Genomic DNA, 144,179 nt, shown 5'->3' on the forward strand with positions numbered 1-144,179 from the left:
TATAAAGCACGAGTGGCATTGCTATTTTTTGTAGATATTAGTAATCATAGGTAGAAGGGAAAGTCTGCGCGGTAAAAGCAGCATTGAATGCACTAGGCCCAAATTCCCGAGCCCACCGAAATCACCAGCTATGCCCGAGCTTGCAGAATGACAGTTCACACCCCGCAACCGCCAGAAGTCTAGTCATTGTTCCAAAAGTATTGCAAAGAGGCATACTTTCACCCAAGAGGAATGAGCCCTACAAGACCACAATCAGAGAACGGCACCTGGTGTGCATGTTATCTCACACTGGCCAATGCATGACCCAGCCCATCCCCAGTTGACCACGAGTTATAGCCCATATAACTGAAAAAACCCTAAGACCCCTGAATTTCATGGCACCAGGTACCCTTTGACCACCGACCCCAAAGTAACAAGTCTGAAATGTTCATAGAAGGACAGGCAGGGCGTATCAGGGAAGGGACTATAATGGGATATGTATTGCGAGGTGCTGGGAGGGATACGTTATAGTTCAAAAAGAGGGTGGAGACCTTTGGCTCGGTTGGCACAGAGGGAGTGAGTGAAATGATTGTGTGAAGGTTAGAGTGCCCCAGAACCTCCTGTGTGTCCGTCTTAAGGCCTGCCAAGTGCACAGGATGAGTGATAAAACAAGCTGCATAGTAGGAATATAATTCATTTGTTTTGCGACCTTCGACGTGAGAAGAAGATGAGCCCTGCAGTGCCCACATAATGGAATACGAACAGGCTGAGCTGGGACCAATAAACTGCCATCCCTTATGGATAAAGGTGGTACCTGTATAGGGTCCATTCAAACAGGCGTCCAGGTTTGTACTGTATGTATTGCGTTTGTATGATGATGTTTTCCTTTATAAGTTTCTGCTTGTACCTCTCTTTGGCAGAACGTTTTTAGCAGCAGAGTGACTTCTTTGCTGTTGCTCTCATCTGCGTGTGAGATTAAAACGTGTTATCCTTGCAAGATCAACTTGGGCCTTTCTTCGCTAGCGGGTTGTATTCTCTCTGGTGTGTGCGTTCAGGGGCATGCCTTCACCAGTTTTTTGGCCCATGATGGCCAGTTTCATGAGCTACTTCACCATGCAGCTAATAGCTTCGACCAGTGTTACTGAATGAATATTCTTTAAAATGCACAATTTAAATCACATTTGAACAAACCCCCACCCCCTTGGGTGCTACTCAAACAGTCTGTCACAAAAGGAATGCACTGCCATTTGTAACTGTGGGCCACTTTTCCATTGGTGCCCGAGACAATTGTATGCACCAGTCCGACCCTGCACATTGCATGCTCCCTTTACACTAGGACTCAAAGGTGCATACATGTATGCTTCACCAGAACAGAACTTCTCCTGAAAGAATATGGAGTCGTGTTAAACAACGCTGCCAGTGTACAAAGCAAGACTTGCACATTTGACGAAACTACTGTTTTGACGAAAGGTAGTTGTTGCTGCTGGGGCGGCACCCGCACCAAAATGTTTAGGGGGCAATTGCTGTGCGGTGGGTGCATTTGTAACAATGTTTTTGTGCGATCGGCAGGCAGCAGTGCCAGCTTCCCACCTTTCCCAAGGTTTTGCAGCTTCTCTTTCCGGGTTGTGGGTGGGGAGGTGGCTGCCACTGCTGTGGGCTGCCCATGCCATCTGTTTTTGATGATGGTGGGAAGCACCAATGCCTGGGGGCCACCTCTCCCTCGCGTTCTTTGTAGAAAAGAAAATCTGCCCAATTTTAGGGGTAAGAGGTTGTAGCTGCTGATGGGGGCTGCCCGCACACATTATTTGTTTGGGGATTTTTTTGGGCAGCAGGGGAAGGAGTTTACCGTAAATTTAGCAGGTGGGAGGGGCTTACTTTATGGTGCAAACATTGGCTCAAAGGGTGTCATAGAAAGTGACACCACAGGAAGGTGACTGTGGGCAACACACTGGTTATGCTTTGTTTCTTTGTTTTAATGATAGCCTGCTTTCTAGAGGTATTTAAATTAATCATAACCACTGTCATTGCTCTGGGTAATCTCACATGCCGCACATTTGTGGTCAGACCAAGACTGATTTACATCTGGCTGGTATCCTTTTTTAATGGCGCTGACAGGCAGTGACACTGGTCATGATTGCTTCAAAGCTTTCCATCCATCACTGTTGCTTTGCCAACAGGTCACCTAGATGGAAGAGGATGAGCTGTGAACAAACACGTTTTATTACAATGCACTTTCACCTTCAGAATTACATTTCTCATATGCAAGACCTTATTTTTCATGAATCCTCAAAAAAGTAAGCCCACAGTTTTGTATCCATGAGGGATTGTAATGAAGAAAAGCATCAGGGGCTGCAATGACGAAGATCATGAGGGATTTCAATGACGAAAAGCATGAGGGACTGCGTGAGGAAGAGAAGGAGGAACTCTAATGAGAGACAACGAAGAGCATGAGGCACTGCGATGAGGAAGAGCATGAGGGACTTTGTGAGGAAGAGAAGGAGGAACTCTGAGGAGAGACGAGTATGAGGGACTGTGATGAGGGATCGCAATGTAGAAAAGCATGAGGGGCCGTGATCAGGAAGATCGTGAGGGATTACAATGAAGAAAAGCATGAGGACTGCGTGAGGATGAGGAGGAACTCTGATGAGGGCCAAAGAAGAGCATGAGGGACTGAGGCGAGGAAGATCATGAGGGACTGTGATGAGAAAGAGCATGAGGGAATGTCATTGAGTTTCTTTTCAACAATACGGTGACCCATGTGCTGTAACAGGAAACAGGTGATGGAATCTCCTGCTCCCCCCCCCCATCAATTGCTCGGTTACATGGACATGTTGGCACTGACATTGATACCAAGTAACGGATGCAAAATGCAGTCTGCAAAATAGTAAGCAGTGCAAGGGTGTTTTCGGGTGCAAATGGCATGGCCACATATCCTGCTGGTGCAAACTTGCTGCCACTGCTGCACATTTCCCCACAACCAGGATCCTGTGTGTGTACTGACTCATGTCCTTTCCATGAGTGTACACAGTTTCCGGTTTCCTATTGAGCACTCAGACTATACAGGTTAATTGCGCTTAACTCATTAGAGAGTATTGTTAGAATATAGGGCAAGTCATAACAGCACGCAGTAGAAGCATGCCACACCTCTCGGCTCTCCCCAACATGCCCCAAAACATGTTTTATAATGACATGATAGGTTATTTATAACGGGCTTAATGCTCAGAGGTTTCTAAGCGCAGACCAGGGGATCGAACCTGTGTTGCTACGTGTTCTTTTGCTTCACAAGGCGACCACGTTGCCTCTGAGCTATCCTCCCGGGACTAAAAGGTGCAAACCATTTGGAAATCACTCTGTGAATAAGGTCCTTACTATTATACAAGAACGTTTGCTAATACAAGCTGTGTGCGGCTGCCCGGATTGCAACGGCTGTCTGCGCTTTGCAGCCCTTGTAGCCCTCCTCTAACGTGGGAGGAAGGCAAGGTTAGTCGGCGCACCCCCGGATGCGCCATTAGCACGCCAGCAGCAAGCATCATTACCCTCTGAGCACGCGAGGTGTGCTTTGCCAAGATGAAGCACTGATCCCAAAGGGGGGTTTCTGCAGCACAGCTAATCATGTTCAGTTCAAATGTTAGCACTGCAGAGTACACAGCCGCTTTCATTGGAGGAGGGTGTGCGGGGTCTGGCTTAACCCCTCCACCCTCTCACTTCAGATGAATCATTCGCCTCAGAAGGGCGTTTAATCGAGCACACGACATCACTCCAGCGTGCGTCGAGTGCCCTTAGCCAAAGAAAGGACATGTGACATCTCGGCACCTTTTAAAAGAATGTGATGTGCAAATTAAGATGCTTTAACCGCTAATCGACCATTCAAAAGAGAGTTCAACCAGAGGTCAATCTGAAATAGCACACTTCAAGAACGTAACATCTAAACGTATCGTGCATTTAAATTAGACGCAGTGCAATTGATAAAGGACATCTTGAGCCCTGGCATCAACAAAATGAACCCTCAGACCGTAAATAATAAAAGCATTGGCATATCAAACAGTTTTGAGTTTCGCATTGGAAAACATTTGGTCAAGTAGGCCACCACCCAAATCCATGGCGTGGGGACCTCGAAGGCAACATGTGCGGCTAAAGGCCGTTCCTGTTGATTTAAAAGAGAAATGGTAGGCTTTGCCAATGCTTGTTTAAACAAGCGCTGCACAATACAATAGGTATTTATGAGAGAGAGAGAGAGAGAGAGAGAGAGAGAGAGAGAGAGAGAGAGAGAGAGAGAGAGAGAGAGAGAGAGAACAAGAGAGAGAGAGACTGACTCCTTGGTCCATTGAGGTTAGGGGCCGTTTTCCATCCCAATTTACTATCTTAAAAAGTGACCTATTCCAGAGAAATGTACATCAAAATCAGCACGTTTTCTCCCCTTTCAGGATTCTCATACTTAGGTGGTTCTCCCAGTGTTGTTATAATATGCACTGTATCAGTATTTAAAAAAAATTGCATTGTGAAAACTAGGCCTTTTTATTCCCTTTCAGGATTCTCAAACTTAGGTGTGTCTTCTCTATATTGCTCAACTTGCTTGCCTCTCGCTGTCCTCAATGCCTACTCTAGTGTCCCTCGCTAGTGTCTCCCCTTCTCCTTCCAGCCCCTTCTCTCCCACCTACTCTATGGTGCTCTCTGTCTCTCCTATCTTTTCTAACTGCTTCTCTATTGACTATCCTGCTCTCCTCACTAAATCTGGTAGGAAGAAGTTTAAAAAGGAGATCCTGGTCTCCAACCCAGGCTTCCCTATCGCTGACACCTATACCAGTGCCTCCTTCAGGGAAACTCTCACCGACATCCTCTTTGTTGTGCCTTCACCTGATTTATGGACCCTTCATATGGTCTCTGTTCTCCCTCCTTTCTCCTCTTCTCCCATTAATGGTGGCACCCGTTGGGACGCCCTACTGGCCTCCTTCCATTCCTCCAAAGTCATCATTAATGTCTACTCCAATGGGACCATCTTGATCCAAGGCCCTCAGGCCAACCTTCACCTCTTTGATAGACGCATTCCACGCCTCATCAACTTCCGTTGTTCTCCGGCTGTTCCCTCTCCCCTTTCCTTGGATACCTTGCCGTCCCCTCCCCCTCTGCCCCCTCTCGGTTCCTTTTACACCTCCAAAGGGCATACCTCTGATCTGTACCCCTCCCTGGAGGTCCTTCAAGGATGTCATCCTTCTCCACATTGCCACTCTTAACTCTCGCTCTGCTGTCAAACACTCCTCTGATATCTGTCGCCTTCTGGAAGAACTTGACCTCGATATCTGCTGTCTCACCGAGACATGGTTCACGGCTAGCTCTGTCACGGCTAGCTCTGTCACCAGCTTTGACACGCTTCTACCTGATGGCTACAAGATCCTCTCAGCGCACAGGTCCTACTGCTCTGGTGGGGGGTAGCCCTGATCTTCCCCGAGTGGATTCCTGCCTCTGTCACTCCTACGCAGGTTTACTCCTCTTTTGAATGCCTCATCTGCAGGCTCTTTCTTTCCCCTAGCCATTCCCTTAAGGTGGCTACTCTCTACTGGCCACCTGGTCAGATCTCCTGCTTCCTCTCCGAGTGGGCTAACCTCTCCTCCTCACTCCTGGCTTCAACCACTCAAATCCTCCTTCTTGGAGACTTAAACATCCACCTGGATGGCACTTATCACCCTCTGGACTCTTCCGCGACCTCTGCAACTCTCCCTCACTCACTATTCTCCCCTCTGGCTCGACTCACTCTGCAGGGCACACTCTTGATGTTCTGATCTCCTCAGACCATTCCCTTTCTGTCCCTCTCACCACTCCTCTCTCCTGGAGTGATCACATTCTCCTTTGCTCGCATCTCACCCTCTCTACCCCTCAGGCCAAGCCACCTCCATCACTGCCACCCACCTTCTCGGTCATCCAACCCATGAGGCGTGTGCCAGCTGAGGCTTTCGCCGCCACCCTCTCAGCCCCCCCGCCCCCACTTGGCTGACTCTCATCCTGACACAGCCCTCTCCACCCTCCACTCTGCTATATCTGATACTCTTGATATTCTTGCCCCTGTCATGAGAATCTGCCTGAAGCCAAAAGCCAAGTGTAACTCCTGGTATGACTCAGACCTCGTCACCCTAAAACGCAAGTGCAGGGTGGCCGAGAGGAAATGGCGTGCTTCATGTACATCCTCTGACAAACTGGCCTGCCGCCTGTTCCAAAGGCAATACCGGCTCTCTGTCCTCACCAAGAAGAGAGCTCATATCCAAGCCTGCGTCTCTGAGACATCTAACAACTTGGCTGAACTCTTTAAAATCTGCAAGGAATTGCCCAATCCTGCCGCAGTCTCTACCTCTCCTGTCCCTTCCCAGGCCCTCTGCACGGCACTGGCTTCTCACTTCATCTCTAAATCTCAGGACACCCTGTCCTCATTCTCCTCCTATCCCCTCACTCCCCCTACTCCCTGCTCTTCCTCTGGCCCTTCTGCAGCCACCTCCCTTCCCTCCTTCTCTGCCTTTCCCCTTTTCTCTGCAGATGACGTTTCTAGACAAGTCCGATCTATGAAAGTCTTGTTATAACAGGTTCACCCCTGTTCCTCTAAAACTATCAAGGACCACATTGACTCCCTGGCTCCTGCCCACGCTGATTTCTGCAATCATTCCTTCACCACTGGAGTCTTCCCATCCCCCCTTGTGCACTCCCTTGTGCACCCTCTTCTTAAGAAACCCTCTGCCGACCCCTCCTGCCCGGCCAACTATCGCCCAATCTCCATCACTCCCTTCCTGGGCAAGCTCCTGGATTACTGGCCATCTCCCAGCTTAATCTCCACACTGAATCTATTGGTTGTCTTCATGATCATCAGTCTGGCTTCAGAGCTGCCAGAGGCACGGAAACTGCTCTCCTGAACATCTGTGAACACCTGCTCTTCAACCTTGACTCCAACACCCCCTGTGTCCTCATCTTGCTTGATCTCTCTTCTGCCTTTGACACGGTCAACCATGCCATCCTGCTCAACCGTCTCCGTGATAACCTGGATATCACTGGTCAGGCTCTGGCTTGGCTGACTTCTTTCCCCCCGGATGACCCTCCCAGGTCCAACTTGGGTCCTTCCTCTCTGCTATCTTTTTCTCTACCTGTGGTGTCCCCCAGGGGTCTACCCTCTCTCCCTGGCTGTTCAACCAATACCTGGCACTCCTTGCCCACCGCATCAGTGCTCTCTGCCCCAACTTTCAGTGCTATGCTGATAACACCCAGCTCATTTTCAGGCTACCCTCTGCCTCCTCCTCTCCCACTAAGAAGTCACACTACCAGATGCACCTCCTTAGAGGTATTCTTCCTTTCCTCTCCTTCCCCCAGAAGCTCACTGTTTCCAGAGATCTGGTTCTCTCTAGGCTGGACTATTGCAACAGCCTCTTTATAAATCTGGCTGCTTTCACTCTCCGACCTCTGCAACTTATCCAGAACAGGACTGCAAGACTTGTCCTTGGCCTCAAGCCCAGGGATCATATCTCTCCAGGACTGAAATCTCTGCACTGGCTCCCATTGGCTGCAAGGTTTAAGTTCAAAACCCTCTGCATCATCCTCAAGGCGTACTGGGGCATGGGGCCTCAATATCTTCAACTCTCTCTTCCTAAATATATCCCTTCTGGAGCTCTTCGCTCATCCGCCTCCAACTCCCTCGGGGTCAGTCGCTTCTCCAAGCAACGAGCTGGTGATAGATCCCTTTCCTCGGCTGGTGCCTCCCTCTGGAACAGCCTCCATGCCTCCCTTAAACTCGAGGAGAACCATCTCTGGTTCCGGAAGGTCCTCAAAACCTTTCTCTTTGCTTCTGCTTTTTCTCCTCTGCTGACCTATTGCAACTGGAAACTGCACCGGCTACCTGGACACCCTCTAATCTCGGGACAAGGTCCTCCACGCCAGACTGCCATCCTTGCAACCCCCGCACTTGGGGACTGTCTCTGTATCCCTACAGTCCCCCTCCCAGCCCTGCCGCCTGATATCCACACATACTCATGCACTTGCCACATGCTGGCAGCTACTTACTTATTGATATCATCTTGCAATGTACTGCACTTTCCCTGCCCCCTTTCCACGCACTTGGTGATCTGAATGACACCTGGCCTAGTAGGATCGCTGTCCGTCCTCCCTATGTTCTCCTCCCTTGCCTCGTCGCGCCTTGAAACACTTGTGGATAGGCGCGTTATGAATGCCATATCATATCATATTATGTCACGTTGGAAACTCACCAGTCACAAACCAAAACCCATCACTACGGACCCAAATCCCACTATGAACGTTCTAGAGGTCGACCACAAAGCGTTTCCACCAACACCCCCTGTAGATATCAAGCTTTGCATTAAGTGGCTATCCATAAACTATTAGACTGACCCATTACTATCCACTGCACCTGTTCTCATTGTGCCTTCCATGTATTTTGAATCAGTTTAAAACCAGCATACCTACTCTTTCAAAAATTACTAAATACATAAGGCAAATCATCTCAAGTATGGGTTTTCCCATCCTTTTCACCAGAAGGGTGAACAAGACAATCCCTGGGGATGGCAAATTGCTAATCCTCACTATGACAACATTTGGGAAGCTTAAAGAAAAAGATCACGTGGCAACAGCATGGGGCACTTACTTGCCAGTCTCCGTGGATAGATTAGTCACCACGCCTAGTCGGCACTGGGCTAGTCCAACCTGTGAGAAACGAGACCTAGGGCCTGATTTGCAAAGTGTTTTTCAATGGGATTACGCCATTTTAAGACACTTTTGTTTATCAGATCCTCAGTGTGGGAGACAAGTTATGCAGACAAACTGAATGTTTTCCAACATTTCCTATGTTTTTGGCACTTGATTCCTTGTTGGACATAAGGATGTAACAAAACAAGGCAGAACGTGTTGAGCAAGACAGTTTGCTCTAGTTAGTTTGATATAAGCAAAACTGAGGGGCGATGGCTAGAGGGTTATGAATATCATGAACATGGCACGGCTGTGGGCAACCCTGGAGACATCACCTTTTCAGGTCTCCCGCAGAACGGGTCTCATCTACAAGCTCAGGCTAGACGGCCCCGGTGGGATCGGCCCTGATTTGCAAATGATTTGCAATTGGTTTTCCCTTGTTTGAAAAACAATGGTCCTCAGGGCTGCCCAGAGAATGGCCCAAGGCTATGATTAATTCAACATTGTCCAGCCGGCACACTTCAGTTTTGTGTAAAGTCACCCTAAGCGGGACATATAATCCAAGCCTGCTGGTCATTGAGACCCAAACTACACCTCACTGACAATGACAATGGCCAATGAGCCTAACATATATCTGGGGTTGCTTGTGGTCTCGTGCAGAAAGGATGTGGCCTATCAATACCGGGCACAATGCAGAGGGTAGCAAGGCAGCATTGTTTGTTTGCTCCAATTAGTTTAAGCAAAACTAAACGGTCGTCGATGGAGGGTTATGAATTCATTATAAACATGGAATGGCTCTGGCAATCGTTGAGTCCAACACTTTTTTTTTAGGCCTCGTGCATAGATGTCGTGACCTAGCAGTTCAGGGTGGACCGTCCCTTTTGTGGTGGGAATGATCCAGATTTGCATATGGTATTTACCCTTCTGTAATGGCTTGGCACACTGAAACATAATGGTGTCGAGGGTTGCTCAGAGCAATGAATGTGTCAAGGATTCATTCTAAACCATCAAGCCATCACATTTCAGATGTGTTCCACTTTGATATGCATTATACACTACCAGAAGGATGTGGAGGGATTAATGCATGTGGCTAGGGGAGCATTTGTGTTATTTGGTTGCCATAAAAGAGGGACCATTTTGGAGGTAGGCATTGTGGCAAGACAAAGTGATTTATATGTATGCGTTCAGCAATAGGAAGCCAACGCAACTTTCTGAGTGCAAGGGCCTACCTGTGTGTTGTAGGGGTCATCAGAAAATCCAATCTACGTGACACAAAAGCAGCAACCGTCTGAGCCTGATGGCAGAAAGGAAATAAGTGAAATAACTTATTCCGTTGTCTAAATTGGTTGAAATTGGAGCCCACGACTTGGGTCATTTGCGATGTTAGGGACAATTGATGGCCAATGGTTGAAAATTCCAACGGCAGACTAAAGGGCTAACGGGTTAAGAGGAGCAGGTGTTGTGTAGAGTGAGCAGAATATATAGGACTGGGGAGTTAGGGAGGAGGCTTCCCAGGACTGAGTTTTGATAATTGCTCTCATCTGCCTCAGGTATTGGGGAAGAACCATTGCTTGCTATGTCTGGAATATGGATGGGTATCCATGTTGCAGATGTCTGGCCCAATGTAGTGAACAGCTGTACTTTTGGGAAAAACCTCCGAACATTCATTGAGGGTGAGGTGATCATGATAAGAGGGCTGGGAAGAGGGCTCATTATACCTTTAGAAACCCCACTCTCTGGCCGTATTGGGCGGAGTGGGTCCATACACCTCATTAAATGCCCTTGCTGCGATCAGGCCTTTGACTGTATGTTTAGGGTGCTAGGCAGAATTACATGCAGTACCCTTTGGGAACACTACACAGAATTAAGACTACAGGTGTAAGCACAATCTCACCTTTGGTACAAGCCTGTGCTACACAGTTATGTGGTAGCAGTAGCTGAGAAGCCAGACTTATCATGTGAGCAATACAAGATGTTACACAAAGGACTTGCAATCACAGTAGTTCAAACAAACACTTACTCAAGGATTCTTGGTAAAAGGTATACAAATATTAACACATTTGGTTAGAAAACATTCCACTAGTAATAGGCAGCTCAATATCACAGTATAATACACTGCAGTACACATCCAATAAGTTTCTGAACAAGTTAGGCTCCCCTGAAGTGGGAGCAAAATGGCCCTTCAGTAACTTTCAAAATGGGTAGAAAGACAAGGGTTAAAGGAATCAAAGTGCACTTACTTTCATAGGCAGGGCAAATAGATTCAGTCACTACAAGATTCAATTCAATGGGCCTGGGCCAAAGTCAATGGTTCAGTGTCTGGGATAGGATAGCACAGTTCTGGTAGTAAACGGTTAAGTCCTTGCCAATGTTCTTAGAAGTAGTTTGCCAGAAAAAGAGTTATATGTCGGATTAGGAGCGAACAAGACTCCAAAGTTGGGAACGTTTTACACATTTTCACCACGACAGAAAGAATTTCCACATTGCGTTTGCACAGTACCTTATGGATGAAGAAAAGCTGTAGCTGAGGCAGTTGTTTCTGGCAGTTCCTGCAGATCTCGCTGTTCCTGAACTTCAGTCGTGGGGACAAGAAGGAGGACAACGGGAGGTTCCTGCACTGCCCAGGGAAGAAGCCACAAGCTTGGCTAAATGCCGATTTTAAGGTGTGAGTGCCTTAAAGTCCACAAACTGGTATCCTTCTCACTGGCTATCCAGTTTTCAACAGCACTCTGATGAAAATTTGACCAGTATGGAGACAGTGTTCAGGTTGCATTACAAGTTGGTTGTTCCCACCAGCTCGAGGGAAGAAGTCGTCCTCAAAGGGGCTTCTCTGTTGATGGAGTTTCAGGCAATTGGGACCTGCAGCAGTGCTTCACTGGACAAACCAACAGTCCAGGAGTTGCAGCAGTCGTCTTCATTCAGCTCGTCTTCGGTTCTTTCGTTCCAGTGGTCGACTCTGCCTTCCAAGTCCCAGAGACCTGCTTTTAAACAGTTTTCTCCCATTCATTCCAGCCTAGCTGCCATTCACCCAGCAGGATGGGTGTCCTTGCCGGACAATCAGCCAGCCAATCACACCGGAGTGCATTCAGGTCTCCTAGAAGACTAAGCACGGTGAGTTTCGGGCACCTCCCTCACATCCTATCCACCCCAGACACTCAAGCGCCAGAGGAGGGATTCAGCACTGAAACCCGTCAAAGGCCAATGAACAAAGGGACCAAACCTGGTTTGGCACACAGAGACAAACACTAGAAGGACCTTTCCTAAAAGAAACAGTGAAAAAAAGATAACCCGAGTCTGTTTTTACAGAGGGGTCTTGGGCGCCAAATTGAAAAACATGGCAGACCCGATTTTTAGCTACTGGTGTTCGCGGTCTGGAAAAATTATGGCAGTTCGTTCTAAAACCACTGCCACCAGCCATTTCAAGAGGAAAGGGTAACATTTGACTGTTACATGAGTTTTTAGACATAGGGGATGCTTCAGCACTCTATAGGAAGATAGTGTGTGCTGGGTCTATGAATTTAAAATGACTAGCAAAGTCAATTTAACTTTACATGCTCTGGGAGGCAGTAGTCATCCCACAGAAAGTATTACAACCTTGGGAGGTCTGAAAGACATCCCTGTGCTACTGCACTGAAGGTGCTGTGTGACACACAAGAAAAATATGATGCCTATGGAGTTGTTTAAAACCCCATACCCAAAGAACACAAAAGTAAAACACATATCAAAATACATGAAAGAGTGGGAACAAAGCCTCACACTCTTTCCAGGTAGAAATGAAAATCCTAGAAATCCAGCAAAGTTGCCGGGGGTCTCAAACATAGGGAAAATTAGCACATTTCTGAGAATTCTCCCTAACATAGGGCCCATAACACCTAGTATGGCGCTCAGATCAGACCCATAACGCATAATGAGAACACGAGAATATTGGCAGTTCCATTTCAGACAAATTAAAGGGTGAGGGCAATTCTGGCGGTTAGAAATCTTCTGCCCAAACATTGGAATGTTGCTCCTTTGTCTTTTTTGTGCTAAATATAACATTTGACCCCCATTGGGGCCATTAATAGGTGGTAACTTCCATTGGCTTTCATTAAAGCCCCTTGCTGTGCTTGAACCTGTCAACTCTTACCAATAACCATTACCACATTGCTACCTTTGTTAACATCATTGTTATTTAAATGTTTTCATACTGAGCCCCACTTGAGTAAAAATATGGACGTCCAAGGCGGTCCCAGGCTCTTTTCAATATAAGCAGATTGTGTACTGCTTATATATTATATTAAAAGCAGTCACATTAATCTTTTTTTTGTATGACAAATAGTAATCTAAATCCCTTTTGAAAGAGTCTGGGGCCCCCTCGCAACATCCTTAGGGCCCCCATGGGCAGGGGGTGTTGGGGGTCGCCTGCCCTGTCCATCCGGCAGGCGCCCCCGGGGTGCTGCTTCCTCACAGCACCAAACAGGCCCAGCGCCTGTGGCAGTTTGGGGCCTGCCATGTCCATCCGGCAGGCCCCGTGGCACTAGGGGACGTCAGCGCCATCGGGGTGGGGGACACAGCCTGCCAGGCTCCTGACCATGCGGACCTCTGCCACCGTCCTGGCACGAGGGTCCCATGGCAACAGGGCCTGCAGGCCTGTGCCGCCCCGTGTAGGCCTCCGGCCTACATCAGTAAAGGAGACACGGACTCAGACCAACCTTCCACGGAGTCTGCAGCCGTTCTAACGCACGTGCCTGCAGGGCTCCCTTTTATTAGCTTGGGCCATGACGCAGTCATGGCCCCTCTTAAAAGGGCAAGGTAAGGGGAAGGGACACATCCCCTTAAAGGGGCAATACACACAGGAGGGTTCACCACCTCACATCCCTCCTTTTCCATAAAACCAAACAAACTATATAACACTGTACCCGATTTTCCCCTCTCCCGTTACAGAACATTACTACTTCAAAGTCCGGGGACGAGCTACCCACAGGATATGCTCATGACACCCATATGGTCTCACATTCTTATATACACATCACCTACCAACCCATTACCCTCAGGTGACGGTCACAGGGGTACCTCCCCGGTGGATGGTTGGCATTTGGACCGCACGCTACAACCCTTTATTAACCTGGGTTACGGACCAGCCACCACTGCATGACGCTCACGGACCACCACTGGTACCATATAGAGCACCCCCACTAACTGCAGGAGCACAGCTTCACATCACTGTCCTTTATTGAGACCACTTTCAGCCTGTAAATGCCATGCAGATTCCCCCATCAAGATGCATGTTTACTGAGTCCACTTTAAGCAAAGGCAGGACTGCAGAAGACCAGTCCAACTGTTCTCAGTGTCCACTCCGGAGTCACTTCCCCAGAACCAGGTCCGTTGATGGTACAGTTCAAAACCGGCAAAGCCGCACCTGGCGGGTGATGCCAGGGGCCACATCGGCATAGGCCCTTGATGGTGTGGGCAGTCTGTGCAGGAGTCACTACTCCCCCCAGTCCAGGTCCCTTGATGTTGAGGGCCGTCTGTGCAGGAATCTCCTCACAGGATCCAGGTCAATTGATGGTGCAGTTCAACTACCACCAAAGCCGCACCTGGCACGCGCCAGGGGCCACATCGGCCTAGTCCTTTGACTTTAGGGCAGTGCAGCAAGGCGCAGCTCACTGGGCGCTCAGGCTGCTCGACGTCCTGCTTACGGGGTATGGACAGTGGGACATTACTCACCCCCCTCCTTGGCAATGGCCCTCCAGTCCGCGACGTGCTGTCCTCCAGTGGCACGTGAGGGCGCACAAGCACTCCTGGGGAGCTGCAACCCTTACTTGACCCTTGCAGCGGGTGACAGAGACGCCCATGTTCGTTGGTCAGATCACAGCTACATGTTGAATTCAGGGGGGCCGGCAGGTACCCCCCCAAGCCCACGTTGGCCTGGTCCTTCGACAGGATGACCTGCGGGGAAGTTAGTGGCAAGAAGCCAGGGTGTAATTGTTGGCAGGTAGTCAGGGCCACTTTCTCCCTGGTCATCAGACGATACCATAGGGGACACTATCGGCATGGTGTTGAGGCCACGTGTAGGGCAGGCAGTGTGTTCTCCACCTCAGGGTGTTCTATTTCCAGGTGGCACTGCTCCGGGGTGATTACCTTCATCCTTGTTGTGCCACACCCTTCAACTGTTGGTGCGGTGTACGGGTGTTAACCCGGCTGGCAGTGCGGGACTGGACTGGCATCCCAGATGAGTGGTGGAAGTCGATCTCTCGAATCACCTGACCGTGCTTAGCACCTCCTCCCCGGTGCCAGAGGGTCATCGCTTTAGCACACCCTACGCAGGCAGCATCCCCTGCTTGATAGTGGGTGTGCGGTGAAGAGAGTGCCGGACGCCCCGGTGCTCATGGCTGTGAATCCTGAGGAGCATGATGATGAAAATCCCACAGCACCAGGCACGGGGTGGCCACAGTTAGTGTTGGGTCCATGACATACTCTGTTGTCCATGACATACTCTGTTAGCACAGGGCTGCCTTTTGTGCAGAGACCTCCTTCTTTTCCCTACCTGGCACAGAGACCTGGCGCCCCTCCGTCCCTGTTGTTGCCATTGGGGGTCCGGGTCTGACGGCAGCCCTCTGCTGCTGGGAGCACCTGACATGCCTAATGGCACATCATATGCCTGTGCTGACATGGAGTCCTATCCCATTCACCGCAGGGCCAGGGAATCCTGTTGGGGCCACCTCCTGTATTCAATTTTCTCTGGGGTACTTCAACTGATCACTGCCACCTGCCCCAGGCTTTTCAGAGGGCCATCTGTTTCACCCCACCTCAGCTCCGGCAGAGCATGCATTTTTGTTCTTCATGATGGCATCATGCCGGGAGGTGAATTCTTACAGTCCCGTTGGCCTTGCCTTCGTACTGCTGGCTCAGTGCACTGGTTCTCATCCGACTGGCCATGCAGGACTGGCCTGGCATCCCAGGTGCGTGGTGTTCAGTCCTTTGTGTGCAGCCTCTCATGCATGGCGCAGTTATTGATGTGTATAGTGCTTAGAGCGCAGAATGCCCAGATGCTCATGACGTGGAACTCAGTGGAGTTTAAGGGTGGTCGTCATACGGTGGAGGCCGCCCCGGTCATTGTTGGTGCTGCTGTAGAGCCTTGCTCTCTTGACGCATGGCTGTCGGCTAGTGGGCAGAGCACTCGTAATTAAGCTCTTCCTGACTGGAGACCTGGAGCCCTTTGGGATTAGTGGCCCAGGACCGTGTGGCATGCCTTGCCAGCGGCACATTTGACCCACGCTGCATCCATTTGCCCCATTCGTGCAAGGGTTATGATTAAGGCGGCAACGTGCATTTTTGTACTGCGGGGTGAGGTGCGCAGGTCACTCGCCTCCATTTCTCTGTCAGCCTCGGGATCCTGCAGGGAGCCTGTCCTTCTCTAGAGCTCCAACTGCGTGGGGGCATGCAGGGTCAGCCTGCGGGGGTGGGGGGCACTCACCGTCCCTTAGTTTGTATCACGGACAGCTTAGCTCTCCACCCGAGGAGTTGGGGGAAAGCTGTTCTTTCTGCCTCGGCCGCAGCATTTTTGTTTTTCCTCCTCCCCAGGAGGGAGGTTCTGTCATCCTCTTCGGCCGCAGGCTAGCTCCCTCTCATAGTCCTGTAGTGCAAATGATGAGTACTTCATCATGTTCCTCTTGCTCCCACACGGAGCACAATGACTGCACCACCTGCAGGGCCTGGACATCCGGCCCTGAGACGATGCAGCCGTGTGGCGCTTCTGCCTGCTGGGCGGGCGGGGCACCCACCTCCTCCAGCTCGTTCCTGGGCAAACAGCATCTTCTCTCCCCGAGTGGGCGAAATCTTGGTGGAGTCGCGGCAGCACTGACGTACCTCGGGAGAGGGGTCTGTGTGTGGGGTGCAGCATGGCCTCAGTCTGCTCCTCCGGAAGGGCCGGGCTGCAGGCAAACCCCGATGTTTTCTTTAGCTTTCCTCAGCAGGTGTTGGGCTAACTCCCACCTCCCCCTCACGGCAGAGGCAGAGGCAGTCTGGCATCCTTTTTTTTTTTTTTTTCTTTTCGGCGGGTGCCGCAGGGGCTGGGCTTGCCCCAGGGGATCGGATGCATCCCTCCCTTTCGGCAGACCGCCGCAGGCCCACCTCACTGTATGGTGGCCCGGGCCCTGCCCAGGCAGTGATGCGCAGGCCAATACAGGCCTGCGGTGGGGTTGGCACTCGTTCCTTCTTGTTGTGGCTTGTTGCGCAGTCGATGCCGCTTTCCATTTTTTTTTTCTTTTTTTTTTTTCCTGCGGCTGGTGCTGCGTGCACCGAGCCGCCCCACGTTGTGCAGCCTCTGGGTGGGGAGGGGCTGCTCACCCTCCTCCCCACGCGGCGGATGCCGCCCTCAACGGGGGGCGGGCCGCTCACCTCCCTCCGACGGGAGGGGAGCACCATCTCCTCAATGTGGCGGCCGACGCCGCTTCTCCTTGCGTGCGGCTAGCACCGCACTGCGAACCGGGGCACCAGACGGCCCAGGCCCACGCATCCGGGGCCCTGGGCCACCCCAGCTCCTCCATACCTCAGGCGGCCGACGCCGCTATGGGCTCCAGCCCTCGTCGCCATTGTTGGGGGTCGCCTGCCCTGTCCATCCGGCAGGCGCCCCCGGGGTGCTGCTTCCTCACAGCACCAAACAGGCCCAGCGCCTGTGGCAGTTTGGGGCCTGCCATGTCCATCCGGCAGGCCCCGTGGCACTAGGGGACGTCAGCGCCATCGGGGTGGGGGACACAGCCTGCCAGGCTCCTGACCATGCGGACCTCTGCCACCGTCCTGGCACGAGGGTCCCATGGCAACAGGGCCTGCAGGCCTGTGCTGCCCCGTGTAGGCCTCCGGCCTACATCAGTAAAGGAGACACGGACTCAGACCAACCTTCCACGGAGTCTGCAGCCGTTCTAACGCACGTGCCTGCAGGGCTCCCTAAGGGGAAGGGACACATCCCCTTAAAGGGGCAATACACACAGGAGGGTTCACCACCTCACAGGGGGCAGACCCCCAGCTTGAAGACCACTTTATCCATTGTAATGGGGGCTTGTATCCTTGGACACCTTGTTTCATTATTTCACGCAAGCACCTACTGTTTGATGAGCATATACACGTGACCCTGTTAATGACACTTGCTTTACTTGATAGCATTAATATATATCGTGAAGACATGTGCTATTTAAGACATCCGTTTGCTGCCTATCTCCATGGAAAATGGAAAACGCCCGATAAAACACTTACCGTATTTTCACACCAGCAAGTTGTTTTTTGTTGTACCAGCAAAAAAAAAATAGTAGCTCTCCTCAATGGTGAGTGGTGACTGATAACTCACACTAGATATAACATGGCTGCATTTGATTTACAGGCTGCTGAGAAGGTTTGTCATTCCCGCATATGGAGTAGCAGCGAAACATCCAGATGGGTCCTGAGTTGCGCGGCCCTCCCCAAGGCTGCTCTTTAACATCCTATGCGTGTTCGATGGGAGAAAGTTGTGAAGGAACGGCAGACATGATAGAATGGGGTGCTTCTCTTTCAGTGAAGGCGATAGCACTTTGAAAAATAAACACTTTTTATGGACCATAAGAGACTATGGGCCTGAGTTCCGAAAGCGTTTTACAATGGCGCAATCCCATTGAAAAATGTTTTGTAAATAACGCACTATTCATCCTAAAAGAGCGTGCTTTCATATTCTTTCTTAAATACTATAATTAGCATTTCTGACATGCAATCTTTATTTTGTAGTGTTTTAAACATACAGCCAGCGGTATGAAATGTAGAAATGCCATTAAAGTCTATGTGAGCTTCGATGGATGGAGATGTAGTTGTCTTTAAATAGACAGTGGGATACAGCACTTAGATTCATGCCAGGAGAGCTGCAACGATCATATAGGGGCCTGCAACCTACACTTTGCCAGATATTTTGGACTACGACCCCCATGATTCCTCAACGTTGACTATGATGGCTTGGGCTGATGGTAGTTGCAGTCCAAATGTTGCAGCCACTCTCTCAAAAAACAAATCCCTCGATTGGTATTCTCAATGTACACGGCGTAAAACAGTAGGCACTACGATTCTTGAACTAGATGATACTGAATATTTCTGTCTGCACACGAAGCAAGGACAGACGCATGTGAATCCTCCCCTTGCAGGTGAGCACAGGCCATTACCTCCACGTCCACTCTTCCTCGTCCCAGTACTTACCTCAAGAGGCCCCTGCCTCCGACACAGGACCTTCTTTTATTTCTATTATCTCCTATAACTCCTCACCTGCAACGATGGCAGCCAGTAAAATTTTTCCTGCCTCTGGCAGGTTTGACTATTCCCGATTGCGGCGCACCGGGGAACAACGATTGATGGCCCCCTGGTGGGTCTATCTGGCGGGGTCTTCGGCTCCCTCATGTGGGCGCTGCTCCTGGGGTCCCTACGGGGCTTGGGGTCCCGGTTGAGCGCGATTTCCTCATTTGGTTCTTTTCTGGGCTCCGGGCCGCAGCATGGGCATTACGACCCGGGTCCTGAAGGGCCCGGGGTACAGTAAGGAGGTGGGGGTATCCCAATAGCTCAACAGGTAGAGCATGGGTCCACCAGTAACAACATGCATTCAAGCCACCTCTAAGGCATTTGTAAATGTTTCTTCTCCTGCCTGTGGGGCCAAACTTTTATACAAGGCTACACCAGCTCTTTCTGAAGTTATTTCCCCGATGTCCTTGTATTATAATGTGCCTCTCCGGAGGTGGGTTGGCTCCGCCTCTGGCACTGCATGCTTTGCTCTCTATGAGTAATGGAATGGTTGTTTGAACTTTGCCATTGGTGGGAGGTCTCCTGGCCTACAGTAATAAATGTGTAGTTGGCAAGGTTGTGTTCTGTTTTTCTCTTTGCACACCATGGGTAAACATTCTGAAAAGCTCAGGCACCTTGTCCTGTCTTCTTCCACAACTTCCTCTTCACCTCAACCACGCAGGTGGAGTGTTAAGGATTTCAATCAGGCAATACACTCTGCTCTTGGCCTAGTGTACAGTGCAATGGAAAAACCTATTTGATATATAGATTCAATTATTTGAAAGATGTACCACATGTATCACACCCCTTACTTAAAAATACCCAGGTCACGCTGGACCAGGAATCAGGCTGGTTCGTAAAAGGTATTATTTATTTATTTAAGATCAGAATCACAATATAGATATTAATAGGTAAACAACAATCACCAATGGGGTTACAGAACGTTGAATGATATCTTTAATACACTAGAAATAAGTAATGAGCAAAACAAATGCAGCACAGAAATAATACTTTTGTGTTGGTTCAGATCAGATAGCACTATGGTTAGAGGTTCCCCCTGAAACACCCCCCAATCCCCAATAGCCAATGCAAAGAGATGCAAGGAGAGAGCAGGTATTCAGGAATAGTACAGATCAAACCGTGTCTCACTTTTCCTTTGCCCCCTTACTCAGAAAGAGAAAAACTAAGTGGGCTTTTCAACTGTCAGAATTACTTTTAAAGTGGCTGAGCAAGAACTCTAAATGTGTGGAAAAATGCTTAATTTATTCTAAATTCTTACGGGAGCCGCTTGAACAGTTGCACACAATCACCAGCAATGATTTAGTCCAAAGAAAACAATTGAAATCTTAAAGTGCAGGCCCGAAACAAATGGAAGCTATTTCACACGTGTAAAAATTTCTCAAATTGTGAATTTGCAGCAAACTTTTCCGTGCGCGATATTCACCATAACAGGAGAATCTCACTGTTTTGAAATTTCGTTTCTATCACAAGCTAAGACACCAGGACGGCACAGGTAAGAGCCAGGAGTGATTCGCGACTCAGTCCTTGTTCCTCGCTGTCCACCTTGGAGCGCTAGGCTGGTCACTAGGCTGGTCACTCGAATTAAATTAATAGATCAAAGTTGACAAAGATGACTAGGAAAAAGGATGCTTTTACAGATAGACAGAATAAGGACAGTCAGGATTCTGGACCATTGAATCGGATCTATCAGGAACTGACACCTGGGCACATCGGACTGGACAGGGTCAGCAAGGCGCTCTGGTCACAGCATGGCAAAGGACGGCAAGGGATCTGCCCTTCTTGGTTCTGAGGATATTCAATTCAGCAGGCAAGCATAAACAGCATGCCGGCTGTATTATGATGCTTCCCCTAAGCTTTTGGTCTAGAATTTGAGGCCTAGCTGAGAATGGTTCAGCTATGCAATAGGCCTTAGTTTGCCAAGTTTCTGGAGTCTGGAACAAGGAAGATGTAGGAAGTTGTCCCGGGAGGATAGCTCAGCGGCAGCGTGCGCGTCTTGGCAGCAAGACGACACGAAGCAACAACAGGTTTGATCCCCGGGTCCGCGCTTAGAAACCTCTGGGTGCTTAAGCGCGTTATAAATACGTAACTAAGACAAAAAAAAAAAAACACAATTACGCAACTAAGAAAAACAAACAATTCCTGTAACAGCGCCTCGATGTCTGCGGGCTGTGTGAGCGCTTTATAAATGTAGAATAAATAAATAAATGTAGATTTCATCAGCAGGGCGCTGCACCAGCATCCGGAAAGTGAGTGGATCTATCTCCCTTTATGTGCTGTCAGCTGTCTCTAGTTATGCTCTAAAATTACATCATAAAGGGGGTGTTTGGGCCGGCCTAGCTAAGTTTGCCCCTTTGAGCTGGAATAGGGTCAACACTCATCTCCGCCTTGCATTTGGGGTGATTGGATCAAGGCCGGCTGATGTCACATTTTATGATTTGCTTTACAGTCCTCAGAGACCTCCCTTTAGCCACTGGTCTCAAAATCGGATTTTACACTAAACACACATTTCTACATTAGTCACCTTTATATAAATCACACACAAAGATGCCATATTTGTGTAGCATCTTTCCATCACAGCTGTAGGATCTTGTTTTAACTTTCTACAGAATTCTGTCCTTTTCGCTATGCACACAGTTCCAAATTGTATGCAACTTTCCACAAATGTGCGTGTTTAACATAGGGATAGGCGTGTACATTTTTGCAATTCTAACAGTAATACATTTTGCATAAAATCACATATCTTGCCATTCCTGTCCAGAACATGTCACACAGTTCTGCCGTCTCTTCACATGTGCAGCTAGAAATTAAATTAACAACGCTGTCATTTTTATATTTTTCACCATTTTGAATAGCAAGTTATAAGTCTTTTAAAATGTGCTCTTTGTTCATGTTTAGCAATAGATGGTCGCTTGGCTCCGCCTCTTTTTGTCTCCCTGCAGTCCAAGGCATCCCCCTCCTGGCTTGTTCCTTCCAAGAGAGTTTACAACGGCCTTCACACCTGCAGTTTCCTGTGCTGCAACTTTGTCATTTTTACTTTGCCTTCTGTAGACAAGATTCTGCTCTAACCTGCAATTATCACCTCCCCGTGAGTTTCTGCTGAGAGGAAGGCCCTCCTTCCAGGAAAAAAACCCTGCTTTTCCAGTTCTTGCAGCCCCAGTCAGGCTAATTAACTTTTAAATCTAGCAAAACCAACTTTGTTGCATCAAACATAATACATTACTTTTTTGGCCTTAAAATCTGTGGAATCAAAAACACAACTAACATCTGTATTCCTTTTTGGCAACAATCCTTTTTCTGTTTGTTAATCCAGCAGGCTTTTGAATTCTAGCTCACTTTTAAAGTTTCATCAGTCTCCACTGACAGCTGTTGTTTTTTTTTTATAAATCATCTTTGGTTGTCCAGCGCCCAAAAACTGAAAAAATTGTCGCAAACCCATGGAAGTAAGGAGTAACCCCTACTCCATTATAGTATTTCTGTCACATGTGACTTCTACACATAGGCTGCACCTTTGTAGTAATAGAACGCTTATGTAATAATTGAAAATATAGTTTATTTATATGGTAGCCCCTACAAGAGAGACGTACTGTGCCTTTTTCAATCAGGGCTATTGACAAATAATAATTGTAAACCAAAAATCAAAAACAAAATATTAAAAAGCTATATACATGGACAGAAACAAGATGTACACAAGTTACAAATAAATGTGTGGCAGATATATTCACCCAACGTTATATTTCACAGAGAAGATCAAATATTAAAGACACCATTATTAATCAGAGAAAACGGAGAAGCAAATATTCATGGCATATTAGGTTTAAGTCAAAATGGTTTCACCACAGAGAAAAGGGGAGGGGGTGAGGGACGGATGTTTAGGTAATAGAGAAAAAAATTAAAAGAACACATAATACAGGAAAAAATAAATAAAAAGAAAAGAAAAACAGGAAAAGAATGGGGACATATAGTTAGTAAATATTGCTAGTTACATTATTTAGTTGTGTATTTTTGTATCATTAGAAAGAACAATATTCCTTACCAGTAGTTTCTTGTTGTTTATGGTTTGTATGGTCATATATATGGTTTTGGTCAGTGGTTACATAAAGTCCTGGGTTAAATCCCTCCTGTAAGATATATATAGTACTATTATTTAGAAACAATAATGGCTATTAGAAAAATAACTTTGCTGTTCTTGTGTCCTTTCAATTAAGCTACCCCAATTTCACCCGCTCAGATGCTTACTCTTCCTAGCCAGGAGTAATACAAAAAATCATGTTCCAATGAACTATTATTTAGTCTGGGTTCTGGTATATTATATAGTTCTTAGAAATTAACTACCCTGTAGTTATACAAGAAAACGTTGATTTAAAAAATACGGCTCATGGAGTATGTGTCCTTATGCGTGCATATACTGCAAACCCATATCTATAAGCTCTCTTACTGTTCTTGATTCAAAACATAACAGACGCAAGTCTTTAAACTCGAAAAAATGTGTGGGTCACTCAGTTACAGAGTTATCATCACTTATTAGTATGACAAAGTCACCTCCTATAAGAAAAACAACCGGGAGGTGACTTTGTCCGCATTGTGCGAGTGTGAGTGACCTCAATGGCGAAAAACGATTGAATATTCAGCTATAGAAAATTGCAATTGTGGCATACTAATAAGTGATGATATGCGTGAAAACCAGAACATGAACTAAGCCCGAGTGACCTGAAGACAGCACCAACAGGATATGCAATTGGGATGATTTGCCTTGCCTATTCTTAAAGATACAATTCTTTGTTGTTTCTAGAAACACATTTTGGTTAAAGTGTTGGCACAGCCCCTTTTTTTGCCCGTATGAATTGGGGAGGGCATGAATAAGAGTGTGGTTTCAATAGGAGAATACACCACAGAAAGGCATAGAGAAGGTTTTCTGAGTGTGTATTTCTATGCTTTTTGTAGAAATGAAGGAATATGTACACATAAAGACATGTGGTTGAGAATGTGTTCGGAACAAATTGATGTGTTGTTTTAACAGTGTGTATTGTGATTGATGATATGTTTTGATAAAATTAAAATATGTATATTTTTTGACAAACTACATGGTTTAGTGCCCGTTGTTTGGGTTAAAAGGTGCAAAGGATTAAGTACACACACATCTATGGTGGCTCGCTCTGAGCGGTAAGGGAAGGAAGCTGGTCTGTGGGTTTGTTTTGACTGTAACCATGTACTGACAACATGCTTGTCTTCTTCTGGTAGTAAGGATGGGCTTATGTTCCTTTTGAGGGTCTTGGCTCGTCTACAAATAATATTGGGACAATTATCTGTGAATTTCAAGATATGCTCGTCCAATTTAAGTAAATACCAGTTCTTACTGAGAATTTTTCTTAGTATTGGGTTGTTGCTGCAAAAGGTGGTGATGAATTTCACCTTGTCCTGATTGATCCTTACATTTAGTTTTTTATGGGTAAGTCTGGTCTCTAGTCATTCCTTTGGCTTGGTCACACTCCGTTTTAATACATCTTGTGGTGTACCCTCTTTCTCTGAATCTAGAGAACAATAAATTGCATTCATTCTCAAGAACATTTTGGTTGCCAAGGTTCCTTCGTGCCCTAATGAATTCTCCTTTAGGGATATTGCGTTTGACCGGGCCATGGTGGCAGCTGGTGGCAAAGAGGGTTGAGTTTACCTCAGTTTCTTTACAATATGTACGTCCTTCCTCGAGGTAAATTGTAAGATCTAGAAAGTTGATATTCATAATACTCTTTGTTCCAATAAATTCTATACCAAAGTCGTTATGATTTGCTCTTTTCATGAATTTGGCCAGTTCATTTGTAGTTCCATTCCAAATTAAAATAACATCATCTATGTATTGGGCCCACAGAATGATGTTATTTGTGTAGGCCTGATCAGTATAAATATGAAAATCTTCATACATACCCAAGAAGATGTTGGCTAGGGCTGGGGCATATTTAACACCCATTGCCACATCTCTTCTTTGTTTGTAAAACTTGTTGTTAAAGGATAGTTCCGGGACTTTTTTTTTATTGTCCCTACGGTTCGGCCATGTGTTTTTAAGCATAAATCGGTTGATCGTAGTAAACTTTCCTATGGACCTTACCCGACTTTTCGTCCATTAACGCACTCGAAATCAGCCGCCATTTTCTGATAATCCTATCATTTCCCCCCATCGACCTGGCTCACCTGCTTTTGCGGCACTAAATCAAATCCCCCGCCCCTGAGCCTGACATCAGCAGACGCGTACCGCCCATTTCCCAACGCCAAAGCACGTTTCGTGTCAACAATCGCTGCGCCTCAGCTAATGAAGTGTCGCCATGGAAATGGCAGGACGCCTCTTTCCTCAATAAGTATAAACACACAGTTTCACAACACACAGCAGCAGATTTTCGATTCCATTACTCTCTCTGTGTTACTTTGAGAATTCTGTGACTCGTTTCTGTGCTCTGGTCAGCTACCTTCGCCGCTTCAAGGCCTTGAGAACACCTGTACCATCTCTGTAAATTATTTTACTTTCTTTACCACACAATGGCTACAATAATGCCGTATATGTACGAGCCCGAGTACACCGAGGAAGAACTACTGGAAAGGCAAGCACGCGAAAACGATGGGGATTCGGACGGCAGTTGGGAGGACCAGTCAACGGATGAAGAGCCTGGACCATGTCGCATGGACGGCGTCTCCACCTGGTGCACGTGCAATCGGTGCGAGCTAATGCCAACTGAGGAGGAGAACTGCTGCTGCCGTGAAAATTCCGGGTGCTTGGCCTACATTTCGGAAGGCGAGCCAAGTCCGCAATGCATCACCGAGCTGCCAGAGTTCAGGGAAGCCTGCCTCTCACGGACCGTGTTGAGGATGATGATGGTGCTTATGCACGAACTTCGCGGCACTGTTCGTCCGCGTAATCCGAGTAACGAGTAAGTATACTCTGGTTGTGATGTCAGTGATGCCATTACTATTTCATGGTCGTCTCCCACATATAAAATTACATCTACATATCATTCGAAGGCATGTAAATTGGTTCCATATTGTGCATTTTTTGCAGAATGACATTTTTTACCTGAATCGACAGTGATAAGAAAGTTTTGTCATTTTAATACAGTTTGCATCTTTCATTTTCACAGGTGGTACAGGCTGGTGGCCTATCGTTGCTTCACTTGGTGGCTTCACGGGAGGCTCGGACACCGCGTTCGGAGAGTAATACCTGCCTGTGCGGTACTTGCCATTAGACAACATTTCCCCAGCGACAGTGGACAATACCGCTGATTTTCCCTGGATGTGCTGCAACCGGAACTTTACAATGTGTAATGTTTATTATTTATGTTCAATTGAAATTAAGATCTAAAATAAAACCCAACATATATTTTAACAATGATTGTTTTGATTTTTTAAATGAATCTAGTGTGTCTCCATTGAATAGTCTTCCTGTGCCTTGTCTTGTCACACCACATGTCTCCGGCCAGCATCCTCCCTCACGCTGGCCGCCCACCTTCAATCCACATAACCGTTGAACCCATATGCAGCAGACATACATATGTTATTTTGCAGGTTGGCATCAAGCCTCCCGGCCTTGCCTCCTCCCCCAAAAATACTTACCACACCACTTTGTTCAAGCGTGGGCAATAAAAGGCCGTTGGATTTTATTGATACAAAACATGGTTATAGGTAAATAATCAATATGGTTGATCATAATAAATCATCCTTTTGGGCACCGGGTACAGAGTTTATTGAGAGACTTATTGTTGATGTCCTAGATAGGCACATACATGGAGTTGTGAACGAACCTGTGCAGGGGACAACTGCATTGCCACCCAACATTGCCTCTGTTCCATGTCCACCTAAAGCAGAGCTCATTGAGAAATACACATCACGGTTTAAATGATTGTAATTTGATTGTCTGTTCTCTCGAGTCTCCTCATGTCGCAGGCCCATTGAATATGTGTAGCTATGTATTGTGTAAATAGAAGTGATTGCTCAGTGTACATGCGATGTGTCTCTCCACCCTTGTTCATTTGCGCATTAAATTAAACCAAACAGTAATATAAATCATTTTTCAAAAAATATAGAATGTCTCCGTATTTATGGTTCGCTGGGGCTTCAAATGCACGCAGACAAAATGCAAAGATGGAGTGTAAATTTCAAGTCCTGTGAGGTGGCCTTACACTGAATGTAGCTAACTAGGAATGTGTGCTCGTTCAAAGTGAAGGTCAGCTGCTTTGATTTTTTGCTCGGGTGCCGGAATGGCCCACGACTCAGTATAAGGTTCTATTGTTATTTGACCTTGACAGGCCGGGACCATCCCGAAAGACTTCTTTTTGGGGGTGTGGGGCAATAACGTAAGACACGATAATGAATATAATTTCAGAAACGAAAGCCACTTAATGTTCGTTCATTAGAAGAAATAACGTCGGCATAGAAGGAGTGGTATTTCGGGGCTGCCCTACGCACAGACACAATGGAAAATGCAAATATAATGTAAGTAACTCTTTAGATGAGTTTATACCGCAATTTAATTACTATACAGTAGCTTTAAAGACGGGTTAAGTTGTACTTGTTCATTCTATGTGGCATATTGTTTTGTACTGCGCACTATCTTGAGGTGAACCATCTCCTTTTACGGAAGCACCTCAAAACCTTCCTCTTTGCTTCTGCTTTCTCTCTCCCTCTCCCCTGCTACAACTGGTCCACTGTCTGCGACCTCGGTCCTGGGCCCTTCCACTCTCCACCTGCACTGCCTCCCTGTCAACCCCTGCACTGGGGGACTGTCTCAGTATCCTACAGCCCCCCCTTGACGTATAATACCCAGTTGCACTGTCCTAGCTATGAAATAATTTCCTGACCTAATATATAAAATGAATAATTTTAATAAAGATCTGATGGTGAGACTAATTTCATTTTTTATGTTTTTAAAACAGGTACATCCTTCATTATTGTATGTGTCACGAGTACCAGACACCGGCGGATGGCTTTTACAACCGCCAGTTGCTTCTCCGCGTGAACAACGTTACCACCCTGACCATTTTATGGGACGATCGCCAAGTACAAGTATGCCCTTATGCGGTACTAACGGCTAGATGCAACATACAGACCGTTGTGGTGGCCTAGTGCCTCGTTGTTGGAACAGCCATGCGATTATCAGTGCGACCGATGAGCTTATTTTATCGTAAACCAACACCCTGTGTACTGCACACGAACATCGCTTGCCTCAAGACGAACTATTTTGGATCGAGAGCAAAGAAAAATGCAAATCGCTGAATATTCTCTAAACATTTGATGTCCAATAAATGTACTTTGCCAAATGTACAATCTTGCCGTTTGCTTTTAAACCACAGTTTCATATTCCGAATTGTGGCGCTGTATTGTGAGATGATCTAAGACCCTGTGTACAGCAAAGGAACATCGCGTGCCTCAAAACGAACTTTTTGGAACGTGAGCAAATAAAAATGCAAATCGCTGAATATTCTCTAAACATTTGATGTCAAATAAATGTACTTTACCAAATTTACAATCTTGCGGTTTGATTTAAAAGTACAGTTTCATATTCCGAATTGTGGCGCGCTGTGTTGTGAGCTGATCTGTGTTGGTTTCCGGGTTCTGTGTGGAGTCGCGTAGAAGACGCCTGGGCGCGTTTGCCTACGCAGCACAGTCACGTCACGGATAGAGGCGGGGAATATGAATGTTTTGATAAAGTCTGTTTCAGGGGCGGGGGATATGATTTAGTGCCGCAAACGCAGGTGAGCCAGGTCGATGGGGGGAAATGATAGGCTTATCACAAAATGGCGGCTGATTTCGAGTGCGTTAATGGACGAAAAGTCGGGTAAGGTCCATAGGAAAGTTTTCTACGATCAACCGATTTATGCTTAAAAACACATGGCCGAACCGTAGGGACAATAAAAAAAAAGTCCCGGAACTATCCTTTAAACATGAATAGATTGTGTTCAAGTGTGGCCAAAAGCATTTCTTTCATCATACACACAAAATGATAGTGCGATGCAGACTCCTCTTTGAAAACATATTCTATGGTCCTTTCATGCCTGATCGAAGTGTACAGAGCTTTCACATCCCAGGTTGCTAGTATAAAGTTTGGTTGCCAGTTTATTTGTTCCAATCGTATGATTGTATCGGTTGTATCTTTAGGTACTCTAGGGCTCAGGACATTGTCAATGTATTCAGAGATTTTTTCTGTTCCCCATCCAATAGAGTTTAATATTGGCCTGCCCTCTGGTATTCCATCGTGTGCCTTGTGTACTTTTGGTAAAAAATAGATTGTTGGTAGTACTGGGTGTTTCACCGTAAGATATATCTTTACTTCATCTGTAATTAGGCCTTTACGATGCCATCCTAGGATTTGGTCCTCTAGTTCCTTGGTGATATCTGGGCTTCGATTACTGGGCAGTATTTCATAGCATGGGTTGTTGGCCATAGTTATGCAGTCTTCCTGTAACGCTCACGTGGTATCCACGGGGAAGTCACTCAGCCTGTTCTGACCTCTCACGACCTCGAACCCTTCCCTGGAGTCTACTCGACTGGAGACTGGGCCTTGTTTTCTTGGAAAGTGTGCTCTCCATCCTGCTTTCAACGCAGGGGCACGTTGATTGATTCGGGCTCATTGCTGCCTAGTTACTTCACTGGCAAGAGTCCAACAGGTAAGTATAATGAGTCTTTTGAACAGTTCTCTAACTGTTCTCGTTCCTTTCCTTCCTTAGATGATGGCCGGCGTCCGGGGATGGCGACGTGCTGCTGAGATGAGTAGCGCTGAAGGTGAGTGAGAGCACGATGCGCGATGCGACCCTTTCGTATTTGTATTGAACTGAGTTTGTTTTCTGTGTCTTTTAGGTGCCGCAATGTTTTCAGCGTGGATGCCGGTTATGAAGAAGAAATGCGGTGAGTAAGCGCGGTATGCGGCACCTCTAGATGTTTCCACACTAACCTGGAGTGTTGGAAGTGGAGTGGATGAGAAGTTCCGGAGACAGAGTTCCCCCAGAGCGGTTGGGATTCAGGTAAGCGTTTGAAGCTCGTACAGTCTTTAAAAATAAGCAAAGATTTGCTTAATGCTTACCAATGCCTTTTTTCTGTTCTTTTCCCTTTTCCTTAGGAAGCGGCGTGCCAGGATGGGAATGACAATGCCGAAGATGCCCGCAGAACAGAAGGAGCGATGAATGATGGGCAGAAGCGCTGCAAGGTAAGGCTGTTCCTAACAGTGTTCTTGTTCTTGCAGGAGCTGACCGCAGAAGAAAGCTGCAGGCCTACTGGACACCGATCCGAACACGGTGAGTGTCACGCTGCAGGTGCAGAAAACACAAAGCATGTTTCTCAGCCTGGGCGTGGCTTAAATAGTCTCTGGGTATCCCAGGTGTCTCTGGGCTGAACCACACCCAAAAGACTAGACTGCACATGCAGTTCTGGGAACCGAGATATGTGGGGGCATCCATCTTGTCCCCATCAATGCACTACAAGTCCAATCCCCATTGTTATCCTATGGGAGTGAGTGAGTCTGGTGCCACAAGCGCCAAGTCTGACTCCAAGTGGGTCTTTGGAGGGATGGAGAGGCCCTTGAGGGCCATGTAGGTGATTGTGGCCTGGCTCCAGCCTTACATCTTGGAGGGCTGGGGACATGAGGGGCAGGAATCATGACACTTCCCTATTCATAATTACAATATTTCCGCCTTTATCGGCTTCCTTGATCACAATTGTTTTGTCCTTCTTTAGTACATTAAGAGATGCATATTCCTGCATAGATAGGTTATGCTTTCTCAGCCCCTTGTTTCTTTCCTTCCTTTCATATTTGTGTTTCCGATTGTTGAGGTCCTGTGTTACAGATTTATAGAAAGCATCAATCATATTTTCTGGTGCAAGCTGGGGTGTGAACCTTGATTTTGGTTTCATTTCTTCACTCATTATACTTATTGGTATAACTTCCAACACTTGTAGCGTGTGATGGATTGAATATGATTCTGATTCTTGTAAGGATCCGATAGTGTGTATGTTGTCCAGTTCTTCAATAGTGATTTCACTTCTGGATTGCTGTACCGGTGTGTCTCGTGATTGTCCCGTCTGTGTTGCAAAGTACTTTTTTAGTTTGAGTTTACGTGTGAATTTGAATAAATCAATGTGTACCTCCGTCATGTCGTATTCATAGGTTGGGACAAATGATAAGCCTTTATTAAGTAATGAGATTTCTTCTTTAGACAAGGTCTTGTCTAAAAGGTTTAGTACCAAGTTGGTTACATGTTCCTATTGGCTGCTTCCCTTGCGCTTGCGCATGTTTGCGTCCTTTGGTCCTCCATATTTCCTGAAATTTTGGCATTTAGCTCCCCCATCCTTCCTCTTCTCCTGGGGTATACTGCTTCTTGTCTGATGTATTTGGGAGCTGAAAACGGACCTGCTTGGTAACATTAGTATTCCTAGTACTTTTTTTATATTGACGTATTTGGTTTAGGAAACCTTGTTTGGTTTGGTCTTTCAAAGGTGCATCCAATGTTTCTTTATCTCTTTCCGGTTCTGATTCAATATCAGAGCTTCCAGACAATGTATTTGGAGTGCTTTCTTTCAAAAGAGGTCTGGTCGACTGATTGTATTTATCCTGAAAAGTATAGACTCTGTCCTCTTGGTAGTCTCTCTCATCTCTAAAGTATTTTCTAAATCTCCTCATCTTAATCTCATATTGATAGTCCTTCAAAATGTCATACATTTTCTGATAGTTTTTATCTTTGGTTGTGTCCAAAGCCTTGAATTCTGTTATTTCTTTTTTGATGGTTTCAATTAGTTTTGTGGCTCTTTTATGCTCCCTCGTGGCATGTTTCACAAGGATTTCTAGCATCGTTTTTGAACTATGGTTTAAGTTGTGTTCCCATAATTCAGCTAGGTCCTTGTCCTCATCTTTGGTAAAATCCGGGAATATTAGTATTCTCAAACCTCTGGGTATTTGTTGGTTTGTTAGATAATTTTGTAGAGAGATAATTTCCCAATATTTATCCACCTCCTTTTTGGATGCCCGTTCGAGTTTAATACATTTGGATCTGAGGTCTTCTTTCTTGGTATTAGTATTTCTAAATGCATGCAGGGTGCTCCCTCTAGGTGGAAAAAGGTTTATTGTGTTCTCTTCACGATTCTTTAGGTATTCCGCCATCGTATTGTATCACAATCAAATCTTGAGGGCAGCTGAACTGTTGATATTAGTCCAAATACAAGCAAAGGTTGTTGGGTTTTTTTGATATATCAACTTTGGTTGTCCAACGCCCAAAAACTGAGAAACGTGTCGCAAACCTGTGGAAGTAAGGAGTAACCCCTACTCCGTTATAGTATTTCTGTCACATGTGACTTCCACACATAGGCTGTACCATTGTGGTAATAGAACGCTTATGTAGTAATTGAAAAGATAGTTTATCTATATGGTAACAAAATATTAAATAGCAATATACATGGACAGAAACAAGATGTACACAAGTTACAAATAAATGCTTGGAAGATTAATTCACCCAACGTTATGTTTCACAGAGAAGAACAAATATTAAAGGCACCATTATTAATCAGAGAAAAGGGAGAAGCAAACATTCATGGCATATTAGGTTTAAGTCAAAATGGTTTCACCACAGAGAAAAGGGAAGGGGGTGAGGGACGGATGTTTAGGTAATAGAGAAAAAAATGAAAAGAACCCGTAATACGGGAAAAAATAAATAAAAAGAAAACAAAAACAGGAAAAGAATGGGGACATATAGTTAGTAAATATTGCTAGTTACATTATTTAGTTGTGTATTTTTGTATCATTAGAAAGAACAATATGCCTTACCAGTAGTTTCTTGTTGTTTATGGTTCACATGGTCATGTATATGGTTTTGGTCAGTGCTTACATAAAGTCCTGGGTTAAATCCCTCCTGTAAGATATATATGTATATATATATAGTACTATTATTTAGAAACAATAAAGGCTAATAGAAAAATGACTTTGCTGTTCTTGTGTCCTTTCAATTTAAGCTACCCCAATTTTGCCCGCTCAGATGCGAATACTAAGAAAATTCTCAGTAAGAACTGGTATTTACTTAAATTGGACGAGCATATTGTGAAATTCATAGATAATTGTCCCAATATTATTTATAGAAGAGGCAAGACCCTCAAAATGAACATAAACCCATCCTTACTACCAGAAGAAGACAAACATGTTGTCAGTACATGGTTACAAACATCCAGAATTGGCTTTAGAAAGTGTGGTACATGTACCATGTGCACACACGCACATGAACAAACAAACATGTAATTTTGCAAAGTGGGTTATAATTGCCACTATTCCCCATCTGGGTTTCCGGTTGGTTCCTCTATTTGCGGCAAAGTATGCCTGGGATGGCAATTCTTCAGCTGGTTTATGTGGACCCACTTGTCTTCCCCTTCTGCCAAATTGCCCTTGGGGATGCGGATTCAGTAGGCGACTAGTGAGATTCTGTCCACAATTTCAAAAGGACCCCGCCAACCTGGGAGAAATTTGCGCTCTTTGGCTTGGTTCCTTTGGAAATTGTACAAGTAGACCCTATCTCCTACTTGGTATTCCTTTTTTAGTTGTCTTAAGATCATAGTGGGTCTTCATACTGTCTGCAGATCGCTCTAGATTCCGCTGAGCATAGGCAAAAGCATGTTGAAGGTGTTTTCTCAAATTCTCAACATACTCATAAATTGTGGAGGCATTTATCAAGGTCTGCTCTTGGGTTCTGTAAAACAGAAGCTGGGGTAGCCCCATCCTTCGCCCAGTCATCAGCAAAAATATAGACATTTTTGTTGCAGAAGAAGGGGTAGATCTGATGGCCATTAGGACAAGGGGTAATCGAATGTCCCAACCTGGCCCAGAATCTGCCACAAACTTTTTTAATATGCTCACAATAGTTTTATTGTACCTCTCAACTCCACCACTATAGCACACCGGTAGGCAATGTGTAGTTTCCTTGTCACCCCAAGTATCTCCCACATATTTGTAATCACTTCGTTAGTGAAGTGGCTACCTCGGTCTGACTCAATCCTTTGGGGTAGTCCAAAATGCGAGAAGATGTGATTGATCCTCAGGGCAGCTGCTGTTTCTGCCTTGCAATTTGGGGCTGGGATACATTCCACCCATTTAGTGAACAAGCATGTTACGGTCAACATGTACTTGTTCCCTCTAGAGGAGAGAATCACGGGCCCGATAAAATCGACTTGCAAATCTGACCAAGGCAGTGTCATCCCCCTCTTTTGGAGGGTTAGCATGGTGTGTGAGTGATGTTGGCTGAAATTGTGCACACACAAGACACCCCTTCAAGTATTGGTCGAGGTCCTGCCCCATGTGTGGCCAGTAGGCAACCTCTCGCAGGATTCCTAATGTAGTATGAAACCCCAGATGACCGGCTGTGGCCGCATCATGGGCGTGACTTAGCATCAGGCTTTGGAATGAGGTAGGGACCACCCACTGGCAAACCGTCTTGGATTTCAGCATTTCATCTACACTTATTTCTGAATCCAAGACGGTTGGCTGGTGAGGATATCCATATGTGGTATTCCCTACGCCGGCCACAAGTTCCTTTTCCCCGTTGTTGTCAACATGGTAGGAACACCTATCCACATAGACCGTGGGCATTCCCTCACACTGTCTTCTTCATAGACTTTGAGTGGGGAATTAAGGTATGCCTCCATGTTGTCCTTGATTTTCAGACTTTCGTCCTCGAGACAGTTTTCTCTGGCACAATCATGTAAGTCAGCCAAACCTTGCACAAGGGGACTCTTCTTGTTTTGGCCATATCTGACCTCCACAGGAAAGCTTTGTATTGACAGAATCCAGGAAGTAATTTGGGAATTACTCACATTTCCGGCCCGGATTCTGTCACTTTGAAGATATTGCAAAGGTTGGTGTGGAGTCTCCACTACTATGATGTGTTCTCTCTGGATAAACAGGCGGTAATTCTTCAATGCCCTCACCGTTGCCAGGAGTGCCTTCTCACAATCGTTAAATTTTTCCTCGACAGAGGATAAAGTTTTACTCGCATAGGAGATTACTTTATTGACTTTGTCATGCTTTTGATATAATACTGCAGTCAAGCATGTATTTGAGAACCCTGTCTCCCCTTGTTTTTGACAGGGTATGCTAGGCAAGGTTCTTGTGAGAGGCTTCTTTTGAGTTGTCTTACTGCCTCGGCTTGTTCTGGACCCCACTCCCACTTGACCCCCCCTTCAACAAATGAATCAGGAGTCTTGTGATCTCTGCGTAGTCCTCAATTAACTTTCTACTGTAATTAGTTAGTCCAAGGAGGCTTCTTAGTTCCTGCAGAGTTGTGGGGTCTTTTATTTTCTGAAGTGCTTCTACTTTTTTTTCCTGGGGACAGAGACCTTCAGGCATTATCTCATGCCCCAAGAAATTGACAAGGGTCCTACACCACTGTGCCTTTTGGAAAGAGAGTTTTGCTCCAGCAGCCCTCAACTGGGTCAGAACATAACGGATCTCTGCTATGTGTTCCTCCACAATTGAGCTTTTGATTAGACATCATCTACACAGGCCATGTTACCCCTTTCACCCAAGTCGGTCATGGCCTTATGCACAAAGATGTTAAATTCATTGCCGGAGTTGATTTATCTGAATGAATTCTGGGTCCAAGTGTATTGCTGCCCCCTGAAAGTAAAGGCCTGCTTGTATTGGTCCTCCCTACTGACAGGTGCAGTCCAGTACCCATTGGTCAGGTCAATTGCAGTGAATACATTTGACCCTTGGATCTGGGCCAGCCCTTGGTTAATGTAGGGGAGAGGCCATCGGGAAGCATGGACCCGTTTGTTGAGCTCCCTTAGGTCAGCACAGAGTCTCCACTGGCCGTTTGGTTTAAAAATCCCCTGCACCGGATTATTGAAGGTGCTGTGGACTGGACGAATTATCCCACGGGACTCAAGGTTCTTAATTATTTCAGTAAGGGACTCCATTGATGCGAGAGGCAAACGATATTGCTTCACAAACACTGGAGTCATGCCAGGGTCCGTGGGAATTGTTGTTGTGTGGATGCCGGTGCGACCACAGTCATATGAGTCCACCGCAAAGAGATCTTGAAAATCTAAGAAAACTTGTTTACATTTTTGCTTTTGCTCCAGAGTCTCAGAGGCATCAGCTAGGTTGACTCTCTCTTCAACCATCTGCCTGAAACCTGGAAAGACTTCTGTTTTGGCTATCCCAGCGGCCTCCTCCAGCTGGGTTGAGAAGTCCCTGGTCAAAGTGATGATTTGGACTGATGGCTTCAGGTGGGGAAGGCGGTCCTTGTGGACTTGAAAGATCACCTCATCCCTCCTGAAGTCACAGGTCACATCTTCCTTACCTTAAGGGCATGAAGAGTAAACCAGGAAATTCCCCCCATGCCGGGTGAAGATCCTGTCTGGTGTTGTGTCATTGTCCCTATCACTGTCAAAACAGTCCTTGGGGATTGGTCCTAACAGTTTGTTACCTAAATCTATGAAAAAATGTTGGTCATCAACCGCCATTTCAATAATTCTGCCTGCGCCCAGAGTGATACTTTTCAGGTCGCTGTTATCCACCTCTATTGGAATGGTGTTGTGTTCTATGTTGACTAGTGGTGTTTGGTTTACCCCCAACCCTTGCTGTTGGAAATGAGCATTGAGATGACCGAAATGCTTTCTCTGGGTCATCAAAGTCCATGGGATTACCTGCTAATCGGGACCAGGCTTTGAAGTTTATTAGGTCCAAACCAATGGCAAAGTGATTCAGAACGTCACTGCCTAAATAAAGTGCAGCAGGGACATCTTGCGCAACCCAACAATTATGGACTATGCTCTTGTTGCCTATGGACATTTTGAGCATACACCTGCTGGGCAGGAGATGTTTGTAATTGGGTGATTCCAGGTCCTTTTCCCATTTGTCTAACAGTTTAAATGTGTGAATGGCTGGATCTTTTGGGAGTTTGCGGAACATGGCCTCGCTGATGAAGCTCTTACTGTTGTTCACACATACTCGGGCGAGAACAGAGTCCTTCCCTTCATTTAACTAAATAGGGATGAACTAGGGATGAACAACTGTTCTCTAATTTTCTGAATATCAGCCAGGCTATGAGCTGATTTCTCTTCATTTTGGACTATAGGAGTAGCATTTTCTGATTGTGAATGTGTATAGAATTTCAGAGTGTTCCCTTCCAGTGTGGAACGCCACCTTAGACTGGAAGGAAGGTTGATTTTCAGAAATAGAGAGCACTCCCCATCACCAGTTTGTTGTCTTACTGCAATTGCTGTCACATCTGGGATTTGGTTATTCTGGAAGAGGAATACAATTTGGTCAGGTTTTTGTAAAACCATGTGGCATGTGCCATTTAAACTAACATGGTTGACACTATTTTTCAATTTTATTGGTCGGTTAGTCTCGGTCCAGAGGACTTTGTTTACACAATTTATGAGGGGAGACATTCTACGCAGGAGGTCATTCCCTAGTAAACATGGTGGGCCCATTGGAGTCACAACTATGACCGGGTGATTCACCTTGTGTCACCCAATTTTAATATCAAAATCCGCAGTCCCCTCGACAGGAATGTCCTTCCCATCGAAGTTCTGAAGTTGTCCAGGAAGAGGGTTGAGAGGGATTTGGTATTTCTCCCCCCTTCTCGAATTCAGCTGATCAAAAGCCCTTTTTGACAGAAAGGTGGCTTGGGACCCAGTGTCCACCAGTGGCAAAATTGTACATTGCCCCTGTATTTGGACCGGGGCATAAAATTTTCCCCCCTTCACCTCCACGGGGGAAAGATAATGCACATTTTTTGCAAATTGGTTGGTTCATTTCTTTGCTTTGGATTCTGACAGAGGGGTGATTTGGGCAGGATTTTGTTTGCGATCTTGGGAACCTGTAAGAAAAAGGTGACAGCTGGATAGGGGGAAGTTTTGGGCTTCCTGGTTCTGAATCTGGGCTCCCCCCCTTTTTGGAGGCAGTCACCAGGATGGGTTTGAACAAGGGGATTTTCTTGCTGGTCATACTGGGGTTTGATTATGGGTGGTTTTAACTCAGTGCCCACATCTACCTAGTCTTGATCAGGATCTCTTCAGACCCATTTTTCTTTGGGAGGAGTCCCCCCATCCCTGAAGGAGAAGATCCTTTTCCCCGAATCCTCTGAGGACCCCTCTCCTTCAAATTGGAAGATGTGCACCTCCTCCACAAAATCAGACTTTTTAGGCTCTTTATTTCTCCTACCTGCCCTCTGTTCCTTAGGTTGCAGATTTACGGGGGCAGGAGATTTTGGTTCTGGTTCCTGGGTTTCCTGGAAGCTTTCTCTAAGGTTTTACACCCACCTTCCCCCTGTGCCTCCTCCCTGGGAACTGGTGGGTTGTCGGAGTTCTTCCCCCGTCATTGTTCTGGAGCACCAGACCCTTGATTTGAGGAGTTCTCAGTCGCCATGCTCATCTGAGGGTTCTGTTGAGCCCTCAGCATGCGACCCAGATCCTGTGCCATGTTCTGGACCTGGTGCTCCAGTTGGGATACCCGCTCTGGCTGGTACGGGGTCCTCTGGTCTACCCTTGGTTGATCACAGGAAGGGTAACTATCCCTTCTCCCATAATACCCTTGGTTGGGATAGTTTTGGTACCCCTTCATCCTTGGCCTCCCCTCTCCCGGATTGGGCTGTTTGGGCTCTGTTGTAGAGAGTTCAACCTTTCCTGACACTCTTTCTGCATTTCAATACCTGGCCGTCTTGCTCTGCATTCTTTTGCAGTAAGAATCTCAGTTCTTCTTGCAGTTTGGTGGCATACTGCCTAGCCTCTGTTTCAGCTTCTTGGCTACTCTGGAGCCTTTGCTCTGCAGAGTCCAGATTAGACTGGATTTTCTGCATTGCTTCCCCTTGCCTCTTTTTGAAGTCTACATGGTCTGCATACTTTTCCTGTATGACTCCTATGTGGAGGTACAGGTAGGCCGCTATTTTGGCAATTTTGCATTGCTTCTCTTTTATTTTAGGGGTCATGTACAGCTCACTGAGTGCTTGATGTAATGGCCCCTTGTCCTGCCAGATATTAAGGTTGGTTTCAGTGACTTCTTGTTTTATTCCCTGCAGCCATACCTGTTTGTCCTGTTCTATGCATTCACCCATGGCAAACAATTTGTGCAGTAGGTGTTCCCTTGCAATATTGATTTCCACTGGGGTCGCCATTGCGGAAATATTAATTTCCTTCTGGCTAATTTCAGGGTAAATTACCTTTTTCAAACAGGCCTGATTTCTAGAGTAAATGTGAAGGGTGACCATCTACACAGACTGCGCTAATTACCTGTTTATATATTCACTAGATGTGGAATTTTTGAAGCAAAGTAGATGGGGAGTATACACACAAAGGTACAATTAATTAGTGATTAAGTTAATTTGTAGTTCAATTACCTGTTTATATATTCACTAGATGTGGAATTTTTGAAGCAAAGTAGATGGGGAGTATACACACAAAGGTACAATTAATTAGTGATTAAGTTAATTTGTAGTTCAATGAGTCCAACTCTTTTAATTTCAAATGAGTGATGGTACAAAATTAATTAGAGTTTAGAAAGATAACAAAAAGTGGTGCATTCTTGATAAACATAGGCATACATAATGAAATGCATATACACAATGCCCAAAAATACAGAAAAATGCTAAGCAGCGTGAACTGATACAGAGAATGCCAACATATTTCAGGAAATATCAGACAATATAAAGAAATACCATGTCAAACAATGTAAAGAAATGCCCAATGTAAAGAAATGCCAACACGTGTTTCAACCTATACGGTCGTCATCAGGGCATGTAGAAGCATATAGTGTGCTATTGTTAAGCCTGAACAAAATTCATTCGAGAAACCCGCCAGAGTAGGGGGAAGCGTGTCAGAGCAAGGAGCAAATGGAAGAGAGAGAAAAAAAGAAAAATGAAATCATGGTATTAGATTATTACATACACACTTTGGCTCTAATGGTAAGTATGTAAGCTAAGTGAATAAGGCATACCTTATAGTGGTAGTTCTCAAATGGCCATGACAAATGGGTCATAGTCAACTATAGAAAAAATGAGAGTGAATAAGCAACGGAAGATTCCCAAAACATTTTGCTGGTCAGTTCATTACGCTGTGAAATATAAAGCAAAAAGAGCACATTAAGTCTGTTGGAAAGTGCTGGCTTAAGCATTCATGATATAGTTGGCGGTTTTAAGTATCATCGAAAAAATAAATGAACGGCAATCATTACCTTTTACTCGGGGCAAGTCGTAGTGAATAATTAGGCCAAGATACCGTAGCTGTAGCAATAGTGCAGTGTAAAAGCACGTATTTAGTGTGCTTGTCCCGAATTACCAGCCGTAATCTGTGAGATGAATATGGCACCGTGTTGGTGTAAAGTAAAATCAAATGCGAGCAGTACATCTTACCAAATATAATAGCAAGTGCTTACCGGCTTGGGAAATTTAGCGTGCACATTGGCGTGTGGTTTCTCAAAGACTGGAAGTATCAGCCGTTGTGAAGTGTTACCATAGTAACCTCCACAGGATCAGTCAGGTGGTGCAGTCACCTGACCTTGTTGCTAGGACACGTTAAACCAAGCCGGAAAGAAAGGAAAAAGCCGGTCCGTACGTGGAGCACCAATTGTATTAGGTTTCATTTAATTTTAGTTGTAAGAGAGTCGTCTGATAGGACATAGGCAGATACTTCCAGTCTTTGAGAAACCACACGCCAATGTGCACGCTAAATTTCCCAAGCCGGTAAGCACTTGCTATTATATTTGGTAAGATGTACTGCTCGCATTTGATTTTACTTTACACCAACACGGTGCCATATTCATCTCACAGATTACGGCTGGTAATTCGGGACAAGCACACTAAATACGTGCTTTTACACTGCACTATTGCTACAGCTACGGTATCTTGGCCTAATTATTCACTACGACTTGCCCCGAGTAAAAGGTAATGATTGCCGTTCATTTATTTTTTCGATGATACTTAAAACCGCCAACTATATCATGAATGCTTAAGCCAGCACTTTCCAACAGACTTAATGTGCTCTTTTTGCTTTATATTTCACAGCGTAATGAACTGACCAGCAAAATGTTTTGGGAATCTTCCGTTGCTTATTCACTCTCATTTTTTCTATAGTTGACTATGACCCATTTGTCATGGCCATTTGAGAACTACCACTATAAGGTATGCCTTATTCACTTAGCTTACATACTTACCATTAGAGCCAAAGTGTGTATGTAATAATCTAATACCATGATTTCATTTTTCTTTTTTTCTCTCTCTTCCATTTGCTCCTTGCTCTGACACGCTTCCCCCTACTCTGGCGGGTTTCTCGAATGAATTTTGTTCAGGCTTAACAATAGCACACTATATGCTTCTACATGCCCTGATGACGACCGTATAGGTTGAAACACGTGTTGGCATTTCTTTACATTGGGCATTTCTTTACATTGTTTGACATGGTATTTCTTTATATTGTCTGATATTTCCTGAAATATGTTGGCATTCTCTGTATCAGTTCACGCTGCTTAGCATTTTTCTGTATTTTTGGGCATTGTGTATATGCATTTCATTATGTATGCCTATGTTTATCAAGAATGCACCACTTTTTGTTATCTTTCTAAACTCTAATTAATTTTGTACCATCACTCATTTGAAATTAAAAGAGTTGGACTCATTGAACTACAAATTAACTTAATCACTAATTAATTGTACCTTTGTGTGTATACTCCCCATCTACTTTGCTTCAAAAATTCCACATCTAGTGAATATATAAACAGGTAATTGAACTACAAATTAACTTAATCACTAATTAATTGTACCTTTGTGTGTATACTCCCCATCTACTTTGCTTCAAAAATTCCACATCTAGTGAATATATAAACAGGTAATTAGCGCAGTCTGTGTAGAGGGTCACCCTTCACATTTTGTCTTCAGTCCAGGTGATAGTGGTAGATCACCTCACCATCCACACGACAGCAGCTCTACCTATACTAGATCTCATCATTTATTTCCAGGTGAGCGCTCTCCTGAATAGGGCTCTACTGCCACAACCTCCTTTTGTTTTACTGATTTCTAGAGTATTTATTTTAGGAGTGCTTATACAGTGTAGCACAGTACTCACACCACACAAAGTATTATTACTCAGTAGGTTAGACTGCTGTGCAAGACTATCACTGGTGGCAATCAATCAAACCCTGGACTCGAGCCCCCAGATTTGTTAAGGATTTCAATCAGGTGATGCACTCTGCTCTCGGACTAGTGTACAGCACAATGGAAAAACTTATTTGATATATAGATTCAATTATTTGAAAGATGTACCACTCGTATCACACCCCTTACTTAAAAATACCCGGGTCACGCTGGACCAGGAATCAGGCTGGTTTGTAAAAGGTATTATTTATTTATTTATTTATTTAAGATCAAAAGCACAATATAGATATTCATAGGTAAACAACAATCACCAATGGGGTGACAGAACACAGAATAATATCTTTAATACACTAGATATAAGTAATGAGCAAAACAAATGCAGCACAGAAATAATACTTTTGTGTTGGTTCAGATCAGATAGAACTATGGTTAGAGGTTCCCCCTGCAACACCCCCAACACCCAATAGGCAATCCAAAGGATGGAAGTTGAGAGCAGGTTTTCAGGAATAGTACAGATCAAACAGTGTCTCACTTCCCCCTTCCCCCTTTACACAGAAAGAGAAAAACGAAGTGGGCTTTTCAACTGTCAGAATTACTTTCAAAGTGGCTGAGCAAGAACTCTAAATGTGTGGAAAAATGCTTAATTTATTCTAAATTCTTACGGGAGCTGCTTTGAACTTTTGTACACAATCACCAGTAATGATTTAATCCAAAGAAAACAATTGAAACCATAAAGTCCTGGTCAGAAACAAATGGAAGCTATTTCACATGTGTAAACATTTCTCAAAATGGGAATTTGCAGCAAACATTTCCATGCGCGATATTCACGATAGCAGGAGAATTGCACTGTTTTGAAATGCTTTGGGTTATATGGATATCTATGGATGTTAGGTACAAGTAGGAGTTGAAATTTCTTTTCTATCGTAAAAACGGAGGGAGTTATACAGCTTTTAGTAAAGGTCGTTTTTGCAAGATAGGCATGAGAATGGAAAGAGGCTTCAGTTTTAAAATCAGAAAAATATTGACTATGGACTAGAGCATCCAAGCTAAGCCACCAGGATGGCACAGGTAAGAGTCAAGAGTGATTTGCGACTCAGTCCTGGTTACTTGCTGTCCACCTTGGAGCGCTAGGCTGGTCACTCGAATGAAATTAATAGATCAAAATTGACAAAGATGACTAGGAAAAAGGATGCTTTTACAGATAGACAGAATAAGATTTCACTATAGATTCAGACAATGTTACTGATTGTGTTAGGAGGGGACAATATAATGCCCAGTAATCAACAGTTTCTAGCTTCCTGTTAATACTCACAAAACAAATGGATTTAAGATTTTTAACCATCAGGATTATGGAACATCAGGATTCTGGACCATTGAATCGGATCTATCAGGGACTGACAGCTTGGCACATCAGATTGGACAGGGTCAGCAAGGCGCTCTAGTCACAGCACGGCACAGGACGGCATGGGATCTGCCATTCTTTGTTCTGACGATATTCAATTCAGCAGGCAATCATTAACAGCACACCCGGCTGTATTATGATGCTTCCTCTAGGCTTTTGGGGTTCTGTTCTAGAATTTGAGGTCTAGCTGAGAATGGTTCAGCTATGCAATAGGCCTTTGCTTTGCCAAGTTTCTGGAGGCTGGAACAAGGAAGATGTATATTTCAGCAGCAGGGCGCTCCTCCAGTATCCGCAAAGTGAGTGGATCTGTCTCCCTTTATGTGCTGTCAGCTGTCTCTAGTTATGCTCTAAAATAACATCATAAAGGAGGTGTGTGGGCCGGTTTAGCTAAGCTTGCCCCTTTGAGCTGGGATAGGGTCAACACTTCATCTCCGCCTTGCATTTGTGGTGATTGGATCAAGGCCGGCTGATGTCACATTTTATGATTTGCTTTACAGTCCTCAGAGACCTCCCTTTAGCCACTGGTCTCAAAATCGGATTTTACACTGAACACACATTTCTACATTAGTCATCTTCATATAAATCACACACAAAGATGCCAGATTTTGTGTAGCATCTTTTCAACAAAATCTCGCAGCTGTAGGATCTTGTTTTAACTTTCTACAGAATGTTGTCCTTTTCGCTAAGCACATAGTTTCCAAATGTTATGCAACTTTCCACAAATGTGCGTGTTTAACATAGGGATAGGCGTGTACATTTTCACAATTCTAACAGTAATACATTTTGCATAAAATCACATATCTTGCCAATCCTGTCCAGAACATGTCACACAGTTCTGCCACCTCTTCACATGTGCAGCCAGAAATTAAATTAACAACTATGTCATTTTTATATTATTCACCATTTTGAATAGCAAGTTTTGCGTCTTTTAAAATGTGTTCTTTGTTCATGTTTAGCAACAGATGGTCCCTTGGCTCCATCTCTTTTTGTCTCCCTGCTGTTCAAGGCATCCCCCTCCTAGCATGTTCCTTCCAAGAGAGTTTACGACTGCCTTCACAACTCCAGTTTCCTGGGATGCAACTTTGTCATTGTTCATTTGCCTTCTGTAGACTAGATTCTGCTCTAACCTGCAATTAACACATCCTTGTGAGTTTCTGCTGAGAGGAAGGCCCTCCTTCCATGAATAAAACCCAGCTTTTCCAGTTCTTACAGCCCCAGTCAGGCTAATTAACTTTTAAATCCAGCAAAACCAACTTTGTTGCATCAAACATAATGCATTACTTTCTTGGCCTTAAAATCTGTGGAATCAAAAAAACAACTAAAATCTGTATTCCTTTTTGGCAACAATCCTTTTTCTGTTTGCTAATCCAGCAGGCTTTTGAATTCTAGCTCACTTTTAAAGTTTCATCAGTCTCCTCTGACAGCTGTCGGTACTGCACCCAGATTTTGGCATAGAGGCTGTCAGTTTTCAGACTTTGTATGTTTCACAATGTTTCATTTGATACATGAATTTTAGCACCAGGCAAGATTTTAAATTTTGAAAAGTGTTGTGTTATAGGCATTTTGGAGTTTTTAGCAACAAAGCCACTGACGTTTGTAGGCACATTTTGGGGTTTCATTTGCAAAGTGCTGCTTCTCTCTCTGCACTCTGTTTGCTGGTAATGGAACCCACTGGAAAATTTCAGCAGGGTGTGCTCTATCCCAGCACATATGCACCATGGGTGGCAGGTTGTGCATCCATCTTTTTGTGTGCCGAAGCACACGGTTTTGGTAGGTTTTAGTAGGTTTTTGGCACGCAGAAGGGTTTTCCCGCCATTGTTGCTGTTTCTTTCCCCATAACTGGCAGGGTGATGCCGCATAGCACAGTGGAGTGGGTCAATACATCCCACAGGAGGAAGAAGACGTCAAAACGTTTTTCCTTGACCAGGAAGGAATTGAAGAGCCTGCTAAAGCATCATGCTGGAGGGAAACACAGCATGCGCATGGCCACAAGCATCGTGTCTGTCTTCATCTTTGTCCTCATCTTCTGGCTCCGTGGCCTCAGCTTCTTCCTGTTCCTCATTGGCTGATGCAGAAGGGAAATACCTGGACAGGGAAGGAGTGGAGGGGGTGCTTGTTCAAGTTTGGGACTGCATGTGGTTCTCTGAGCCCCTGGTTCCGGTGGAGGGGGCTGATCCTTCTATTCACCAGTATAGGCATACCCCAAGAATGGGATTGCCCTTGGTTTCGGATATCCGGGTTAAAATCCTTCAGGAATGGCATAATCCAGAAAAGATTGTGACGCCCCGCTTTATGTCCAAACTCTACCCATTGAAAGGGGGTGAGATTTTGCTTTCTGATCCAGTTGAAGTGGATGATATCCTATCCAGCCTGGTGAGTCGCTCCTTTATGTTGGCCGAGGAGGCAGCTATCCGGGATCCAGTGGACCGTAGGGTTAATTCCAGCCTGAAGAAGGTTCATGCTGGGGCACATCTGGCCCTCAGGCCAAATATCTATGGTTCCTACACAGCAGAGACTGTACTCAGTGGGTTCACAAAATTGAAAAAGGCCGTGGATGGCAGTTCTGATTGTGTTCCGTTGTTATCTGAGATGCAGAGACAAGTTGAACTTTTGTCCAATCTGGCATTTGATGGGGTGTGTGGCTTGGCCATGGCCATAGGGGCTGGTGTATCGGCCCAGTGACATGTGCATCTGCGGGATTGGAAAACGGAAGGCTCTCAGAAGGCGTCTGCCCTAAAAATTCCTTTTCATGGGTCCAAACTTTTTGGTGATTCTCTTGAAGATAAAGTGCATAAAGTATTTATGGCTGACAAGCATGCAGACAAGTTGCGGCACAAGCCTTCTTCAACAGCCAAGATGTCTTCCTTGGTGGGGGTACCGTGACCGAAAAGTCCTTTCCTGGACCTTCCGATCATCCTTTTCCGGAGATCAAGTGGGGGGACGGGGTCTTCCACGCTCTTCATGTCCTGGTCAGTACAGAAATAATGATGGTTTGGACAGGCCGTTGGGCAGACGTCTCTGGCAGTTTCTTCCAGTATGGGACAGGTGGTGCTCAGATTCTTGGGTTCTGAACACCATTCAGAAAGGTTATCTAGTGAACTTCCTGTCTTCTCCTGTCCAGGCTGGCATGGTTCGGACTGTGGTTCCCAGGTCACGAACCAAGAGGTTGGCCATGGAAATTGTTCTATCCGAATTGTTGCTGAAGGTGGCCATCATGCCCGTCTCTTTCCCATTTCAAGGACAGTGTTTCTAATTGCGGGTGTTGCTGGTGCCCAAACCTTCAGGGAAGTATCGCATGATTTTGGGTCAATCGCTTGCTGGCTGTTCTGGGCACGTTTCTCAGGAGGCAGTATGTCTTGGCTCGCCTATTGCTCAAGTTGCAGTGGCACATGGCATGGCATCTTGCGTTTTTCTGGTTCCTTGGGCGCGTCTTCATTTGCGTCCTCTGGTATCCTATTTTCTCTCCCACTTGCTCCTGACATCTCAGGCTTACGAGGCCTTAATCCTGGGTACCCCGGCTCTGAGGGTCTCCCTGCAGTGGTGGTTGGAGGTTCCGAATCTCCGGAGAGGGGTTTCTCTGGTCTTTCCTCCTGTGACCTCTCTTACAACAGACACCAGCGGAAGAGTGTCGGGGCAACCTTGGAGGTCCTCTCGGCCCAGGGGTTGAGGGATCCGGGGGGAGCCATCGGTCATCCAATTGTAGTGAGCTGTGTGCCATTCCCAGGGCTCTGGTGTACTTTAAAGTGTTTCTGAAGGCCGGGCAGTTTTGGTCCGGACGGACAATAGGATGGCCTTGGTATATGTCAACCGCCAGGGGGGTTCCGGTTGCTCCTTGAATGATCTGGCTGCTCAGATAGGTTAATGTGGGGAATCTCATATGGTGTACCTGATGGCCTCACATGTCAGGGGGGTGGACAATGTTTGAGCGGATCTTCTCAGCTGCCGGTTTCCTCCTTTACGGAACTGGTTCTATCGGACCAGGTTTTTGCAGAGATATGTGTCAGATTCGGACCCTCGTTCTCTCTGGCCTCGGCAAGGGTTCCCCTCTTCTGCTCATGGTTTCAGGCCGAGGGGGTTGGGGGGATGGATGCCCTCTGAATGCAGTGGCCTCGGGGTCTCCTTTATGTATTCCCCCCTCTTCCCCTTGTTCTCCGGGTGGTTCAGCCCATCAGAATGTCGAGGTTGACTGTGTTGTTGGTTGCTCCTTTCTGGCCCCGCCAGAGTTGGTTCCCCTCTCTCTTGGAGCTTCAGTCCCAGGAGCCTTGGCTGGTTCCTAAGTGGCCATGTCCCCTGCAGGGGTGTCTGGGGTTTGGAGTCTGACGGATTCAATGGGCAGTGTGGCTATTGCACAGTCTAGGTTGATCTCTCAGGGGTTTTTGGGTCCTGTGGTAGAGTGTATCATGAATGCTCATCGACCCTCTACTCTGAAGGTGTATGGCAGGCATTGGAGCCATTTCTGGGACTGGTGTTGGTGGTCTGGGATCCCTCCCCTGAGTTCTGGTCTGCTCACTATTCTCCAATTCCTCCAGGAGGGGTTTGATAAGGGCCTGGTGGTTTCCAGGCTTCACTCCCAATGGGCCTCCATAAAATTCCTCTTGGGGGACTCTGATGGTCACCTGGATGGGGAGGTGTTGGTGGGGAAGTGGCTCCAGAGTCTTTCTTCTTCCCGTCCTTGTACTAATAAAGGGCTTCCCCCTTGGATCTCCTTCTTGTCTTGAGGTTCCTTTAAGGGCCTCCATTTGAGCCCACTTTGGAGATTACCATAAAACATCTTACTCTGAAGACTGCTTTTCTTATCGCCACAACTTCTGCCCGTAGGCTTGGGGAGATTGGATCTCTATTATGTCACGCCCCTATCCTGAGGGTTCTCCCAGACTCAGTGGTGTTGAGATGTGATCCGAAGTTCCTCCCTAAAGTTGTGTCTCGGTTTTACACCTCTCAGGATCTGGTTCTCCCGCCTTTTTCAGGATCCATAAATGCCAGAGGAGGTGGCCTGGCATACCATTGATGTGCGGCGGGTGGTGTTGGAGCATTTGGCTAGGACTGCCTCTTTCTACCAATCTGATAGCCTACTGGTTACTTTTGGCCCAGCTGGTGCTGGCCGCAGAGCCTCAGTGGTTTCCATTAGCTGATGGATCCGTGTTGTGGTCTCCATGGCCTATGTGGCTTCTGGCCTGCCTGTACCTGCGCACATTCAGGGACGGTCCACCAGGGGTTTGGCAGCTTCCTGGGCCAATGCAAGGGGGGTTTCTGTACAGGAGATTTGTAGGGCTGCCACCTGGGCAGATCAAAGCACTTTCATCAACCACTATAGGTTGGTTGGTTCCTTCGGCGTTGGGGTTTTGTCAGTGGGTATGTGAATTTAGAGTTAATAAAGCTGTGTTTTTTTCTGCACTGTTTTTGGCTTTGTGTCTCATTGGGATCTTTTCCCCCTTGCTGCTATGGTATACCTCATGAGGTAAGTACTGGGACGAGGAAGAGTGGATGTGGAGGTAATGCTCTGATTACTTACCTGTAATCTTCATTACTCCTAGTCCTACTCTTCTTCATCACAGTACTGCCGACCCTCCTCTGCCTCCCTGCGGGGAAGGTCCCATGCCCTGGCTTGGTTATGTAAACTGGGTGACATGGTTGGAGGGGAGGAGTTGTAGGGGATAATAGAAATAAAAGAAGGTCCTGTGTCAGAGGCAGTGGGCTCATGAGGTAAGTACTGTGACAAGGAAGATTGGAACTAGGAGTAATGAACATTACTGGTAAGCAATTAGAGCATTAATTTGTCCTTTAAAAGAAATTACAGCACTATGGCTCAATGGGAGGCAGTTTGCCCACGTCCTATTGTAGCAATCACATCACTACAAACTCTTGACTATGGAATTAGTGTAGATTGGGCAGATGTGTAGTGTGAGAGCATCTGTAGACTTTCTATGTGTTAGGAAAGATTTCTCGTTATTGCACCTTTTCTTCCATTTTAATGGAACCCCAAACTTTTTGCTTTTATTTGTGATCCTGACCTGTACTTTTTACAGTGCAGTACTACACTCTCTTTTGCTTATCTGTTATGGGGAAACTGAAATGTCCTTCAGGCTGTCAGTACTGGGAAACATTGTTTCCCTTAGTCTTGGGACTTTGTTACTACTTTAAGTAACTTATTATTACTTGTGATAACTTTTTATCATTGTACAATGCATCTTACAATACAGTACAATGGGTTACACTTTTTGTTTTGCGCCAGACTAACACTCAAATGATTTTTGGTTGCTCTAGGTGTGCAAAATGGAGAAGCTTGTGGCAGCAGTGGCTTTTTACCATTTTCTTCTGCTTTTCATTTTAGCCTTACCTCGTGTACTGCGTTTGGCTACTAACTGTGGCTAGTGTCCAAACATGGCCGTGCCACATGGTTTTTCGCTTGTCCTTTGGCCATCTTGTTCTTTAGCCTTCTTTCTGGCCAGTGAGGCCAGGACAATCCTTATATGGACTTCCAGTGCCCGGTAGAGCAGAGGATTTTGGCATGCTATTGGAGGGCTATGTGTGTTTGCTGGCAGGATGTGGGCTGGGAGTGTTTGGCCCAATCCACAAACTGGCTTCAGTGTGTCTGAATGTTATGCATGAGTGTTCCTGCCAATGGTCCTGATTGGACCACTGCTGGGTTGTGTGTGTGGTTAGTCCTGCTATTGGCTAGAGGGAGTTTCTGCTCTGACCTGGCTTTTAGGATAAGAAGAGGACCCCTGTAACCTGAAGGATCCAACACTCCTGTCCAGCTGTGAGTCCTGTGAAGAGATCGGAGACCCAACTGAAGGAGGCCTAGCGACCAGTTTCTGCTGCTGTTTTGGTAAAGCCCTATCTTGCTTGTGATCTTCAGCAGTCCTGCAAGGGAGCTGTGGCCCTTGGAGTGGAAGGAACACCCACTCCTGATGTCTACTCATTACCCTGCAAAGAAGAGCATTCGTAAGTGCCCTGGGACCGTCCTCTGGCTGACCAGCTCAGAGTTTTGGCTGCCATGCTGCCGACGTCGCTGTTCCGAGTCACAACCTGGAACTTGGAGGATTCTTCTGTCCTACAAGACTTATCTCAGTGAATTTTCAGAGTCCTAGCTTCAAGGGTACCCGAGAAATGAGGTAATGTCTGACTGCAACAAGTAAGGCACTTTGTGTCGCTGTGCTGTGGTGACCACCGTCCGAAACAGTTTACCTGACCCTAGTCCAGTCCTGAGAGGGGTCCTGCATCAAGTTCTGCTGCATTCTTCATCTGGGAATCTTTGCACCAGCTAAAGACACTAGCTGCAGATCAGCTCGAACATACAACCCCTGCTAATCGAAGACTGCGACTGACGGTGGGAAAAGCAACTTCGGACCCTTTTCCATTGACCTGCCAAGTCTGGGGAAAAATCAGAGTATGGGGGGTAAGTTACAGTGGTTCTTACCTGCCCATAAACTCCCTATAAGCACTAGTCTCTGACTACACTTTTAACTTTTTTGAAACTTTTAATATACTTTGGTTTTACCATAGCTGGCTGGTGCAAGCATTCTGAAAGTTGGGGATGCTTCTATTAGTTAAAATACTTTGTGCTCAAATGCTTGGAACTGTTCACTGGACTTACCATACCTGCATTTTTTCCAGCTTCACAAACTTTGTTGAAATGTTCATGAACATTTGGGCATAAATCCCGTGACAATTTAGGGAAGGACTTTTGAAGTTAGGGTTAACTCTCTGTGGACCTGCATAATCTAATCTGTACTTTCTTTTACAGGGGTTTTATTTGTATTATGCCCTCAACCAAAGACTATATATATGTAATCTATTATTTGTGTTGCCTGATATATCTACCTGTTCGTAGTCATTGCTTATAGTGATATTTAACCATGAATAAATAACAGAATTTGTATACATACTGTCTAAGTGTAATCTGTGATTCCCGTTTTGTGTACTCATTGTGGACCCTTTACAAGCTCACCATCTCTTCAGACATAGCCTAGACCCCCGTCACTGCTACCTTGAACTGGTTTGGCTACAGCTCCTCAGAGTTGTCCCTGTCACAATATAGGTTGGCCTTCTATACATCTGTCCACCAGGCCACAGTATAGAAAATTAGTCCTAACACTATACAGACACACACTTATTCCTCTCTCTACAAGCATTCATACCAATCATGGTTCTTCACTCTGCAACACTCAAGCACCACCTTGGAGCCACATCTAAAGGCTATGGAGAAACCCATGGAAATGGGAAGTTAGTTGTTATTTATTTATCTATGTATTTATTTAATTTGAATTTGTGTCAGCACTCACCCTACACAGAGGGTCTGGGAGCTCCTTACAAGATTCAAATGTTGAAAAGGTGGGATCTGAAACAGAAGTTACAAAATGTTTTCACAATAGCATAGGAAGATTAGGATAGACTCAAGCGACAAGGGGGCATGAGGTGTAGGGATGTGTGTGGGGGAACAGGTATATTTTAAGTCTCTTTCTGAAAGTGGGGATGGAATGTGAAGTCCAGGTGTAAGGTGCTATGGTTCTCAATGCTATGGGTGCCCACTGAATAACTGTTTTTTTGTGTGGATATTAGTTAGTAGAAGATGCAGGCTCACTTGTCTTGTGTTTGTGTAGGTGAAGGGTTTGGGTTTGTGTGATGGGAAAATGGGTGTTTGTTTAGAATGACATTTAATACAATGTAGAGTGATTTGAAGGCAAACTTTTTGAGGTATGGTGAGCCAGTAGTTCTGGGCAAGAGTTGGGATGATGTGTGAATGTTTGGATAGGTGGAACATGCATCTGGCCTCTGTGTTTTGTATGGCTTGCAGGAGAAACATGTGGTGTTGCTGATTCTAGTGAGGATAGCAATGCCATTGTCCAGCTTGGACTAAACTAGTGGTTGGACTGCGGTGTGCAAGTCGTCAGGGGAAGGGATGTGTCTGATTTTTCATTGAAGGTGTAGTTGCAGATTGCATGTTTTGATGACAGAAGCTATATGGAGTATGAAGGAAAGGTGGGGGTTGATAGTGAGGCCAAGGGATTTGACATGTGTACATAGGGATATGTGTGGGTTGTCCTAGGTGAGTTATTTGATCCAGGTGTGAGGTCATGTTTGTGTCTGGAGGTTTCCTGTTTTTAAGGGTTGAGCTTGAGGAAATGTGTGACCATCCAGGTGGTGACAATGGAGAGACAGCCGTTGAGGGTGTGGAATTGTGAAGGGGATGAGATGTGTTTTGGCAGTTCATTTTGGGCAATGAGGGCATCTCTATTGGTGGGGTGGAAGGTGTCCCATGTGTTTGGAATGTTTTGGAAGTGCAGGCGGGAGTAGGAGACCAGAGGTGATAGTGATCTGATGTTTATTTTAGAGTTGTAGGTGTGGATGGTGGTTCAGTGCACACTTGCAGTGATTCCATCAATCAGTAAAGTATTTTTCTAAATATTTCAACACAATCTAAGTCCATAATTACATTGCCTCATATTGACCAGTGTGTTCAAAATCTTCCCTTAACATTTACATCAAATGATGTTCTTTTAGAAATGACAATATGAAACGTTTTTTTTTCCAGTATAAAGAAAATATTGGCTTCATAGAAAAATTACTCAGAAAAATATATGTGCCTGATATTTCACAATAACAATGTGTTCCCATGTGCAATGTGGGGTGATTGATTGCTGACATATGAATGTAAATGAAATAAAACCTCTGCTAAACTGTGCTATTAATTTAGAATTCCCATCTTGTTCATTTATGTACAGTATGTATCCAGCCAAGGTCATGTTTTTCTGGGAGGAGAGCTATTCCCCAATTCCCTTTGATGCTTTGGGGCATATCTAATTTGTGGTTGTTTCATTTCACACAAAGTCACTTTTGAAATGTTACTGTCGACTTGAAATTACTCCTTTCCTATGGAAATGGATGTGCCCTAGCAAATCTCCCTTTCATTCAGGCTCATAATGAGTTGGACGGTGCGGAAATAACGTGCCAGTATTATTGTATACTGGCATGTTACTGCACTGGCCAAATACAAGTTTGCCAGTGAGGCAGCACAATGTCTACCAACTAAGAGTTGGAGGTCATTCTGCAACCTAACTGGCAAACAGTGCCATTATTACAGATGTCTGTAATACTGGCAAAGTCCCCATGGAGTCCATGGAATAAAGGCGTACACCGGCTACCGGCACTCTTAATGCTGTGGTATTACCGCTGGATCGAGAGCTGGTATCGGCTATTCCATTTGCCGGAATCCTGGCAGATTTACCACCATGATACCAGCAAGCATAAAATGAGCCCCTAGGTCATGACAGGTGTTTTTTAATTAATCTACTGTAAAACTATTAATGTGTGCACAACGGTTGATAGCACCAGTCTCTGACTACACTTGTGAAAACTGTGTTATTTAGCTATGAGTTGCAGAATGGCACACTCTGATCAATGGGAATTGATATCTGTGTTACTCTGCACACACAGCAAAGAGAAAGGCAAAAGTGCTATTTGTTCTTATTTAAATGCAATCTCACTCAGTTTTGAATAGGATGAACATTGCACACTAACATGCTACAACATCCCATTCCCATTCTGTTGGCAATAGTTTATCTGACACTGCACGTTGTGCACAGTAAAATGCATTGTGTTCTGCAATACATCAGATTTCACTTGGATTTAATATAGTGAGAAAGCATTGCTGCAACAAACACTTACATTTGAAACATTCTTTTCATAATGAGCCCCCTATTGGCAATCCCTCCCAGTCCACCCACTCTTGAGAGCAGAGATATAGTACTAGAGGGCCTATTTCTAATTACATTGGGGAATTTTCATACTTACCTTTGAATAAATATTTAGGGCACTAACCCAGAAATTACCCTTAAGGAACTTCCAGGCAATTCTGAGGTAGCTATACCTCTTCTAGTCTCTTCTATTGTGAAACCAGGTCTGTCTCAGGTAAAATCAGCTTTAGTATTTCTCATGAGACAGGCCCCTTTCACCTCCAGATATTATCCAAGCTCAACACTCATCTATTTGCACAGGGGTACCGATCTTAACAGTTTCTGATGCCAAGGGCGTAGAGAGCCTTGGGCCCACCTGAAACCCATGCCTTCCTCCCACACATTTAAAAAACATGTCCCCCCTCTGAAACCCACTCCCAATTCGCAAAATGAAGGGATTACATACCTCAAGTCAAATTGAACAGTCCACAGTCTAGGCTTTAAATGAATTAGGTAGTTTTTAATCAAATATAAACATTACACATCTCTGTGACCTCTTTACCCAAGAGTATGATATATTGAAGACATTTATTTCATAAAATAATAATTCAACCTGGCCATTCTTTTCTATATGAATGTGCCCAAAGTACATGCCTTTTGAAAAACATGACATGATTAGGCAGCAGAGAAAACAAAAAGGCATGTTACTTCTCCACCAAAGCAACAGCCTGAATCTCGTCCTTTCTATCAAATAGAAGAATGAGGGTCTTCTCCACCTCTACATCAGTCCCTTGTACTCCAGTCACCTGTGGAGCTCCCCAAGGCTTCTGTATCCCTCCCATTCTATACAATGGCCTCATTACAAGGTTGCCGGTCCGGTAAAATCGATGCCGGTATTACTGTACCGGCATCATTTACCGGACTAGATTATTACGAGCTCTGATGCCGGTTCCACCCGCATCAGCAGGGTCCCGCCGTGACTGGCCTCACCCTTGCCAGTATGAGCGTCGAAACGTGGCAGCCGGCATGCCACAGTTAAGTGTACATTAAGAGGTGAACGGACATGCAATTACCGGCATGGTCATGACGGTAATAACGGATACAATGATACTGTTAACACCGGCATCACGGTGCAGGTGATAATCGGAATCTGCTGTGTAGAAACCTGCCACAGGTGCACACAATCAGCACAGGTGGAGGCAAAGAATTCTGGTACAGCACAAAAAGAGCACTCCCACACACTGCATCCCTCTTAAATCCACAATGCTACCATTAGCACTTGCAGTACTGGAGCTAGAGGACATGCATGCACTGCTACTGTTTGAGGAGGCAGTGATCCAGAGAATGCAGCAGAGGTGCAGGAGTGGAAGGAGGGTGAGATTGGGCCATCACATACCCATCATGCAGGCAGTTGTTCCCCGCAGGCAGCCACCAATCCCTTGCCTAAGGGCCAGCCCATTCAACCTAACCCCTGCTCAGATCCACACCCTGTACCAGCTGGTCAGGGACACTATCACCCCCACTAGTGGACCTCATCCATGATGACCTGGTGAGCCTGATCAATATCCGGACAGCCATCCCCCCCCTCAAAATCATCACACATTGCTGTGCTAGATTCCCTGGCTCCACACAGGACGCCATGGTGCTGCACAACTCCACGGTTCCCCGCTACATGGCACGACATGCTGCACAATGTACCTGCCTGCTGGGTGAGTCTAACCACAGGGCCATGAAGGTGTTGATTGGGGGTGGGATCACAAGCATAGGCCACGTGTCTGCTGGCTGGGCCATGAGGGGTGTTGATTTGGGGTGGGGGAATCACAAGCACAGGCAACGTGTCTGCTGGCTGGGCCCTGAGGGGTGTTGATTTGGGGGGATCACAAGCAAAGGCAACATGTATGCTGGCTGGGCCATGAGGGGTGTTGATTTGTGGGGGGAATCACAAGCATAAGCAACATGTCTGCTGGCCGGGCCATGAGCTGTGTTTATTTGGGGCTGGGCCATGCAGGGTGTCGGAACATATTATAGGATTGCATGCATGAGGAGCACAAATGCACACTGCATGCATTAAACCATCGCCACTCTTGCAAATAGGCGTAAACTTTACCAGGTATGTAATGAATTGCAGAGAGACTGGGTTGGGCAATAGAAGGCAATGTCGGATGAGGAATCAGACCTAGCAACCTCTACAATACCAACCTGCTCTACATTAAACCACACACATAGAATGGAAGAAGACCACACACAGCATCCTGGGAGTTTTCAACTGTGACCCTAGTAAATTAAACAGAACGTGCAACACAGCCAATGATTGCAGATGTGCAAGGCCTACACAGCTGTCTGTACATGCAATCAACAGACACAGTATACACACTAGCACATGTATCAGGGACATCAGAAAACATGCTCATGTACCACAATGCACCACCCTGTAGTGATAATGCATGAAATACATGATGTCAGCAATGGTAATCACGAGTCATGCTGTCCTGCCTGAGAGAAACCCATCTGCCACACTGAAAAATATCATTTACTGCACTAAGTCCACAGGTACACCGTGGATCAGCATGCCTGTCATGTCACCTTAAGGGACACCTCGGAGTACAGTGGGTGAAGTATGATAACTATTAAAATCTGCAATCATTGACTAACACCAAGATATGATTGAGAGGAGCTGGATGCATCCAAAGTACCTTAGTTCCTCCATGCCAAACCCCACCCAGCCGTATCACAGAAACTTGACACTTCACCCGTGGACCATACCACCAATGTAATGCTAACATTTTCATATGGGGGAAGGTGTCGATGGACAAGTACATGGAGTCATGAATAAGTACAATGCATATTGGGGATACCACTGTGTTTCATGAAGCCAATTAGGCAAATGTGTGATTATCTAGTGTACATGCACAGACCATTTCCATTGGTAACAAATCAATGAAATTGTAGGCCATCATGGACATTTGAATCTGATATGTGAGAGTGCAGGTTCACATCAAATGATCGTTGGGACTGCAACTGCACCCATCCCCCCAACCCATGGAGCAGCCCTAAGTACTCTTACATGGGTCATTGAAAATTGAACATGTCATGTGCAGTTATGAATCCTTAGTTGCTTTTAACCATGAACATTGTACAGGCAGTGCTAACATGGGATTACCAAATTAATCACAAGTACCCTTTCTTTTGCTCCCATGCAGGTGATGCCGGGTACCCCCTGAAGGCCTGGCTCATGACCCCCATCAGGCAACCAGTCAGCAGGCACAAAGAGGACTACAACCGTGCACATGCACACACATGTGTCACCATTGAGCAGACATTTGGCCAGTTGAAGGCCCGGTTCTGCTGCCGGTCGCGGGGGGCACTCATTTACAGGCCGGAGAAGGTGGGAAAAATAGTGTTAGCATGTGTCATGCTACACAACACATGCTTCCGGCGCAGCGTCCCCCTGCCCTCTGACATGGACATGATGCCACTTGAGGATGAGGATGATGATGAGGAAGATGGTGGAATACCTCAGTGGCACAATGTAAATGAAAGACGTGCGATACGTCAAGATTGAATTGCCCACTACTTCTGATGGACTGGAGAAGACAAGGAACTGTGCATGTGTCACACTGCTGGGCAGTAGACACTGTACATAATTAAATAGACACACACTCAAGAAGCAATATCCAGTCATGTGTTTTTCTTTTACACACCAGCTGTATTGAATTATGAATAACTATTTACAAATGTGCATTATTTAACTACGACTACCGTCCCATTAAATCTACCCCAAATCCCTTCCAACACTACCCCCACACCCAATACCCCAACACCTCCTTCCCCACTAACCCACACCCAATACACCAACACCCCCTCCCCCACTACCTCCACACCCAATACTCCAACACCCACACACCCAATACCCCAACATCCCCCACCCCATTACCCCCACAACACCTCACAACTACTCCCTCCCCACATGCAATTGTAAGTTGTCCTATTCACACCCCCTTTTTGGAGGAGGGGGATGAGCCTCTGGGTGGTGAACGAGTCGCTGTGAGCGATGCACAGGGCTCGTTTTAGTCAAACTGGCCGGCTTAGTTCTGGAGGATGGGCCAGGTTGGGGGGTTGTGGTGATTTTACGTTGTTCCGCTATAGCGGATGCCAACTGGGTGATGGCTTGGGCCATGGCAGACATTACTGCATTCCCTTCACGCACACACCTGGCCATGCGGTACGCAGCTCTGCTCACTATTCTTGCAGTGTCTAGCAGGGCCTCCTGCATGGTCTGGCATGTCTGTTCTGCATCTGTCATGTACTGTGTGACCAGGGCCTCCATTGCCTGCTGCTGCACTTCCATGCATGAGAGTTGCCCCTCGATGTCCCTGATGTAGTGGCAACCTGGTTCTGGCAGGGGAGGTGGGCTCAGAGGGCTTGCGGGACTGAACACACGTCACTATGGGTGTCTTGGCCACTGGCCTCCACTGCGCAGTGTGCACCTGAGCCATCTACAGGTGTTCCATGTGTGCTTGACTACCTGGGTGGAATTGATTGTACCTCCTCTTGCTGGCTGTGACCTGGGGAGTCTGCCTCCTCCTGCTGGATGTGTCCTGGGGAGTCTGCCTCCTCCTGCTGGATGTGGCCTGGGGAGTCTGCCTCCTCCTCCTCCTCACTGTGCAATGCAAATTGTGCCACCTCACCCTGCTCGCTCTGCACTGCAGAATGTGCCTCCTCCTGCTCGCTGGTCATAGACGATTCCAGGTCTTCCAGCTGAGGTGCCTGCTGTGCCCCAGATGATGATGAGTGTGCGGGGCCCTGCTGGCAGAAGTGGATAAGGATGTTATCCGGGGGGCCTTTCTGCCAGAAGTGGATGTTTGCTGGGGGGCCTTGGTGGCAGATGTGGATGTTTGCCGGTGGGCCTTGCTGGAGGTTGATGGTGGCTGCTCCGGCTGCTGGCCAGCCCGTGTTTCCTGCTGGTGGGGGGGGGGGGGGCTGTGGGTTGTGTGGCATGGTTCTGTCTTGCCGTGGAGGTAGACGACTCCTGGCTGGAGGCGGTATCTTCACCGCAGCGCCGACGTGCAGCCACTGTCCAGGTGTTGTGGCATGTTCGCCCTCGCTGTCAGATCCTGTGCCTGTGGGGATCAGTTTAGTTTAGTTTATTATTTGTATAGTGCAGCCTAACCCTGAGGTATGTGGGCACTTAGACAGAGAGCATATGTTGCAGTTACAGTACAGTAGAAGAGGAACAACTAATTGTGCAGACCAGAGTTACAGGATGGTCAGCAATACACACTGTTGCAATAGAAAAGGAAAGCAAAAATTGTGACGACCAGGTTACAAAAGGATGGTCGGCTTAGCAACAGCAGGACCAGGTTACATGCAGGTCTGTATGTCTGTAATATGGCAGATATTCAGAGTATAAGAGCGACGTTGGGCATGGGGTAGGTACCCCTAGAATGTAGAGGCAAAGGTGATAGACACAGCCATAGTGCAAGTGCCGTAGTAAAAAACAATCTAGGAAAACCTCGTCAAGTGGATATCAAGGGAATGGTGGGCTAAGGTTGCTGGGTGAACAGCAAGTCCTTCACTTTGGATCTAAAGGACCAGAAGGCAGGTTCTGCTCTAATGTCTGTGGGGAGTGTGTTGCAGCACTTTGCTGATAATACTGGGAAGCTCGACCCACCTGCTGTTTTCAGGTTATACTTAGGTATATTAAGGCATTGTAGATATGGTGATCTAGTGGGTATGGTAGAACTGTGCCTTGAGAATTTGTCAGTCAGGCATTGTGGCGCTGTCATAGACAAACATTTATGGGTGATAACAAGCATGCATAGTTTAATTCTGTCACGTACTGGTAATCAGTGTGCATCCCGTCTGAAGGTGGAGATGTGATTGGAGCGCAGTATGTTTAAAGTGCATCGAAGGCAATTGTTCTGGAGAACTTGTAATCTATTCAAGTTGTGATTGGGAGAGCCTAAGAATAGGGTGTTGGAGTAATCCAGTTTTGACAAAATCAGGGCCCTGGCAAGGGTGAGGTAGTTGTTTGCGGACAGAAAGGGTTTGCATGTGTTGATTAATTTGTTTGTATATGCTTTGGTGGAGGCTGTAGAGTTTACTCGCTTTTTGAGGGAGAGAGTGGAGTCAAGGTAGACACCAAGGGTTTTAACCTCTATGGTGACCTTGATGATGTTACCGTCTGTGTTGAATGATTGGTAACAGGGGTGGAGATTGTTTAGATGGACTTGGGTGCCGACGATCAGTAGTTCCGTCTTATCATTGTTTAAGCAAAGGCTATGTGTAGCCATCCAAGACTGTGTTTCTAGATAGATTTTGTTTAGCTTTACAGAGTCCTTCTCGTAGCAGCCAGTGAGAGTAATGAGGATCTGAGTGTCATCCACATAATTTGTGTAGGTGACACCCAGATCATCAAGACGATCAAAGAGGAGCTTTGTAAAGATAATATTAAGCGTAGGTGAAACACAAGACCCTTGGGGGACTCCACAGTAGATAGGAACACGTTCGGCAGCCGCCGTGGGTGCCAAGACCCTAGTCGTCCTATTTGAGAGAAAGGATTGGATCCAGTTGGAGGCATTTGGTGAAAATGCTGAAGCAGTGGACAGGTGTTTAGTCAGGATTTGATGGTCAACCAGGTCAAAAGCTGCGGATAGATGCAGCAGGAGCAGGATGGCCAGGTTGCCTTGTCTTTGGCTTCATCCATTTGGATTTTAAGGTCCAGTAGGGCTGTCTCAGTCCCATGCCTGGGTCTGAAGCCGGATTATCGCAGGCCTATAAGATTATTATCCTCCAAGTTCTGTTGAATTTGGAGATAGTCCACTCTATCTAATATTTTGAGGAGGAATGGGACTGTTGTAATGGGCCTGTAATTTGTTGGAGTGTTGGGATCTAGGTTGTTTTTTTTTAGTAGAGGCTTGGGCCATGCTTCGTTGATGTTGTTGGGGACTCTGGAGTTTTTGAAAGAGGAGTTAATCAGGGCAGTGATGAAGGGGGCCAGTTCTTTTATACCCTCCTTGATAACTGAAGCTGGCAGGAATCTCCCTGGCATTTGGAGGGTTTGAGGCTTGAAATTACATTTGCCACTTCTTTCACAGTTACTGGGGAGGAGTGGAAAGCGGGGACAAGAAGGCAATTGCGAGCTGGGCGCAATGCGTGACTGGGTATTGAGGGCAAAGCTATTTTTTTTTGTTTTGATTTTGGATTGAAGAAGGGCTATCTTGTCTGACAAGGCTTGCTGGTTGTTGGCACACCAGGCGTTATCCTTAATATAGTTTTCAGGGGGCAGCGCAAGAATCTCAAATTCTCTCAAAATAGAGAAGAGTTCTTTAGTACCAGATTTAGCATTCTGGATTCTGGTATAATAGATCTCCTTTTCCATAATGGCCGATTTGTAGGTGGCCAAAGCGATGGAAAACCTTTCCTTGTTACGAGATTCTCCAATTAGCTTCCAAAGTTCTTTTAAAAGTGCTGTGTGGGAGCGAGGGGCCATGAGGCCCCTCCATCCTCTACTTCTCAGTACAAAACTCGGACCAAGTGCCTCCAGTAGTGGGTTCGCCCCTTGCCCTTATGCGATGTTAACTCTGGTTGACTTTCGCGTAGATGGGACCACTGAGCAGGACACGGGGCATCCATTTTTGTACCCCCTTTCGACTCCATCTTGGTGACTAGGCCTCACTGCGATAGTAAAAAACGCTTCTCCTCCCTTTCTCGCAGCAGCGTGGCCAGGCACTCAGGGCACATGGCCCCCACCCTCGTTCTCACTCTGACTGGAAAACTCTGCAGAGCCATTCTCACGCTGAAGCCAGAGGTGCTTGCAATACATAATAAATGTAACACATCACTCTTCCTCTGAGATCACTGTCCTGCATGTGAACCAGCATGAGCTAAGCACAGAGCTTGTCCATCTCCACAAACGTGTCCTTGCCCCCCGCACCCTTGCCAGTGGGAACTTACTGCTAGTGTGACCCTGTGTCCCTGCAAGATATTCCTTTCATGTGCCAGATGACTGACCCCGCCATGATGCCCACCCAGCAGATCCCCAACTAACATTAGACCCCTGCTGCAGTATATCGTTGCCTACCACTAACAAATGCCACATAACAGAGATTCTTATGAGTGCAGACCTTAACTTCAACCAGTGTATTATAGTGGTCAAGACCCTTAACCTAAGACCTGTATAATCCAATGTTATTGATAGTATAGATATATGTGTGACTTTTATAGAGACATGATACACTACTGAAAGACTTTGAACAATTGTTATTTAGTGCATGCATTTTTGAGACTATATTATGTTAGCTTAGATAGTGACCACCCTGCCTCCCAGCGACCTGACCTTCACCCATTCGGAGCACAGATAACTGACGTCAATCCTCCCGCCAACCAAGCAACCAACCCGGAGGAAGAGATGCCACCCACACCTGAGGCATCGTGTGGACTGACCAATCAGAGACCAACGTAGTATCCTATGTTAGTTGCGTCATTTACCCTATAAAATGTAATGTAATGATAACTTGTGTCAGAGCACTCTCAGAGATCTTTTGAATGCCATTCATTAGATAAACCTTGCCTTGAACTCTAGCAGCCTGCTCTCTTTGCCTCATTCCCCGTCCGGGGTGTGCCTGTTTTCTTCTTTTTGCACGTGTAAGACGGGGAGGGCACAGTGCGTAGTGCTTTAAGTTCGTCCGAGAACCATTTATTTAGATGGGCGGCTTGTTTAGCCTTCCTCAATTTTAGCAGAGAAATTTGGTTTAGGGTTTGTTACATGGTAGCATTGTAAAGGTCGACCATTGAGGATGGGTCTATAACTGAGATAGCAGGAAGGTTAGTAATGGGCTGTAGCAGTGGTAAAAGGTTCTCCAAGGTTATGTTGCGTTTGTTCCTAGACAAGGATTGTCTGGCGATGACAGTTGGGGTGCTATTGCGAGTACCTTTAGGTATGGAAATGGTGATGCAATGGTGGTCTGACCAGGCACAGGGTGTATTATTGAGTATTGTAACGTCACAATTAGAATCAGCCAACCAGTCCAATGTTCTACCTTTGGAGTGGATAGGTTCATTGATACGTTGAGTGAAGCCTAGTTGTGTGAAAGTGTCATCCAAAATGGAGGCGCAAGGGTCATTTGGGTCATGGAGACCAAGATTGAGGTTGCCCAATAAGATGATTTGAGAGCCTGGTTTAGTATTTATGGTTAGAAGATGGATGATGTCTTCCTGAAAGGAGGGCATGACTCATGGGCGTCTATATATGAGGTAGAGTAGGATGGTACAGGTGTTAGGCAGTGAGAGTTTAACTGAGAGGTGTTCTGCTGAAGATAGGCCTGAGTTAGAGACTTGCTTGAGGTTCAGGTCGGATTTTGCTATGAAGGCCACTCTGCCACCTTTCCCAGTGTCTCTGTCTGATCGAATGATTGAGTAGTTGACAGGAACGGCTAGTGATAAAGTGGGACCTGCGGCTCGGTGTAGCCAAGTTTCAATAACAGCGAGAAAGTCCAGTTTGTTGGAAGTAATGAGGTCCGCAATGTCAGGTGCATGAGCAACCAGGGAGCATGCATTAATAAGAGCTTCCTTAAGGGTTGGGATATCAATGAGTGGGGCTCCTTGTAGAAGATTATGGTGCATAGTGGGGCTGGCGTTGCTATTTGGGCAGGTGTGAGCGGGTGGAGGATTGTGGGAAGGCGGTGTGTGGGACCTGTTGGTTTTGTGAGGTGAAGGAGCACTGAGTGCCATCACCCTATGGTGGAGGTGAGAGCCTAGTCTTGCATTTCTGTGGCTGAGAGGGCAAGGAAGAGGTGTTGGTGGGAAGGCAAAGTGGGTGATCCATTCTGCAGGGGAGATAGGATATACCGTAGTGGCAGTGGCTGGGTGTAGTGTATCTGGGGGTGGGTAGGACTGCGTGGTAGGTAAGAATTCAGTGGGTGTTATGGCATCAACCAAAGGTAGGATAGTAGCCATGGTGAGTGTTACTCTCCGTAAAGTTGTCATGGCTAGTATACTTCTGGCTGAAGTGTGCTCCAAGATACAGGGTTAGATAGAAAGGCTATTACAGCAGTATAGAGGCGGTAAAGAGGCACTAAGATACAGTGGTAGGTGATGTGGCTAACAGCAAAAGGTGCCGAGAGTACTTAAAGGCAGTTAGGTAGAGCAACGATTGTAGTAATACAGCATGTGTACGTGACAGCGTAACATAGATCAGCCTGGTGGTGGGGCGTGACTATACTAGTTCAGTTAGTGATCAAGTACAGGTAGATAGCAATAGCGTGCATCACAGATCATAGCAACAGCGGTAACAGCAGTACATGTACTATTAATTCACTTGGGCACATAGATGCAGAGAGCTAGACACGCTGGGCTAGTCCAAGTAGATTATTCACATAGCTAATTTCAGTGTAGGTCATCAATAATAAGAAGTGTTATTCCCACACAATATTATGCACTATGTTAGCAGTGCAATCTCAGGTAGAGCTATAGTTCGGGAGCAATAAGATGATAGGAAAATACTGGCCGTTGCGGGGATATCGATATATACCAGATGGTAGTATATTCAGTGGACCGGATGCCTGCAGGCAGGTGAGTGGAGTAACAGATTGTGCGACAGTCGGTAAGTCAGCCGTGCAGGGTAGGGGTGGCGATGCAGTGGGTAAGCAGTCAGAGTAGTGCAATCAGGAACAAATGACACATATTAGGGCAGCAAAATTTGGATTCTCCTTACAAAGGTGAACCGCACGCGTTGCAAGCACATAGAGATTGCACGCCAGAGGCAAACGTCCTATGGGGCCTTGGCGTGGAGGTTTAACGTGAGTTTAGCGTATTACACAGTATAAAAAAAACTCTGCAGGAACCACTAGGTTCGCACATCGGAAATTTCAGGATGCAAAGGTTCGCAAAAGAAGGCAAGCTAGCATAACATAGAGTTATCAGGATGTGAACTTCTAAATGCGAGCAAGCATATTTCAGAGTGTATAGCACTCAGTGCAGCACATACCGATGGCCAAAGTGTGTACTCTCAGGTGGTATCTGAGTCAGAATACGATGTAACTTGTATAGTGTAGGGTACATAACAATAGTTGCGCCAAGAAGGTTAAGTTAATAGCATGATTGGTACGAAACATATCAGTGGCAGTATTACAGTTCAGATGTGTTCTACCTGTTAGGCCAACGAAAGAGAGTACAGGGTGACAGGGTTTATAGCGTTGTTACAGTATAATGGAATGGAACACGGTGATGGCGCCTCCAGGGCTAAGTGCAACTGGCGGTGCAGGGGTAAGTTAAAGTAGTATTTTCAGCAGTAGCCAAAGTTGAAGTCTATAGTACGCTGTCAGTGAAGATGTTGCACAGTGAAACGAGATAAATTGAGAATCGATGAGGTAGCTTAACCTTAAAGCAATACTGGTGGTGTTTGGTCAGAGTGATGGGCTCCTTGGCTCCGTTTTGCCCTGGACAGAGGTTATCCTTATGTAGCTGGCCTTAGGAGCACAGGCCGGCTAACGCCATCCGGTTTAGGAACTCTGGGTATAAGCCCTGTGTAAGCCAATCCACGGCTAGCAACCTATACACAAATGATGATTCGAGAGTCTGGGCATTAGTTATGGGTGTGCATCCATCTGACATATATTGATGCTGGTACATTCCGAGCCATGCACATTGTCATGGACATGTTGCAGGGCCTGACATGGTGCACACAAGAATATGGGGGGATGCAGTGTCAGAGCATCCTTCTTGTACGGACATGTGCACAGGGTCTGTTGGGTGGGGTACAGGTGTCTAGTGGTTTGGGTGTTGTGGCCATGGCACATGGGTTGTGTACCATGTTGTGTTTCATTGTGGAGATGGACATGGCGGGTGTGACAGGTGTGCAACTGGTCCTGTTGATGTGTGCATCTTGCCATGAGGTGGCATGGTGGTGATGGTTGCTGTTGTACAGTGATGTGTGTGCGCGCAAGCAGATAGTACGTGTGTTTGCAATACAGGGGTCATGTGGGGTGTGTTCATTGTGTTCGTGACAGGTACATTGTACTTGTGTGGGAGGAGGCTTTCGGTGGCTGCAAATGCAGCAGGAATCTGGTGCCACCTACTTTGCATTTGGACTTCGCCATTGGTGTTGGGGATGAAGGTATGTGGTGTGACTTTGGGTTTACGGTAAGGGACACTCACCATCATCATCCGATGTTGCAGCTCCCATCTCTGCATTTCCTACACCCTCAATGCCCTTCATGTGGGTGACGGTGCTGCAGGTCTCCTCCCAGGATGTGAGTTTGAGGGGGTATGTCGGTCCGCCTCCTGTGGCTAGCCCCTGGCTGTGTTCTGCAGCAAGGAGGTTGCTGACCCGCAGACGCAATTCGTCCGAGCGCTTGCAGCAATCGTGGACAGTCCAGGATGTTGTCCCCACTGCCGATATCTTATGGGCCACTTCCTCCCATATGGCCTTTTGGCGTAGTATGGCTGGCCTCCGCAGGTCAGCGCAGAAGACATCGGCATGTTCGACGAGTGTGTCCGCCAACATGTTTAGCTCCTGCTCACTAAAACATGGTCTCCGACGACAGATGGTGCTGTGCCTAGATGACATGATGATCTACTTTGTTGCTGTCTACTCAGTTGCCTGTTGGACTGCTGTAGATTTAGGATTGCAATGGATCGCGTTTTTCAAGATGGCTGCCGGTGCATTTCCCATTCTGGCGTGATGTCTTTGTTTCCAGTACCGGTAATTACGGCATCGAGGATGCCGGTATCGGGGGTTTGAGGACTGTTACCGGAATGCCAGTGCTACCGTTTCAAACTTAAAATGAAGCCCAATATCTTCACACAGCATCTCTTTGACCTCCTTGACACCATGGGTATCTCCTATAGGAACTATGCGTACGAAACCTAAATCCTCCTACCCATCTCAGGCACCTACGACACTGACTCTGACTCACTGGGCAAAATCTATAAAACCATCCAGGCCTAGATGCCTCAACATTATCTATACCTAAACAATGAGAAGACTGAGTTGCTCCTTATTGGATCACAAACATGCTTAAACAAACTTGACAGAGCTTACAAGTCCTTCATCATCAACAGCAACACCACCCCAGTCTCTAAAGAAATAAAAACCGTTGAAGTTTATCTGGACTCCATCTCATTAACTAGACATGTAAATGCAATTACCTCGTCTGCGGCCTACATGACTAAACTCATCAATGCCTGCAGACCCTTCCTTACTACTGACATTTGCATCATGATTGCAAGAGCACTTGCGCTCTAGACTATTTTAATGCCCGTTTTGCAGGATTCTCCACCGGTAACACACAAAATAATATGAAAAAACAAGAAGGGCGAGGCGCGCACTCCAGTTCCTAGCCAGTCTATTACCTGAAAAAAAAAGTTACTGGGTTAAATCCCAAAGTGTCCAGTACATTCACAGGGTTAAATCCCAATTGCTGCCAAATTGTTCACAGGGTTGATTTCCTTCTTGCACTGCTGTTCTCCTCCTAGCACTTTCGTGTCACCAACACTCTTCACGGAGGCTGAGTTGCCTTTCTGTTCAGGTGAATCTAATATAATTGCTGTTACTATGAAGAGCCATAAACATGGTTTTCCCCCTCCCCCTATTAAGGGTAAGATTTGTGCTTTGGAGGAGAGTTGGTTCCTAGTCACCTGCATTGAAACAATTGTGCGACTACATATACCAGAATCCTTAGAGACTTTAATGAGAATTAACCAGACACACCTGAAAAGGAAAACAGCTTCCCTGATGATTGATAGAGTCAAGAAAACGTTTGGAGGAGAAGACTAACTGTTGCTTTAGCAGGTAAATCTGACTGGGAGCCAGAGTGCACGCCTCATCTCCATTTTTTACATACAAAATAATACACCAAGATCAGCCTTGAATTTTCCCAAAAAATATCATATATCCCCAGCTGGAAGAAGTGTTCACTGACTGCCTGTTTGTGAGCAAATTCTTTTCAAAATTCTAACATTAACTAAAAAATACCTCTCAAACACTGCATGCACATACTTGTCAAGAAAATGTACTAAATTACAATCCCTCACACCCACACCACCTCTGCATCCCCAGATTCAAACTGCAAAGTGAAGGGGGTCGCAACTCCCGGGAAGTGGCCGCAAAACAGTGGAATGCCCTGCCGCTATCACTAAGATCTAAAATATAATTTTGGACCTTTCGCATAAGCTACAAAATGTGGCTCTTTTCACAAGAATCATAATTCACTGATAACTTCAATCAAAGCACAGAGAGTCACCATGTATCTTAAAGGGATAGTCCAGTAAAAAATGTTATTTAAAAAATAGATAGGCAACATTAAAAGAAATACTAGCACTTTTTTTTAAACTTCCTATGTAAAAGTTTGAGCTATTCAAGCTCAAAATTCGCAAAAGCAAGCACATGGGTGCATCCATTTTGTGAAATGGATGCCCGCCTGTGCTGGCTTTTGCTTTTGCGGCACTAATGAAGGAAAAGCCAGCCAGCAGTAGTAAACAAAAGCTACCGCTGGGTGGCTTTCCCTTCATTAGTGCTGTAGGCGGAGGACGGGGACCGGAGACCAGAGCAGGAAAGCTCCTCCAGCCCGGAAAACTTGGAAAAAAAACCACAGCTAGTGCTTATTTTAAAAAATAAATAAATAGCACTTACCGAGATTCAGCTGCAGCTTTCCTGCTCTGGTCTCCGGTCCGCGTCCTCCGAGTCCTGGCACCAATGAAGGAAAAGCCACCCAGCGGTAGCTTTTGTTTACTACAGCTGGCTGGCTTTTCCTTCATTAGTGCCGCAAAAGCAAAAGCCAGCGCAGGCGGGCATCCATTTCACAAAATGGATGCGCTCATGTGCTTGCTTTTGTGAATTTTGAGCTTGAATAGCTCAAGATTTTACATAGGAAGTTTAAAAAAAAAAATGCTAGTATTTTTTTTTTTAATGTTGCCTATCTATTTTTTAAATACAATTTTTTACTGGACTATCCCTTTAAGTTCTCAATTGCTCATCTCATGAACTGTATGTCTGTACCATTGCCATATGAATCTTACTGTGGCAAGCACCCTGATGCTTTCAGGATTGGTGCCCTCTACCAATGACAAACTAAATCAATAAACAAATACATTATTGATATGTACCTACTGTTTAGACTCCTTTTTAAATATCCTTTGTTTGAATTTTGGGGTGAGGTCGTGTCACAGAATGCCATCTTCTCTGGCAGTGCTTTTAGTAACTCAGCTTTGACTGTGTGCTTATATAGAGGAGCAGCTGAATGCCTCTGCAGGAAGTTCCGCCCCCATTCTTCCTATATGTTGCCTACCAGAAATTGTGACATGTACAACACCAGTCATGGTGCCTATTCCATGAAGACCCTTTGAGACAAGGTAACCATTGAGAAGACCCTATATGATGTATCCTCGCAGATATGACAATCTCTTGGAGGAGATCCCCGAAGGAATCTGAGGATGAGAGGAAGAGATGCTGGTGACATCACATAAGGCAAGCGTGACGCCCTGGGAAGAGTGGCTGAACAGGAGAATGCATACACCTTATAGAATCTGATGATGAAGTAAAGAATCGAGTAAACTTTCATATGCAGAATAAAGATTGCACGTGTGACGAGCACTGCAGAAAATGCAAGCTGTTATATAACTGTAAAGATGCTGCAACGTAAGTTGACTAAGTAATCGTAAAGGCTGGCTATACGTAGTGAATAGTTTGCAGGCGGTGCTGCCATCATATAGAATTCTGGACATCAGTGTCACATATTTAGTAAGGTCAGACCCATGAAGGAAGAAGGATTGGAGGGCTGTGTGTCGCAACAGCTGAAAGAGGGAGGAAAGTCCTGGAATAGCTGTCTGGTCTGGTGTCAAAGAATGGGGCAGTCAACTGGTTATCTATCCTTGAAGACCAGGAAACATGAGAAGCTGAATCAGCCCTTGTTAAGGTGCAAAAAGGACCACCATGAGTGGAGTGCCAAGTTTATTAATTCAAGACAATTAAATGCTTTAAAACAGACAGAAATAGGGTCTTCTATCACGTAACTAAAGAATGTAAATAGGAGTTGGGCATGCAGACCTGAACTGTGATAAGAAGGTGCCAATACTTCAGTTTATTCTCAGGAGCAATGATACTTTGCAAGGACAAGTGCAAAGACAATCTGGATGGCAGATGGCATGAGTGATGAAAGATTTTGGGATAATTGGTTGGAGAGAGATGGTCAAGTCCACCCACTGACACCCAGGGTACCAGCTTACGTGCTGCTAGTGAGCCGAATGTTCCAGAAGGGTATAAGCATGCCAACCAATTGTAAAAGGCCATAAACGAAAGTTTGAGAGCCAATCATATACCGTGTACTTAATAACTGATGAAGATGACTTGCACTAGGGGTGGGCATATGTTGCCCACCAGACTGTAGAGACCCAATCACAACCCATCCCTATACAGAAAGCATACTTAGATGTTTCCCTTAAACCAACCACCCATCCCCGTAGGTTTTCTTAGTTTGCCACGTAGTATGACACCACAAATGACAAGTTTTTGCTATAAAAGAATAGTTTTTATGAAATGCTTTGAGACTTATGCTGTGAAACATCTGTGAAACATCCATGGATGTCAGTTGTACCTCCATGTTTTAGGCAATTGAAAATAAAATAGTCAGATGAGACATTTTGCCAACTTCCTGAGTCTGTTTTATTATTTGATGCAAGAGCTATTCTGCATCCTCATCCTTATGACATGTTACTGATTTAAGGGCCCCTCGTGGGTTCACATGGTAGCATGTTGGATGGTTTTTATAGAAGACCCATTGACCTGTTGACTCTAGAGTTTCGGACAATCGGACATCCTCCGCTACCTAGCCGGAAGATTGCAGGGTTTCCTGTGGAGAACATCCAAATAGAAATCTTGCAAGAAAATAGAGACGATGGGAAGGGTCCCTCTTTGTTGAAATCCCTCCTGGTTTCCATAGGCGCTTTGCGGATGGAAGGCGAACATGATCTGTTGGAGGAGGAAGTCGATACCGAAGACCTCGAGCTAAACAAGCAAATGGTGAGTAGACTAATGGGAATGGCAAACTGAGGAGATGGGGTGTGGTAATTTAAAAAGTAACAAAAGTAATGAAATGTAATGGGGTAACCAGAGATTTTTTTGTATGAAGAGAGAGATATAGCGGCCAAGAATCCTAACCCAAGGGCTTTTCGAAGAGTTTGTCTCAAACTCCAAATGGGAGTAATTTAGGCTATGTGCAGGACAGGCCTGCATAAGTGACAATCTAAACTCTTTAAATCCGAGTATTATTAGGGGCAGGGAGTAAAGGTGATCACCAAGTTTTTCATGTAAAGAGTTGACTTGTTTGTCTGTTTATGCATTTGTGTTAAATTAAGGTGTCAAGGAGCGACATGAACAGTTGTGTGAGAATCGAAACAAAGTTAAGAAGTTATAAGGTCTATTTCAGGAAGCGGTTGGTACCAATCCAGAGGTAAGCAGAGATGATTGGAGAGAGAAAGGTTTTGAGCTGCGATTGTTGGAGCGCGCTCACATTTGTTGTTTTCATAAAAGTCTTTTGTAAACGCTGGTAAGTATTGACAGTCAATTGAGACCTGTCACAATGGAAGACATTAATCACAGGATAACGTAACCTGATATATGAACCGCCTGCTTGTAGCAGTGACGATAGTCCAGAGGAGTGTAAGAGAAGAGGAGATCTTTAAAATCTTGCAAAACAAGGAAGATAAAAGTAAGCGATTGTTTATATCGACAGATTGAGAATGAGAGATTAAGAGATGTAAGGGAGAGAAGGAGGAAGTTGACTAGGTAACGCTCGTACAGAATGAATGGATGGGAGGACAGATATTGCTTAAACTAGATGGGAAAAGTATTGAGAAAGTAAAACAAAGGGAAGATCAGGATGAACAAGATAGAAAAGACAGGGAATGGGAAAAGAGATTAAAAGAAGATGAGCATAAAAGAAAGAACAGATAGTGGCAAGAACAGATGTATCAGGAGGAGCAACAAAAGAAAGAAGAAAGGGCAGAGGAACAAACAAAGTATGACAACAGACAGAGAGCAATACAAGAACAGGATAGGCAAGAAAGTAAAAGAGAAGAGGAAGTGCAGAAATTAAGGCACAAAAGAATACACAGATGAAAAGAAGAGGAAGAAAGGAGAGCAGGGGCAAGGAGAGAGGAGATACAACAGGAAGAGGAAAGAGTTAGAGGGGAAGCTAGAAAGCAAAGAGAATTAGATGAAGAATTAGAATGAAAAAGAAGGCTGGGAGTGTGATAGTAACCTAATTCAAAAGGAGCTAATGGAGCCAAGTCCAGCAATACAATTGGGAAGTATAGAGGAGTTCCTACCATTACAGGGAGCAACGTCAGGGCCATCTGGAATAGCCTTAGAAGAGAACTTTGATATAGGAAGCATCGGAGATAGGATCGATGAAGCCTATCAAGAATTGAGTGAATCTAGTAAATCGGGAAGCCGAGGAAAGGGAGATCAAACACTGGTCTTTCAATCGTGCAGCAAAGGAATAATCTATGCAGCCTCGATCCTAGAGCCTATAGCCTGATCCTTAAACAGACTGACCTTAGATAAGGGTGAAGGGGACGAGAGTCACACTAGTTGGGGACTAGATATGTCAGATGAGGCGAGAGAATCCATCCATGGAGAAGATGGAGGAGGTGCATGTGCCCCAGAGGGAAGCCTGCAGGCAGACAAGGACGTAAGATGGTCTGATCTAGAGCAACCTAAGGATAGGGCACCAGATCCCATAGCATATCCAGAGAAACCCAAATGACGATCGTATAGCGAGAAGGGGGAATAACCGCCATATGTGAGCAAGTTAAGATCATTGGCAGGGAGGAGACGGTCAGGAACCATTGTCCCTATCATGGATAGGCAGAAGATGGGAGCTGATTGCGGGTTACTGTTTACGCAGTTTCCCTTATTGGGAAAAGGGGGAGCAAGACCACAGTATGTTCAATGGCCGCAGATGGATAAGGATAATTTAAGATGCAAACTCCCGAGTTTAACATCGGGTGCGGAAAATGGATTTATGAATTGGAAAAATGAGAGGAGGAAATACCCTGCCAATAGGAGACATTAAAGGTCAGGTAGCAGCCATTCTTGGGGAAAGAGCTGATGACGTATGGAAGAGAGCAGGCTATTCAAGTGTGACAGCACAGAACATAGTGCACAATTGATCTGTATCTGTACCCATACAGTTCCCCACTCTTCCTCTGCACTTTTCAGATACACCCTATCTGACTAATCATGCATTTGCCACATGTCTGGCTGCACTACCTTTTGTTCTTCATTTATTTATTTATTTATCCCACGTATTATTTATTCTGTTCTCTCTTCTGTCCTCACCTTCCACTTCTACCCCTCAATGCACTTTCCCCCTTTCTCCCTTTTCCGTGCACTTGCACGTTCCTAATATCACTGGTCCTAGTATTTGTTCTCCCCTGTTCCCTTCCCTTTGCTTGGTTGTGCTCTGAAACACTTGTGTATGAGCCCGATATAAATAAAATATCATATCATATCACGGGGTAGAGGCATGGGCTACAGAGGAAGGGGTGGATTCCAAAACAATGAAGGTGGGTTTCAGAATACACATAATGATCATTAGAATGCACAAGGAGGATTCAACCAAGGGGCACTAATTAGAAGGGCTCCTCCTGTATGTTGGACTTGTGGGATGACAGGGCACATTGTGTGCGTATGTGGGAGCCAAGGTTATATACAGAATGGCTAATTCTGAAGAGGGGGGACAGCTTATCCTCCAGAATATAGCCCGCAAGCTAGAGAAGGGTTTGCCCAAGATCAGACAGTGTATCAGACACAGACGCTGCAAATACAACAGGCACAGCATCCACATGAAGCGCAAATGAATCCACTGCAAGGGCAATCAGAGCATGCCCCTATGCAGATACAGCGAATGCAAACACTGAGCAATTATTGACACCTAGAATAGGGGGTGTCACTGTGGTGGGAGGAAATCCTTTCACAGGTACAGGGGTATGCATATCCACAATAGGACAGCTCACAGGGTGACTTGATGTGTTTAGTACTATCAGTGACACCAGAACCCCAATAGGACCCAAGGGTTGATGTGAAGATAGGAGGCAAATCTTTTTCTTTCTTAGTAGACACTGGGGCTACTTGTTCATGAATACGAGAGGGAAAATATACAATGTCAAGAATTGCCATGAATGCTCAAAGGTTCGCTGGAGCTACCAGTCTAGTTCCTTTCACTCATGAACTACGAGGAGTGTTTGACATATCTGTTAAATAGTTGTTTTCACGGAAGACACCAGTTAACATTTTTAGAAGAGATTTGATGACAAAATGAAACATGACAATTTCTTTTACTGATGAAGGGATAGTGTGTTCCACTCCTGGAATAAATTACATGAATGTGGGTGAATTTATATTAGCATTCACAGGGCAAGTGGCTCTGCAGGGAGTTCCAATGGAGCCCAAGGTTTTTCTTTATGGAGTTAGCATTCTGTTGACATGGCTACCCGGATCAGTGGGGAGAGCTTTGAAAATACCTGATGAATACCTGACAAATGTTTGTTTCGACCAGAGATACCTATGGACGAACAGGGGGGAAGACCATCCCTATAGAACTAGATGAGCCATAGTACGAGGTGACATTTATTTTTATTTATTTATTGCATTTGTTGATACGCCCAAACCCGCAGGTATCACGGCGTAGGTTATAAGAATATGGTAGTGCTTGCTGGTTACAGAGAGGGGTGTAAATACTTAAAGCAAAGAAAATGGCATTGTGGTTACAGATATATTGGATTGGCAAAGTTTGAACATATACAGTTACAAAGTTATACATTTAGAGTTACAGCAAAAACAGTTACATCAGTCTTATGATTATAGGCAAGTCTAAACAGAATAAACAGGTTAGAATTTATTCAACAGCCATGTTTTTAGGAGTTTCTTGAAGTGGGTATGGGAAAGCTCATTGCTTATGTTTGCGGGGAGTGAATAAATGACAATGCTCGAAGGAATGGATGACGAGGTTAGGCCATGGAGAACAGTGATAGCTATTGGAGAAGGGTGTTACGCTCACCTGGTTCCCACAGGGGCATCGATCGGACCCGTACAGCTGCGGTCTCCACCAACATGATGCGTAGTGAAGAGATGACAGTCTGGACTGGCCCGCCTAATCTTGTCTGCTGGACTTGTAGAAGTATTCTCCTGCAAGTGGAGAAAGGGATTTAGCCACCCGTGGACTTTAGTGATGGCCCCCCAACAGTTCTCGTTCTCCCCACTAATCACCTCTGACATTCCCTTTTGGTAACCTCACCTTATGTTTTTAAATGATGAGTTCTCCATCCTGCATGGCATGCAGGGGCGCGTAGATACCAGTTACTTCACTGGGTTGAAGGTACTGGAGGAGTTCCGGAGGAATATTGACTCCAGTGTCTATAAAGTTCAAAGAGTTCAATATGTCTGATGCTCACTCTTGTTCCATTCCCTCGTTAGGTTGCAGCTGGGTCCAAAAGAATTTTGCCTGGAGGCAGCTGATGGTGTTCAGGTAAGAGTCTGTATTACCAAACACTGTCCGGTAAAAGTTACACAAGTTTAACTTGCTGTTTTCTCTCCCTTTATAGGTGCGGCATAGGAAGATGCTGCGAATTAAAGAATAATACCTCCGGTGGTAAAGCAGGTTAGCCTATGGTGGCAAAGAGATTTTCCTTGTTGGTTTTCTCGGCTCACCTTGTTATTCCTTTTGTTTTCCCCCCAGGTGCTGGGTTTCGACGAAGAAAATGATGGAGGCAGCGGCGAGTCGAAAGATGCGGTGGACTGGTGAGTATAACGCGGCGCTGCTGCTGGCGAAGCGACGCGTGCTGAAATAATGTCCTTTCCAGGCTCGGAGATGTGCTGGGCCCGGAATCAGGTAAGGAATCAAATAATGTCTGTGATCTAACCTCTTCTCCTTTCTTTGCCTTTTGTCTAGGAGCTCCGGATTCGAGGCGGGCGTGGCAGAAGACTGGATGCTGACTTGCAGACACAGTGAGCGTTGCGCTGCTGGATGCAGAATAACGCAAAGCATGGGCCTATGGCGCCAGGACTGATTTCTATGATGAGCCTGGCGCCTAAGGCGCCAGGACTGAATCCAAACAGCCCCCAGCCGGGGCTGTTGGGGTTTTAATGAGTATCTGGATGCCTGCTCCCGGGGCTGATGGACTCGATCCGGATACCCGGGGGTAGGCATCATGACAAAGGGTACAGGTTGACTGACGACACTGACGATGACATGTTTAGGGATGATCCATCAGATGATGAAGTAGTGTTCTTTATGAGCATTACATATTGGAATAGACTAGAGAAAATGTAAATCCCACTGCGAATGGCGATTCTGCTGCACCGTCCAGCATTTTTTGACGAAGACTTGGAGAAGGTGCCAAGCGCCTTATGGACTACAGGCCTTTATGTTGTAGGCCTATTGAAGGGGTTAGGGGAAGTTAAGATAAAGTTGAAGCCAGGAGCAATCTCACCTCAAGCAAGATAGTACTGAATGTCTCTATAGGCGGATGAAGGTATTTTTAAGACTATCTCAGCACTGATGGAACAAGGTATCCTGGTGCCTTCCGAATCATTGTGCAACACCGCAGAGTACCCTGTGAAAAGATGGAGGGAGGGTTTGAAGAGCTGAACAAAGAAATTTGTACAGCTCCTCTTTTAGGAATTTCCAATTATGCCGAAGAGTGTTTTCACACACGAATTGGACAGTCACTACAGCAATGCTTACACAGAGGACTACATTAGGTTACAAAGCTCTGGCATATTACATAGATCCAGTTATGAAAGGGCACTTTCCTTTCGAACAGTCATTGGCAGCCGCTGCATCTGAAATTGAGGAATCTACAAGTATTTTAATGGGTTGCTCTATGATGCTTTTTGTGGAGCATGCTTGTTTGCCATTTTAGAGAAACCCAAGGGTACATTGACATCCCAGAGAGCTTCGGCATACGAAGTGATGATCTCAAACCCAGCAAATCAAATGTTCTGTCAGTGTCAGATGTAAAATAGTGAACGCTGACACATTTGTAGCTGAACCAGTGGTAGAGGAAGCACATGTGCATGATTGTGCAAATTACATTTAATTTTTTGTTGCTATACTGTACATACTGTGAAAATGCGATTTCAGGAGGGTAAATTCTCCTTACTGATGGTTCCTCAAAAATGTATCAAACAAGTGGAGAAAGGCATTCTGGTGCAGCTGTAGTGAGGCATAGAGCAAATGGCAAGTTTGAGGTTGTAGCAAGTACAAGACTACCATCTCACTTTTCAGCACAAGAGGCAGAATTGGTAGCACTCATTGTCGCACTCGAGAATCATGCAGGGCAGGAAGTGATGGTGTGCAGTGACTCCACCTAAGTGATCTCAACCGTACACGCAGGGCTAGCATGTTGGAAAAGGAGGGGCTACCTCCGAGCAGACGACACTCCAGTGCAGCACGCCTCCCTATTGGACAGGCTTATCAGACACTACAACTCCCAGTAGCCATAGCGACAGTTAAATGCACAGCGCCCACTAAGCGAACTGACTTTATTTTTTGCAGGAACCAAGCCACATATGCAGAAGCCAAAAGGGTTGTCTATTCACCAGATATTTCAAGTTTTGGTACTCTGGCGATCAAAGAGTAAGTAGTCACAATTATGGTAGGGAAAGAAGGATTTAATCATTTACAGAGAATGCAAATAATCAAGATTCAAGGCAGTGCACCACAGGAAGAGCATGAATTATGGAAACGAAGGGGGGGGTTTATATCCCAAAGAAGCATTATGGTGACAGGACAGCATTATGGTGACAGGACAGCACTGAAAGCCATTTATGCCAGTATCAATGTTAAGGGTAAGATGATGTAGCTTGTATTTCACACTCACCCCAATTACTCGACGCATACTAATCACTAGAGATAACGCTCACATTTGTATGGTTTACCTTTTGTAGCGCTGTTGCCGATACAATGGACATTTGGTGCCATACTCCGCAATATCTACATTTGCCGTTTAAGCCCGCAGACACAGATCAATTTGACTTTTGGCGCTTGATCTAGGAAAACCTCCATTTGCTGCTATGGCTCGCATACATAGATAAGGTACTTTACCCTTTTCTAATATATGACGAATATCATTGAGACATAGAGCTATATATATATGAACCCTGCAATCCGTTCTCCCTCTTTAGATGAATTATGACACCACGGGTGACACTGATACTCGTGAGGCACACAAGATAATCTCTATCTGCAACCGCAGGAATCCAATATTACAGACGTCTGACTCTCTACAGGAGAGGTGAGTGATTTAAGATAGCCACTCCAAATACAATAGTCCACCCCGAACAGGATGGGCAACTGGGCTTTGTAGAACATAAGGAATGTACTCTTTTTTGGCAATGGTTTTAGCGATAATCTAAGACATACTTTTTTATGCTTTGCCATTAACCAGGCATAAGGAAGGACGAAAACTATCTCCTATCTTCGTTCAGTTTAAAAAGGCTCACCCTCTAAAATCACCAACACAGGTAATTTATGAAACCCATAGTAGGTGGTATACTCATTGAAAGAGTGCTACTGGAAATTAGAGAAATAGTAACTTACCCAAGTTTTTGTTTTGTTTTGTTTTGTCTGATAGGGATTGGATACAATAACACACTGATGCGTACCACCGAGACATTAGTGCAGTCTAAATGCCAACATACTAACCAAGGTTCTACTCCTGATGAATGTTCTGGATCAATGACCTCTATGAACTGAAACATGTTGAAACCTCTGACTGTGTAATGAAAATGCAGTGACAAAAATGAAAACTAATTAATGAATGTTATGCATAAACGCTTGGCTGTACTGAAATAATATGTAAATCAGAGAGCAATAAGTTATACAATCTATGGTTGTCCATGATACCCTGGCCACAAAGCTGGCAGTTTGTAAATATGTATGATTATTTAACCACTCTTCAGATGAGGGTGTTTCAACCAATTTGAAGCAATACAATGTATGATGTTGAATGTGTATGATGATTGAAAATGTTAATTACTGAAAGCAAACCCTACTTTCAGTCCCTCTATCCTATCAGACTTTGCCTCTATCTTTTTTCTTTTTCATGGGTAGAGCTTGAACATCTGCACTACCCTGCGTATGTAACTGGGGTAAGTCTTACTGCAACAATTGCGGAAGACTGGTTTGTTCCAAATTTGTTAGAACACGTTGCATTTTATGTAGTAAACTGCATCGGATGTCAAAAGTTTACCTCTGGGCATACACTGTGAACAATTAGAGGTGTAATTCCTCGACCGAATGGTCCTTTTCAGCATCTACATATTGACTATGTTGATATGCTCCAAGTATCTAGTGGCGACAGGTATCTGATAGTGGGGGTGTGTCCCTTCTCCGGGTGGATTGAAGCAAGTCCATGTACACACCCTGACTCCACTTGTGCAGCAAAGTTTTTAGTACGAGAAGTCTTTCCAAGATGGGGAGTGTGTGAGGTGCTGGGATCTGATAATGGGCCACATTTTGTTAATGAAGTATTTGAACAGTTAGGATTATTGTTGAGTATTAAGCATACGTTTTCTTCTACTTATCAACTTCAAGCGAACAGAATATGTGAGCGACTCAATGGCCTCCCTAAAGAAAGGATTGCCAAGCTTAAGCTGACTCTGAAAAAGGGATGACTATATTGCCTCCCCTTAGCTTTATATGCCCTAAGGAATCAGCCTGATTCGGACCACCATCTCACGCCCCATGAACTAGTGACAGGAAGACTAATGAGAAAGCCTTTGACTCCTCCGTCGAGAAGTAGAAGTGATGCCCAGAGTACAGCAGAAATGTTAGGAAATTAGTTACATGATTATTTATCAGGTATGACTGCTAGTATCTCTCTCATTTCAGATCAACTCAAGCGTTAGTGGCATCGTTCTCAGAACACAGATGAAAAGCATTCAGCAACCAGACCTTCAGATCTTTTATTAGCTCCAAAACTCTTTGCTGGCGATACTGTGCTGAATAAAAAATTCACTAGGAAGTGGCACAAGCCAAGATTTAATGGCCCGTTTATAGTAGAGAATATTTCTCCCTCAGCAGTGAAAGTTCAAGGCAGACGAGCGTGGATCCACCTGAACGATGTCAAACTGTCCCCCAGCAAGACCCAGCCATCGATTCAGAAGCAAGTCAAGAAGAAGAATTTCAGCATGTACAGACTCAATCAAGAAGAAGGGCGATAAACCAAAAAACGAATAAATGCAAATTTGCATTTGGACTGTGGCTCCCCTTGGACACTCCTTATAGATATTATAGCAGGCGTGCAACTCTTTTGCTTGAGCCACAGAAATCTTTGAAAATTAACTTTAGAGAAATGCCAATATATCACAATTATGCCTGAATGACAACACTTGGTTAAGAATTGGAAACATGAACATTACCCTGATTTGTTCTTACTGAATATATGTTTGGCTGAAGTTATTGTCCTCCCAGAGAGTGATGTACATCGTCTTGTGCTTGCTGTTTTTGTGTTTATTTTTCAAGCTTATCCAGCTCTTGTTAGAAGAGACGTGGACATATACACTTTTTAACAGGATCCTAAGTATGGCCCAGAAGGCTGCTCAGAGCAGTAGTAGAGGAGTTACTAAAATTTTACAATCTACTACAGTTCTTTAAATTGAAGTAAAAATGAGAAATGTTGAAGCTGGTACGATTTTGAGGAATGGGCAAGCCCAATCGATTTCAGAATGCCATAAATGGTGTGGATTGATATTCTGGTGTACAATATATGCATGCTCAGTCTCTATCTTGGATTTCCTGTTTCTCTTGGTCCACACTCTCTATTTCATTGGTCCAAAGAAGGCAGAAGCCCCTTTGGTTATCCCCACTCCAGGAACTCTTGTAGATTTGCCCATTACCAATAAGCAAAGGCCCCTTGTGTTGTCTGTCTCCCAAGCATAGAGCTGCTTTAGAATTGTTTCCATGGGCTGCAAACATTTTGTTAAAGCGACAAAGGAGAAATACAGAGGAAGACAATGGTGGGATTAACACACATCTAGATAGTACAGCACACTTGGCACTTGGGTAATAACATGTGGTATCAGCACATGAAAAAGTTGTGAGAGAGAACGTCTAAGGTGAGTTGCAATGTCTGTGCTCCTATCCCGTATGCTATGGGAACCTCTAAATTATTCAGCGCTACAGAAGTACCAGTGCAAAGAGCTCATTGCCCGATGCATCTCGCATTCTGCCATACAAGAGGAGAGTTCCGGGGTTGAACAGTATCCTTGGTATAGATAGCTGAGAAGACATCTCAAAGAGAAGATAACTATGTGAAAGATTTGAAGACAAAAGAGAAGCCAAAAACAAGACATCGAGTAATAGGATGTGAACAGCCTGGAATGAGTGGAGCAGGAATCAGAAGGGAAGACAACAAGATGGTAAATTGTCAAGGCAAGAATAAGGAAGTGATATGGAGATGCTAGGAAAGAGGCCAATTGCAAATCAAAGGAACAGTGCTGACTACAAAAGGATGGGCTGAATGCCTGATTGTGTGTAAAGCAACAGCATTAACTGGATATTTTGAGCCAGTTATAGATACTGCAGAGAATGAATGCAAGCATCACTGGTCGAAGATTACAAGTTGTTGACATGGGTTGATGACAAAGGAGGGCCATTGCAGATAGTGCCTCTAGCTAGTGCATCCTTGTGCTTCAGAAATAATGGCATGAGGAAAGTTGGAAAAAATCATCAGTGTGGCCGAATTTTTGAAGTACCAGGTATGAAGCATGGAACAGTTGTCTTAATAGACCACTATTGGGCTTGTGGGTCCAGAGCCTACTTGAAGCTGCCCAAAGACTGGGGAGAGATGTGTTCTATAGTGCATATTTATGTTCCAGCATTAGTGATTTCGAAGAGTGACCTTAACATTAAAGAGAGTTTCCAAAAGCAGATGCCCATTTGAGTAGGAGATCACTCAAATTTCTGAACCGCACAAAGAGGGGGAATTATTTCTCAGATAAATCGATAGAAGCCTTTCAATCTATTCCATATGAGCAGAGGTTGATCAGCCAGACTTCAGCAATATTCGCAACTATCTTTGTGCCAGGGATCCAGACAATGACAAATGCGAAGTAGTAACAGATTACTCGCTGGGAGCTCCTGCAGACGATCAACACTACCAGAAAGGGATCCAATGCGATCAAAGAAGAATTGAGGGCCATAAGACTGATGACCCTCCAGAACAGATATGTCCTTGATATGATCACAGCGACAGATGGAGGAGTTTGTGCCAAAATCGGAGAATCATGTTGCATGTTCATACCTTCTCATGATGATGAGAATGGGACCTTCACAGAGGCCATAACGTTGCTGATGAAGCTGCACGATCAGATGGAAGATGAGATAAAAGATAATGCAGATGACAATTGGTTCATGTCTATCTTCTCATGGGTTCCACAATCGATGGTGAATATATTCAAGTTCCTGGGAGCAATATTTGTGATGGTGATGTTTGGATTCTGTGTGATCAGGATAATAATCACACAGTCCAAGAAGGCAGCAAAGAAGGCAGTAGGAATGAAGATTATGATTGATGTCGAATCAGGGTTTGGATCCAAGGAATTGACAGATGAATAGATCAGAAAATATGTAGAGGCTAGCATTTTAGCACCTTAGGGAACAAAGTTCCTGCATCCAAGGAATCACAGGAAGTTTGTGGCATGATGGATTTACTGTAATCTAAAGGGAAAGAGCAGTCACATGACCTGGAGCGTTGATGAACATGTAAAATTAGCAGGATCTCTGAAGGTAGTAGTAAAGATTTGGACTCCGAAGAAGCACTTCTTCAAGAGAGGATACCAAGATGTGAAGACTGATCGAGGAGTGTTTGATGAATCAACCATAGGAGGAGTGTAGAGGAGCAGCTGAGTGCCACTGCAGGAAGTCTCGCCCCTATTTTGCCTATATGTTGGAAGCTGGAAATTTCAACATGCACAACACCAGTGATGGTGCCTATTCCACGAAGAGACTTTGAGACAAGGTAATCATTGAGAAGACCCTATGTGATGTATTCCTGTAGAGATGAAAATCTCTTGGAGGAGATCCCCGAAGGAATCTGAGGATGAGAGGAAGAGAGGCTGGTGATGTCACAAGAAGCAAGCGTGACGCACTGGGAAGAGTGGCTGAAGAGGAGAATGCATAGACCTTATAGAACCTGATGATGAAGTAAAGAATCAAGTAAACTTTCATATGCAGAATAAAGATTGCACGTGTGAAGAGCACTGCAGAAAATGCAAGCCATTTTATAACTTTACAGATGCTGTAAAACAAGAGTAGACTAAATAATCGGAAAGGCTGGCTATACGTAGTGAATAGACTGCAGGCGGTGCTGACATTATATAGAATTCTGGACATCAGTGTCATATATTTAGTAAACTCAGACCCATGAAGAACGGAGAAGGGCTTTGTGTTGCAGCAAAAAAACAGCTAAAAGAGTGAGGAAAGGCCTGGAATAGCTGTCTGGCCTGGTGTCAAAGGATGGAGCAGCCAAGAACTGATTATCTATCCTTGGAGAACTGTAAACATGAGGAGCTGAATCAGCCCTTGTTAAGGTGCAAAAAGGAGCACCATGAGTGCCAAGTTTATTAATTCAAGACAATTAAATGCTGCAAAATAGGCTGAAATATGGTATCCTGTCATGTGAGTCAAGGGGGGAAATAGGAGTTTGGCGTGCAGACCTGAACTGCGTTAAGAATGTGCCTATACTCCATTTCATTGTCAGGAGCAATGATACTTCGCAAGGATAAGTTCAAAGACATTCTGGATGGCAGACTGCATGAGTGATAAGGGTACAAGTGTGCTAACCAATTGTAGAAGGCCATATAATTAAGGTTTCAGAGCCAATCATATACTGTGTACTTAATAACTGATGAAGATGACTTGCACTAGGGGTGGGCATAAGTTGCTCACCTGACTGTAGAGACCTAATCACAACCGATCCCTATACAGAAAGTATACTTAGATTTTTCCTTAAGTCAACTACCCACCCACCCCCGTAGGCATTCTGTTTGCCACATATTATGACATCACAAATGATGAGTTTTTGCTATAAAAGAATTGTTTTTAATGAAATGCTTCGAAACTTATGCTGTGCGACATCCATTGATATCGATGGTAACTCCCTGTTTTAGACAATTGAAAATAAAACAATCAGATGAGACATTTTGCCAACTTACTGAGTCGCTCTTATTGTTTGGTGCAAGAGTTATTCTTCATCCCCATACTTGTATGACGTGTTACTGATTTAAGGGCCCCTTGTGGGTTCACTTACATTTCCAGTTTGGCAACATGGCAGTTACAGAGTAACTTGGGCATTCCTGCAAACAGCTTATGGGAACCCAAAGGCCCAACAGTCAGGGGCTGCTCTTAACCGGCAGATTAATAAATACATATAAATAACATCTTGTTTGATGTGGGGGCCTTCGGGAATAAGCAGTTATAATGGCCAAAACGTGTTTGAATTAGTTGTACTGAGAACCTGGTTTCTACTGGCTCATTGAGATGCCAGAGCTGGGTGTGCCACTGTCTTGAACTAGTTTTACACAAAACAACCCATCGGGTTCAGCCCTTGCAACTCGCTTTGTTCTAGGCTGGGAGAGCAGAGTATATATGCACAAGGGGTAAGGAGAATACAGGCCTTTGATCCTTTGATTGGAGGGGGTCTGAAATCCAAAATTCTCAAATCATCCCAATTTTTAGTGTCCAACTTCCCCAACACAGACTTTTCAGTGAGGGGGTCTGATAACAAACAACTAAATCAACCTGTGTTTATTTTAAACCAAAAGCGCGGGTGAAATAATTGCCATATACATTTGTATGAATCGCTAAACCCAACTGCTAACCATTTAAGATCACAGGAAAGTCGAAATTGCACAGCACTACATATGTAAATTGCTTGTGTTCATTGACTAGTTTGATTATTTCTTGAAGTGAAATCTGTATAAACTATTGGGATTTATGTTTTTCCCAACCAACTTGTGTGATGTGTTTGTGTAACAAGAAGTTTAATTGCAGGGCAAATTGATTCAGGGTGGAAGGGAACTCCCCAGGTTATGGGAGGTCTCAATATAACTCAACAGTCAACTGTTCTGTTGACACTTGCACCAGGTTTTACCTCCTTTCCTCGCATTCCAATTCTTCACCTTGTAGTCTTGCATTTATTTACTCATTTTATAATAGGGCTCCATTACCAATTGTCCCCTTTTACCCTGTTGATCATTGCTCCAGCTTCACCCAAAACCAAGTCTTTCAGCCTTTTTTCTCAAAATGTTACTAATCTTCAATTTGCACAAACTCCTTATGATTTAGTGATGCCTTGCTCAACATTTCATAATATGGACCCAAGTGTTTCCCACATCCCGCTGTCCATACCTTAGCTGCTTCTCCACTAAAACAGATTAAAAGGCCTACATGTATTTGAACATAACACAGTTCTTCAGACGATTTAGAACATGTATGTGTGGCGTGTAAGCAGCACAATGCGTTTCAGTTCATGCATTCTTTTCTTCCATCTGGATCATTCCTTTGGGTTACAAACACATAACATTTCCCTTTATACAAAATCACAATATCATACAAAGAAAGGCCACCGTTCTTCGACTGCTGGGATTGGCATTCTTATTGACCCATCTAGGCCATGGTGAAAGTAGTCACAAAGCTGTAGGGGCAGGTGTCACGTGAATCTCACCACCCCATTGGCTGACAGAGGCACGTATTGCCTTCGTTTATGAATAAGAGGACAGAAATCCTTTAGTGATGGTCTCACGAAGGAGCTACTAAACGCTTTACCGTAAAATAAACACCTTCAAGATTTGAATGGCTGGCAATGTAAGTGATGTTTTTCACGTTACACTTTCCTGTCCTCTCAGTGCGCCCACATGCAGGTATCGTGTAAGCAGTGGCACTGGTCGTTGCGCACTCAGCAAAGCTGTGCGCCACAGACATTTCTGGGAATTAAAGACGCTACCCACTTCCCAGCTGAAGACAGTGGCAATGAGTTTCATTATTCTGCATGACCTAAGTGTGGCTCAGAAGACTTCCATCACCTCCAGCTCCATGACACCACCGCACACCACGGTGCACTGCTACACTCACTTCGAAATGGAAACTGCGGTTGCTTCATGCCTTGAAGCACGTCATGCTTTCCATCCTCCCACATATGTCTCTTTTCTGTTCATCACTTCGTTTTTTGTTTCAGTTTCAGCCAAGCTTCTTTGCCAATATATGAATAATTTTATTGTTTAACATGTATAGGGGCTGCGCCCCCCCCCCTAAGACCCATGCCTCATAGTTTGAATCTATTTGTATACTTAGACCCCGATTCATGGAATTATTTGGACGGTGCAAAGTGACTTTTCTCGTGTGCAAAGTTATTTTGTACTGCCAACAAACGCGTTGATTCATGGAGCAATGCAAAGTGTCTTTTTGCCGTGCAAAGTCACTTTGCACTTCTCCACCCTGATTCATGGAGAAATGCAAAGTGTATTGCTGCAGTGCAAAGTGACTTTGCACGGCAAAAAGACCCTTTGCACGGTTCCATGAATTAGTGTGTTTGTTGGTAGTCCCTTTGCACCCGTGAACAGTCACTTTGCACTGTGCAAATACTTCCATGAATCAGACCCTTAGCGTCTTCTGACATTATGCAATATAACCTTAGACTATCAAGAGCAATGGCCGCCATACACATTGTTCATCTTTGAGTTTTCGTTCCCAATGGGATGCAGTGATTATATTGAATAGAAAATAACACATTTACCAGAAAAAATACTGAATCCTAAATCCATAGGCGATGGGGGTGCTTCGGGTGGGGTTAGGAGCATGGCTAACCAAGGGCTTAAGGGGGACCCCCCAATTCAGAAAACAAAATTGGTATTTTTTTCGGTAAAGTTGCATTCGTTATTTCTCAATTCGTAATAATCGCATGTAACCAAGTTATTTACGTCCCAAATGTATAATGTATGTTAGTCTTGAGTCGGCAAATCTCTCCAAACTGGTTCCTGGCTACGTTTAAAGAGGAATTGGAGTTATTGCATATCAAATTTGCAGGACTAGTCTTTTCTGTTTTTTCTTTATGGAATATGTAAATAATGTGAGGTTTGTTTCGTTATGGGTGTTACTTTTGGATCGATCTCTCCCTGCAAAATGTTCATATTAAAGATATTAAAGTTCATGAGCCATATTCCAGAATGGTAGATTCGAATACCACCATCTGTAATAGTCAATTAAAACAGCCAAACAAAGATGGAACAAAAGACTAGGGAATGAAATAGGACCTTTACTGATCTGAAAATGTTTGGCTTGTGTACTGGCAGGTGCCGGGTCAAAGGCTAAAGCCTGCAGTCCCCGGCTTATGTACCTCAATTTATTTCTTATTCAGGGCGTATAAGAGGGTACTTGCAAATATGCGCACTGGGTATCAAACCCCCAGAGCGCCCCAACAGGCACGTAGTTAGAGGCTAACGTTGTGCAGTTGCCTCTAGAGCCCCAACAAGAAATTGCACAAGAGGTATGCTCAAAGGTCCACCACCCCCAGCCACTCACTCACTCCCCTTACTTCCGAATTGTCTGCAGGATATAGAGAGGCAGCTCGATCTCTGTGTTGACCAGGGAAGGACACCCACTGGGTAGGGGGAGGAGAGATGTAGAAGGGGGGGGGGGGGGACTGCCCACTAGTATACAAAGAGGCAGTTCAGTGCTTGCCCTCCTCACCTTATGGGTGGGCAGAATGCCTCAACCCCACTCGTCGGGGCTCTTCCCCTGTGCCGCACTCTAGGAGGGCCTCGCGTCGTCCTTCTGTGCAAACAGAGCAGGGTGCCCCAACACAATACACGGCACCCTATTCGCCCTCTTGCAGTTGCTTGTTGATTAAGACAATTCATTGGAATATTAAGTAAACATTGTATTCATTGACGTTAAATGCTTTAAATTAAAACAAATATAAACAAAAAAAAATGTCAATTACTGATGACTTTAACGACATTCAAATTTCAGTAGGCGAAAACACGGTCTGCTGGCTGAATTGTATCACCGCCGGAAATCCGGAACGAAATGCAGCCCCCCCCCAACTGTCTACGTAACCCCCAAAGTAAGAACAGATGGGAGCTGTTCTTACAAAGGAAGAACCCATGACCAGCTGCTAAAGTGTAAAGAATGTGCCTTATATGAACAGTACACACACGGACACATACACAGAACCACGTGATGATTGAGGAGTTGTTTGTGCTCACGCGGCCACATTTCATAACCTGTATTTTAATATGTTATTACAGGGTCTATATGTACACCTAGTGGGATCTATGTAGCTTGTGTCAAGTCAGAATAATGCGTTCCACAGGTTTACAGCACGCTTCCCTTTAACACACCAGACAGCGTATGGCCAGTGTTGGAGATGTCATCTTCCTGCGACTGCGACCCAGTTATGGGTAGCAAGTACATCATGGAAAAAGTGGTATGTAAATATTAATACACTAGTTGTCGTTTGTTTCTTAAATACAGTACATTTTGAGAGTATAAAAACTGAAATAGTCAATAACTAGTAATTTGAGACAAAACTGGTGTTGGAATTTTGAGCAGCACAGTATAGTCCCATTGCTTTAGCTTTAAATTCAAAAAGGAAACTAAAATACAAATGCAATACAAAACCAGGCGTAATGTGTGTCTGAAACAAGCTTGCAGATATTAGTTCATGTCATAGTGGGGGAACACGCATGCTTCAACCAGGTACACAAATTAATAAAGTAACACGCAGGAATACTGCCACCCCATCACGCCTTCCAATGAGACGGAGAAACTACAATACCAAACTCAGACGATAACCGCAAATGCGGTACAAAGAAAAGAAATGCAAAGATTAATGAGATATTAATTAAAAACTTTTTTTTAAAAACCCAACTAATCAAGAATTAAAAAAATCTCAACTTTCCCCATACACATCTCACACAGAAACCCACACAACCACTTCTCCGCACCGCAAACAACACGTACTTCCCCAAACGGCAACAACAGACAAACAACACATAACTCTTTTTCAACAGTACACGGGTACTCTCATGATCCTATAACCACACTCAAGCTAAGCCCATGGTGAAAACCGAACTGAAGCTGCCAACACAGCTCTCACTATCCTACTCCCGCTACACCCTACTAACCCCATCCCTCCTCTTTTAGATCCGCCAGAGGGCCTATGGACCACTTCCGGTGCTGACGGTGTGCGGTACACATACCTTTAACATAACGTAATGAACTACCACATACCATAGTCACATAGCACTTGGAGGGAAGGGTGTGGAGTATTAGGTAATCAAGGAAAATACTCAATGGATGATTACTATTAGGTTTAAGATTAAGGTATGGGAGCCTTAGTATATGGATGTATAAGGTTGTATTGTGCTCCTTTTTTGTTCAACCTATGTATCTCAGTCCTGCTCTGCACCCCACAGTGACTGCCACCATAATCAGACACCGGTTTGTGCTGAAGAGCTGCTTTGCCTGCACCCTAATTCGTTATTAATGCTCTGCTATGATTTCTTATTCATTTTGATTGGGTTTATAACCTATTAATCAATCAAAAAAGTAACGTTTTAAAAAAAAAGGAAAATGTAGCTGGTGTTGAATATTTATTTTGCAAATACTTGGCTAATGTAACGGATTTGCAAATTCAGTGGGATGATTATTAAATCTATGGCGTTGTACAGAGCGTGCCTGTTATGCATCTCAACCTTTCTTTAGTATAGACCGCAAACAAAAACACGTGGATGGAAAATCAACAGCTCCCTTGAATCATTCCTTCCGAACTCCCTACCTCCCCCCGTTCATCATACTTCAAACAATCAAATCACCCTTTTATAAGTCCAATAACTATGTCCAAGCTGCTAAAATGGTCCTCTTTTCTTACTGCTCCCATGGCAGAAGACATGTATTGCCTCCACAAATTCTTTAAGATTTGATGTGCTTAAATGAGCACCTTTGTTATTTGGCGAGATACACATGGACACATGGAGGTTGGCACTTGGTTATTCCTGGTAGCTTTGAAGTCACAGTGCCACTGCACTCATGCCAAAACTCTGTGCTGTTAGAGACATACTTCTCCCTTGAGAGTCAGTGTGGATGTGCGTGTACGAGAGTAAAATCTCAGGGTGTCCCATGCAGTTTCCTAGGGAAGCCTGGAGCTAATCCTGAGTTGACGTCTTTCTTCGCTCATTGTAGCCGATGGACTTTTTTTGGCAGTTTGTCAATTGATTTCTCGACTACCTTAATCTGCGCTCTTTGCCACATAATGGAGCGTGAGGAGAGTGCTGGTGCGGACAGACACGACCTACGTTTGGATATTGGGGAGGAAAAGGAGGGAGAAACACTAGGGGCCTCATTACAAGTCCGGCAGTAACCGTGCCCATAAAACCGGTAGGTTGCCGCCACACTTGCACATTTTTCCAGGGCCTGACTTCATGGAAACACTGGGCGTTACAGCCCCGGCGGTCCGTGAAGTCAAGTGCCGTGTGCAACAGTGCCACTGCTTCCGTGAAAGTGTGCAGGCGGGTGCCGTTCCGACCGCCAGATCGGACCCTGGCGGGTGGGATGGCACCCACCTGCAGACTCGTAGTGTGACGGTCCGGTAACAACTGTGCCGGTAGGCTTACCAGCACCATTGTTACCGGACCGGCACAGTAATGGGGCCCACTAGCTATTTGAAGGTGCTTTGCTTCTTTTATTGATACTTTCCTGTCTCAGGAGGTTGACAAGGCATTAGATGCCAGGATGATATAACTGTCCAAATGTGCATATGAAACCGTGTCCAGTCCCTTGGCACTCGGGCTACCCAGCAGATCTACTAAAGCTCAGTGTGACAGGGATATTTCTTGTGATATAGGGTTAAAGGAATGGTCAGCTGAGGCCTGAATCTTAGCACTATATAAATACACAGAGAAAGACAGAGCAATGAGAAGAATAATAGACCTGCCATGGTTACTGGCAAAACGACGAATAGCAGTGATGTGGAAAACTAAAGAGGGAACGGGCATAGAGGCATGGTGGAAAGATTTGAGAAGATGTCATGTCCCCTTGCACCCCCACCCCCCAGAAGTGAGGGGCACCTGTCAGCAGGCCCCCATTCATGTCCCACTCATGCCCCCCTGCACCCACACCCCCCAGCAGTGAGGGGCACCTGCCAGCAGGCCCCCACTCGTGTCCCCCTGCACCCCCACCCCCCAGCAGTGAGGGGCACCTGCCAGCAGGCCCCCATTCATGTCGCACTCATGTCCCCCTGCACCCCCACTCCCCCAGCAATGAGGGGCACCTGCCAGCAGGCCCGCACTAATGTCCCCCTGCACCCCCACCACCCAGCAGTGAGGGGCACCTGCCAGCAGGCCCCCATTCAGGTCTGACTCATGTCCCCCTGAACCCCCACCCCCAGCCGTGAGGGGCACCTGCCAGCAGGCCCCCACACATGTCCCCCTGCACACCTACCCCCCAGCAGTGAGGGGCACATGCCAGCAGGCCCCCACTCATTCCCCTGCACTCCCACCACCCAGCAGTGAGGGGCACCTGCCAGCGGGCTCCCACTCATGTCTGCACCCCCATCCCCCAGCAGTGAGGGGCACCTGCCAGCAGGCCCCCACTCATGTCCCCCTGCACCCCCACCCCCCAGCAGTGAGGGGCACCTGCCAGCAGGCCCCCATTCATGCCCCACTCATGTCCCCCTGCACCTCCACCCCCCAGCAGTGAGGAGCACCTGCCAGCAGGCCTCCACTCATGTCCCCCTGCACCCCCACCCCCCAGCAGTGAGGGGCACTTGCCAGCAGGCTCCCATTCATGTCCCACTCATGTCCCCTTGCACCCCCACCCCCCAGCAGTGAGGGGCACCTGCCAGCAGGCCCCCACTCGTGTCCCCCTGTACCCCCACCCCCCAGCAGTGAGGGGCACCTGCCAGCAGGCCCCCATTCAGGTCCCACTCATGTCCCCCTGCACCCCCACCCCCCAGCAGTGAGGGGCACCTGCCAGCAGTCCCCCACACATGTCCCCCTGCACCCCCACCCCCCAGCAGTGGGGGGCACATGCCAGCAGGCCCCCACTAATGCCCCCCCTGCACCCCCACCCCCCCAGCAGTGAGGGGCACCTGCCAGCAGGATCCCACTCATGTCCCCCTGCACCCCCACCCCCCAGCAGTGAGGGGCACCTGCCAGCAGGCCCCCACTCATGTCCCCCTGCACCCCCACCCCCAAGCAGTGAGGGGCACCCGCCAGCAGGATCCCACTCATGTCCCCCTGCACCCCCACCCCCCAGCAGTGAAGGGCACCTGCCAGCAGGCCCCCATTCATGTCCCACTCATGTACCCCTGCACCCCCACCCCCCAGCAGTGAGGGGCACCTGCCAGCAGGCCCCACTCATGTCCCCCTCCTACATGACATAAAGATGCACAATCATGGCCCACTTCCACACCAAAATACCATAGCACGCCACGCCAGTCTTGAGATGCAATGATTCCCCAATCCACCCCACACTGACATGCCTATCTCAAGACACAAACCAAAAGTCAACTATGTACATCAACACATGTCCGCCACACACACACACTGGTTGGCATTGAATGAGTAAACCCACATTTTCACATGCATGAACCCAATGAGCGAATCACACACATGGAAGTAAAATATCAAAATGTATTATGGACTAAAATAAAGCCATGAAATGAAAGCATAAAAAAATAGCAAACATGAAATGAAAAGCATGTCCAAAAGATGAGTAAATGAAAAGTATAACCAATACAAAGAAATCCAAAAGAAAAATAGTCCAAACTCTCCCTCCACCAAAGCAAATCCAAAAGAAACGTAAAAAGAAAAATCCATTAATCCATGTTCAAATCCAAATGAAAAGTTCAAACTAATCCATTGTCCAACTATGTACAATCCATTGTCAAGGGTCCATGAGCCCAACGAAAGAAATGAAACCTACCTAAGAAACTACCTAAGAAAAAAACTATATACACATGTGTGGGGCATAGTCCAATCACCCCAAATCAAAGGAAAATGAAAATGAAACCTAGCACTAAAAACTATTTACAATGGCAGCAGGCTAGTCCCACGGCTCACTTTTCGATGTCCCGGGCCAGGGCATCATCGAACTACCGCTCAATGTCCTGGAGGCGGTCCTCTTCCATGGCCACGAGGGTTCGCAGGGACGATGACATGTTGACCTCCAACTCCCTGCGAATTGCCTCGAGGCACTCGGCCCGTCTCATTGCCCTCCGCATGGAGTTCTCTGCCCTGACCATTGTGCGCCGTGCCTCTTCCACCCGCTGCTGCTCCGCATCTATGGTGTGGCCCAACCGCTGCCACACAGAAGACACTTGTAATCCTGGGTCCTCCTGCTCTCTGGCCGATGCCTGCCCCTCCGATGTCGATGGCCCCGAGCCATCAAGGCTCCCACCTTGTTGCTGCTGCTGTGCCTGTGCCCCTGCTCTTGCTGCCTGCACGTCCTCCTCTGGCTGGGGTGCAGTTGTCGTGGTGGCCACCCCTGCTGGACGTCCGACTCCCGACTGTGGCAGGGATGTGTCCCCCACCAGCCTGGCCGCTGGGTCAGAGGCAGCTCCACAGGGTACCCAGGTGATACATGGGTGGGAAGATGGCATGGAAGATGACTGGCGCGTAGGGTGTTCAGGTGAGGAGGGGGTTGGAACAAGGTCCAGCAAATGGAGGAATCCAGCCCTGGTGACCAGTCCCAGTAGGTCAACGCGGTCAATGAGGCATTCGAGATGACATGCAGTGTCTTCACAAAAACACTGCAGGTCACCTCGCATGCCCCGTTGACGCAACGCCATCCCACTCAGGACAGGCTCAACCCGGTCCCAGATAGCTACGTCCGCAGGGAGAGAAACGCCAGTTGTTGTAAGCGGATCCCCTCCCTGAAAACGGGTCTGTGTTGCTTTTCCATCTTGGTGTCCTCAGTGTCTGCGTTTTGCCTCCCCTTCCAACTCATTGACAGTGCATGCATGCCAGGGTTATTGTCATGTGGGACATGTGTAAATCATGTACTAGATCTCTGGCTTGTCAGGCCTATCTGTGTGCTATGGTGCTCATGCCTGTTTCCATTTGTTGTCTTTAATGTTTTTACATGTGATGACGCACTTGATGCTGTTGAGGTTGAGGAGATGGTGCAGACCCAGGAGGAATCTCAGGAACGACTGGGCACTAGTGGAGGACGTGGTGTGGTGGTGGGTGAAAACCCAATCTTATTGCAGACCATACTGTCCAGGGGTGTCTCTGGTTGCACCTCCCCAGACCTCTATGATTCAGGTGCTGAATCGGATGATGAGACTAATGTGCTGTCGCAGGTGAGTGTTTCTGGCAGGGATTCTGTTCTGTCCAACCCACCTGCACCAGGGGTAGAACCCTCTATGGGGTGTCAGTGTTGGTAACTCCGCCTTTGGCGGTTACGGATGCAGGGTCACACTCCACAACATGTGATCCTGTTCCTGGACCAGCAGATCAGAGGGGGAATGCAGTCCTGCAGCCTCAGGCAGTGCCGGCATAGCAAGGTGCATATCGCCTTGCCCCAAACAGGTGTGGTGCCCGCTGACGCGGTGGCCGTGCGCCACCAGGCAATACTGTATGGGAAAACTCCATGTACGGTATAGCAACACAACAGGGAGCATCAGTTGAAATGATGGCTCAGGCAATGGAGATGGTGGCCACTTCCTTTCTCCCCCCTGAAAGGCAGATGGAGCAACAACAGCAGGCAACAGACTCCATTTGCCAATCACACAGGGAAGACATGTTGACGTCCAACAGGGACCGACGGGCGGTACTGGAGACTCTGCGGGAAGCCATTTCTGTAGAGTCACAGGGCCACAGGGAAGCACTGAGGTTAGAACTCCAGTTCACTCCAGTGAACTTGAGGCTTCCCGAAATTTAAGGTCAGAACAGCAGCTGGAGCAGCTCACACGTTCTCTCTCAGCTGAGCTGCAGGCAACTCGGGAGGAGATCCGGGCATCACGCAAGGCCATGCGTGCAGAAATGCAGGCAACACGCGAGGTGCTGCATGGGGATCTCTGCACTATCCTCCAGAATCAGACCTTCAACACCTGCATGCTTGCTGCCATAGAGAACCCTACCAGGGCTTTGCGTGGGCTGCCTCCCATAGCACCACCACCTCCTGATGCAGAAGCAGAGGGTGAAGAGAGCGACAGCAGCAGTTCTCCCACAATAGCGTAGCTGTGCAGGCCATGAGCCCATGGAGGTATTTTTTTTTTCTCGCAAAATCCACGCAGGTGGGTGTTGGTGTGCACCCTGTCCTTGAACCTCCTGGGTGGCCTCCCCCCTCTGGCCCCCACATGGCCATTTTTGATATATTTATTTTTTACAGTGTATTGCCTTGTGTGGCTCCCGTGGGCATCCACTGTGTATTCCAGCTGGGCACATGCAGGCTTGTCCTGTGTTTGGGTTGGATGCTTGGGTTTCTCACAAACACACCCCTCCAGCTTTCCTTTCCATGGGCTTGAAAGGGTGTGACCAAGTGACAGTGACTTACACAGTGACATTGGGCTCCCATGAGCTGTGTGGGCAGTCTGTAGTCAAAACTGTGTGTACATCCCTAGTGGGGATTGTTGTTGTATTGAACACTGCATGGTGTATTGATATGTGCTTGTGCATCCATGTCTTCCTCCTTATTCACAGGTACCTTCTTCATGTCTTCACAAGGCCGTCTCCTTTGAGGATGCAGTTCATGTTGTATTCAGTGTACTGACACATTTCCCTGACGTCAACACTCTGCAGTTGGAAGGGGTGGATGTGATGGCTTATTAAGGTTGTAAAACCTGCACTACTTTGATTTGGTACTGTCATATTTTGGCAATGTTTCATCCTGTGTTGCTGTATTGTGTTGCTGGTAAGTATTTGGTCATGTGTTCTGTTTGTTATTGATTACTGGGAGCATATTGTCTGTGGCCTGTTTCCATTTGGGACAGTGCACTTTGTGAAACCTGTGTCATGTGTTGTGCATTCCTTTGTTTGCTTTCACATTGCATGACATGCAATGGTGTGTTGGGTAGCGGAGATGGGGAAGGGTTGGGTGACATGGCACTGTTTTCATGTTCTATTTTGCAAGAGGGTAGTCATTCATGCAGCATAAATGTGTGTCTTTTTGTGACACAGCATCGGTTGTCTTTAGGTAGGTAGGGATGCACACAATGTAACACTTCCAGGTGACCAATCTCAGGCTGGTATGGTTGTGACAGTTGACTGCCCCTTATTTCATCATCATTGATTGTCAGCTGGTATGAACCAGGGCTGTGTGCACTCCACAGGGGTGTGATTTTAGGTCAAGTAATTAGCCACCAGCTGCGTACGGGCTGCCTCACCACGTACAGTGGCTGTGCATGTGGTTGGGGATGTGGGGGCACCACCATGTCCATCGGCAGGCCCCGGCGGGTGGCAACGTTGTGCAGGACACATGCTTCCACTATGATCCACCACACTATTGGGGGCACGTATAGCAGCTGCCCACCTGAGCAGTCAAGGCAGCAAAAGCGTGTCTTGAGCACTCCGAATGTGCGCTCCACTATGCCCCGGGTTGCAATATGGGCTGTGTTGTATCTTACCTCGGGTGGTGTGGTGGGGTTCTGAATTGGCATCATCAAGTGGGTGCTCAGAGGGTAGGCACTGTCCCCTAGGGAGGTGATGATGGGTATCATTAGTGGGGTTGTGACATTACTCAGTATCTGACATGCACGCATGTGCAGAGGCATTTATACTCACCAAGCAGCCATGTATCACCATGCCGCCCAGCTTCTAGGTCCCGGTTTAGGGTTGACATTCTGTAAATGAAACTGTCATGGGTGGACCCTGGATAGTTGGCATATACTGAGGTTATGATTCCCTTGGCCTCACATACTACCTGCACGTTGATGGAATGCCAGTGCTTGCGGTTTCTATAGATGTGCTCAGTTGCCCTGGGAGGACGTAGAGCCACATCTTAAAATGCCTGCTTTATCACCTTTATGGTAATTTTAGAACACTCCTTTAGCATCTGTGTAACGCATCATTCAGATGCCCCAGGTGCTGTTTGTTAGGCAGAATCATATGCAGTACCCTTTGGGAACACCACACACAAATAAGACTACAAGTGCAAGTACAAATTCACCGTTGGTATAAGCCTGTTCTACACAGTAAAGTGGTAGCGATGGCTGAGCAGCCAGACTTGTCTCGAGTAAAGTGAGCAGTATCAGAAGTTACACAAAGGACAGCAATTGCTATGGTTCAAAAAAACATTGATTCAAGGTTTCTGAGTAAAAGAATATACATTTATTTACACCATCAGTTATAAAACGATTCACTATTATCAAGCAGCAGAAAAATCACAATCGAAATATACTACACAACACCCAATCAATTAAGCTCAAAATTAAGAGTGGGCAAAATGGCACTACAACTATTTAAAAAGGGAGGGAAAGACAAGGTTATACAAAATTAAGAAGCACCAACAAGTAAGTAGGCAGGGCAATCTAGAAAAGGCGTACTACAATGAGGATTCAAATCAATAGGCCTGGGCCAATGTAAATGGTTCAGAGTCTTTGCAGAGGATCACACAGTTCAGAGTAGTTTGCGGTTAAGTCTTTGCCAATAGTTCGAGCTAAGTTGGTCAGAAGAAAAGTTACTTAAAAGAGTAGAGAAGGACAAGCCCTCGGGTTGGTGAAAGAGTTAAAACACTTTCACCGCGGTCGGACGGATCGAACAACAGGGTTTGAACAGTACCTTAAAAGAAGAAGAATGCTGTAGCTGAGGCAGACATTTCTGGCAGATCAGGCAGGCTCACGGTTCCTGAAGTGACTGTCGGACTGACATAAAGGAGGAAGACTGGAGGGTCCTGCACTGCCCAGGCAAGAAACCAGCAGCAGAGCAAAGCAATGAATAAAAGGTGCGCTCCTTAAAACGCAAACAGGGTCCTGACCTCCTGGCTATCCATTTCGCTGCAGCTGCTGCTGCAGCTTTGCACAGCAAATTCAACCAGGGGAGGGAGGCCTTGCTTGAAGTTTGGCAAACTGGTTGGTCCCACCAGATCAAAGGAAGAAGATTCCTTGCAGATCTTCTCTGTCGTCGAAGTTTAGGAGATTCGGACCCGCAGCAGGGCTTCACTGGGAGGTTCAGTAGTTGCAGCAGTCCTCCTCCTTCAAATTCTCTCCGGTTCTCTCGATCCAGTGGCGACTCTGTCTTCCAAGTGCCAGAGACCTGCTTTTTATGCAATTTTCCCCCATTCACACAGCCTGGCTGTCAATCACACAGCAGGATGGTAGTCCTGGCAGGACTGTCACCTAGCCAATCAAACAAGAGTGCAACTTGGGTCTCCAAGGAGACCCTGTCCAGGGGGCCTAAAACCCCTCCCTCACATCCTGTCTACCTACACTCTCTGGCGCCTAAGGAGGGCTTCAGTGCAGAAGCCCGCTAAAGGGCGGTGAACAAAGGAACCAAACCTGGTTTGGCGCACAGAGTAAAACACGAGAAAGACCTTTACAAAAAGAAATGGCAAATAAACCCAGCCAGAACCAAATATAAGTAAATGGGGTCCAGCGGATTTAGGTTCGAGGCTACTAACATAGCCTAAAACAGTACCAAGGCTATTTTCATAGACCGCGGTAGGAAAAATATGGTAGATACCACTGCCACCAGCCAAATCTTAATGAGAAGGGCACAACATAATGTTCCATGAGAGACAGACAAAAAGGGATAACTATTAACCCTTTCCAGTACTCCATGTAAGATAGTTTGTACTGGGTCTGTGAATTTAAAAAGACTAATAAAGTCAATGGCAACTTTACATGTTCTGAAAAAGACAACCCTGTGTCACTGCACTTAAGGTGCTGTGTGACACACAGTAAAACGATGATGCCTATGGAGTCGGTGAGGCTCCACAGTCTTTGAACACAAACAATGTTAAACGGACAGCAAAACACATGGAAGAGTAGGAAAAAAGGCTCACACTCTTACCAGGTGAAAAAATACATCCTAGAAATCCAGCAAAGCTCCTGAGGGACTCAGTAGGTAAGGGAAATTAGCCATTCTGGAGAATTCTCCCTAACACTGTTTTATCCAATAAGCATGTAGCTTTACATGCATTTTAAGACAGCCAACACAGTGGCCTAGAAGGAGTAAACCTAGTTGCACAAACTTTGAGTAATGTTACCAGGAGAAGTGGATGCTATGGAGATTGTTTTCACAGTTGCTGAGATGGAGGTAAAGTAATTGAAAACTGTTTGGCTTGGCCAGTGCAATGCAATCACCATAGGGGAGGGTGGATTCAGTTTCAGTTTATTTAATATACTTTCAGCTAATACGCTTTGTATATACAACAAATAAAACAATAAAATATAAAACAAGGAAATACATATCAACCAGGATAAAACACTAAAAGCATTCATGTATGCATAACACTTCATTACTCAATACATTTTAAAATCAATTCAATTCTCAAATAAAATTTTACTAAAAAGTATATTAAATTCAGATCATCACCTTGCATGAACAGAGACCATAACCCTTCAATCATATTCATGTTGATCTGATTATTGTAGGATTTAAGAAACAATATTCTTAGTGCATTTAAGCTTTCACAACACATCAATAAGTGATACAGTGATTCAATATCGGGGCAGGCACATAATCTGCAAAGCCGTTTATTTCGCATTATACCGGCCCATGCACCTTTTATCTATCTCCAACACTGATGAAAGATTGAACTTCATAATGAAATAAGTTCTAAACACATATGGGCTGGGATAGGCTTTGATATAATTAGGGGGTTGCACAAGATTCATGTAGTATTGGCAAAATTCTCCACTATGTGCCTTTGAAGCCAAAGATATTGTCAGGCCGATTCATGGAATTAATGTGCGCCGAAAATCTCTGCGCAAGCGTGCGAAAGCGTGCGAATCGCAGCGCAAGTGCGAAAATCGCAGTGCAAGCGTGCAAAAGCCGCGCACATCGATTCATGGAAGTCCATGCGCGTGTAAATACTGGGATGTGTGCTAAAATCCTGCGTGGCGCACGCGGGCGCACACGTCATCAAATGGCATGCGCCACACGCACAGGGAAAGCACATATAGCGCGGCGCACACAACAAAAGTAGGCATAAAATGGGGCGTAACACGCGGAATGGGGAAAAACGCATGAAAATGTGGGCGTTATGGGGGAAGTACAGGAGGCAAATGCGCGGAACGCCCACACGCGCGCCTACAACACGTATTCATGGAATCGAACAGGGGAAACGCGTGTGTCAGAAAAGACGCGCTAATCCGGAAACACGTACGCTAGCAGGAAGCAGGCGTACGCGTACCCATGCAGCATAAAAGTGCACGCAAACAACAAACATTCTCAGACGCTACAATGAATATACTGTTCCTCGCAGCAGCGATCGTGGAACACCGCAGGAGGAGGAGGATAGTCAGGGCCACAATTTTTGCACCCAGGACCAGCCTTTTTGGGTTGCCTGATGACCAGGTGTATGGGAGGTACAGGTTTCCACCTCACATAATACTCGACCTGGTGAGTGAGTGGGAGGATGACCTCACATCACCCACACTGTGCTCCCAAGCACTGAGCCCCTTTGAAAAGGTGCTCAATGTACTGCAGTTCTTGGCCACTTGTTCATTTCAGCGGACAAGTGCCATAGTGGGGATGGTGTCACAGGCCACGCAGTCACGCTGCCTACACCAGGTGTTGGCCATCATGACTGCACGCCCATCAGTCCGCAGGCACATATACCTGCCCAGAACACCTGCAGAAAGGCAGGCTGCCGTCCAGGATTTTTACGGGGTGGCACACATCACCAAAGTGCTAGGTGCCATTGATTGCACCCATGTGGCTCTACGTCCTCCCAGGGCAACTGAGCACATCTATAGAAACCGCAAGCACTGGCCTTCCATCAACGAGCAGGTAGTATGTGATGCCAAGGGAATCATCACCTCAGTATATGCCAACTATCCAGGGTCCACCCATGACAGTTTCATTTACAGAATGTCACCCCTAAACCGGGACCTAGAAGCTGGGCGGCATGGCGATACATGGCTGCTTGGTGAGTATAAATGCCTCTGCACATGCATGCATGTCAGATACTGAGTAATGTCACAACCCCACTAATGATACCCATCATCACCTCCCCAGGGGAGTGCCTACCCGCAGAGCACCCACATGATGACTCCAATTCGGAACCCCACCACACCGCCCGAGGTAAGATACAACACAGCCCGTATTGCAACCCGGGGCATAGTGGAGCGCACATTCGGAGTGCTCAAGTCACGCTTTCGCTCCCTTGACCACTCTGGTGGGCAGCTGCTATACGCGCCCCCAGTAGTATGGTGGATCATAGTGGCAGCATGTGTCCTGCACAACGTTGCAACCCGCCGGGGCCTGCCGGTGAACATGGTGGTGCCCCCACATCCCCAACCACATGCACAGCTGCTGCGCATGGGAGGGGAAAGGACACATGGTGAGGCAGCCCGTACGCAGCTGGTGGCTAATTACTTCACCTAAAATCACACCCCTGTGGAGTGCACACAGCCCTGGTTATACCAGCTGACAATCAATGATGATGAAATAAGGGACAGTCAACTGTCACAACCATACCAGCCTGAGATTGGTCACCTGGAAGTGTTACATTGTGTGCATCCTTACCTACCTAAAGACAACCAATGCTGTGTCACAAAAAGACACACATTTATGCTGCATGAATGACTACCCTCTTGCAAAATAGAACATGAAAAAAGTGCCATGTCACCCAACCCCTCCCCATCTCCGCTACCCAACACACCATGGCATGTCATGCAATGTGAAAGCAAACAAAGGAATGCACAACACATGACACAAGTGTCACAAAGTGCACTTTCCCAAATGGAAACAGGCCACAGACAATATGCTCCCAGTAATCAATAACAAACAGCACACATGACCGAATACTTACCAGCAACACAATACAGCAACACAGGATGAAACATTGCCAAAATATGACAGTACTAAATAAGAGTAGTGCAGGTTTTACAACCTTAATAAGCCAGCACATCCACCCCTTCCAACTGCAGAGTGTTGACGTCAGGCAAATGTGTCAGCGTACTGCATACAACATGAACTGCATCCGCAAAGGAGACGGCCTTGTGAAGACATGAAGAAGGTACCTGTGAATAAGGAGGAAGACATGGATGCACAAGCACATATCAATACACCATGCAGTGTTCAATACAACAACAATCCCCACTAGGGATGTACACACAGTTTTGACTACAGACTTCCCACACAGCTCATGGGAGCCCAATGTCACTGTGTAAGTCACTGTCACTTGGTCACACCCATTGCAAGCCCATGGAAAGGTAAGCAGGAGGGGTGTGTGTGTCAGGAACCCAAGCATCCAACCCAAACACAGGACAAGCCTGCATGTGCCCAGCTGGAATACACAGTGGATGCTCATGGGAGCCACACAAGGCAACACACTATAAAAAATAAAAATATCAAAAATGGCCATGTGGGGGACAGGGGGGAGGAGGCCACCCAGTAGCTTCAAGGACAGGGTGCACACCAACACCCACCTGCGTGGATTTTGCGAGAAAAAAAATACCTCCATGGGCTCATGGCCTGCACAGCTACGCTATTGTGGGAGAACTGCTGCTGTCGCTCTCTTCACCCTCTGCTTCTGCATCAGGAGGTGGTGGTGCTATGGGAGGCAGCCCACGCAAAGCCCTGGTATGGTTCTCCATGTCAGCAAGCATGCAGGTGTTGAAGGTCTGATTCTGGAGGATGATAGTGCGGAGATCCCCATGCAGCACCTCACGTGTTGCCTGCATTTCTGCACGCATAGCCTCGTGTGATGCCCGGATCTCCTCCCGAGTTGCCTGCAGCTCAGCTGAGAGCGAACGTGTGAGCTGCTCCAGCTGCTGTTCTGACTTTAAATTTCGGGAAGCCTCAAGTTCACTTAGAGTCTGCCTGAGGAACTGGAGTTCTAACCTCAGGGCTTCCCTGTGGCCCTGTGACTCTACAGAAATGGCTTCCCGCTGAGTCTCCAGTGCCGCCCGTCGGCCCCTGTTGGACGTCAACATGTCTTCCCTGTGTGATTGGCAAATGGAGTCTGTTGCCTGCTGTTGTTGCTCCATCTGCCTTTCAGGGGGGAGAATAGAAGTGGCCACCCTCCCCATTGCCTGAGCCATCATTTCAACTGATGCTCCCTGTTGTGTTGCTATACCGTACATGGAGTTTTCCCATACAGTATTGCCTGGTGGCACACGACCACCGCGTTGGCGGGCACCACACCTGTTTGGGGCAAGGCGATCTGCACCTTACTGTGCCGGCACTGTCTGAGGCTGCATGACTGCATTCCCCCTCTAATCTGCTGGCCCAGGAACAGGATCAGATGTTGTGGAGTGTGACCCTGCATCCGTAACCGCCAAAGGCGGAGTTACCAACACTGACATCCCCATAGATGGTTCTACTCCTGGTGCAGGTGGAATGGACAGAACAGAATCCCTGCCAGAAACACTCACCTGCGACAGCACCTTAGTCTCATCATCCGATTCAGCACCTGAATCATAGAGGTCTGGGGAGGTGCAACCAGAGACACCCCTGGACAGTATGGTCTGCAATAAGATTGGGTTTTCACCCACCACCACACCACGTCCTCCACTGGTGCCCGGTCGTGCCTGAGATTCCTCCTGGGTCGGCACCATCTCCTCAACCTCAACAGCATCAAGTGCGTCATCACCTGCAAAAACATTAAAGACAACAAATGGAAACAGGCATGAGCACCATAGCGCACACATAGGCCTGACAAGCCAGAGATCTAGTACATGATTTACACATGTCCCACTTGACAATAACCCTGGCATGCATGCACTGTCAATGAGTTGGAAGGGGAGGCAAAAAGCAGACACTGAGGACACCAAGATGGAAAAGCAACACATTTTCTGCATGCTGGGTAGCACTGGCATCACACATTAGTCCAGACCCGTTTTCAGGGAGGGGATCCGCTTACAACAACTGGCGTTTCTCTCCCTGCAGACGTAGCTATCCGGGACCGGGTTGAGCCTGTCCTGAGTGGGATGGCGTTGCGTCAACGGGGCATGCGAGGTGACCTGCAGTGTTTTCGTGAAGACACTGCACGTCATCTTGAATGCCTGATTGACCGCGTTGACCTACTGGGACTGGTCACCAGGGCTGGATTCCTCCATTTGCTGGACCTTGTTCCAACCCCCTCCTCACCTGAACACCCTACGCATCAGTCATCTTCCATGCCATCTTCCCACCCATGTATCACCTGGGTACCCTGTGGAGCTGAGGCAAGAAAGGTGCCAAGAAGAAGATCGTTGACCCCTTCTCTAAAAAGGACTGGTATGATGTACCAGGCTCGTGGGGGACACATCCCTGCCACAGTCGGGAGTCGGACGTCCAGCAGGAGTTCCCACCACGACAACTGCATCCCAGCCAGAGGAGGACGTGCAGCCAGCAAGAGCAGGGGCATAGGCACAGCAACAAGGTGGGAGCCATGATGGCTCGGGGCCATCGACATCGGAGGGGCAGGCATCGGCCAGAGGGCAGGAAGACCCAGGATTACAAGTGTCTTCTGTGTGGCAGTGGTTGGGCCACGCCATAGATGCGGAGCGGCAGCGGGTGGAAGAGGCACGGCTCACAATGGTCAGGGCGGAGAGCTCCATGTGGAGGGCACTGAAGCGTGCTAAGCGCCTCGAGGCAATTCACAGGGAGTTGGAGGTCAACATGTCATCGTCCCTGCGAACCCTCGGAGCCATGGAAGAGGACCGCCTCCAGGACATTGAGCAGGAGTTTGATGATGCCCTGGGCTGGGACATCGACAAGTGAGCCGTCGGACTAGCCCGCTGCCATTGTAAATAGTTTTTAGTGCTAGGTTTCATTTTCATTTTCCTTTGATTTGGGGTGATTGGACTATGCCCCACACATGTGTATATAGTTTTTTTTCTTAGGTAGTTTCTTAGGTAGGTTTAATTTCTTTTGTTGGGCTCATGGACCCTTGACAATGGATTGTACATAGTTGGACAATGTATATATTTGAACTTTTCATTTGGATTTGAACATGGATTAATGGATTTTTCTTTTTACGTTTCTTTTGGATTTGCTTTGGTGGAGGAAGAGTTTGGACTATTTTTCTTTTGGATTTCTTTGTATTGGTTATACTTTTCATTTACTCATCTTTTGGACATGCTTTTCATTTCATGTTTGCTATTTTTTTATGCTTTCATTTCATGGCTTTATTTTTGTCCATAATACATTTTGATATTTTACTTCCATGTGTGTGATTCGCTCATTGGGTTCATGCATGTGAAAATGTGGGTTTACGCATTCAATGCCAACCAGTGTGTGTGTGTGGCGGACATGTGTTGATGTACATAGTTGACTTTTGGTTTGTGTCTTGAGATAGGCATGTCAGTGTGGGGTGGATTGGGGAATCATTGCATCTCAAGACTGGCGTGGCGTGCTATGGTATTTTGGTGTGGAAGTGGGCCATGATTGTGCATCTGTATGTCATGTAGGAGGGGGACATGAGTGGGGGCCTGCTGGCAGGTGCCCCTCACTACTGGGGGGTGAGGGTGCAGGGGGACATGAGTGGGGCCTGCTGGCAGGTGCCCCTCACTGCTGGGGGGTGGGGGTGCAGGGGTACATGAGTGGGACATGAATGGGGGCCTGCTGGCAGGTGCCCTTCACTGCTGGGGGGTGGGGGTGCAGGGGGACATGAGTGGGGGCCTGCTGGCAGGTGCCCCTCACTGCTCGGGGGTGGGGGTGCAGGGGGACATGAGTGGGGGCCTGCTGGCAGGTGCCCCTCACTGCTGGGGGGTGGGGATGCAGGGGGACATGAGTGGGACATGAATGGGGGCCTGCTGGCAGGTGCCCCTCACTGCTGGGGGGTGAGGGTGCAGGGGGACATGAGTGGGAGCCTGCTGGCAGGTGCCCCTCACTGCTGGGGGGTGGGGGTGCAGGGGGGCATGAGTGGGGGCCTGCTGGCATGTGCCCTCACTGCTGGGGGGTGGGGGTGCAGGGGGACATGAGTGGGGGCCTGCTGGCAGGTGCCCCTCACTGCTGGGGGTGGGGGTGGAGGGGGACATGAGTGGGACATGAATGGGGGCCTGCTGGCAGGTGCTCCTCACTGCTGGGCGGTGGGGGTGCAGGGGGACATGAGTGGGGGCCTGCTGGCAGGTGCCCCTCAGTGCTGTGGAGTGGGGGTGCAGGGGGTCATGAGTGGGACATGAATGGGGGCCTTCTGGCAGGTGCCCCTCACTGCTGGGGGGCTGGGAGGTGGGGGTGCAGGGGGACATGAATTGGTTATCACTAGTGCAAGTTGACATCTGGCGTGGCTGGGGGGCATGCCCATAGTGGATGGGCTGCCTGCGGGACATGACCAGGGGTGCAGGGTAGTCCCCTGTGGTGTGGGCTGCCTGCAGGGCCCGTAGAGGGGGTAGAGGGCACACCTTGGAGGACCCACACTGCCAATTCACACTCTGACAGCAAAATAGCATGTGAAACTTCCCACACACCGCCGAAATACATGTACCCTGCCCGCACAGGGCCAATTGCGTGTGAAACTTCCCGCACACCCCCGAAATACTCATACCCCGCTCGCACAGGGCCAATCGCGTGTGAAACTTCCCGCGCACCCCCGAAATACACGTACCCCGCTCGCACAGGGCCAATCGCGTGTGAAACTTCCTGCGCACTTCTGAAATACATGTACCCCGCTCATACAGGGCCAATCGCGTGTGAAACTTCCCGCGCTCCCCCGAAATACACGTATCCTGCTCACACAGGGCCAATCGCGTGTGAAACTTCCCGCGCACCCCCGAAATCCACGTACCTCGCTTGCACAGAGCCTACCGCGTGTGAAACTCCCCGCGTACCCCCCAAATACACGTAGCCTGCTCGCATAGGCTCAATCACATGTGAAACTCCCCGCGAACTACAGTAATGCACGTATCCCGCTCACACAGGCCCTACCGCATGTGAAACTCCCCGCAAACCCCAGTAATACACGTACTCCACTCGCACAGGCCCTACCGCGTGTGATAATTCCAGCGCACCCCAGGAATACACGTTGCCCACTTGGCATTTGCTGTGTAGCGGCCCTGTAAACTGGTCCAGGGTTAGCGCAGCCCTTTGCGCTGGATAGGGGATTTTGATGGCTTTTCCTTGTGCGAGGGGCGTTCTTGGGGGCGTAACTGGTGCTGCGGAATGTTCTCTGCACCAGGGCTCTTTTTGCCTTGGAAATTCCATGAATACGCAGTGCACCAGAATGCTGTTTAGCCCACACAGCTGGCGCACGCTGGCGCACGATCCCTCTCTGCGCTGCTCGCGGGCGCTGCCTCTGCGCTGAAATCTATGAATTACCCCCTAAATGTGACTCGTTACAATGTCCTCTTATTTTCTTAAGAGGGAGGGTGGATTCAATATTGCTAAGTATTGCTACAATGTTTTTGTATTTAAAAAAAAGTATTAAACTGATGTGCTATTGCTGTTGCAAGGCGATAGTAATTCATATCTGTGGATGCTCTTCCTTCTCTAGTAGCTGTGCAAAGCTTTCCAGACTTAGCAAAAGGAAGGGAAACGTGGTGATTTCGTAATAGCAAAGAAAAGATAATCAAAGATAGAGAACTCAACAATCTGCTCCAATTGAATATTCTCAATCAATGAATGCAAGCTTCATTACAGCATGGACGGCATAAACGCAATAAAAGAGAAAGAGAAAAGAGAAAAAGCAAAAGATATTCAAGATCATACATTCACATAACAAATGCCATCACATGACAACACAAGCATCCTGTCAGTAGAGACAACCGCTCTCTCAATCAATATACAACCTATTACATACTCAATGAATGCCATGATTGGTTATCAATCCATTCTTTCTGAACTCATAAATAGTTCATTGTATTGATGTGGGTTAGATTTTGTTACGCCTTACACAGCGATCAACAGTTTATAGGTCGAATGGGACGGGGAAATCATTGCGCCAAAATGCCAGGGGTAGTGGAAGTGACATCACACAACCCTTGACCCCTGACTGACATCACAGAAAGTTATGTCATTTGACCCCCACCCCAAAGTGATATCGCGTGAAGCAATGGAACACAACCTTTCACCCATTGACAAAACAGGAAGTGGCATCACATGGCATTGTACACTACAAAAAATATGGTTACCATATCATTATAATGTGATGTACATTTCATACAACAATGGATCGCCATATCTATCGTTAAGATCAGTGTGTATAGACCCATATTACCAAATTACTGTGAATGCAAGCAGACGTCCATGACCAAATTATAATGTTATTATATAGCACTTACGCTTAAGCGCTTTTTATAGAAAAAATATACACCCAATTTCACCCAACCTGTGTTGGTACTAATTTATCGACCCCAGAAGGATGAGGCATTTAAGAACAGACTAAATCAGTGACTCAGCCCCTGAAGTGTGCCTGAAATAAACCTTTAATGAGTCTAGCAATTATTGTATAGAATTCCAGAAAGACAAATTATTTGGTATTCCTAGTCTTTCTTATTTAGAGTCAGTGCCGAAAGTGTTAGACTTGTGGCACTCCTGTTCTTATTTTTCTTTTTTTTAAGTGGCCTGAACAAGAAAGTCAGCCACTCAAGAAGTAAAGAACCACATGGTGCTGGACACAGACCAGGATCTTGCATTACAAAAAAAATAAAATAAAAAACATTTTTTTTTTCTTTTTTCTAGAGGTCGCATGGGAGACCACAGAGGTCGCAAGGGAGACCTCAGAGGTCACAGTTGCAACCTCTGGCGACCCATAAATGAAGTCCCTGGAATGGGAAGATCTCTTACACGCTATCTTTGAGTCAACCCAAAGCTCTGCGTTCATTATCCTGTCATCGTTATATGCATGGGGGGTTTCCCTCACCTGCCATCTACGTTCAGATTAGATCCAACAAGAGATGCGTTTAGGAATTTAGGGCCTGATTCACAGATGCGTTGAATAATGGCACAATCCCATAGGACAAAGCTCTGTGAATTAGGCCATTAGTACTTTTCTTCCATGTCCGGCCAATGCCACAATTGCATCAACTGATTCCAACTGTTTGCAGAGCAATTCAGCTGCACACATGGCATATATTCAGTGAGTTTTTAAGCAGGGTCTTAGTTGGTCTGTTTGAATTTAACATAAGCTGGACAGATGAAGCAGATGAATCAGAATGACATAGGGCCTCATTCCGAGTATGGCGGTAAGGGATAGCGGCCACCGGTAACGAGACCGGTGGCGGTATTCCCTTACCGCCATACTCCGAGTTCCCTCTGCGCCCTCGCCCTTAACGCCTGCTTTGAGCAGGTGTTAAAGTCGAGGGCGCAAAGGGGCCTGCAAGCCAATAACGGTGACCGTAATGAATGGTCACTGTTATTTGCATCTTCCCCATTCCCATTGAGCCCTATGGGGGCTCATTTGGGAATGGGGAAGAGCCTTGGTGAATGGGGAATTACCGCCCCGCCAACCTTGGAATGGGGCGGTAATTCCGCCATCCACCAAGGCGCTGCCGGTCCGGGTACGGCGTCAACCAAGGCGTTAATAGCGCCATTGGTTAGCGCCGTACTCGGAATGAGGCCCATAGTGTGTCCCTGCGTTCGGGACAGAAGGGACATATTTGCGAACAGCCATTCTGCCAAGTACACATACATGTCCTCAAGGGAAGTTGCGTGTAAGTGGATTTGTCAATGAGATCGAAATATGTTTCAATGCGAGTTTCATCTTTTGTGTGTAAATAATTTGTCAATTGATTATTATTTGTATTTGTATTTATTTATTTGTATAGTGCATCAAGACCCTGAGGCAACTGAGCGCGTCTTATACATGTTTTAAAGTTCACAATTTACAGAAAGATATGCACAAAAAAAAGACAATTTACAGAAGAATGAAATGAAAATACATAAGCAATAGCAGTGAATATACAGATATACCAATGCAGGGGCGTATATACAATGAATGTCCTTGCCGGTGGTGTATATATCACAACTCAGTTATGGTCCTGGTCCCAGAGCCAAGCTTTTACCTTGTTACATAACATCATGAACAAAGGCTCAGCTCTAATTGTGATAGGGAGCGCATTCCATTTTTTAGCAGCGAGGACTGGGAAACTAACTCCACCCGCCTGTTGTTGGTTAAAGCGCAGTATGACACAATGTGTTTGAGCTGTTCTGCTAGATCGTAATGATGTATGGCGTGAGAACATGTCACAGAGCTATATAGGTGCCTGATTATATAAGCACTTATGTGTTAGAGAGAGTGTTTTGAGATCAATTCTATGCTTGATGTTTAGCCAGTTTAGATTCTGTCTAGCTGTAGAAATATGGTGTTTCCTTGGGATGTTACATGCTGATCTAACAGCGTTATTCTGCATGACTTGCATTATGTTTATATTCTGTTGGGACATTCCTAAGTAAAGCGTGTCACAATAGTCTAGCTTAGATAACACTAACAGGGTAATTCATGGAAATTCGCACAAAAGTGGCGCAGGCGGCTGGCGCACAGTGTTCCCGTGCGATAGACTGCGCCAGCCGCGTGCAATAAAATCCATTTCAGCGCACAGCATATTCATGGATTTTAGCCTCCAAAACCAGCCGTGGCGCAGAGTGGCGCAGCGACCCTGCAGCAACGCCAGTTACGCCCCCAAGAACGCCCTCGCGCAAGGAAAATGAATCAATATCCCCAATCCAATGCAAAGGTCTGCGCCAACCCAAAACCAGTTTACCGGACTGCCAAACAGCAAACGCCAAGCGGGGAAAGTGTATTACGGGTTTTGCAGTAACTTCCACACGCAAAAAGGGCCTGTGCGAGCGGGGTACGTGTATAACTGGGGTTCGCGGGAAGTTTCACACGCGATTGGCCTGGGTACGTGTATTCCAGGGGTGCGCGGGAAGTTACACACGCGAATGGGCTGGGTACGTTTATTTCAGGGGTGCGCGGGAAGTTTCACACGCGATAGGCCCTGTGCTAGTGGTGTACGTGTATTCCTGGGGTTCGCGTGAAGTTTCACACGCGAATGGGCTGGGTACATGTATTCCAGGGGTGCGTGGGAAGTTTCACACGCGAATGGGCTGGGTAGGTGTATTTCAGGGGTGCGCAGGACGTTTCACACGCGAATGGGCTGGGTACGTGTATTACAGGGGTGCGCGGGAAGTCTCACACGCGAATGGGCTGGGTACGTGTATTTCAGGGGTGCACGGGAAGTTTCACATGCGATTGGCCTGGTTACGTGTATTTCAGGGGTGCGCGGGAAGTTTCACACGCGATTGGCCTGGGTACGTGTATTTCAGGGGTGCGTGGGAAGTTTCACACGCAAATGGGCTGGGTATGTGTATTTCAGGGGTGCGCGGGAAGTCTCACACACGAATGGTCTGGGTATGTGTATTTCAGGGGTGCGCGGGAAGTTTCACACGCGATTGGCCTGGTTACGTGTATTTCAGGGGTGCGCGGGAAGTTTCACACGCGATTGGCCTGGGTACATGTATTTCAGGGGTGCGCGGGAAGTTTCACATGCGAATGGGCTGGGTACGTGTATTTCAGGGGTGCACGGGAAGTTTCACACGCGAATGGGCTGGGTACGTGTATTTCAGGGGTGCGCAGGAAGTTTCACACGCGATAGGCCCTGTGCGAGTGGTGTATGTGTATTCCTGGGGTTCGCGTGAAGTTTCACACGCAAATGGGCTGGGTACGTGTATTCCAGGGGTGCGCGGGAAGTTTCAAATGCGAATGGGCTGGGTATGTGTATTTCAGGGGTGCGCAGGAAGTTTCACACGCGAATGGGCTGGGTACGTGTATTACAGGGGTGCGCGGGAAGTCTCACACACGAATGGGCTGGGTACATGTATTTCAGGGGTGCGCGGGAAGTTTCACATGCGATTGGCCTGGTTACGTGTATTTCAGTGGTGCGCGGGAAGTTTAACACGCGATTGGCCTGGGTACATGTATTTCAGGGGTGCGTGGGAAGTCTCACACACGAATGGTCTGGGTACGTGTATTTCAGGGGTGCGCGGGAAGTTTCACACGCGATTGGCCTGGTTACGTGTATTTCAGGGGTGCGCGGGAAGTTTCACACGCGATTGGCCTGGGTACATGTATTTCAGGTGTGCGCGGGAAGTTTCACACGCGAATGGGTTGGGTACATGTATTTCAGGGGTGCGCGGGAAGTTTCACACGCGAATGGGCTGGGTTTGTGTATTTCAGGGGTGCGCGGGAAGTCTCACACGCGAATGGGCTGGGTACGTGTATTTCAGGGGTGCGCGGGAAGTTTCACACGCGATTGGTCTGGGTACGTGTATTTCAGGGGTGCGCGGGAAGTTTCACACGCGAATGGGCTGGGTACGTGTATTTCAGGGGTGCGCGGGAAGTTTCACACGCGATTGGCCTGGTTACGTGTATTTCAGGGGTGCGCGGGAAGTTTCACACGCAATTGGCCTGGGTACGTGTATTTCAGGGGTGTGTGGGAAGTCTCACACGCGAATGGGCTGGGTACGTGTATTTCAGGGGTGCGCGGGAAGTTTCACATGCGATTGGCCTGGGTACGTGTATTTCAGGGGGTGCCGGGGAGTCCTACACATGAATTGGCAGTGTGGGTCCTCCCAGGTGTTCCCTCTACATCCTCCACAGCCCCTGCAGGCAGCCCACACCACAGGGGACTACCCTGCACCCCTGGTCATGTCCCGCAGGCAGCCCATCCACCATGGGCATGCCCCCCAGCAAAGCCACATGTCACCTTGCACTACTGGTCACCAACTCATGTCCCCCTGCACCCCCACCCCCCAGCAGTGCGGGGCACCTGCCAGCAGGCCCCCACTCATGTCCCGCTGCACCCCCACCCTCCAGCAGTGTGGGGAACCTGCCAGCATGCCCCCACCCATTTCCCCCTGCACCCCCACCCCCCAGCAGTGCGGGGCACCTGCCAGCAGGCCCCCACTCATGTCCCACTCATATCCCCCTGCACCCCCACCCCCCAGCAGTGCAGGGCACCTGCCAGCAGGCCCCCACTCAGGTTCCCCTGCACCCCCACCCCCAGCAGTCAGGGGCACCTGCCAGCAGGCACCCACTCATGTCCCCCTGCACCCCCACCCCCAGCAGTCAGGGGCACCTGCCAGCAGGCACCCACTCATGTCCCCCTGCACCCCCACCCCCAGCAGTCAGGGGCACCTGCCAGCAGGCCCCCACCCATGTTCCACTCATGTCCCCCTGCACCCCCACCCCCAGCAGTCAGGGGCACCTGCCAGCAGGCCCCCACTCATGTCCCACTCATGTCCCCCTGCACCCCGACCCCCCAGCAGTGAGGGGCACCTGCCAGCAAGCCCCCACACATGTCCCACTCATGTCCCCCTGCACCCCAACCCCCCAGCAGTGAGGGGCTCCTGCCAGCAGGCCCCCACTCATGTCCCACTCATGTCCCCCTGCACCTCCCCTCCCAGCAGTCAGGGGCACCTGCCAGCAGGCCCCCACACATGTCCCCCAAACACCACGCCATGACTATACAGACCCATGGCCCTAATGCCAACCCAAATCCCAACCCTCCACCCCCAGTGCAAACACCCAACGATCCACTGCACCCACTCCCTAGTAAATCACCCATTCCATGATAGTCTGAAAAGAACCAGCATGCCCATCAGCAAATGTCCTACAGAGCCACACAGTTGCAACACATGACTGTGCCAATGCTCATGGAGACATGCACCAAACCATCACTGTACACCAGACCAATAATGTAGAATAAATAAATGTATTAAAAAGTACAACAAATGTCAAAATGAAAAGCACACATGCAAAAGAAGAAATAATTTTTGAAATAAGAAAAAGAAAGTCAAATCCAAGCAAGAAAAGAAATCCAAAAAATTAAAAAATATAAGTGTTGCATCCCCAAAGTCCATAGAACGAAATCCAAAGATGAAAAGCATAGAAAAACATTACTCCATGTGAATATGACTAAAAGAAAGTATATACATGTCCTGAAAATTGAAAAAGAAAGTCTGAAGGGTCCATTATCCCAAAAGCAAATGAAACCTAACAAAAACCCTATCTAACATACAACTATATACAAAAAGTGGAGCAAAGTCCGTGGACTCCAAATCATAATAATAAAGAAATGAAACCTAAACCTAAATAACTATATACAAAGGCGGCGGGCTAGTCCGACGGCTCACTGGTTGATGTCATGGGCCAGGGCATCATCGAACTCCTGTTCAATGGCTTGAAGGCGGGCATGTTCACTGACTCCGAGGTCTCGCAGGGATAATGCAGTGTCCAGCTCCAACTCCCTGCGAATACCCTCGAGGCACTCAGCCCGCCTCAGCGCCCTCCGCATGGAGTTCATCGCCCTGACCATTGTGAGCCGTTCCTCCTCCGCCCGCCGCCGCTCCGCACCTATCTGCTGGCCCAACCGCTCCCACATGGAAGACACTCCCATACCAGGGTTCTCCTGCCCTCCGGCCGATGCCTGCCCCTCTCATGTTGATGGCCCAGAGCCAGGATGCCTCCCACGTCAAGCCTGCTGCTGCCTCCCACGCAACTGCCTCTGCCAGCATGACGGCATCCAGGCTGATGGAATCCACCGACGCCGTCGTGCACGTGCCCTGCCCGATGATGCCGTCACATCTTCCATCTGCTGGGGTCCAGTTGCTGGTGTGTCCACCCCTGCTGGACCTCTGACTCCCGACTATGGCAGGGATGGGATCCCCACCGAGCTGGCTGCGTTGGTCGGGGCAGGTCCACAGGGGGCCCTGGTGGCATCTGGGCCAGAAGGGGGCATGGAGAACGACTGGCGCATAGCCACCACAGAGGAGGAGAGGGTTGCCAGAGTGCCCGACACATGTAGGAAACCCCCGACCATGGTCGCTCCCAACTGAGCCACGTTGGCACGGTGCTCTTCGTGATGACGTGCGTGCTCCCCCCGGAAAGCACGCACCTCATCATGAATGACACCCGTGCGCAACGAGACACCAATCAGGACCTTCTCCATACGGCCCGGGGTCCCCTCGTCTGCAGGTAGAGGAGTGTCAGATGACATGGACATCCCCCCTACCTGCGGACGGCCCTGGAATGGGGCATCCCTGCTGGTGCATGGTGGTGCAGTCACAGTGTCAGGGACAGTGACATGCACAGGCCCCTCCACGGTGACCTGTGCTGCCTCCTGCCCCTGCCCCTGGACTGCACCACTTGCACCAGCAGGGATGCCCCCACCAGGCCCCATGTGCGGCTCAGTAGCGGCCTCCTCCTCCTCTGTGGAAACCACCATCCTGGATGGCTCCACACCGTCTTCCGCCGTTGCAAGCCCCTGTGGGGGCTCACCCACCCCTTCCGCTGCAGCCCTGGGGGCATCCCCGCCGCTTTGCTCCACAGCGCCGTCTCCGTCCTCTTCTTCACTTGGTGCTGTGTAGAGGGAGACATAGAACACAAGCATCAGGGTACTGTACAATGGTCCCCTAGACAGGAAGCAATAGCAGATGAGTGGCACTGTCAAACATCACTTCCATCATGTCCCTCCACAACACATGGGTCAGTGCAGGCAAAACACATGCAGTAACAGGCATGGCGCATGCCATGGACATTAGCATACATGTCCAAGGGACTCTTGAAACATACAATGTTTGTTTGAAACTCACATGCATCATGGATCATGCCTATCACATGCACACACCTCACCGTAGTTTCATCCATCTGGACTCGTACACCCCAGACACAGTGGATACAAGGATGACTAGGCTGCATCAGTGAATCCAAACATTGTCACAGACATGTGTCATGCATCCATGGCATTTACAAGTCACAGACATGCAGGTCAGACACACAGACATGGACACCATACATGTACATGGCATCAACACCCATCCCTCACCCCCAGCCATGTCCAGGAACAGAGACTGGCATGCTTTCATGTGTCCATTCCGCATAGAGCTCCCCATGTTGCATTTCAACACATGCACCAACCATGTGGTTCACACATTACTGGTCCCACATGCATGACCATGATGTCCCTGCACACACACATACGTACATGGCCTATGTCACACATACAGGCAAGTATCAGACAACCAGCACACTGCAACATGCCCTGTCTCACACAGCAATGCTTGGCCACTTACCGCTCAACTCCAGACGGGTCTGCCTCTGAAGGATCTGGGCATGGAGCGCTGGGCATACGCGTTCCAGGACCCTCAGCTGGATGGTGCTCATGGTGGCCCGGCCCCCCTCCACGAGGCGTCGGGCCTTCACGAGGGTCCTGGACCTCAAGTCCTCCCAGCGCTTCCTCACTTGCTTGATGTTGCCGGTTGCCACCCCCTCCGCGTTGATGGCAACCACAAAGTCGTCCCAGATCCTGTCCCGTCCTTCCTTGTTGGAGCGTGATGATCCGAAGAGGGCATCATAATGCCCCAGGACAAGCTCCACCAGGACACCAACTTCGGTGGGAGTGAAGCTGGTGCCCCTCTGCCTCTCTGGCTGGGGGTTGCCAGTGCTGCCAGATGGTGGTGTGCCCGACATGGCAACCCCAGAGGCAGGCATGGGTGGGCAACTGGGTCCTGGGGCTGGGCTGTGGAGCGATGGTATCCCAGTCAGGAGTCTTCAGTTCCAGCAGGGGTGGACACAGCAACTGGACCCCTGCAGATGGCTGATGTGCAGGCACCAAATAGTAGGGCACGTGGCCAGCAGGCAGTCAGGCAGCAGCAAATGGCAGGTGGGAGGCTGCTCGGGGCTCTGGGGGGCAGTGATTCAGCCTTTTGGGAAGGAGCATGGTCTTCCGTGTGTTTTCGCGTGGCCAGCTCGATACGGAGTGATTTGGCACGTGAAAAAATTGCACGTCAGCGTGTGATTCGAGGAAAGGCCCTTAGCGCGTAAGCGCGTCAGCACGCGTACGCGATTTCATTGGACCAAAGGTCCTTAGCGCGTAAGCGCGTCTGTGACGTATTGTGCACGGGCGTTGCCCTTTCGCGTGTAGAACTTCCAGCGAACCCCGTAATACACGTATCCTGCAGAAATCGTGGGTGAAACTTCCCGCGAACCCCAGTAATACACGTACCCCGCTCGTTCGCACAGGCCCAATATTCCTGGGGTTCGCGTGAAGTTTCACATGCGAAAGGGCCCTGTTGGAGCGGGGTACATGCATTCCTGGGGTGCGCGTGAAGTTTCACACACGAAAGGGCCCTGTTGGAGCGGGGTACGTGTATTACTGGGGTGCGCGTGAAGTTTCACACGCGAAAGGGCCTTGTTGGAGCGTGGTACGTGTATTCCTGGGGTGCGCGTGAAGTTTCACACGTGAAAGGGCCCTGTTGGAGCGGGGTACGTGTATTCCTGGGGTGCGCGTGAAGTTTCACACGCGATTTCACCAGGGTACGTGTATAACTGGGGTTTGCGGGAAGTTTAACCCGCGATTGATGCAGGGTACGTGTATTACGGGGGTGCCGGGGAGTCCTACACGTGATTTGGCAGTGTGGGTCCTCCCAGGTGTTCCCTCTACACCCTCCACGGCCCCTGCAGGCAGCCCACACCACAGGGGACTACCCTGCACCCCTGGTCATGTCCCGCAGGCAGCCCATCCACCATGGGCATGCCCCCCAGCAAAGGCACATGTCACCTTGCACTACTGATCACCAACTCATGTCCCCCTGCACCCCCACCCCCCAGCAGTGAGGGGCACCTGCCAGCAGGCCCCCACTCATGTCCCACTCATGTCCCCCTGCACCCCCACCACCCAGCAGTGCGGGGCACCTGCCAGCAGGCCCCCACTCATGTCCCCCTGCACCCCCACCCCCCAGCGGTGAGGGGCACCTGCCAGCAGGCCCCCACTCATGTCCCACTCATGTCCCCCTGCACCCCCACCCCCCAGCAGTGTGGGGCACCTGCCAGCAGGCCCCCACTCATGTCCCCCTGCACCCCCACCCCCCAGCAGTGAGGGGCACCTGCCAGCAGGCCCCCACTCATGTCCCACTCATGTCCCCCTGCACCCTCACCCCCCAGCAGTGCGGGGCACCTGCCAGCAGGCCCCCACTCATGTCCCACTCATGTCCCCCTGCACCCCCACCCACCAGCAGTGAGGGGCACCTACCAGCAGGCCCCCACTCATGTCCCCTGCACCCCCACCCCCCAGCAGTGCGGGGAACCTGCCAGCAGGCCCCCACTCATGTCCCACTCATGTCCCCCTGCACCCCCACCCGCCAGCAGTGCAGGGCACCTGCCAGCAGGCCCCCACTCATGTCCCCTTGCCCCCAGGTCATGACGATCCGAAATCATGGCCCTCATGGCCAGCCTACCCAGTACAAAGACCCAACCAAGTATTGCATCCACCCACTTTGAAAAGGCAATTACATGATACAACCCCAATGGCAAGTATGTAAATGAACACCTGTCCCTCACACACACACAATGGGTGCAAGTGAATCTCAAAACACAAATCATGACATGCATGAAACCAATGAGATAATACCACAAATAGAAGTATTAAAAAACATATATTGAAGATAACATGAACGTAAATCAAATCAAACACACAACAATGGGAATGACAAAAGAAATGGTCCATGTCCGGTAAATAATGAAAAAAAAGAAATAATAAGTCAAAGAAATCCAAATAGGAATGGTGTCCAAAGTCACAGTCCAAATAATAAAATGCAAGGTTTAAAACAAAGTAAAAACCATTGCTCCATGGTGAACACAATTTTTTTTAAAAAAAAGATGAATCCAATGTAGAACTATGTACAATCGAAGAATCCAGGGTCCATGATCCCAACTCAATAAATGAAACCTACAAAATACTACTACCTAATAAAAATAACTATATACAAAAATGTGGTTCAGTGTTCAAGTGGTCCAAAATAAAGAAAAAACTAAAGGAAACCTAACACTAACTAACTAACTATTTACAAGGGCAGCGGGCAAGTCCAACGGCTCACTGGTTGATGTCCCGGGCCAGGGCATCATCGAACTCCTGCTCAATGTCCTGGAGGCTGTCCTCTTCCATGGCCCCGAGGGTTCGCAGGGACGATGACATCCGGATCTCCAGTTCCCTGCGATGGCCTCGAGGCACTCGGCCCACCTCAGGGCCCTCCGCATGGAGTTCTCCACCCTGACCATCGTGAGCCATGCCTCTTCCGCCCGCTGCCACTCCGCATCTATGGCATGGCCCAACCGCTGCCACATGGAAGACACTTCCCGTCCAGGGTCCTCCTGCCCTCCGGCCGATGCCTGCCCCTCCGATGATGAAGGCCCCGAGCCATCATGGCTCCCACCTTGTTGCTGCTGCTGCTGTGCCACTGGCTGTGCCCTGGCTCTTGCTGCCTGCACATCCTCCTCTGGCTGGGGTGCAGTTGTTGATGTGGCCACCCCTGCTGGACGTACGACTCCCGACTGTGGCAGGGATGTGTCCTCCACCAGCCTGGCCGCAGGGTCAGAGGCAGCTCCACAGGGTACCCAGTTGATACATGGGTGGGAAGATGGCATGGACGACGACTGGGGCATAGGGGGTTCAGTTGAGGGGGGGTCGGAACAAGGTCCAGAAAACGGAGGAATCCGGCCCTGGTGAGCTGGCCCAGTGGGTCAACGCAGCCAACAAGCCATGCGAGAAGACGTGCAGTCTCCTCATGAAAAGACTGCAGGTCAGCTCGCATGGCACGTTGACGCAACGCCACCCCACCCAGGACAGGCTCAACCCGGTGCCGGATAGCCACATCCGCAGGGAGTGGAAGGCCAGTTGGTGTAAGCCAATCCCCTCCCTGGTAACGGGTCTGGACGTAGGCATCCCTGCTGGTGCAAGATGATGCAGTGACAGGATCAGGGACAGGATTGCACACAGGCACCTCCGCGGCGGCCTGTGCTGCCTCCTGTCCCTGCCCCTGCACTGCACCACTAGCACCAGTGGAATCCCCACCTCCAGACCCCGTCTCTGTCCCTTGCATGGCCTCCTCCTCCACCAAACCCCCCACCAACCTGGATGACTCTGTGCCATCTTCCTCCGTCAGACCCTGTGGGGTCTCAGCTGCCCCTTCTGCTGCCGAGGAGTCCAACTTCGACCTCCGCCTCTTGGACCTCCCCTCGGCAGCTGCGACCTGGGACGCGGCACCGGACTCCTCACTCCCCGACGAGATGACAACCTGGGAGGTGAGCCGGGCCTTGCGTCTCCGGCTGGCGGTGCGATCCCTGCCGCTGTGCCCCACAGCACCCTCTCCGCCCTCTTCTTCAGTTGACGCTGCAGACAGGGAGAGATAGGAGACAGGCATCAGGGCACTGTACAATGGACTCATACACACATGACAGTTGCACACGAGTGTCATTGTCAAACTTCAGACATGGCATCACAATCCCCGACACACATGTCATTTAAACTCACACACATGCGCTATTCCACAGCCATATAGCAACAGCAAGCACCATCCATACACATACAACAGCATGAACAGCCAAAGGTGAGCCTGACATCACATTAAACACAAGGATTGCACTAGATGCGCACACACGCCACCACACTCACATGCATGTGTACACCTCCTACGACTGTCGTAGTAATGAGATTTGCACCCATGTGACATCTGGCAATCAGTCTTCTACACATCAGTGTCCCAGGCATCCATGTTGCATCACTGTTGCACCCTTGTCAAATACACACACATGCACATGCACACAGTGCAGACACATGTTTGTTTGTTTGTTTTGTTTATTTATAGTGCGCACCTAACCCAGAGGGTAACAAGGCGCAAAAGTATCAAGAGGATTGTACAACTTAGTTACATAGCATCAGCAGGAGGTGAGTCCAGCAGAGGTTACATTGCTGGGGCTCCTTGACAGTAATGGACAATCAATCAAATAGCACACAGGATATACAGTATATACAAATATTCTATTGTGTATCCTCTAATAGGCCGGGGTATACATTGGTGTGCACAAGTTACAGTTGTGGTAAGGCACCTATTAAGTATCGTGTTCCTTAAGCCAGTAAATAGTCTTAGATCTAAATTGTAGGTATGGGAGGTCCTCCCTAAGTGGTGGAGGTAGAGAATTCCAACATTGGGCTGCTTTGACGGGGAAGCTATTCCCCCCAGACATCATGCTTTTGAATCTGGGCACAAGGAGGAGATTGGAGTTGGCCTTTCTAGATGGGCGGGAGGAGATAGGTCTGATAAATCTAGTAGTTTGATATTGAGGAGCTGCCTGGTGGAGGCACTTATGCGTCAGAGAGACAGTTTTGAGAAAGATTTTGTCTTTGGTTGAGAGCCAATTGACAGATCTTCTGGTATCCGAGATATGTGCTTTTTTGGGATGCTCAAGGCAGCTCTTAGAGCATTATTTTGAAGGATTTGGATTTTATTGGTGATATATTTATTGCAGCCTGCATAAAGGGCATTACAATAGTCCAACTTGGACAGTATTAAAGCTCTAGCTAGTGTAAAGCAGTTAGACGATGAGAGGAAGGGTTTAGCTGCCCTAATAAGTTTGCACGTGTATGATGTGGCAGATGCCATAGCATTAACTTGTTTTGAGAAGGTGAGTGTAGAATCTAGGTAGAAGCCAAGGGTTTTGACCTCTTTGGCAACTGTAATCTTGTTATTGTCGATTACAAAGGAGGAGTAATTTGGGCCTAATTTAGTAAGGTTCGAAGGGGAGCCGAGAATGAGAAGTTCTGTTTTGTCGTCATTCAGGCATAGGCCATGTAGGGCCATCCATGCCTGAATGATGAGGTACACTTTATTTACAAAGACCAAGTTCTCATCGTAGTCCCCCGTCAGCGGGATGAGGATCTGAGTATCATCAGCATAATTAGTGTAGGTGATACCCAGACCATCTAGATCATCGAAAAGGGGCTTTGTAAATATGTTGTACAGGGTGGGAGAGACGCAAGAACCTTGGGGTACCCCACAAGTAATAGGTGTAGGGTCAGTGGCTGCTAAAGGGGAGAAGACTCTCATGGTGCGGTTGTTAAGAAAGTATTGGATCCAGTCCGTTGCCTTTTGAGAGAAGTGGGCCGCTGATTGTAGATGATTACAGAGTATCTCATGGTCAACTAAGTCGAAGGCGGAGTGAGATAAAGGAGTAGCAATAGTGCAGTCTTTCCCTTGTCTCTCAGCTCGTCTATCTGTGTCTTGAGATCCAAGAGCGCAGTTTTGGTGCCGTGCAGTGGCCTGAAGCCGGATTGTCAGACTCCTAGGAGGTGAAAATGTTCGAGGTAATATTGAATTTGTTGGTATGCTATTTTGTCAAGGATTTTGAGTAAGAAAGGTACTGTAGTAATCGGGTGGTAGTTCGTAGGAGTCGAGGGATCTAAGTTAGGTTTTTTAAAGAGGGGGAGGACCCATGCTTGTTTCAGGTCATTAGGTATGGTACTTGTGGTGAAGGAGACATTTATTAATTTGGTAATGAATGGTGCAAGCTCACGTGCCGCATCCTTTATCAATTGTGCAGGACAAAGGTCCCCATGGCAATTTGAAGGTTTGAGAGTGAGTATAACCTTTTCGATCTCTTTGGTAGTGACTTTATGGAAATTGAACTGGGGAGTAGGTGTAGAGGGGGGTGGCAGAATAGGTGGTACCGTTGAAGGGCTAGTGGTACTCGTTTTGATGGTTGGGGGAAGTGAATCTTTTTTACTGTTTACCTTAATTTGCAAAGATGTGATTTTATTGGCTAGGGCTTTTTGTATGCTCGTGCACCAATTTGTATCCTTAAGGCAGGAGTCAGGTGTTTGTACAGGAGATTCTACCTCTTTCAGAATAGTGAAGAGCTCCTTGGTGTTAGATTTTGAAAGTGAGATTCGGGCGTTGTAGGAGGTTTGTTTGGCCTGGATGATTTCTTTTTTATACTGGGTGGCTATTATATTCAGTTTGTTCTTATTAATTTCTTATTAATTTCAGTGGGGTGTGATCACATGCAGCTGGAACTGACATCCATGTGTGACACCACAACCATCCCAACTAACATACACAGTCATCCATACATGTGTGCCCACTCATCAGCATTTTGCATGCAAGCTCACACACACATGCATCATCCATGTGTCACACATGAGAGGCCTTGCATGTGTCAGCCTCCCGGCCCTGTACATACATGGCCCGACAAAAACACATGTGCAACCTGCACACTACTGGCACACCACCATACGCACAGCATACAATCAGTATGCATGTACACTTACCGCTCGACTCCAGACGGGTCTGCCTCCCAAGGACCTGGACATGGAGCGCTGGGGATATGCGTTCCAGGACCCTCATCTGATCTTCCGACAGGTGGCCCCGGCGCCCCTTAGCATCCGCTGCCTTCAAGAGGCGCCAGGCCTTGCTGAGGGTCCTGGACCTGAAGTCCTCCCAGTGCTTCTTGACATGATGGAATAAGCGGACTGCCACCCCCTCCGTGTTGATGGCAGTCACGATGTCCGTCCAGATCCGGGTCCGTCCTTCCTTGTCGGCGCGAGAAATTCCGTAGAGGGCATCATACTGCCCCAGAACTTGCAGGTGGGAGCCTGCTCGGGGCTCTGGGGGGCAGTAATTCGGCCTTCTGGGCAGGAGCGTGGTCTTCCGTGTGCTTATGCGTGGCCAGCTTGATACGGAGTGATTTGGCACGTGAAAATCTTGCACATCAGCGTGTAATTCGAGGAAAGGCCCTTAGCGCGTAAGCGCATCAGCACGCGTAAGCGATTTCATTGGACCAAAGGCCCTTAGCGCGTAAGCGCGTCTGTGACGTGCGTGTGCAGGTGTTTACCTGTACACGGGTGCATGTTACACGTCAGAATTGCACGTCCGAGTGTCAGCTCGCGTAATTGGAAGTTAGGGCCTCGTTTGGGCCGGTTCAAAAGGCACGTGTAGGACGTCATTTCCTTGTACGTGCTTTTCGTGGAGAGCGAGTGGGTGAATTCTGGACTTCTTGTCGGTTCACACGCGATTTACTTTCACAGCGTTTTCTAGTTCGTACTCCCTGTTACCTCTGATAGATTTTTTCTGATTTTCTGTTGGGCCTGTTTCCTCAAACAGTGTTCACTTCTTCTTTTGTCTCCTCAGACAGTGTACAAATCTTCTTTTGGTGGGGGTGTTGCCAACGCGCACACGCGCATATTTTTCACGCTCATTTTCCAGCAGACGGTGAGTCGCACACGTATTTACACTAATTGTGCTTGCCCCGTGTGTCGCGTACCCCTTCAGAGGTCATTGTGGGCTGCGTGTAACACGCGTGTAACACGCGTACGTTCATTTTTGTGCTTCTGGGTGCCACAGCGTAGTGCGGGTTCATTTTTCTACGCACGTTATATTCTATTTTTCGGGTGCCTGTGCCAGGGGTCACATACAGCCTTGCTAGAGCACTAGGGTACGAATTCCATCTAGTACCCTACCCCTTTGACACCCAATTGCCCAGGACAATAGTTTACTGCAACTCCCATACGCACAACAACATCAGTGCCATGGTTGGGACGTGACCAAGCGGTAAGGGTGGCAAAGGTGGCCTAGCCTCAAGAGGTGGCCGTGGTGGGCGCGGTAGGGGGCGTGGCCGGGATTTGCAGGGTACCCCTAGGCCCCCATGTGTGGAGGACCAGTCAGGGACACCCATCGCCCCCCCCATAGTTGAGGGAAACGTGGCTGACACCATCTCTGATCAGCCCTTGTTGGACCAGCTCATTGTGGCACCTGACCTGGCAGAGGGTAACTCCCAGGCTGACTTCCAGGTCGCCAAGTCTAGGCCACGTGTGCCGGTGCAAGTTGGTGTCACCAGGCCACGTGGATCAGGGGCAGCTATGTCATCTGCTGCCCCGAGTAGGCAGGGTGGGGAGGCTGCAGGGGCAGCTGCAGCTCCATCCACCCCAGCTCTGACTCTCCCAGCCAGGGCAGTGTTGGTCCCAGTCCATCTTGCTAACTTTCCCCCTGACTATGTAACACTTCAGCCAATGCCTGGACCAAGTCCCATGCTCAGTGTGCATTCCCACACTCCAACTACCCAGTCCACCGGTGCACCTGCCCCTCGTGGCAAGAGCGGCGTAGGCCACTCAGGATCCCCACCAGCTTCCAAAAAAAGAGGAAGAGTGCTCGTCCACTACAGGCTGATACCCCAGACATGGCTATGCAGTCCGGCACGCAAAGGAAGCCTAGCTTCAATGATGCCGAACGTGATGCACTGTGCAGTATGTGTCCGCACACGACAGCGAAATGTTGATCACTTCAGGGTGCAAGACCACACCTGCCCGACGTCAGGCACACTGGCAGACCGTCGCGGACATCATAAGTGCCCTTGGATCAGTGAGGCGCACAGCTGGTGAGTGCTACAAGGGCTGGAATGACCTTAAGCGCAGGGCAAAGAAAAAGCTGGCCTCAAGTCATGCCGCTACTCTGGTGACTGGAGGTGGGTCTCCACAAGAGGACATTGAACTCACTGTACATGAGTCTGTTGCTGGGACCTACGTCACAGAGGAACAGATCCAAGGTGTGGGAGATCTGCCAGATTACGAGGCATTGTCCGGTGAGTGCACATGCATGTGTGTGTGATCCATGTGTATGTTGTGTGTGTGAGGGGTTCTGATTGAGTGCCAGGTGAGGGTGTGTGTGCCTGAGTGGTTTGGGTCACCCATGTGCTTCATCCAAAACATTCTGCGCCCCTGAATTTGGGTATTACAGTATCCCTTCTGCCCACAGTAGACTTTTTGTGCAATATCATGCCAGTTGCCCTTGAAGTGGCATCTTGCTACAACATTGTTCTGTATTTCTCATTGTAAATTCAGGCTGATTGTTTCAATCCCCCCACTTTCACTATGCATATCTGAGCCCTATTTTCAAATGATATGTGACATGCCTATGGTACATGCCATCTGTGTGATGGCATGGTCATGTATGTGGATTGGACATGCCACTCACAGGCCAATGTGTGATGTATCTGCTAGCCAGCATGCAGCTAATGTGTTGCTCTTCCATCTTGGTGTCATCAGTGTCTGACATTTTCCTCCCCTTCAAACTCAGTGACAGTGCATGCATGGGAGGGTTATAGTCATGTGGGACATGTGTCAATCAAGTACTGGTTCTGTACCTCGTGAGGCCTAATTGTGTGCCATGGTGCTAATGCCTGTTTCCATTTTTTGTCTTTCATGTTTCTGCAGGGGATGACGCACTTGATGCTGTTGAGGGTGAGGAGATGGTGCAGACCCAGGAGGGATCTCAGGCACGACCGGGCACCAGTGGGGGACGGGGTGTGGTGGTGGGTGAGAACCCACTCTTGCTGCAGACCGTTCTCTCCAGGGGTGTCTCTGGGTGCACCTCACCAGACCTCTTTTCGGGTGTTGATTCGGATGATGAGACCTATGTGGCTTCGCAGGTAGGTGTTTCTGGAAGGGATTCTGTTCTGTCTGACCCACCTGCACCAGGGGTACAGCCCGCTATGGGGATGTCAGTGTTGGTAGGTCCTCCTTTGGTGGTTACGGATGCAGGGCCACACTCCGCAAAATCTGATCCTGTTCCTGGGCCAGCAGATCAGAGGGGGAATGCAGTCCTGCAGCCTCAGGCAGTGCCGACACAGCAAGGCACAGTTCGCCTTGACCAAGACAGGTGTTGTGCCTGCCAACATGGTGGCCGTACGCCACCAGGCAATACCGCATGGGAGAGATCCATATACGGTATGGCAAACCAACAGGCAGCAGCATCTGAGATGATGGCTCAAGCTATGGAGAGGGTGGCCACTTCCATTGTCCCCCCAGAGAGGCAGATGGAGCAACTACAGCAGGCAACAGACTCCATTTGCCAATCACTCAGGGACGACATGTTGGCGTCCAACAGGGACAGACGGGCGGCCCTGGACACTCTGCGGGAAGCCATTTCTTTAGAGTCCCAGGGCCAGAGGGAAGCCCTAAGGGTAGAAGTCTGTCACCTCAGGCAGATTCTTGTGGAGCTTGAGGCTTCCACTGTCACGAGGACAGAACAGCTGCTGGAGCGTGTCACACGTACGCTGTCAGCAGAGATGCAGGCAACTCGGGAGGAGGTCCGGGAATCACGTCAGGTGGTGCATGGGGATCTCCGCACCATAATCCTCCAGAACGAGACCTTCCACACCCGCATGCTTGCTGCCATGGAGGACCAGACTAGGGCTTTGCGTGGGCTGCCTCCCATAGCACCACCACCTCCTGTGGCGGCAGCAGCACAGTGTGATGAGAGCGAGCACAGGGATTCAGAATCTCTCACATTAGCGTAGCCATGCAGGCCATGAGCCCATGGAGGTGTTTTTTTTCGCAACATCCACACAGGTGGCTGTTGGTGTGCACCTTGTCCTTGGACCTCCTGGGTGGCCTCCCCCACCCCCCTTTTGCCCCCACATGGCCATTTTTGATTTTTGATTTTTGGATTTTGGTTTTTGATTTTTGATTTTTGCTTTTTTGTTACAGTGTGTTGCCTTGTGTGGCTCCCGTGGGCATCCACTGTATTGCGGCTGGGCACATGCAGGCTTGTCCTGAGTTTGGGTTAGATGCTTGGGTTCGTGAGACACACACCCCTCCTGCTTCCCATTACCATGGGCTTGCAAAGGGTGTGCCCAAGAGACAGTAACTTACACAGTGACGTTGGACTCCCATGACATGTGTGGGAAGTCTGTAGTCAATACTGTGTATACATTCCTAGTGCATATTGTGTAGTATTGTACACTGCATGGTGTATTGATGTGTGCTTGTGCATCCATGTCTCCCTCCTAATTTTCAGGTTCATTCCACATGTCTTCACAAGGTCGTCTACTTTGGAGATGGAGTTCATGTTGTAAGGAGTGCACTTCCAGATTTGTGTGGCACCAACACTGTACAGTTGGGGGTGGTCGATGTGCTAGCATCACCAGGGTGTAAGTCTATGTATTCTTTAACTTAGTACTGTCATGTGAATGCTATGTTTGGGGTGGCTAGCTGCATTGTATTGTGGTAAGTCTTTGGTCATGTGTGTTGTCAGTTCTACATTAATGGGATCACATTGTGTGTGGCAATTTTCCCATCGGGACACTGTACTTTTTGACACTTGTATCATGTTTTGGGGATTCCTTGTTTTGCTCTCACATAGCATGACATGCCATGGTGTGTTGGGGGGCGGGGCTGGGGAGGTGTTGGGTGACATGGCACTGTTGTCATGTTGTATCTTGCAAGGGGGTAATGATTTTAGCAGCAAAGTAGTGTGTCTTTTGATGACACAGCATTGGTGGTGTTTGTGTAGGTAGGGATACACACAATAGAACACTACCAGGTGAACAATCTCAGGCTGGTATGGTTGTGACAGTTGACTGTTGAACTTATCATCATTGATATTCAGCTGGTATGTGCCAGGGCTGTGTGTACTCCACAGGGGTGTGATTTTAGGTGAAGTAATTAGCCACCAGCTGCGTACGGGCTGCCTCCCCCGTGCCCTTTCCTCTCCCATGCGCAGCGGGTGTGCATGTGGTTGGGGATGTGGGGGCACCACCATGTCCACCGGCAGGCCCCTGCGTGTTGCAACATTGTGCAGGACACATGCTGCCACTATGATCCTGCACACTACTGGGGGAGCGTATAGCAGCTGCCCACCAGAGCGGTCAAGGGAGCGAAAGCGTGACTTGAGCACTCCGAAAGTGCGCTCCACTATGCCCCGGGTTGCAATATGGGCTGTGTTGTATCTTACCTGGGGTGGCGTGGTGGGGTTCCGAATTGGCGTCATCATGTGGGTGCTCAGAGGGTAGGCACTGTCCCCTGAGGAGGTGGTGATGGGTATCATTAGTGGGGTTGTGACATTACTCAGTATCTGACATGCATGCATGTGCAGTGGCATTTATACTCACCAACCAGCCATGTATCGCCATGCCGACCAGCTTCTAGGTCCCGGTTTAGGGTTGACATTCTGTAAATGAAACTGTCGTGGGTGGACCCTCGATAGTTGGCATATACTGAGGTGATGATTCCCTTGGCATCACAGACTACCTGGATGTTGATGGAATGCCAGTGCTTGCGGTTTCTATAGATGTGCTCAGTTGCCCTGGGGGGACGTAGTGCCACATGGGTGCAGTCAATGGCAGCTAGCACTTTGGGGAAGTGTGCCACCCCGTAGAAATCCTGGACGACAGCCTGCCTTTCTGCAGGTATTCTGGGCAGGTATATGTGCCTGCGTAATGATGGGCGTGCAGTCATGATGGCCAAGACCTGGTGTAGGCACGCAAGCCCCTGAAGTACACGTACCCCACTCGCCCAGGACCAATCGCGTGTGAAACTTCACGCAAGCCCCTGAAGTACACGTACCCCGCTCGCCCAGGCCCAATCACGTGTGAAACTTCCCGCGAGCCCCTGAAGTTCACGTACCCCGCTCGGCCAGCCCCAGTCGCGTGTGAAACTTCATGCGAGCCCCTGAAGTACACGTACCCCACTCGGCCAGCCCCAATCGCGTGTGAAACTTTCCACGAGCTCCTGAAGTACACGTACCCCGCTCGCCCAGGCCCAATCGCGTGTGAGACTTCCCGCAAGCACCCGGAATACACACTGTTTTTGACACAGCGGGTGTCCGTGTTTGTTGCATACCCCTTTGCACGTCATTTGTCCTAGAGGGCCACAGTATGGCACATTCATCGAGCTGTATAAACGTCTTTTCGTTAGCGCACATTCTTTTGATGCGCAGGGACGCTAACCCCTGCCTTCATGTGGCGGACATGTGTTGATGTACATAGTTGACTTTTGGTTTGTGTCGTGGGATCGCCATTTCACTGCTGGGGGGTGGGTGTGCAAGGGGACATGAGTGGGACATGAGTGGGGGCCTGCTGGCAGGTACCCCGCACTGGTGGGGGGTGAAGGTGCAGGGGGACATGAGTGGGACATGAGTGGGGGCCTGCTGGCAGGTGCCCCGCACTGGTGGGGGTGCAGGGGGACATGAGTGGGACATGAGTGGGGGCCTGCTGGCAGGTGCCCCCCACTGGTGGGGGTGCAAGGGGACATGAGTGAGGGCCAGCTGGCAGGTGCCCCGCACTGCTGGGGGGTGGGGGTGCAGGGGGACATGAGTGGGACTTGAGTGGGGGCCTGCTGGCAGGTGCACCGCACTGGTTGGGGGTGGGGTTGCAGGGGGACATGTGTGGGACATGAGTGGGGGTCTGCTGGCAGGTGCCCCTCACTGGTGGGGGGTGAGGGTGCAGGGGGACATGAGTGGGACATGAGTGGGGGCCTGCTGGCAGGTGGCCCGCACTGGTGGGGGGTGGGGGTGCAAGGGGACATGAGTGGGGGCCTGCTGGCAGGTGCCCCGCACTGCTGGGGGGTGGGGGTACAGGGGGACATGAGTGGGACATGAGTGGGGGCCTGCTGGCAGGTGCACCGCACTGGTGGGGGTGCAGGGGGACATGTGTGGGACATGAGTGGGGGCCTGCTGGCAGGTGCCCCGCACTGGTGGGGGGTGGGGGTGCAAGGGGACATGAGTGGGGGCCTGCTGGCAGGTGCCCGCACTGCTGGGGGGTGGGGGTGCAGGGGGACATGAGTGGGACATGAGTGGGGGCATGCTGGCAGGTGCCCCGCACTGCTGGGAGGTGGGGGTGCAGGGGGACATGAGTGGGACATGAGTGGGGGCCTGCTGGCAGGTGGCCCACACTGGTGGGGGGTGGGGGTGCAAGGGGACATGAGTGGGGGCCTGCTGGCATATGCCCCGCACTGCTGGGGGGTGGGGGTGCATGGGGACATGAGTGGGGTCCTGCTGGCAGGTGCACCGCATAGGTAGGGGGTGGGGGTGCAGGGGACATGAGTGGGACATGAGTGGGGGCCTGCTGGCAGGTGCCCCGCACTGGTGAGGGGTGGGGGTGCAGGGGGACATGAGTGAGACATGAGTGGGGGCCTGCTGGCAGGTGCTCCGCACTGGTAGGGGGTGGGGGTGCAAGGGGACATGAGTGGGGGCCTGCTGCCAGGTGCCCTGCACTGGTGGGGGGTGGGGGTGCAGGGGACATGAGTGGGGGCCTGCTGGCAGTGCCCTGCACTGCTGGGGGGTGGGGGTGCAGAGGGACATGAGTGGGACATGAGTGGGGGCCTGCTGGCAGGTACACCACACTGGTGGGGGGTGGGGTTGCAGGGGGACATGTGTGGGACATGAGTGGGGGTCTGCTGGCAGGTGCCCCTCACTGGTGGGGGGTGAGGGTGCAGGGGGACATGAGTGGGACATGAGTGGGGGCCTGCTGGCAGGTGGCCCGCACTGGTGGGGGGTGGGGGTGCAAGGGGACATGAGTGGGGGCCTGCTGGCAGGTGCCCCGCACTGCTGGGGGGTGGGGGTACAGGGGGACATGAGTGGGACATGAGTGGGGGCCTGCTGGCAGGTGCACCGCACTGGTGGGGGTGCAGGGGGACATGTGTGGGACATGAGTGGGGGCCTGCTGGCAGGTGCCCCGCACTGGTGGGGGGTGGGGGTGCAAGGGGACTTGAGTGGGGGCCTGCTGGCAGGTGCCCGCACTGCTGGGGGGTGGGGGTGCAGGGGGACATGAGTGGGACATGAGTGGGGGCATGCTGGCAGGTGCCCCGCACTGCTGGGAGGTGGGGGTGCAGGGGGACATGAGTGGGACATGAGTGGGGGCCTGCTGGCAGGTGGCCCGCACTGGTGGGGGGTGGGGGTGCAAGGGGACATGAGTGGGGGCCTGCTGGCATATGCCCCGCACTGCTGGGGGGTGGGGGTGCATGGGGACATGAGTGGGACATGAGTGGGGTCCTGCTGGCAGGTGCACCGCATAGGTAGGGGGTGGGGGTGCAGGGGGACATGAGTGGGACATGAGTGGGGGCCTGCTGGCAGGTGCCCCGCACTGGTGAGGGGTGGGGGTGCAGGGGGACATGAGTGAGACATGAGTGGGGGCCTGCTGGCAGGTGCTCCGCACTGGTAGGGGGTGGGGGTGCAAGGGGACATGAGTGGGGGCCTGCTGCCAGGTGCCCCGCACTGGTGGGGGGTGGGGGTGCAGGGGGACATGAGTGGGGGCCTGCTGGCAGGTGCCCTGCACTGCTGGGGGGTGGGGGTGCAGAGGGACATGAGTGGGACATGAGTGGGGGCCTGCTGGCAGGTACACCACACTGGTGGGGGGTGGGGGTGCAGGGGGACATGAGTGGGGGCCTGCTGGCAGGTGCCCCGCACTGGTGGGGGGTGGGGGTGCAGGGGGACATGAGTGGGACATGAGTGGGGGCCTGCTGGCAGGTGTCCCGCACTGGTGGGGGGTGGGGTGCAAGGGGACATGAGTGGGGGCCCGCTGGCAGGTGCCCCACACTGGTGGGGGGTGGGGGTGCAGGGGGACATGAGTGGGGGCCTGCTGGCAGGTGGCCTGCACTGGTGGGGGGTGGGGGTGCAAAGGGACATGAGTGCGGGCCTGCTGGCAGGTGCCCCGCACTGCTGGGGGATGGGGGTGCAGGGGGACATGAGTGGGACATCAGTGGGGGCCTGATGGCAGGTGGCCCGCACTGTTGGGGGGTGGGGGTACAAGGGGTCATGAGTGGGGGCCTGCTGGCAGGTGCCCGCACTGCTGGGGGGTGGGGGTGCAGGGGGACATGAGTGGGGGCATGCTGGCAGGTGCCCCGCACTGCTGGGGGGTGGGGGTGCAGGGGGACATGAGTGGGACATGAGTGGGGGCCTGCTGGCAGGTGGCCCGCACTGGTGGGGGGGGTGCAAGGGGACATGAGTGGGGGCCTGCTGGCAGGTGCCCCGCACTGCTGGGGTTGGGGGTGCAGGGGGACAAGAGTGGGACATGAGTGGGGTCCTGCTGGCAGGTGCCCCGCACTGGTGAGGGGTGGGGGTGCAAGGGGACATGAGTGGAACATGAGTGGGGGCCTGCTGGCAGGTGCCCCGCACTGGTAGGGGGTGGGGGTGCAAGGGAATATGAGTGGGGGCCTGCTGCCAGGTGCCCCGCACTGGTGTGGGGTGGGGGTGCAGGGGGACATGAGTGGGGGCCTGCTGGCAGGTGCCCTGCACTGCTGGGGGGTGGGGGTGCAGGGGGACATGAGTGGGACATGAGTGGAGGCCTGCTGGCAGGTGCCCCGCACTGGTGAGGGGTGGGGGTGCAGGGGGACATGAGTGGGACATGAGTGGGGGCCTGCTGGCAGGTGCCCCGCACTGGTAGGGGGTGGGGGTGCAATGGGACATGAGTGGGGGCCTGCTGCCAGGTGCCCCGCACTGGTGGGGGGTGGGGGTGCAGGGGGACATGAGTGGGGGGCTGCTGGCAGGTGCACCGCACTGGTGGGGGGTGGGGGTGCAGGGGGACATGATTGGGACATGAGTGGGGGCCTGCTGGCAGGTGCCCCGCACTGGTGGGGGGTGGGGGTGCATGGGGACATGAGTGGGGGCCTGCTGGCAGGTGCCCCGCACTGGTGGGTGTGCAGGGGGACATGAGTGGGGGCCTGCTGGCAGGTGCCCCGCACTGGTGGGGGGTGGGGTGCAAGGGGACATGAGTGGGGGCCTGCTGGCAGGTGCCCGCACTGCTGGGGGGTGGGGGTGCAGGGGGACATGAGTGGGACATGAGTGGGGGCATGCTGGCAGGTGCCCCGCACTGCTGGGGGGTGGGGGTGCAGGGGGACATGAGTGGGACATGAGTGGGGGCCTGCTGGCAGGTGGCCCGCACTGGTGGGGGGTGGGGGTGCAAGGGGACATGAGTGGGGGCCTGCTGGCAGGTGCCCCGCACTGCTGGGGGGTGGGGGTGCATGGGGACATGAGTGGGACATGAGTGGGGTCCTGCTGGTAGGTGCACCGCATAGGTGGGGGGTGGGGGTGCAGGGGGACATGAGTGGGACATGAGTGGGGGCCTGCTGGCAGGTGCCGCGCACTGGTGGGGGGTGGGGGTGCAGGGGGACATGAGTGGGGGCCTGCTGGCAGGTGCCCTGCACTGCTGGGGGGTGGGGGTGCAGAGGGACATGAGTGGGACATGAGTGGGGGCCTGCTGGCAGGTGCACCACACTGGTGGGGGGTGGGGGTGCAAGGGGACATGAGTGGGGGCCTGCTGGCAGGTGCCCCACACTGGTGGGGGGGGTGCAGGGGGACATGAGTGGGACATAAGTGGGGGCCTGCTGGCAGGTGGCCTGCACTGGTGGCGGGTGGGGGTGCAAGGGGACATGAGTGCGGGCCTGCTGGCAGGTGCCCCGCACTGCTGGGGGATGGGGGTGCAGGGGGACATGAGTGGGACATCAGTGGGGGCCTGCTGGCAGGTGGCCCGCACTGGTGGGGGGTGGGGGTGCAAGGGGACATGAGTGGGGGCCTGCTGGGAGGTGCCCGCACTGCTGGGGGGTGGGGGTGCAGGGGGACATGAGTGGGACATGAGTGGGGGCATGCTGGCAGGTGCCCCTCACTGCTGGGGGGTGGGGGTGCAGGGGGACATGAGTGGGACATGAGTGGGGGCCTGCTGGCAGGTGGCCCGCACTGGTGGGGGGTGGGGGTGCAAGGGGACATGAGTGGGGGCCTGCTGGCAGGTGCCCCGAACTGCTGGGGGGTGGGGGTGCAGGGGGACATGTGGGACATGAGTGGGGTCCTGCTGGCAGGTGCACCGCATAGGTGGGGGGTGGGGGTGTATGGGGACATGAGTGGGACATGAGTGGGGGCCTGCTGGCAGGTGCACCGCACTGGTGAGGGGTGGGGGTGCAGGGGGACATGAGTGGGACATGAGTGGGGGCCTGCTGGCAGGTGCCCCGCACTGGTAGGGGGTGGGGGTGCAAGGGGATATGAGTGGGGGCCTGCTGCTAGGTGCCCCGCACTGGTGGGGGGTGGGGGTGCAGGGGGACATGAGTGGGGGCCTGCTGGCAGGTGCCCTGCACTGCTTAGGGGTGGGGGTGCAGGGGGACATGAGTGGGACATGAGTGGGGGCCTGCTGGCAGGTGCACCACACTGGTGGGGGGTGGGGGTGCAGGGGGACATGAGTGGGGGCCTGCTGGCAGGTGCCCCGCTCTGGTGGGGGGTGGGGGTGCAGGGGGACATGAGTGGGACATGAGTGGGGGCCTGCTGGCAGGTGCCCCGCACTGATGGGGGGTGGGGGTGCAAGGACACATGAGTGGGGCCTGCTGGCAGGTGCCCCGCACTGGTGGGGGTGGGGGTGCAGGGGGACATGAGTGGGACATGAGTGGGAGCCTGCTGGCAGGTGGCCTGCACTGGTGGGGAGTGGGGGTGCAAGAGGACATGAGTGCGGGCCTGCTGGCAGGTGCCCCACACTGCTGGGGGATGGGGTGCAGGGGGACATGAGTGGGACATGAGTGGGGGCCTGTTGGCAGGTGCACCGCACTGGTGGGGGGTGGGGGTGCCGTTGGACATGTGTGGGACATGAGTGGGGGCCTGCTGGCAGGTGCCCCGCACTGGTGGGGGTGCAAGGGGACATGAGTGGGGGCCTGCTGGCAAGTGCCCCGTGCTGCTGGGGGGTGGGGGAGCAGGGGGACATGAGTCAGACATAAGTGGGGGCCTGCTGGCAGGTGCCCCGCACTGCTGGGGGGTGGGGGTGCAGGGGGACATGAGTGGGGGCCTGCTGGCAGGTGGCCAGCACTGGTGGGGGGTGGGGGTGCAAGAGGACATGAGTGGGGGCCTGCTGGCAGGTGCCCCGCACTGCTGGGGGTTGGGGTGCAGGGGGACATGAGTGGGACATGAGTGAGGGCCTGCTGGCAGGTACTCCGCACTGGTGGGGGGTGGGTGTGCAGGGGGAAATGAGTGGGACATGAGTGGGGGCCTGCTGGCAGGTGCCCCGCACTGGTGGGGGGTGGGGGTGCAGGGGGACATGAGTGGGACATGAGTGAGGGCCTGCTGGCAGGTGCCCCGCACTGGTGGGGGGTGGGGGTTCAAGGGGACATGAGTGGGGGCCTGCTGGCAGGTGTCCCGCACTGGTGAGGGGTGGGGGTGCAGGGGGACATGAGTGGGACATGAGTGGGGGCCTGCTGGCAGGTGCACCGCACTGGTGGGGGGTGGGGGTGCAGGGGGACATGTGTGGGACATGAGTGGGGGCCTGCTGGCAGGTGCCCCGCACTGGTGGGGGGTGGTGGTGCAAGGGGACATGAGTGGGGGCCTGCTGGCAGGTGCCCCGCACTGCTAGGGGGTGGGGGTGCAGGGGGACATGAGTGGGGGCCTGCTGGCAGGTGCCCCGCACTGCTGGGTGGTGGGAGTGCAGGTGGACATGAGTGGGACATGAGTGGGGGCCTGCTGGCAGGTGGCCCGCACTGGTGGGGGGTGCGGTTGCAAGGGGACATGAGTGGGGGCTTGCTGGCAGGTGCCCTGCACTGCTGGGGGGTGGGGGTGCAGGGGACATGAGTGGGACATGAGTGGGGGCCTGCTGGCAGGTGCACCACACTGGTGGGGGGTGGGGGTTCAGGGGGACATGATTGGGACATGAGTGGGGGCCTGCTGGCAGGTGCCCCGCACTGGTGGGGGGTGGGGGTGCAAGGGGACATGAGTGGGGGCCTTCTGGCAGGTGCCCCGCACTGCTGGGGGGTGGGGGTGCATGGGGACATGAGTGGGACATGAGTGGGGGCCTGCTGGCAGGTGCCCCGCACTGGTGAGGGGTGGGGGTGCAGGGGGACATGAGTGGGACATGAGTGGGGGCCTGCTGGCAGGTGCCCCGCACTGGTAGGGGGTGGGGGTGCAAGGGGACATGAGTGGGGGCCTGCTGCCAGGTGCCCCGCACTGGTGGGGGATGGGGGTGCAGGGGGACATGAGTGGGGGGCTGCTGGCAGGTGCACCGCACTGGTGGGGGGTGGGGGTGCATGGGGACATGAGTGGGGGCCTGCTGGCAGGTGCCCCGCACTGGTGGGGGGTGGGGGTGCAAGGGGACATGAGTGGGGGCCTGCTGGCAGGTGCCCCGCACTGCTGGGGGGTGGGGGTGCAGGGGGACATGAGTGGGACATGAGTGGGGGCCTGCTGGCAGGTGCCCCGCACTGGTGTGGGGTGGGTGTGCAGGGGGACATGAGTGGGACATGAGTGGGGGCCTGCTGGCAGGTGCACCGCACTGGTGGGGGGTGGGTGTGCAGGGGGACATGAGTGGGACATGAGTGGGGGCCTGCTGGCAGGTGCCCCGCACTGGTGGGGGTGGGGGTTCAAGGGGACATGAGTGGGGGCCTGCTGGCAGGTGTCCCGCACTGGTGAGGGGTGGGGGTGCAGGGGGACATGAGTGGGACATGAGTGGGGGCTCGCTGGCAGGTGGCCCGCACTGGTGGGGGGTGGGGGTGCAAGAGGACATGAGTGGGGGCCTGCTGGCAGGTGCCCCCTGCACTGCTGGGGGGTGGGGGTACAGGGGGACATGAGTGGGACATGAGTGGGGGCCTGCTGGCAGGTGCACCGCACTGGTGGGGGGTGGGGGTGCAGGGGGACATGTGTGGGACATGAGTGGGGGCCTGCTGGCAGGTGCCCCGCACTGGTGGGGGGTGGGGGTGCAAGGGGACATGAGTGGGGGCCTGCTGGCAGGTGCCTCGCACTGGTGGGGGGTGGGCGTGCAAGGGGACATGAGTGGGGGCCTGCTGGCAGGTGCCCCGCACTGCTGGGGGTTGGGGGTGCAGGGGGACATGAGTGGGGCATGAGTGGGGGCCTGCTGGCAGGTGCCCCCCACTGGTGGGGGGTGGGGGTGCAGGGGGACATGAGTGGGACATGAGTGGGGGCCTGCTGGCAGGTGCCTGGCACTGGTGGGGGGTGGCGGTGCACGGGGACATGAGTGGGGGCCTGCTGGCAGGTGCCCACACTGCTGGGGGGTGGGGGTGCAGGGGGACATGAGTGGGGGCATGCTGGCAGGTGCCCCGCACTGCTGGGGAGTGGGGGTGCAGGGGAACATGAGTGGGACATGAGTGGGGGCCTGCTGGCAGGTGGCCCGCACTGATGGGGGTTTGGGGTGCAAGGGGACATGAGTGGGGGCCTGCTGGCAGGTGCCCCGCACTGCTGGGGGGTGGGGGTGCAGGGGGACATGAGTGGGACATGAGTGGGGTCCTGCTGGCAGGTGCACCGCATAGGTGGGGGTTGGGGGTGCAGGGGGACATGAGTGGAACATGAGTGGGGGCCTGCTGGCAGGTGCCCCGCACTGGTAGGGGGTGGGGGTGCAAGGGGAAATGAGTGGGGGCCTGCTGCCAGGTGCCCCGCACTGGTGGGGGGTGGGGGTGCAGGGGGACATGAGTGGGGGTCTGCTGGCAGGTACACCGCACTGGTGGGGTGTGGGGGTGCAGGGGGACATGAGTGGGACATGAGTGGGGGCCTGCTGGCAGGTGCCCTGCACTGGTGGGGAGTGGGGGTTCAGGGGGACATGATTGGGACATGAGTGGGGGCCTGCTGGCAGGTGACCCGCACTGGTGGGGGGTGGGGATGCAAGGGGACATGAGTGGGGGCCTGCTGGCAGGTGCCCCGCACTGGTGGGGGGTGGGGGTGCAGGGGGACATGAGTGGGGGCCTGCTGGCAGGTGCCCCGCACTGGTGGGGTGCAAGGGGACATGAGTGGGGGCCTGCTGGCAGGTGCCCCGCACTGCTGGGGGGTGGGGGTGCAGGGGGACATGAGTGGGACATGAGTGGGGGCCTGCTGGCAGGTGTCCCGCACTGGTGGGGGTGCAGGGGGATATGAGTGGGACATGAGTGGGGGCCTGCTGGCAGGTGCACCGCACTGGTGGGGGGTGGGTGTGCAGGGGGACATGAGTGGGACATGAGTGGGGGCCTGCTGGCAGGTGCCCCGCACTGGTGGGAGGTGGGGGTGCAGGGGGACATGAGTGGGACATGAATGAGGGCCTGCTGGCAGGTTCCCCGCACTGGTGGGGGGTGGGGGTTCAAGGGGACATGAGTGGGGGCCTGCTGGCAGGTGTCCCGCACTGGTGAGGGGTGGGGGTGCAACAGGACATGAGTGGGGGCCTGCTGGCAGGTGCCCCGCACTGCTGGGGGGTGGAGGTGCAGGGGGACATGAGTGGGACATGAGTGGGGGCGTACTGGCAGGTGCACCGCACTGGTGGGGGGTGGGGGTGCAGGGGGACATGTGTGGGACATGAGTGGGGGCCTGCTGGCAGGTGCCCCGCACTGGTGGGGGGTGGTGGTGAAGGGGACATGAGTGGGGGCCTGCTGGCAGGTGCCCCACACTGCTAGGGGGTGGGGGTGCAGGGGGACATGAGTGGGGGCCTGCTGGCAGGTGCCCCGCACTGCTGGGGGGTGGGGGTGCAGGTGGACATGCGTGAGACATGAGTGGGGGCCTGCTGGCAGGTGGCCCGCACTGGTGGGGGTGCGGTTGCAAGGGGATATGAGTGGGGGACTGCTGGCAGGTGCCCCGCACTGCTGGGGGTCGGGGGTGCAGGGGGACATGAGTGGGACATGAGTGGGGGCTTGCTGGCAGGTGCACCGCACTGGTGGGGGGTGGGGGTTCAGGGGGACATGATTGGGACATGAGTGGGGGCCTGCTGGCAGGTGCCCCGCACTGGTGGGGGGTGGGGGTGCAAGGGGACATGAGTGGGGGCCTGCTGGCAGGTGCCCCGCACTGCTGGGGGGTGGGGGTGCAGGGGGACATGAGTGGGACATGAGTGGGGTCCTGCTGGCAGGTGCACCGCATAGGCAGGGGGTCGGGGTGCAGGGGGACATGTGTGGGACATGAGTGGGGGCCTGCTGGCAGGTGCCCCACACTGGTGGGGGGTGGGGGTGCAGGGGGACATGAGTGGGGGCCTGCTGGCAGGTGCCTCGCACTGGTGGGGGGTGGGCGTGCAAGGGGACATGAGTGGGGGCCTGCTGGCAAGTGCCCCGCACTGCTGGGGGTTGGGGGTGCAGGGGGACATGAGTGGGACATGAGTGGGGGCCTGCTGGCAGGTGCCCCACACTGGTGGGGGGTGGGGTTGCAGGGGGACATGAGTGGGACATGAGTGGGGGCCTGCTGGCAGGTGTCCCGCACTGGTGAGGGGTGGGGGTGCAGGGGGACATGAGTGGGACATGAGTGGGGGCCTGCTGGCAGGTGGCCCGCACTGGTGGGGGGTGGGGGTGCAAGAGGACATGAGTGGGGTCCTGCTGGCAGGTGCCCCGCACTGCTGGGGGGTGGGGGTGCAGGGGGACATGAGTGGGACATGAGTGGGGGCCTGCTGGCAGGTGCACCGCACTGGTGGGGGGTGGGCGTGCAAGGGGACATGAGTGGGGGCCTGCTGGCAGGTGCCCCGCACTGCTAGGGGGTTGGGGGTGCAGGGGGACATGAGTGGGACATGAGTGGGGGCCTGCTGGCAGGTGCTCCACACTGGTGGGGGGTGGGGGTGCAGGGGGACATGAGTGGGACATGAGTGGGGGCCTGCTGGCAGGTGCCCCGCACTGGTGGGGGGTGGGGGTGCAGGGGGACGTGAGTGGGGGCCTGCTGGCAGGTGCCCCGCACTGCTAGGGGGTTGGGGGTGCAGGGGGACATGAGTGGGACATGAGTGGGGGCCTGCTGGCAGGTGCTCCACACTGGTGGGGGGTGGGGGTGCAGGGGGACATGAGTGGGACATGAGTGGGGGCATGCTGGCAGGTGCCCCGCACTGCTGGGGAGTGGGGGTGCAGGGGAACATGAGTGGGACATGAGTGGGGGCCTGCTGGCAGCTGGCCCGCACTGATGGGGGTTTGGGGTGCAAGGGGACATGAGTGGGGGCCTGCTGGCAGGTGCCCCACACTGCTGGGGGGTGGGGGTGCAGGGGGACATGAGTGGGACATGAGTGGGGTCCTGCTGGCAGGTGCACCGCATAGGTGGGGGTTGGGGGTGCATGGGGACATGAGTGGGACATGAGTGGGGGCCTGCTGGCAGGTGCCCCGCACTGGTGAGGGGTCGGGGTGCAGGGGGACATGAGTGGGACATGAGTGGGTGCCTGCTGGCAGGTGCCCCGCAATGGTAGGGGGTGGGGGTGCAAGGTGACATGAGTGGGGGTCTGCTGCCAGGTGCCCCGCACTGGTGGGGGGTGGGGGTGCAGGGGGACATGAGTGGGGGGCTGCTGGCAGGTGCACCGCACTGGTGGGGTGTGGGGGTGCAGGGGGACATGAGTGGGACATGAGTGGCGGCCTGCTGGCAGGTGCCCTGCACTGGTGGGGGGTGGGGGTTCAGGGGGACATGATTGGGACATGAGTGGGGGCCTGCTGGCAGGTGCCCCGCACTGGTGGGGGGTGGGGGTGCAGGGGGACATGAGTGGGGACCTGCTGGCAGGTGCCCCGCACTGGTGGGGACATGAGTGGGGGCCTGCTGGCAGGTGCCCCGCACTGCTGGGGGGTGGGGGTGCAGGGGGACATGAGTGGGACATGAGTGGGGGCCTGCTGGCAGGTGTCCCGCACTGGTGGGGGGTGCAGGGGGACATGAGTGGGACATGAGTGGGGGCCTGCTGGCAGGTGCACCGCACTGGTGGGGGGTGGGTGTGCAGGGGGACATGAGTGGGACATGAGTGGGGGCCTGCTGGCAGGTGCCCCGCACTGGTGGGAGGTGGGGGTGCAGGGGGACATGAGTGGGACATGAATGAGGGCCTGCTGGCAGGTTCCCCGCACTGGTGGGGGGTGAGGGTTCAAGGGGACATGAGTGGGGGCCTGCTGGCAGGTGTCCCGCACTGGTGAGAGTGGGGGTGCAGGGGGACATGAGTGGGACATGAGTGGGGGCCTGCTGGCAGGTGCCCCGCACTGGTGGGGGGTGGGGGTGCAGGGGGACGTGAGTGGGGGCCTGCTGGCAGGTGCCCGCACTGCTGGGGGGTGGGGGTGCAGGGGGACATGAGTCGGACATGAGTGGGGGCATGCTGGCAGGTGCCCCGCACTGCTGGGGAGTGGGGGTGCAGGGGAACATGAGTGGGACATGAGTGGGGGCCTGCTGGCAGCTGGCCCGCACTGATGGGGGTTTGGGGTGCAAGGGGACATGAGTGGGGGCCTGCTGGCAGGTGCCCCACACTGCTGGGGGGTGGGGGTGCAGGGGGACATGAGTGGGACATGAGTGGGGTCCTGCTGGCAGGTGCACCGCATAGGTGGGGGGTGGGGGTGCAGGGGGACATGTGGGACATGAGTGGGGTCCTGCTGGCAGGTGCACCGCATAGGTGGGGGGTGGGGGTGTATGGGGACATGAGTGGGACAATGGTGGGGGCCTGCTGGCAGGTGCACCGCACTGGTGAGGGGTGGGGGTGCAGGGGGACATGAGTGGGACATGAGTGGGGGCCTGCTGGCAGGTGCCCCGCACTGGTAGGGGGTGGGGGTGCAAGGGGATATGAGTGGGGGCCTGCTGCTAGGTGCCCCGCACTGGTGGGGGGTGGGGGTGCAGGGGGACATGAGTGGGGGCCTGCTGGCAGGTGCCCTGCACTGCTTAGGGGTGGGGGTGCAGGGGGACATGAGTGGGACATGAGTGGGGGCCTGCTGGCAGGTGCACCACACTGGTGGGGGGTGGGGGTGCAGGGGGACATGAGTGGGGGCCTGCTGGCAGGTGACCCGCTCTGGTGGGGGGTGGGGGTGCAGGGGGACATGAGTGGGACATGAGTGGGGGCCTGCTGGCAGGTGCCCCGCACTGATGGGGGGTGGGGGTGCAAGGGGACATGAGTGGGGGCCTGCTGGCAGGTGCCCCGCACTGGTGGGGGTGGGGGTGCAGGGGGACATGAGTCGGACATGAGTGGGAGCCTGCTGGCAGGTGGCCTGCACTGGTGGGGAGTGGGGGTGCAAGAGGACATGAGTGCGGGCCTGCTGGCAGGTGCCCCACACTGCTGGGGGATGGGGGTGCAGGGGGACATGAGTGGGACATGAGTGGGGGCCTGTTGGCAGGTGCACCGCACTGGTGGGGGGTGGGGGTGCCGTTGGACATGTGTGGGACATGAGTGGGGGCCTGCTGGCAGGTGCCCCGCACTGGTGGGGGTGCAAGGGGACATGAGTGGGGGCCTGCTGGCAAGTGCCCCGTGCTGCTGGGGGGTGGGGGAGCAGGGGGACATGAGTCAGACATAAGTGGGGGCCTGCTGGCAGGTGCCCCGCACTGCTGGGGGGTGGGGGTGCAGGGGGACATGAGTGGGGGCCTGCTGGCAGGTGCCCCGCACTGCTGGGGGTTGGAGGTGCAGGGGGACATGAGTGGGACATGAGTGGGAGGCCTGCTGGCAGGTACTCCGCACTGGTGGGGGGTGGGTGTGCAGGGGGAAATGAGTGGGACATGAGTGGGGGCCTGCTGGCAGGTGCCCCGCACTGGTGGGGGGTGGGGGTGCAGGGGGACATGAGTGGGACATGAGTGAGGGCCTGCTGGCAGGTGCCCCGCACTGGTGGGGGGTGGGGGTTCAAGGGGACATGAGTGGGGGCCTGCTGGCAGGTGTCCCGCACTGGTGAGGGGTGGGGGTGCAGGGGGACATGAGTGGGACATGAGTGGGGGCCTGCTGGCAGGTGCACCGCACTGGTGGGGGGTGGGGGTGCAGGGGGACATGTGTGGGACATGAGTGGGGGCCTGCTGGCAGGTGCCCCGCACTGGTGGGGGGTGGTGGTGCAAGGGGACATGAGTGGGGGCCTGCTGGCAGGTGCCCCGCACTGCTAGGGGGTGGGGGTGCAGGGGGACATGAGAGGGACATGAGTGGGGGCCTGCTGGCAGGTGCCCCGCACTGCTGGGTGGTGGGAGTGCAGGTGGACATGAGTGGGACATGAGTGGGGGCCTGCTGGCAGGTGGCCCGCACTGGTGGGGGGTGCGGTTGCAAGGGGACATGAGTGGGGGCTTGCTGGCAGGTGCCCTGCACTGCTGGGGGGTGGGGGTGCAGGGGACATGAGTGGGACATGAGTGGGGGCCTGCTGGCAGGTGCACCACACTGGTGGGGGGTGGGGGTTCAGGGGGACATGATTGGGACATGAGTGGGGGCCTGCTGGCAGGTGCCCCGCACTGGTGGGGGGTGGGGGTGCAAGGGGACATGAGTGGGGGCCTTCTGGCAGGTGCCCCGCACTGCTGGGGGGTGGGGGTGCAATGGGGGACGAGTGGGACATGAGTGGGGGCCTGCTGGCAGGTGCCCCGCACTGGTGAGGGGTGGGGGTGCAGGGGGACATGAGTAGGACATGAGTGGGGGCCTGCTGGCAGGTACCCCGCACTGGTAGGGGGTGGGGATGCAAGGGGACATGAGTGGGGGCCTGCTGCCAGGTGCCCCGCACTGGTGGGGGATGGGGGTGCAGGGGGACATGAGTGGGGGGCTGCTGGCAGGTGCACCGCACTGGTGG

This window comes from Ambystoma mexicanum, chromosome 4q, assembly GCF_040938575.1.
Source record: "Ambystoma mexicanum isolate Mex_15411 chromosome 4q, UKY_AmexF1_1, whole genome shotgun sequence".
In the NCBI taxonomy this organism is placed as follows: Eukaryota; Metazoa; Chordata; class Amphibia; order Caudata; family Ambystomatidae; genus Ambystoma; species Ambystoma mexicanum.